Below are 144,179 nucleotides of genomic sequence, written 5' to 3' on the forward strand. Positions count from 1 at the left end.
AGGCCGAGCAGTGTGTTTGAGCATGATATGAGCTTCAAAGTCGTTTGCACGGCCTAACCCAGGAGAAAAAAGGGACGAAAATGTTGTCGACAAGGAATCCAATTGAGCATAAGGAATAGCATCAGAGACGATATTGACAGAGTCATCTATGGAGAACCCAAAAACGCGAAAGGCATCGAAACCAAAAAGATTCTCTGCATTACTATGGTCGACCACAAATATGGTAACAGTGCGAACAACAGATTTGTAAGATACCTCAGCATCAAATTGCCCCAAGAGAGAAATCTGCTGTTTATTGTAAGTCCGTAATTGCCTAGTGACAGGTGACAGGATTGGAGAACCCAACTGAAGATACGTCTGAGAATTGATGATAGTGGCAGCAGAACCAGTATCCACCTGCATGCAAACATCTCGACCAAGTATTTGGACAGTGAGGAATAACTTCCCTGAAAGGGAAGAAGTACAATTGACAGACAACACAGAATCAGAATCAGCATCACGTGCATGAACATCATGTATGCGGTCGGATTTGTAAACGGATGACACATGACCCTTTTTTTTTGCATTTGTGACACACGGCCCAATGTTGTGGACAATCTTCTCGAGAATGTTTCGTAAAACACCACAGACATGAAGGAAGTTGCCATGGGCTTTGCTGCAGTTTCTTAGAGGTTTGTTTACAGTTAGGCTGAGGATACACTTGGGAGTGTACTGCGGCCACATCGGCCAGCGGGGACTCGCCATACGCTTCATCAACATCGCACAGAGGTTGTATTTCCCCGACGTCGCCCCATGCCTCTATTTGCACTCCAGCAGCACGAGAAATTTCAAAAAGACTGAGCGATGGATAGGACTTCATCTAGAGTCGGATTTGCCAACTGAAGGGCATGTTGCCTAACTTCTTTGTCGGGCTCCGATCGGATAATAGCATCCCATACCATGGAATCGGCGTAGGATTCTTTGTGAACTTCAGTAACAAATTGACACTTTCTACTGAGGCCATGAAGTTCAGCAGCCCAAGTGCGATAGGATTGATTCGGTTGTTTTTGACAACAATAAAAGGCAACACGAGAGGCTACCACATGCGTTTGCTTTTGAAAATAGACGGACAGAAATGAGCACATTTCAGCAAAGGACAAAGACGCAGGATCTTTCAAAGGAGCCAATTGCGACAACAACCGAAACATTTGAGGTGAAATCCATGAAAGGAACAGAGACTTACATGTTTGTTCGTCCGCGACATGAAATGCCAAGAAGTGCTGTCGAAGACGTTTTTCGTAATCAGACCAGTCTTCTGCCGTCTCGTCGTAAGGAGGAAAAGTAGGTAGAGACAACGACGAGAGACGCCCTGCATTTGATGCCGCGACGAAATCACGAATCGCATCTGTGAGAAGCGTTTGCTGTTCTACGAGACCTTGCAATAGATGCTCTAAAGTAGCCATGGAAACATGTGGGTCAACGATGGAAAAGAAAAGTCACTACCTCGTCGCCAATTATAACAACTTCAAGTTGAACAAATATATTTCAAGAAGGACGCAATAAATGAAAGTCACAGATCAAGTAAACAGAGTAACACGTGTGTACACTTTAACAGTCAAATCATAACTGAGTCCAAGTCTAGCGGCCACTGGCTGGCTGGCTGCTTAGGTGGCGCTGCTGCTGCATGGCTGGCAGACAGCGCCGCATGTAGAGGACGCGTGTAACTGCGCGGCGGCACTTTGAAAGATCGGTGAGTCACAACAAAACCTCTTTAGGTTTTCTGCCAGATTCCGAGACAGAATTTCATTGTGGAAATCATTAGAAGCACCACAAATTGAAGTATGACTATATTTCTAACTTCTACAAAACTTTGCCAATATTGGGGATTTTACATTCTTTTAAATTTGGCATGCTTTTTTCGTTGCTTCTGCAACAGTGATCTGACCCGTCTGTGTGCCATGGGGGTTAGTACCATCACTTATTAATTTATGTGGTATATATCTCTCAACTGCTGTAGATACTATCTCTTTGAAATCATTCTACATCTTTTCTCCGATTACATGATCATATCAAAAGGAGTGAGGACTCTCTCTTAAAAAGGCTCTTAAGAGCATTTTTATCAGCTTTTTTAAATAGATATACTTTGTGTTTCTTTTTTATGGCTGTAGGTGTTACGGTATTCAGCCTAGCAGCAACTGCCTTGTGGTTGCTAATCCCTGTATTTGTCACGATACTCCCTATTTGTCCACGATTATTTGTTGTTAAGAGGTCAAGTATGCTTTCGCAACCATTTCCGCTTTGAGAGGGCTCATGAACTAGTTGTTCAAAACAGTTTTCTTGGGATAGTTTCACTAATCTGGCATGCTTGACTGCAATCTTTTCTTCTGATCTACTGGTAGCCCTAATTATGGCTGCAAACTGAAATTCTGCATCACTCTTATATACCTGCTACATCAGTGTGTTTTTATCTTTCTGAGTCTAGCAATAAAATTTACTCACATACTCATGCTACAGTAACTAGACAAGCAAGATTTCAAGATGGCTGATACTATTGGTTTACAACACAGTTCATTGCTTTCTGTTGCTATCTATTAAGAAACAAAAAGATATGGATTCAACTGCTGTTCTACCTCACCACCACCTCACTCCCATTCTAGGTTTCATGTATGGATACTTCTATTATAAATGCCACGCACATAAATACATTCGCCAAAGATGAATAGAAGGTCTTGGGAGTACTTTGAAACCAGGGTGAATAATCAGCCAGCAAATATTTATGTGCAATGGAGTGCAATTTGTATTTCGAATGCCAGAAGTTTGCGGTACATACAGGAACACTGCAGGGGGAGTGAAGGGACACTTATCCCCTTCAAGTTGGAAGTATGTGCTAGTAGTTTGCTGTAAGCATACATTTAAGGTAGCCTACATAAATAAATATTTGGTTTCAAAACATTTGCAGTGAAATTTATTATATGAACTGTACATGATATTAACACGAGTTGGTTGTTTTTAGATATTGTTTTTAGATACTGTGTTTGACATTTTGTATCAACTGCCACTGTCCACTTCCCACTAAAGAAGCACTTAGCAGTTACACTAACAAATGCAGAGACAGCAACACAAAAAGAAGTAAGAAAGGTGTGTGTTTGCATTTGTGGGTGTGTGGTGTGTGTGGAGCAAGCTGTCCACAGGTCAATGAAAATGAATGACTGAATGAATAAAATCTTCTTGGTTTACAAGATATATCTCTTCGAATAAAGCACTTAGGCTTTTGATGACTGTCTCTGCCATCGCCATCGGAAGATAAATACCAGGGCTGGCATGGTGTTTCACTTATATAGCAGTGATAGCAGCATCTGGAACCTGCCAGAGAGGGCCAAAGTGACACACGTGGGGAAGTGAGTTGGGCAGCTCATAGTATCTCTGGCCCATTTCAGGACTGAGAGATGTCAGACGGTGCTAGGGGCCAGCACTACTTGTGAAACCATCACTTCTGCCTCCCAACAAGTGCCAAGCATCCGTCTTTGCTTTTGTTATATAACCAAAGTGCACCCTCCATACCCTACTAAGTACGTACCCCTGGCCTCTGTTAAAATTGTTGTGGTTTATTTTAATACCAGCTGCTTACTTTAATAATGGAATCCCAATATGATGTTGCACAAGCCAAGACTCTTTTCTTTTCAAATTGTATTTTATGACCATTTTCTGGGCTATAAACAATCACGACTGACTTCTCGACTCTTTCATTTAACACGTTGTGTGTGCTTGCCACAACATGCAGCAACTGTGCAACTAGTTTGTCCAATGTAAATGCTATTGCAATAGCAGGGGATGCCATACATGGTGGGAACTTGGAAGCTCTACATTGCCCGTAACGAGGCATGCAAATCTCGTATCTTGGAGTTGTGCCGCAGTTCATGTCCCTGCAACATGAATCCTATCTTGCTGTTTGTTGCTGTAATGCATGGAAGGAATGCAGCTGGCTTTTTGTCTTTTGCCAATACATCCCTTTTCTGATGGCAGCTGAAAGCACTTGTAGTGTCACTCTTGGTGTAACTATTTTCTCTGGACATGCATCTCGAGTGTTGCAAAAGTAGTAGTGTAGTAGCATCTACATAGGACAAACTACTCCCATTGTTGCTGAGTGACATGCTGACCACATACAACATATTAAACATAGGAAGAATGAGAAATCCGCAGTGGCTGAACAGTGCCTACGAAATGGACATAGTATACAATCTGAAAAGATGAAAGTTAGGGTCCCATTATAAAGGAGGCGGCTGAGATCAGAATAAACCATGACAATTATTACAGAGACCAGGGATACACGCATAGTAGGGAGGCAAGCTCTGGATATTGAGCAAAAGCAATGACAGAGGTCTGGAACTTGTAGGGAGCCAGGAGTGACAGTTTCACACATGGCGCTGGCCCCTCATGCCACCTAACTTCATTCAGTCCCACGGTGGGCTGGAGCTGTTATGAATCCAACTCACCTTCCTGTGCATGCATCACTTGGGCCCTCTCTGGAAGCTAACAGACACTGCTTTCACACCTTTATAAGCAGAACACTGCAGCATTTCAAAAGTCTACGTGTTTTACATCTGATGACAATGGCTCAGATAGCTACTGAAAACTCAAGAGTATTATTTGAAGTAACATGGTTTGTAAATCAAGAATATTTTATTAAAGTTTGCCTCTGCAGAGGAATCCAACACCACAAGAAAGAATGCATAACCCAAGAGCACAATCCATGAATACAAACTTAGTATAGCCTCTTTCAGCACAACATCAAGCAACATTATTAAGAGAGATCATAAATGCTGAAACAGCTAGATAATATAGATCATAGATCCAGGCTAACACTCTCTTCAATGCTTCCTTGTTACCTCTCCATACCCACCCTACCACCTGCAATTTTTATCTGACTTGCACAACATTTTGTTCATATAAGCCCATATCAAATTAAAGGAATGAAACTAAGATACACATTTCATGGTAGAAAATGTTTTAAAAATATTTTACACAAAATCTGCTATCTTATTTCTTCATGAGATGAAAACTCAGGCTGCAAAGCTTCAAAACCAGTAAAGCAATTTTCTATATTGTTGCAAATTTTATTGTTAACTGTTATTTTGATAAGTCTGAGGATAATGATTTAGACTTTCTCATAGTAACCTCAAGCTATTTTAAAGTATTTATTAAACAGCAGGAAGCTAATATATTGAGATTGAATACCCACACAAAACAGATCACCCTCCTGCATTGTTATTGCAGAAATCAATCAAAATATTGAAACACACGAGTACTTTCACTTTCATATATAAGAATATTAAAAATAAGGATATAAAAAACAGGAATACATCATTCTTGGAGAAAATATATTTAGCTTCCGCTAAAAGATAAACCAAATATAATTTTTCTGCCTGTATAAAACATTTGTTGTGCTAATAAGAGTATTACAATTTGAAATTACAATTACAGATTGATTACAGCACAGCTGAATACGTAAAATGAAAATAATATAAGACTAAATCTGACTAGAAATTTAATCTAAAATACTTTTAATGTAAAACCTAGAAACTCCAAATCATATTTATGTGTGTGTAATGTGCACAAATTTCATTAATCATTCATTTAGTTGCTTTAAATAGAAGTGTTTGTAACAATATCTGTGTACAAAACAGCATCAAATAGTTAATAAGTACTTGACTGAGATGGTGATAAGCAAACAGTTATGAGACATGCATAGTCACAGTAGCGTAAGCTGATAATTCCACATTGGAAGCAGAGGACTAAGGGTGAAACATTTTTGAGCTGGAGTGCTACATCAGTGGATTTCAATTACCTCCAAATTAATTAAGTGGTCTTACTTTTTGAAGAAGTTCGAAAGGTGGGTCACTGGCATACATTCATGACAGAACCTTGAAGAAATATTCAAATACCACTCTGCTACACCTCTTACAAAAACTACACACAGTGACATGTTAGTACCATATGTTGTGTGTGTTAAATTTATAACTGCATGTGTCTTTCCTGTTCATCTTCTCCTTTACTTTTTTAAACAAATATCCAAAATAAAGCTGTGCGTATTCTGTTATGGCATGGCATATACACATAAACCACATAAACACGGTAATACCTGAGAGAATGTGATTCACTATAAAATAATCCTAACTATAAAATAACTGGAATGGTTTCACAAATACTTCAATGTTGAAGACTTTTTGTTCTTCACACATCAACCATCTAAAATAACAGATGTCATATTCATTAATTTATCATCACTTTATGGAAAAATTATTTTCCAACTTTTGGAAGCACTGCAAAATAGATATCTCTCTCACTTGCAAGAGCAGAATTTTTTATACATTCAGGCAAGCAGATTTAAATCATTAGTTATTCCACAAAATTGTTTCAATTCAACACAGTGAACATCCCACAATGAATTTTTTTCAAAATTTTGTCCATGTATTTACTTTTCTAAGGAAGTTTGAAAAATGGATTACTAGCACACATTCATGACAGAATCTTGAAGAAATATTCAACCTGCAACAATAATGCAGTGAAGAAATTGCTTTTCATTATTATAATAACAAATACAAAATAAGTAAACAACATTCAGAACTGGAATACAAATAAAACTCTCTTCTACAATAAATCATTTACTAACCTCTAACAAACCATCTTCTGGTAAATCAGAACAGTGGATTGCGTTTAACACCTTTGTTTTACCAAATTTTGCACGTAAAGTATTTGGACGAAGTTCTCTTGCCCTGTCCTGCATAAGGCAACACAAACACTGCATCTTAATGTACAGTAGTGATGTTAATTACATTTACAGTAACTACCTACATTAACCTAGACACAGTCAGTAACATGAAACAGAGACACAAAAATCTTAGAAGTCATCCTGGAATTCATTTGATAACACTGTGTATAGATCTCTTTAATGATAAGAGGTACCAAGAATAAAACAAAAATAATCAGTTCCTGTAATTCAGTATGGAACACAAGGAGCTGTGATTAAAAATCCATTTCTATTTTTCCACAAGGGCATTGTAGCTCCTACAGTTACTCGTCTATATTTCTACGGACATGGAAAATTTACACTGAGTTGTAGTACACGGCCCAGCAAATAGTGCACGGGCAGGAATGAATAAACAGCATAGCAGTTAAATTATGTAGCTTCTTCAGTCTTTTATGAAGGCATGACCACCAATTACTTGTCCATTGAATAAATGGCCAGTGCCAAATTGTGGTTTAGAGAAGAAGTTTACTGCCCAATGCAATACGTAGTAGATAACCAGTGTCATCAAAATCCCTCTTGTTTCTCCTCCCCCCCCCCCCCCTCTCCCAAATACATGTAAAATCGTTTTTGTGACACATATTTCAATCATAGAGCCTCTTGGCCTCCAGGTCCACACTGTTTTCTCTATGGTCTCCTCTTCTGCCTCAGTTCTATTCTGATCACTTGTTGCCTCTTCCTCCCAGCCATTACCCTCCCTCCCTTCCAACCCCTCCCTTATCTTACCCATTCATTTGTTCCTCTTACCTACCCAAATTGACACAGCCACTTGGCCCAGTTGGGTTGCATGATCAAGACGATATAATTGGGTTGGATAATGTAGCTGTGTATGTCTGTGTTTTTTATTATTAGCTCTGAAGAACACAGTTCGAAAGCTTAGGTATGATTTCAGTATTGTTTATGAGTCTGTAGCCCACTCAACACTTAAACTATTGTAAGTAGTCACCTTTACTTGTTATATTATTCAAAGAGTACTTTGATCAACCACACAAAAAATTTCCAAGATGCTCTAAGTTTCAAAGTACTTATTCATCCTTCAATTTTACTATTTAATATTTTTTTCCGCAACTTCAGCTACTTTATTTGTTGTTACCATCTTTGCTTAAATTCACACATTCAGTCTACTAATATCAAAGTATGGCAGTGCACAAATTCAGTTAGAGCAAGGAAAGTTTAACGCTCAAATAACTTACAGGTTCAGGTGGCCCAACAAGAGCTCGAAATTTGCTAGGTGTGTCAGGAGTATCACTAACAATTTCAAGAGCTACACATGGTCCACTAACAAGTTGACTAACCATTGCCTGCAAACAAAATAAATACCAAGTCAGTAACACACTTCTACCATCTCTAACAAAATAAAAGATATTATTGGCAAACAGGAAACAAGGTAATTACAGCAAATATTTTTAACTTTAATTCACTTTTCAAAAATTAAAAAAGCAATTCTGGTAAACAGTTTCGAGAAGTGTCAGAATGCCTGGAATAGGTTTTTTAAATACAAAATTCATTTTTTTCTTAGCTTTCTCATCTCATTCTTCTAATTCATGGGTATTAAGAGTAGCTGACCTCTCCGGGGGACACCATCTTGACGGGTGGAGAGGCTTTGGAGAGGCTTGCGTATCCGCGTGAAGCTGAGGGCTACGCGGAAGGTAGAAGACCTACTGCCAGAAAGACCTCAGTCGATGGATCAGACTAAGAGTGTCCCACAATGTCCCATCTTCCCTGTCCACTCCTAATCCTACCCAATTCCTTTTCCCAACCCAAGGTGTGATGCAATCCATGCCGAGGGGTGCATGGCACATGGGAAGATATGTCACAAACTGAGCCTCTTGGATACCAGGCAACCTCCCTGAGTAAGTAGCCTTACAGCAAGCAGGGTATTCGTGTTGTGGACTGTGTAGATCCCTAAATCTCGTGGGACCAATATGGACACAATTAAAGAAAAACAAACTGAGGGGCAACTGAGACCTCAGATACCCAAACATCGGGGTGAGGACCGATGGAAGGCATTCCCACTAATGAATCAGGGTCTAGACCTGAGCCAGAAGTAGGAACTGTAACCGAGAAGTTGGCCCAGATCAAGATTAAAGCCTTGTCTGGGGCCCAGACGAGGAAACTCCTCAGGAAACAGAGACAAAAGGAAGGGAAAGAATGGCTTCCCAAACACGAGTGGAGGGAATTAAAGGGACTTGAACCTAAGATCCCCAAGAAAAAACTGTCTCAGGCTGAAGGGGATACGCAGACCCCCACAATCTCAAAGACAGCCAGCAAGAGGATAAGGGAGGAATATAAGACTCCCTCCTCCCTGGATAAGCGAGCCCAGAAAAAACAGAGGCAAGAAAAAGGGAAACACACCTCTAGTACTGCAGTTCGATTTTAAGATGGCAGTTATCCAGGAAGGCTATCCACTGGTGGCCATCACCTGTAGCAGAAGGAATCTGTACAGATGGCCCTCTTTGAAAAGATTGGGGTGGATGCTGGTCCAGGTCCCAACTTCAGGAGGGTCTGTCTAGATCGTAGTGCCCTCATTTTTGTCTGTGAGAGGGGGCAAGGTGCCCATGATATCCCCTTTGTAAGATGCGAAGCTGCTGGTCAAGATGGCAGCGGAACTTCTTAAGACCACAAAGGTATCAATATGGGTACCAAAGATCCTTAAGGATGTCTCTCCTAAGACTCTTTTCGAGAAAATAGTCTCAACAGAAGACTGGAGAGTGATCAACCAGAAGGGTGTACCGGAAGGACGAACCCTGGTGGCGGAGGTCGGAGAGAAGTACCTGAAGGTGATGCGAGAGCAGGACCTGAAATGGTTTTTAGGGTTCTCACAGGTCACTGTCAGGGTTCTCAAAGACTCCAAAGGCAATGATGGCAGCAGGACAGAGACTGGAGGTGCTGCAGATTAATCTGCCACAGTAAAGGGGCCTCTGAGCCACTGCCTGGGGAGCCAGGAAGGGGATGTGGCCCTGACACAAGAGCCATACTTATATAAAGGGGGAGTATCGGGCCTCGGTGGCACTGGAGGTAAACTGAAATCTAAGAAACTCCAGAACAAGCATCTATGTAAGAAATTGAATTTCTTTCATGCCAATGATGGATTGCTGCTCCAGGGACCTAGTAACCATTAAAATGCAGCAATGTGAGGAAGGTATCATGAGGGAAATTATTTTAGCCTCAGCATACCTTCCTTATGAAGACACCTCTCCTCCTCCTTTGGAGGTGAGGAGACGTAGAGGGTTGGATCAAGCAAGGTGACCAACTGCTGCTGGGATGCAGTGCCAATGACCACAACCTAGTGTGGGGCAGCAAGGACACCAAAAGTAGAGGTGAGTACATTCTTGAATTTCTCTTAGCTAACAACTTGGAGGTCCTGAATAGGGGCAATGAACCTACATTCAGGAATGGCAGAAGAGAAGAAGTAACTGACATAACTTTTGGTTCCATGATGATGGGCATCTATATCAAACAATGGCATGTGGTGTTAGAGCCATCCTCATCAGACCACATGTACATTAAATTCAAGGTTGAAATAGGAATCAGGCAGACCATGACCTATAGGAATCCTTGGAAAACAGACTGGGAGACATATAGGAGGGACCTTGACTTAGGCTTATCAGAAATTAAAACCTCAATAAGGAATCCAGTACAGTTTGAGTAAGTAGCAGCGTCTGTTACCTCTGCCACAGTGACCTCATATCAGGACAGCTGCACAATCACCAAGAAGTACACAAACAGGAATGTGTCTTGGTGGAATAATAACTTGGAAATTCGAAGAAAATGGGTATGAAGACTGTTTAACATTGCGAGAAGTAAAGAACAATGGGCTAAATATCATAAGGCCCTTGTCAACTACAACCTTGCAATCAGACAAGCAAAGAAGATATCCTGGAAGGCATTCTGTGAGGAACTGGAGAGCACAGCTGCTCAAGCCAGACTTCACAGAATCCTCACTCGAATAGCAATCAATCCAGGAGGTATGCTGAGGAAGGAGGATGGGGAATATACAAACACAGCACATGAGACGTTGGAACTGCTACTCAAAACTCACTTTCCTCAATATGCTCTGCCGGACAAGACAGACCAGAATGTGGTCCCAGAGAGACAAGGACAAGACAGACCAGAATGTGGTCCCAGAGAGACAGCTGTTCTCAGGCACTCGAAGAGAGGACTGGGAATCGGCCAAGGAGTGTGTGGACGTCAATAAAATCCAATGGGCGGTGGGAACATTCTGACCATTCAAGTCACCGGGCCCAGATGGAATTTTTCCAGTGTTCCTGCAACAGGCAGGGGGGAATCTCATAAAAGTTCTATGCAGGTTATTCAGGGTTAGCCTAGCAGGGATCATTCCCAATGTTTGGAGGGCAGCGAAGGTTGTCTTCATTCCAAAGCCAGTGAGAACTGATCATACCAAGGCCATAGGAAAAACTGGTTAATGTATATGTTGGGGAGAGGAGGCTGATTAGGGCCCCTCTACATTCAAACCAACATGCACATCAACCAGGTAAATCACGTGAGACAGCTCTCTGCCAACTTGTTGGGAGGGTGAAGAAAGCCCTTCACTTCCAAGAAATAGCCCTCTGCATCTTCCTGGATATCAGGGGGGCCTTCAATAACACAACCTTCAAATTCCGTGATAAGGGCAGCAGAGGTGTATGACCTAGGGACCACTATATGTAGGTGGACCAGGGCCATGCATAGTGGGAGGAAGGTAGAGGCTACCATGATGGATGAAAAGATGGTAAACTCATTGAGGAACTAAATTCTAGACAATTCTTCTGCCAAGGATATGCAGATGACCTCGTCATAGTAACACTTGGCAAATTTACTAACACAGTTAGAAGTATGGCACAAGGAGGATTGGACATTGTGCAAAATTGGTGCATTAAACAGGATCTGAGGGTTAATCCTAAGAAGACTGTTGTGGTGCCATTTACGAAGAGGCATATCCAACACTCAACTTGGAATCTAAAGCTCTTCGATGAAACTCTACCTGTGAAGGGTATAGTGAAATATCTAGGGGTAACCTTAGATGAGAAATTAACGTGGACCCCTCACATTAAGAGTATCTGCTCCAAGGCAAAAAAATACTCTAGTGAATACCAGAAGGGCTTGTGGTAAAAACTGGGGCCTAAGCCCCAGAGGTACACACTGGATATACACCACAGCAGTTAGACCTAGGATTTCTTACAGGGCCGTAGTGTGGTGGAAGAAGGTAGAGCAGTGGGTTGCAGCTAAGGAGCTCGCTAAGATTCAGAGACTGGCCTGCTTAGCTATAACAGTCAGAATTAGCAGCACGCCAACCGCTGGGATGGAAGCCATGCTGGACATGCCTCCAATACACCTTTGGTTCAAGATGGAGGCAGCAGCTGGGGCATACAGACTTAAAACTGGCAAAAATTGGATCTCATCAGGATATCCAGAATCAAACACTAACATAGTGAGTGAGGTAAAAATAGGAATGGCTTGGGAAATGCCTGCCAACTATATAATAGCTCCTAACAGCTTAAACAAGCCTTACAATATAATAACTGGAAGCAGGGAGCAGTGGGAAAAAACAGTTCGACACCGTACAGGGGACACTGTTTGGTTCACCGATGGGTCGAAATCAGACCAAGATGGTGGGGCAGGGATGTATGGGGCTCAGCCAAGACTGGAGGGCATCATCTCTCTAGGAAAAATGGCCTCTGTATTCCAAGCTGAAATTACTGCAATCAGAGCATGTGTGGAGGAGAATACGTGTAGATGCTACAATAACCGTAGCATCTACACTTATTCAGACGGCCAGGCAGCCCTGAAATCACTGGCAGCTCCCACAACAAGATCTAACATTGTTGCAGAATGCAACAGGGCTCTGTTGGAGCTAGGGGAAGCAATAGGGTAAACCTAGTGTAGGTCCCTGGCCACTCAGGGATCTGTGGCAATGAACAAGCCGACAGACTGGCCAGGATGGGGGCAATGACTCCATTTATTGGACTGGAACCTGTCCTGACAATCACCAAGGCTATGATCAAACTAGAGCTGGCTCAGGAAACAGCACGTAGAATATTGGACCAAGGTCCAAAAAAAAACATGGTAAGATAATGATGCCCAAGCCATGTTTTAAAAGAAGCTCTGTAATCCTGGGACTGAACAGGAAAGAGATCAATCTCATGAATGGACTGATGACCGGCCATGGGAATTTCTAAAAACAAACAACGGGTATAACAGAAGAAGACCATAAGTGTAGGATCTGTGATGAGGGTGAAGAAACTGCATCACACCTAATCTTCGAATGCACGGCATTGGAGAGCAGAAGATACAGAATCTTCGGGACAACCGGACCTGAAGAAATTGTGTACAACAAAAACTGGTAAAGGGACTCCCTGCACTATTTAAGAGCATTGGTGGGCTTTACTAGATGTACAGGGAGCGATACCGCACAATAAACTTGGTTTGGTGCGGCAGTGGCAGGTTATATCTAAGCTGTTAATAGCTTCCCTGTCAAATTCAAGTCAAATCAAATCAAGAGTAGCTGATCAGGAGCAAGCAGCTGATCAGGAGCAATGGATTGTCTGAGAAAAACAAGAATGGTGGATGTGTGAGACAAGAAGAGTAACTGGCCATTTCATCCACCATTCTAGCTACCAGTGTGCTGGGAGATGGTGGACAAAGAGATTGCTATTAACAGCAGACCACAACTGCAAGTGTTTTAATGCTACATGGGAAAAATTGTGAACTTTTAGTCATTGTGATTCCCAAACTAAAAGTTTAGCAACCCGTAAAAAATTAACTGCACCAATAAATTAAATTTGTAATGAAATTATGCAATAAACTATGTGACAAGAGAATGAAAAATTTATCACTGATGAAAGCAAGGAAGAAATCATTTTTTAACTGGATTGATTGTAACCTCATTAAATATTAAGCATGGTTGATCAATATTTCTGACACGTAAGTCCTTTGGTCTCCATATTCTTAAATTGTTAACTGAAAATTTATTTATTTTTTACAAATTAAATTGCAACTGCTGTCTTTAATTTAAAACACCAGCACTTATGATTCAATGTAATCTGGACCACTATGCAAAGCGCAACACATCCACATCACTTAATAACATGTCTCTAAGCAAAAAACATCCTCCGAAAGCAGGCATTCAGTTCCCAGTTTCCAGAACAAAAACAAAATCTCACTGCTTTATAGAGAACTAGTGTGAGTTGCCTTGTACTAAATACAGGAACTAAACTTAAAGCCTCGTTCTTCCCTTTGGCATCCACTCACTTGCCCTTCCACTCTGTCCCAATTTCAGTGCCTCTCCTCAGTTTGAACATTATCTTACTGTACCACTTATTTCCACTCCTGCACTCTACTTTCTTTGTCAATCTTCTCAACCCTAATGATCCAGTTAGTGGCATTGAAGTGATACATCCCATTCCTTGAATGAGAGGTATCACGTCCTTAAATACATATTGTTAAAGAAATGGTGTTTGTGACAGAGTAGTTGATACGTGGTGAGCACCCCACTGTTGGGAGGTGTTTTAAATCGTAGGTGCTGATACTCGAATCAACAATTCAGTGACTACACAGAAATGGATAGCACTCAGAAGACCATACCTGCTGAGGTGGAGATAGGAGTTCTATGGAGTGGATGGTGTGGAGGAAAGAACTCCATGAAATCTGAAAATGCGAAATGTCAAAGATAATAAATATATTGTAATTGTTAATTATCATCAAGTTGAATATCAGGTCTGTACGTAGTACAGAGAGGTAGTATATGAGTTGATATCTGTTCTCATTTATCATGTATTGAGTTGTACTTTTGAAGATGATATAAGAAGGTGAATTGAATCTCACTTCTTAAGTAGTGGAGTGATTGAGGACAAGAAATTAATTTCCACACTTGAATAAGAAGGCACACTGATTCAGGACACAGACTAGCTGGACCCTGATAAATAATACTTAACAGTAACCGAATATTCAGTAAACAACATTAACTGTACATAAAATGAGTGTTCAGGTGGCAACTCATTTAGGAGTTTGGTGCATGAGGTGAAGTATAACAAACAACCACGCAGCTCAACCCAATCTGGAACATTTCAGAAAGAAGCCGCTGATACCTTCAGAGTTGCAATTGTATACAGAATTGAATCACTGTATCACTATAAAATTCTACAGCTAGCTACTATACGTGACATATCCTTTTCTGCTGATTAAAGTTATGTATTTCATTAATACTGTGCTGGTAGACATTAGCATCACAGACAATTAAAACCTCACCATGCATTTGGTGATGAATCATCAGAAAATGCAAACTCTCAGAATACACACAATTTATTTACAATTTGGTTATCACTTGATAACACATATTTATGTCTTTACTCTGCAAGCTGTCTTACGTCTGCAGCTGAAATTGTTTCGGGTGCAGCACTTCGTTGCCAACTGACAACAGATAACATAAACATACAAAATACTAAATGGACTGTACTGAAAAAATGACACTAAAAAGTCACATATCAGTTAATACAAAATTTCTTTAATATACTTTAGTAAAGCATGAATCTTTGATTTCTACTTTCTCCTTTAGTTTCCAATGTAGACAACCAACAGGAAAACTCTACAACAAAAGCTGAATTTTCCATTTTCTAGAAGAAATCTAATTCCCAAACAATGAAAAAAGCCAAAAACAAAACAAAAAAATTAAAGAAAGGTGGCAAAATTGGAAGTTAACTTTGGTCTGTTTCTGTTAATAATGCACATTAATACCAAATGGCATTCTACCCAAGATACACTGTTAATTTTCCTAGTATTTCAGTTCGAACTGTTGCCTCATTATTGATGCACCAGTCTTTTTGTCTGCATTGTTTTAATTTTGTTTTTAGGACGATTAATCAGACATTTTATTGCCTTCCCACACTTCCTTCTCCTTTCTAAGTCCTATAATATATACTTTTGATTATAAAATTCCTTAACACGTCCAAGAGAGATGAATGTCTCTTAATTTATAATAATCATAGACTGCTACTACGTTCAGCTGTATGCTGTGCCACAGGATGGTCCACTTTACTCTTGGTTAGTTTGGAGGCTGAATGGCTGCAGTAAACTGTAGCCCACAGCATAGTGGATCACCCTGTGGCACAACATGCAGCTGAACATAATACACTTGATTTCAATGGATTCTTCACAACCTCTCAACCACTAGTTTCTCTGAACTGTGCAGATGGGGGTGATCCTTGCAACACATTGCTCACAAAACCTAAAATAACCTACTGTCCCCACACCCTCCACCAACAGTTTCCGCCCCCGCCCTGTCACCTCCTCCCACTTCACACATCTTCACCCCCATAGTGCACTGCTCTCTACCAATGCACCCACCATTCTTTTCCCCTGTCTGGTCCTCTCCGTTTTAGCTAGCCCCCCCCCCCCCCCCCCCCCCCGCCGCGAGCGCGCGCCCACGCGCAGCCACTCAACACCCACCCTTGCAGCATTGTCCTGCTGCCTTCTAGACCTTGGACACTCTGCCAAGTAGCATTCTTCTTCCCCTAACTGTACTCTGCTATCCTTCCCCCTTCCCTGCCCCCCTCCAGTCTGCTGCATTTTTTCAACACAACAAAGTGCCAGAGATAGCGATCATATGTACATGAAGTATGGTTCCTTAAAAAAATGTGTGTGTTTTCCTTTCTTTTCTGAAGAAGACTTTGGCTGAAAGCGCAGTGTGTAACAGTCTTTTCAGTGTGGCTGTCTGCAACTCAACCTGTCCTCTGTACAGTGAGTAGCAATCTATACTTTTCCTAATATTGCTGATATTCCAACCTGGACTTTCCATTGTTCATTTTATAATAATCATATTTTTTCTCAAATACTGTGCTTATTACAGATTCTTATTTTGGTGTAGTGCTTCTACTCTGGCTCTGCTGTTTATGTTCACAAGTGATATTTGCTTGATAAACTACATGTCTGTACAGTGTAAACAAAGAGTTAATTCAAATGTATTACTATTGCAGAAGGTATATAGCATAAAACTGTAAATAACTTTTCTCAAACTATTAAACAATACCGTGCATTCAGGGACAACTCCTTTGTATACTTCATAAAATTCTTCAGCATTTGGATAGTCCATATAAAACATTTGCATTCCTGTAATTCTGAAACCACTTTTTTGAATTTCATATATGATATCACCCAGTAAACCTGCAAAATAAATATGCATAAAAAACACTGTGTTAAAAATGGTGCACATTTCACAGTCTAAATTTTTCAGTGTTATGAACAGAATGACTGGCCAGTACTTACATTCAGGAGTTCAGGAGGTGAGATTACAGTACTGCCTATACACACACACATGAAAGCATAAGAACTGCCCTAGCTTTCAGAACTCTTCCAGGAGGAACTAATAGTTTCCAAAACCTAGGATGTTTTTTGTACTTTCATGTGTACATAAGTAGCAATACTGGAACTTCACCTCCTGACCTGCCATTCAGTCACCTTATAATTTTATAGTAAGTCTGTTTATTTTCATTCCTAACTTTAACAATTGTCACTTAAAATTCTTTTGAAATTGTTTTAAAGTATGAATTCCCCGTAGTTACATTTATATTTCATTTACTATGTCAATGTATTTCAAAGTCTGTGATTTCATTTTCAGGTGTAGGACATTAATCACACAATTCCAGAGACAAACACCTATGATGAAACAACAGGCTTTAAAATTCATCATGCATAAAAAATCAAATACAAGTGAGACAGAAGGTGCATTTCTCAGCTCAATCACAATTTTAATTAACTGTCATGAAGCACCCCTCAACAATGTATACAGTAAAGTAAAAACCTTTTCATTTGCCAAGTAAATCAGCTTCACATCTGTCAAGTCATGGTGACAGTCTTCAAACTTAGACAATTCTGAACAATAAGTCTGAATTGAATGCCATAAAATGAAATTGACTAAATGTAGGATTAAAAATCATCAAATTGTTTTGTCAAACAAAATTCTGAAATCAGTATTTGCAGCCAAGTTCTACCGTCTATTCATATGAATATACACTACTGGCCATTAAAATTGCTACACCATGAAGATGACATGCTACAGACGCGAAATTTAACCGACAGGAAGATGATGCTGTGATATGCAAATGGTTAGCTTTTCAGAGCATTCACACAAGATTGGCGCCAATGGCGACACCTACAACGTGCTGACATGAGGAAAGTTTCCAACCCATTTCTCATACACAAACAGCAGTTGACCGGCGTTGCCTGGTGAAACGTTGTTGTGATGCCTCGTGAAAGAGGAGAAATGCGTACCATCATGTTTCCGACTTTGATCAAGATAGGATTGTAGCCTATCACAATTGCGGTTTATCGTATCGCGACATTGCTGATAACGTTGGTTGAGATCCAATGACTGTTAGCAGAATATGGAATCGATGGGTTCAGGAGGGTAATATGGAACGCCGTGCTGGATCCCAATGGCTTCGTATCACTAGGAGTCGAGATGACAGGCATCTTATCCGCATGGCTGTAACGGATCATGCAACCACGTCTCGATCCCTGAGTCAACAGATCGGGAAATTCGCAAGGCAACAACCATCTGCATGAACAGTTCGACGACGTTTGCAGCAGCATGGACTATCAGCTCGAAGACCATGGCTGCGGTTACCCTTGACGCTGCATCACAGACAGGAGTGCCTGTGATGGTGTACTCAACGACGAACCTGAGTGCACGAATGGCAAAACGTCACTTTTCGGATGAATCCAGGTTCTGTTTACAGCATCATGATGGTCGCATCCCTATTTGGCGACATCGCGGTGAATGCGCATTGGAAGTGTGTATTCGTCATCACTATACTGGCAGATTACCCAGCGTGATGGTATGGGGTGCCACTAGTTACACATCTCGGTCACCTCTTGTTCGCATTAACGGCACTTTGTACAGTGGACGTTACATTTCAGATGTGTTACGACCTGTGGCTCTATCCTTCATTCGATCCCTGCGAAACCCTACATTTCAGCAGGATAATGCACGACCGCATGTTGCAGGTCCTGTATGGGCCTTTCTGGATACAAAAAATGTTCGACTGCTGTCCTGGCCAGCACATTCTCCAGATCTCTCACCAATTATAAACGTCTGGTCAATAGTGGCCGAGCAACTGGCTCGTCACAATACGCCAGTCAATACTCTTTATGAACTGTGGTATCGTGATGAAGCTGCATGGGCAGCTGTACCTGTACATGCCATCCAAGCTCTGTTTGACTCAATGCCAAGGCGTATCAAGGCCGTTATTACGGCCAGAGGTGGTTGTTTTGGGTACTGATTTTTCACGATCTATGCACCCAAATTTCAGTTCCAGTATAATATATTTGTCCAATGGATATCTGTTTATCATCAGCATTTCTCCCTGGTGTAGCAATTTTAATGGCCAGTAGTGCACAATTTATCTACTGTAGTAGCCCGGCTGGAAGAACTGAAAACAATGAATAAGTCATTAATAAATAAGGACCATCAACATAAAATATTTAATTTGTGCAATGTGTTGTTGTTGTGCTGTCACTGGAACAGCATTGTTGTACAGTAATTTACCAGCAAAGGAAGTTCAAAGAGAGTACAACAGAATGGACAGGAGTGCTTTGAAACCCAAATTTGAAGCTGCCTCACGGCTCATATCCCTGCAATACACCAAGATGCAAGACCTGTCCCATGTAATGTACCACTACTACCTATTATCCCATCAAAGGCAGGGCTACCTGTGAAATCACCTACATGATCTACACGCTAAGCTGCAACCACTATGCTGCTTTCTACATGGGAATCGCAACAAACAAACTATCTGGCCTCATTAATGGCTTCTGTCAAACTGTGGCCAAGAGACAGCTGGACCATGCAGTTGCTGAACATGCTGCCCAACATGATGTGCTGCATTTCAATGACTGCTCACAGCCTGCGCCATCCCAGTTCTTCCTACCAACACCAGCTTTTCTGAACTGTGTAGGTGAGAACTCTCCCCAAAACATGTTCTCCTTTCCTGTAAACCCTCCAGCCTCAACCACTGCTAGTCCCTGTCCTCCACCTACCTATCCCCTTCCCTTCTCGCACTCAAACAGCAGACAGTAGACATGCCTTCTTTTCACCAATGCATCTACTAGTTTTTTCCCCTTCTCTCCTTCACCCTCTCTCTTTTCTGCTACCCCCCACTCTTCCTCCATCCCAACAGCACAGCCTCCCCACTCTATCCTGTCTTGACCATATTCCTGCATTCTCTCACAAGCAGGACAACATCTTCCCCCCATCCTGCTATTCCTCTCCCTCCATGCCACCTCCTTACCCCCCCCCCCCCCCCACACACACACAAGCCTCTCCAGATTGCCGCTCACATCAGACGCTGTGTGTGTGTGTGTGTGTGTGTGTGTGTGTGTGTGTGTGTGTGTGTTTTATATTTCCAGAGAAGGACCAGAAGTCTGGTCTGATATCAAAGTGTACAGCAGTAAAATAAGTTATAGGAAGTTTTAACAACGACAAGTCCGGAGTGAAATAAACAATATTAAGAAAAGGTCGATTGCTACACACCGCATTGGGAAGGCATTGAGTTGCTGATAGGCACCATGAAGAGACTGCTAAATATTTAAGTTTTTGGACATAGTCCTTCTCTGAAAATAGAAAACACACACACACAAACGCAACGGATGCTGTAATATGCAACATGTGTGCAGTGTTATTTTCTATAGTGCTATATAATGTTTGATAATTGTCATTCACTTAGAAATGTGCTTACTGTAATGTTTGTTACTGCACAGATCATTCTTGTATAATTAAATGCAACACAACAACAGCAAAATTCAAAGTGTAATTAGATCAGCCTTCAACAAAAGCAAACTGATTATTAGTCCGTTACGTATTACAGGTCTCATGCATATGAGAAGTTTGATGCGATCAAATAAATTTACAGTCAGACAATTATAGGTTATCACACGGAAAACATTTATAGAGTATGACTATCAAGTCATATTCAATCATACTGCGACAAATTTTGCACACACACAAAGATAAAATGTCTTCCTGTGTTAGTTAGTTAATATGACAACACAAATAATCATACACTACAACACAGGCAAACACCACAGCCATTTACAGGAGACAGATGTACACACGACACTTCATAACAGATTAGAGATATGCAATGGCAAAGTACTAACACTAGGACCTTGCTGTCTGACATCTGATTACTACAAGATGCAGAACTTTGCTTCCGCCATTTGCCGATAGGTGGGGACAACGGTAAGTCGCGATCGAAGGAACAGATCGCAGATGTCAGACAGTCAGCATAGCCTCGTTCAAACATTACTCGATTTGTGTCTGCATCATAAAGTTGTTCTTGATTGAAAATGTCAGTTTACGAGCCTAATTCTCATCATTTGTGGGAGGTGTTACTGTTTTGTTTCAATATGAAGAAAACAGCAGCTGAGTCTCATCGAATGCTCTCAAATACGTACAGTAAGGACACTACTAGTGAAAGAACATGTCGTGAGTGGTTTCAACACTTTAAGAACGGTGATTTTAATGTCACAGACCAGTATAGTGGGGGAAGAGAGAATGTTTTCGAAGATGCAGAATTGGAGACATCACTGAGTGAATACTCGCGTCAAACTCAAGAAGAATTGGCATGATTAGTGGGAGTGACACAGCAAGCCATTTCAAAATGTCTCAAGGCTATTGGCATCATTCAGAAAGAAAGAACTTGGGTCCCGTGTGAGCTGAAACCAAGAGACAATGAATGGTGTTTACGTGTCTGTGAACCGTTGCTTCAGAGGCAGAAACGGAAGGGATTTCTGCATTGCACTGTGACCAGGGACGAAAAATGGGTCCACTACGGTAACCCTAATAGCAAATAATCACGGGGATATCCCAGCCATGCTTCCACGTTGACAGCCAAACTGAATATTCACGGCTCCAAGATAATGCTCTGCATTTGGTGGGACCAGCTCGGCGTCGTGTACTATGAGCTGTTAAAATCAAATGAAACAATCACAGGTGCCCGTTATCGAACACAATTAATGCGTTTGAGCAGAGCATTATAAGACAAATGGCCACAATACAGCAAGAGGCACGATAAACTGATTTTGCAGCACAACGACACTCGACTCACATTGCAAAAGAGGTCAAAACATACTTGGAAACATTAGAATGGGAAGTCCTATCCCACTCTCCGTATTCGCCAGAGATTGCTCCCTCTCACTATCACCTGTTTAGATCAACGGCACATGGCCTGGCTGACCAACACTTCCGATCTCATGAAGAAGTCGCAAATTGGATCAATTCGTGGGTCGCTTCAAAAGATGAACAATTTTTTCAACGCAAGATTTGTACACTGCCCAAAAGATGGGAGAAAGTAGTGGCCAACAATGGAAAATACTTTGAATGATACATGTGTAATTAATTTGTTTCATTAAAGCTTCAAATGTTGGGGAAAAACCAGTGGAAGCAAAGTTGTACACCTTGTACATGGTAATGAAAATGTCATTTGTATTACCAAAACTGTGGCAAACGTACAAAACATTTCCCTGTAAAATAACTATCAAATCACACCTTCCTGAACTGCATGAGGCTTTATTACACAGCATGTACAATTCTTGAATGTTGCTGTCGTCTTTGGAGTCATCTTTCCATCAAGATCACGACTGGACGCAGGGAAGAAGATGGAAAGCTCCTAGAGTATGAAATAAAACTACATGTCAAAAACAGATTGTAATAATTGTACGACCACAATATACGCTCAGGTGACAGAAGTCATGCGGTTGCAATATGCATATATAGAGGTGACAGTGGTATTGCGTACATGAAAAAGGGAAGTGCACTGGCAGAGCTGCCATTTGTACTCAGGTGATTCATGTGGAAAGGTTTCCAAAGTAATTATGGCTGTATGACAGGAATTAACAGATTTTGAACACAGAATGGTAGTTGGAGCTAGACGCATGGGACATTCCATTTCGGAAATCATTAGGAAATTCAATATTCTGAGATCTACAGTGTCAAGAGGGTGCCAAGAATACCAAATTTCAGGCATTACTTCTCACCACAGACTCGGCCGCTGATGGCCTTCACTTATTGACCGAGAGCAGTGGCGTTTCCGTAAAGTTGTCAGTGCTAACAGACAAGCAACACTCCATGAAATAACCACAGAAATCAATGTGGGATGTGCGACAAATGCATTTGTTAAGACAGTGTTGTGAAATCAGGCATTAATGGGATATGTCAGCAGATGACCAATGCAAGTGCCTTTGCTAGTAGCACATCCGCTCCAGTGCCTCTCCTGGGTTCGTGACCATATCAGTTGGACCCTAGATGGCTGGAAAACCATGGCCTGGTCAGATGAGCCCCAATTTCTGTTGGTTTGAGCTGATAGTAGGGTTTGAGTGTGGCACAGACCCCATGAGCCATGGACCCTAACTGTCAACAAGGCACTGTGCAAGCTGTTGATGCCTCCATAACGGCGTAAGCTGTGTTTACATGGAATAGATTGGGGCCACTGGTCCAACTCAACTGATCATTGACTGGAAGTGGTTATCTTTGGCTACTTGGAGACCAAGTGCTGCCTCTCGTGTTCCCAAATAATGATGGAATTTTCATGGATGACTATGCACCATGTCACCACGCCACAATTGCTGGTGATCAGTTTGAAGAACATTCTGGACAATCTGAGCAAATGGTTTGGCCACTCAGATCACCCGACATGAATCACATCGATCATTTATGGGGCATAACTGAGAGGTTAGTCTGTGGACAAAGTCAGGCATTGGCAAGACTTTTGCAATTATGGACAGCTATAATGGCACTATGGCACAATATTTCTGCAGTGGACTTCCAATGACATGCCATGTTGAGCTGCTGCACTAGACTAGACAAAAGGAGGTCTGACACAATATTAGGAGGTATCCCATGACTTTTGTCACCTCAGTGTACTACACTTTCCAAAAGCACTTTAATATAAAATACTACAAAAATTTATATGACATAATACGATAGAATTTCCAGGAATCAGAAAAAGTCACACAGTTCACGATTTTGCATCAGTACCACAATTAACTTTGAAGGCCATTACTATAAGCTTGAACATTTGTAGGCTTAAACATCAACATTATAACAACAATTAAACTCACATTTTTGGGTGAAACTATGAAGAAATGGTAGCCTACCCTACTCTTAGACCAAAAAAATTATGTCACAAAACTATGAAGAACCTGTATGACTAACAGAGTGAGTTATGAAGACAAATATCCTTATCCTATGTGCACATTATAAAAAGAAGTAAGCTTTGCTCTCTCAGAAATGAGCTGTGTCATCTTACAGACACAAGAAACAGAATAACAAACGTGACTCAAAGACATAAAAAGCTGAGTCACAAAAGCACATTACCTAAATTAAGGTGTTTCAAAATTTAGTGTACAAAGCAGAAAATTGTTTTATAATAGTTTCTCAAATATAGTTACTGTACTTCATACAAGCTTTGCACTTCACTATTAACAATTTTGCGCAAAATAATGACATTGCTTTCTGAAAACTTCCATGCATCTACACTTGACCCAATTTTCCTCTTCTTACAAAAAACTGCTTTACGGAAGTATTTACATACTTATAGTTACAAATTCTAAACTGTTCATCAACATAAATTTTATTATCATGATATAAAGTACCTAAAAGCTACTATAGCCGAAAATATGGTAAAAACAAAGTTTTCCAGTAAAGGTTCTACAGATCAAGATCCAAAGTGTTAACTTTCAATAGCATCTCAATACGAAATTTATGCAACAACCATCTTCTTTAGCTTCACAAACTCTTCACAGTTTTGGCATAAAATTTTGAAGTCACAGCACACAATATTGCCCAGAAAGTTATAAGCACAGATGCGCAAAGTGTCACACAAAATACAAAAACATTATCTAATCTCCTCAAATAATACCTGTGATGTGGACACTAAATTGTCATCTTTGACTATGAAATATGTAGAGGAGGAGGATCTCAGCCAAATATTAGAAACTGTGTCCTACAAAACCTGCTGCAATAAGTAATTACCCTCTACCTATGTCAATCTAAAAGGAGTTCTGAATGCAATGATTGCCTCTCTACACATAAATTCCAAATCTATAAGCCTTCTCAATAGATCAGAACCATATGTCTTACACTTCCTGTCAAAGATACATAAGGTTAATTATCCCAGTGATCCTGTCACTTCTGACTTTGAGTTTTTGAATTACCCACTAAAAAACAAGTGTAACAACATCTAAAAACAGTTTTCACAAAGCTCATTCTACATCCAAGATAACTGAAACTTCCCTGACTGTTTGAGATATAGACACCCCCCCCCCCCCCCCCCCCCAACCCAGTAAATTTTATTCTCTCCTTTCAATGTCAACTGTAAATATCTATACCCATATATCACTCAAATACAACGACTGTGCATTGCTGAGCACTTATGATACCTAGACTTACACCTCTTTCTTCATCACTCTGATAAATGGCAGCCTTTGAAAGACAAGCTCTTAATTCCTATTTTCTAATAAACTCTATTTCGTTTGATTCAGATTCACAGATAACACGAGTTTTCGCCATGAGTTTTCACTGAACTCATAATGATCCCGGAATTCTAAACTATCCCAAATAGCTAAATAAAATATAGATGATTTTCTCCAGGTCTCATGCCGAATTTCTTGACATTCATCACCTTACGGATTCTTACTGTTTTACTCATGGTAAGCTGACCAACTCTTCATTTTGATAGTTGGTCCATGTGTCCCCAAAAAACAGCCTCATTCTTGTGCTGCTGGATTCTGGGAGGCAGGTACACTATGCTGCAAGCAGTACCAATATTTATACCCACAATCTTGTAAATGTTTCTGGTTTCAAGGAACCAGAAGGACAACCAGTTGGTATCCAATTCACATTTGCCCAATCTAACATGGAGTGAAAATTGTGACTTTCAGACCAAAGAACATATTACTACTTCAAGGTATGCAGTTACCTTACTCATTGGAACAAGCAAGACATTAAGCACAGTGATAGTTAAAAGTATTTTACTGACTACTGGGAAGTATTTCAAAAACCAATTTAGAAATCTCCCTTCCAGCCACACCCATTTTTTCTGCTGCTTTCACACATCAAATATTGTCATTAGTCTTCTGTTCAATGAAAATACACACAGCTTTTAAGTTGTTAGCCCTGTTAGAAGACATGCAATCCTCTTACATTTTCTATTGTATATCTTTGGTTTTCGATCGGTGTTTTGTGCATAAACTCTCTACAGTTCAAGTTGTTGATGCCTTAGCTTTCTCGAAAGTTGATATGCCACCTGAAAAGTGTTTCAATACTGTATTTTGGCTTATTTCACCGGAAACTAGAGACTGGGTAAGTGTGCCAGTCATGACTACAATCAGATACAATGTTACATCGATTCTACGAAGTGCCGCAAGACAAGCTCAAATGTTTGGGGACCCAGACTGATATATCTATGAAAACTGACCAGGAAAATATAATTGAATATGTTTCAGAATACAAAATCAAATAAAGGTAATGAAGGAGTAGGTTTAGTAATAAATAAAAAAATACGAAAGCTATTAGACAGCATAGTGAATGCATTATTGTAGCCAAGATAGACACAAAGCTCACAACTACCACAGTAGTACAAGTTTATATGCCAACTAGCTTCGCAAGATGATGAAGAGATTGAAAAAAATGTGTGATGTGATAAAAGAAATTATTCAGATAGTTAAGGGAAACAAAAATTTAATAGTCATGGAAGACTGGAATTCGATAGTAGGAAAAAGGAAGAGATGGAATGGGGTAAGGAATGAAAGAGGAATCCGCCTGGTTGATTTTGCACACAGAATAACTTAATCACAGCTAACACTTGGTTTAAGAATCATGAAAGAAGGTTATATATGTTGAAGAGGCCTGAAGAGACTGGAAGGTTTCAGATAGATTATATAATGGTAAAGACAGAAATTTAGTAACCAGGTTTAAATTTTTAAGGCATTTCCAGGGACAGATGTGGACTCTGACCACAATTTATTGGTTATGAACTCTGTAGGCTAAAACTGAAGAAACTGCAAAAAAGATAGGAATTTAAGGAGATGGGACATAGTTAAACTAAAAGAAGCAGAGGCTATAGAAAGTTTCAGAGACAGCATTAGGGAACAATTGACAAGAACAGGGAAAAGAGATACACAGTAGAAGAACAAGTAGCTTTGAGAGATGAAATAGTGAAGGCAGCAGAGGATCAAGTATGTAAAAAGATAAGGGCTAGTAGAAATCGATGGTTAATAGAAGAGATATTGAATTTAATTGATGAAAGGAGAAAATACAAAAATGCAATAAATAAAGCAGGAAAAAAGGAATACAAACGTCTTAAAAATGAGAACAACAGGAAGTGCAAAATGGCTAAGCAGGGATGGCTAGAGGATAAATGTAAGGATGTAGAGGCATATATCACTAGGGGTAAGAGCGATACTGCCTACAGGAAAATTAAAAATTAAAGAAACCTTTGGAGAAAATAGAACCACTTGTATAAGTATCAAGAGCTCAGATGGAAAACTAGTCCTAAGCAAAGAAGGGAAAGCAGTAAGATGGAAGGAGTATATAGAGTCAATACAAGGGCAATGTACTTGAAGGCAATATTATGGAAATGGAAGAGGATGTTGATGAAGATAAAATGGGAGATACAATATTGCGTGAAGAATTTGACAGAGCAATGAAAGACCTAAGTCACAACAATTCTTCCATCTGGTGAGCAAGATGTGTGAGACAGGTGAAATACCCTCAGACTTAAAGAAGAATATAATAATTCCAATCCCAAAGAAAGCAGGTGTTGACAGGTGTGAAAATTACCAAACTATCAGTTTAATAAGTTATGGTTGCAAAATGCTAATATGAATTCTTTACAGATGAATGGAAAAGCTGGCAGAAGATGACCTCAGGGAAGATCAGTTTGGATTCCATAGAAATGTTGGAACGCACAAAGCACTACTGACCCTATGACTTATCTTACCAGATAGGTTAATGAAAGGCAAACCTACTTTTCTAGCATATGTAGACTTAGAGAAAGCTCTTGACAATGTTGTCTGGAATACTCTCTTTCAAATTCTGAAAGTGGCACGGTAAAATACAGGGAGCAAAAGGTTATTTACAATTTTTACAGAAACCACATGGCAGTTTTAAGAGTCGAGGGACACGAAAGAGAAGCAGTGATTGACAAGGAAGTGAGATGGGTTGTAGCCTATATCCCATGTTGTTCAATCTATCTTTACATTGAGCAAGCAGTAAAGGAAACAAAAGAAAAATGTGGAGTGGGTGTTAAAATCCATGGAGAAGAAATAAAAACTTTGAAGTTTGCTGACAACATTGTAATTCTGTCAGAGACAGGAAAGGACATGGAAAAGGATTTGAACGGAGTGGACAGTGTCTTGTGTCTTGAATGGAGGATATAAGATGAATATCAACTAAAGCAAAACAAGGATAATGGAATGTAGTTAAATTAAATCAGGTGATGCTGAGGGAATTAGATTAGGAAATGAGACACTTAAAGTAGTAGATGAGTTTTCTGCAATTTGGGGAGCAAAATAATTGAGGATGGTCAGGGTAGAGAGGATATAAAATGTAGACTGCCAATGGCAAGGAAAGTGTTTCTGAAGAAGAGAAATTTGTGAGAAATTTGTTTACAATGAGTATAGACTTAAGTGTCAGGAAGTCTTTTCTAAAAGTATTTGTATAGAGTGTAGTCATGTATGGAGGTGAAACAAGGATGATAAATAGTTTAGACAAGACGAGAATAGAAGCTTTCAAAATGTGATGCTACAGAAGAATGGTGAAGATTAGATGGATAGATCACATAACTAATGAGGAGGTACTGAATAGAATTGGGGAGAAGAGGTATTTGTGGCAAAACTTGACTAGAAGAAGGGATCGGTTGGTAGGACATGTTCTGAGGCATCAAGGGATCACCAATTTAGTATTGGAGAATAGTGTAGAGGGTAAAAATCATAGAGGGAGACCACGAGATGAATACACAAAGCAGATTCAGAAGGATGTAGGTTGTAATAGGTTCTGAAAGATGAAGTAGCTTGCACAGGACAGGGTAGCATGGAGAGCTGCATCAAACCAGTCTCTGGACTGAAAACCACAACAACAACAACAACAACAATTGAATGATTAATATTATAATAGAGAAAAACCAATTAGTAAAGATGCATAATTCTGCAAGATATTCTGTGAATATTTGTGGTGATTCAGCTGCTTCAGAAGCGGTACTGCAAGGCGCTTGTTCACTTCATCTTTGTCTTCTATATCAAAACTGTCATCATTGTTGGAGCACAACTGCTGGCACAGTTTCATGCAAAAATGTCCTGCTTGCCTACTCCCACACCGACGTTGATAATCTGTCATGCATTTGCAAGATATAAACTGAAAAATGCTCTTGGGAGCCACAGGTTTCAGTGAGGTAATGAGAGCTAATCCAGTTTTTTTAACTACCACACCCACTAACCTGGATCCAAGTAGTACAGTATATGTACTGAAGAGGGGTTTTTGTTGCACTGATTTGTATGGTCCAGAGGGCATAACTTTGAACAAATATGCAACTCATATACCTATTTTGTACAAGGTAAATACAATGAAAATGCAATAACTGTGTTCAGTGGCTACCTGGATGCAGAGAAGACTACCAAATCTATGGAGCGCTTGAGGTGGTTGACCAAAAAGCAGTCCCTGGAGCCACAATTTAGCAGCAGCGACACACCAACAGTTTTAGCAATAAATTTCTATCACATGTGAAAAAAAAGATAATGACAAAATGTAATGAAAGTGGAATTACCTCCAAGAAGGCAGCTGGTGATACAGATGCATTTTTTTATGTGGACGGCAGAATCTCTAGCTTCAGATCACGAGCATGTTGCAGACGTGGGGAAAGATGTTGACCTTCTGGTCATAATAATAGATCTCTAAACTCCATTCCAATGTATATTTCCTCTCATCAGGGACAAGTATAGCCCCTCAGCTCCTCTTCCATCCAGGAAATGCAGCAGAGAAGAATGTTGCCAACCATAATGACTGTTGTGACTTTGTGACAGCATTATTCAACCAAGGCAAGGTTCAATTTCTTAAGACCCTCTCCAAAAATCCAGATCTCACATCATACATTACTAAATTCACTGATCTTTTGGTCCATGCAAAAGAAATAATGGCTGCCAGTGAGAAATTACTGACTGACCTTTATTGTGGAAACCACCCAAAAGCAACACTCAACAAGCTGAGGTATAAGAAGTGTGCGACATCAGCCTACAAGACAAACACAACTTCCATACCTCCCACTGAAGCTGCAGCTCAATAACACACCTTCAGATTTTTCCGTCAGGTGGAGCACTGGATTAGAATCTACTTGGGTTGAGAGCAATGGGTGTAGTAGTTGACAAAAATGGGTTGGCTCCCATTACCTTACTGAAACTCCCATCTCCCGAGAGCCTTCTTCCAAGCTTATATCTTGCAAATGCAACAGATTGTCAACATCAGTGTGGATGCAGGTGAGCACAACTCTTCTGCATGAAACTGTGCAAGAAATGTGAAGGGTCGTGAAAATTTTGATGTAGAAACCAAATTTGATCTGGACAAGCCCCTTGCAGTACTACTTCTGAAGGAGCTGAAGTGACACAAAGTATTATTCACAGAATATAATGCAGCATTATGCATCTTTGGTACTCAATTTTTCTCTATCACAACATTACTCATTTTTTTAAGTTGAAGAACAGCAACAACTCACTGTTCAGACTGGACCTTCCACAGCCACTGATGCTTTGCCTGTACCTTCAATTGCCCAAGACCCATCACCTGGAGCTACTAGTGGAGCCACCAACATCTAAATGAAAATGAATAAAAATACTGTGCACAACATCAGACATCAATACATTGACAGTTCACTATACAACTTACCAGTCTTTTGTACTCATATTCTATCACTAAATGCTTTCTTTCTTTTGCAGATGGAGAATTACTCAACACGATGACCCAATCCTTGGCTCAACATTATCCCATTTCATGATACATGTATATTAATACACAGATTTCATAGTCATATTTCTGTTCAGTGTGATGTACCTAATACCTGTATGCTGAAACATAATTTGTTAATGGTGTCATCAAACATGCTTTCCCATCAATTCATTCAAAACAACCACTTTTAAGTGTAATACATCAAATGTATATGGCTGATGAGAGACTGACAGGTTGGTGGCGTTGTTTGGCTGTAGGGTACAGGTGGAATTTTTGATTTACTCCCTCCAAATCCTATAAGAAAAGTGAATATGACTTGTCTCTTGTATGAAATTTAACATACTTTCACATGGTATATGGGTTTTGTTGATAACACATACATGTTTTGAGTTTTTGTGGTTGAGAGTGGGTGTTTTTGATGTTTCTGCAGATGGGCCAAAAAATCACTTCACTTCAGCGAACTCTAGCGCTAATACTGCTCATAAGAAAATCAAACCTTTCTAGTGATTTTTGTAGGAAATTTTGCCTGTTTCACTTTTGTACAGATTGGTCCTCTTCAAAAGCAACACAATTTTCAAAATATAAGTGAAAAACAAAGTGGTAAAATTTTGAGGTTTTTTGCATATTATGTTGTGAGGCTGACTTCCTACATGGCAGCAAACCTCAAATAAGGATTCAGCTTCCCAGAAAACATATAGAAATGTTGAGAAAATAACTTCCACAATTTTGTTATGAAAATGCCTGTTTTGACCTCTAATAGAGTGGACTATAAGGAATCAAGGTGATAGAGAGATGAAGAGAAAAGCAGTTTGGTTAAGTTTGTATATGTCACAGCAATTCGCAGTGCTGGAACAATTATGCCCATGTACAGGAATCTAAGTGACAACACATTATTGTCACTGTGTTTACGTGGTTAGAGACAGAATGTGAATCAATGTTTCAGTCTTTTGATGTGGGAACATCTACTCAGAACAATGTTTGTTGGTTTCAACACAGTGAGATTAGGCACTTAGATGCCGTAGGTTGTTTCAACAATGGGACAGTAAGCAGGTGTAAAGTTTTAAAGTTGTTAGGAATATCTCCTTGGTTCAATATGAAACAATCACTACTGGCAACTGGCTCCATGCGAATGCTCGACCCTGAAAAGTGGGTGCTTAAGGCAACTGCAGGCTACAACAAGGAGAAACAAGAAAAGGAAGAGATAAGATGAAGAATATCTAAACCATGATGAATATGCATCTCGAATGTATCAGGAATAACAGAGACGAGTCCCTGATCAAATACAAACCTTGAATTAAATTTGCAGATAACTGTATTTCCTGATAAGTTCATTTCACGCAAAAAAAAAATAATTATTTGAGCTAGAGATCTGAAACTTTTCAGAATTTTTCAGGATATCACTTGGAGTCTGCAGTCAGGAAACTGCTACAAACAGGAGTAAAAATACAGACTGAGTGATTATAAAAAGTAAGCTTTATTTTGATGAATAGATGTAAATATTTCTCATGTGAAAGCTTGTAAATCAAATGGCATGATTGTAGTCTACTTTTTAGATAGACGTACATGTTGTTAGTGTGTGCTTAAAATTACTATCATCTATGTAATATAGTCAGTGCATAGAATCCAAAAATGTAGCTGTGGAAAAAAAAGTAAATTAAAAAAAGACTGAAAAAGTCAAAAACTGCATAAACAAATCAACATGTGAAATAGTGTGATTAGCTATGTGTCATTAATGTTCAGCAAGAGACACTCCTTCGTCCCACTGGGAGTTCACACTTGCGAGCTACAGACATGCAAACATTATGAAAATTTGCTAGCATTTTTCCATGCACTCACAGCCAAGTGACCAAGATAATTCAAACTGCACCACAATGTGGACTATAAGTAGCAGAACTAAGACTTGGGTGATACAGCAAACAAAAAGTTTTTTCAATCATATGAAGTAGTGTAGTATCAATGTTGTGCACCTTCATATTTTCGCAGCGCAATGATTGTTCCACAAAATTTTGGGAGTGCAGCCACATAGATTTCACTTCTTCCTCTGATATTTGGGCTGTACGAGGTCTGTTCAAAAAATTTCAGAGCTCTGTCCACAAAATTTTTCTACCCTTACCTTTTACGTATTGTGCAATGTCTCCTTCGAAATACTCTCCACCACAATTGATACACTGCTCCTAATGCCGTTTTCATTTCTGGAAGCAGTCTAGGTACACTCCTTGCTGGATCGCATGAGGTGCCATCTGTGAATTTTCTTTTATCTCATCTATCATTACAAGTCTTCGACCTTTCAACAGGGTTTCCAAATCCGCAAGGGCCAGGTCTGGGGAGTACGGAGGATGAGGCAGCACAGTGATTTCGTTTTTTGTACAATAGCCACGCCGCAACATGGAGTAATGTGCGGGAGTGTTATCATGATGCAAGAGCCATGAATTCTCACCACATTTCAGGCTGTTTCCTCACAGGCATCACAACACACCCGATACCATTGATTAACAGTTTGTCCCTGAGACATGAATTCATGATGAACTAATCCTTCAAAATCAAAGAAAACTACCACCACGGCTTCGACATTTGACCTGACCTGATGAGCTTTTTGGTCTCGCAGAACCTTTCCCAACCCATTGTGAAGACTGAACCTTGGTCTCAACATCATAACCATAGACTCATGCCTGATCACCAGTTATGATTCTCTTAGGGAACATCTTGTTCTCACTTGCATGATCCAAAAGATCTTCAGAGATTGTGAGGCAAAGACCTTTCTGGTCTTGACTCATGAGCTGTGGGACGAACTTGGCGGAAACACGATATATTACAAGATGCTGTGTCAAGATTTCATTATATGATCTAAATGTTACATGCTTCTGCAATCTCTCGGACAGTCTGTCTTTGATTGGCATAAACAATCTCAGAGACGTTCCTAACATAAACATCGTTGGTGTATGTCGAAGGATGTCCTGAACAAGTGTCACCTTTAACTTCCGTCTGGCCATTTTTATATCGTTTGAACCACACATAACACCAAGTACGGCTTAAGGCTTCATACTTCAATTGGTGTCTCTCTGTAAAGCTTTTTTGAGTTTCACCAAAATTTAGTGCAGACACATTGCTCCTCAAACTCTGCCATCTCGAAATTCGCAAACTGTGCAACACATGCTCTGCTCAATATAGCACTGAACAAAAACTAAGACAAACAACAATGAACCTTTTGGCAGTTACACATTAAATACAGGCATGTGCAGGGTGTGCAGGGATGCACATGAGACTGGATTCATGATTTTCTGTCAGAGAGGTCACAGTTTGTAATAACTGACAGAAAGCCATAGAGTAAAACAGAAGTGATTTCTAGTGTTCCCCAAGATAGCGTTATAGGCCCTTTGCTATTCCTTACCTATATAAATGATAATCTGAGCAGCTGTCTTACACTGTTTACAGAAGATGCTGTCATTTATTGATTAGTAAAGTCATCAGAAGATCAAAACAAATTGCAAAAAGATTTAGAAAAGATATCTGTACAGTGCAAAAGCTGGTAACTGACGCCAAATAAAGAAAAGTGTGAGGTCATCCATATGAATGTTAAAAGGAATCCGTTAAACTTCGATTACATGATGAATCAGTCAAATCTACAGGAGTAAATTCAACTAAATACCTAGGAATTACAATTACGAACAACTTAAATTGGAAGGAACACATAGAAAATGTTGTGGAGAAGGCTAACAAAAGACTGTGTTTTATTGGCAGGACATTTAGAAAATGTAACACATCTACTAAAGAGACTGCCTACACTACACTTGTCCGTCTCCTTTTAGAATACTGGTGCACAGTGTGGAATCCTTAGCAGATAGGACTGACGGAGTACATCGAGCAAGTTCAAAGAAGTGCAGCACATTTTGTATGATCGCAAAATAGGGAAGAGAGTGTCATTGAAATGATACAGGATTTGGGGTGGACATCATTAAAACAAAGGTGTTTTTCATTGCAGCAGAATCTTCTCATGAAATTTCAATCATCTACTTTCTCCTCCAAATGCGAAAATATTTTATTGACACCAACCTACATAGGGAGAAATGATCACGATAATAAAATAAGGGAAATCAGAGCTTGCACAGAAATATATAGGTGCTCGTTTTTTCTGTTCGCTGTACAGAATTGGATTAATAGAGAATTAGTGTGAAGATGGTTCAATGAACTCTATGCCAGCCACTTAAATGTGATTTGCAGAGTATCCATTTGGATGTGGATGTAGATGTAGACGCAACCGGATTTCGCTCCAACACACTCCTGACGTGAAGTTACGAATGTTCTGGAATTTTTTGAACAGACTTTGTATACCATCCAGCTATCTTCAGAGTGAACTGTGTGTCTGGTGCTCCAGCACTATCTCCTTTCTTTTAAACCTGCAGACCGCATCACTGCGCATGTGGCCACAGATACACAAGGTGTCACAGACATTGATTGGTGGCAAAGAGGGGTGCCCACAAAAGGTGGATGCTCAGTCGTGGCGAGAGACAAGAGCCCCAAGATGAGATCAAAGTCCATAGGCTTTGAAGATGAATTGTGAGAGATGTCAGTGAGAATGACATCAATATCATCAGACAATTTACTTCCCATTGCCATCAGGAGTTGATACTTTCTCTTCAATTTTTTGGCCTAGGGAGGCTTAAGAGCCACAACTGCAGCAGTCGTAGTTGCAGCACTAGATTGTGGACTAGAGTGACCCTTTAGAGGGGCAGGGAGGTCTGCAACATCAGAAACCATGGCCTTTTCTAAAATTCTGGATGTGGTTCAAAATAAATGCAGCAACACAAGAGCACTGACAAACGCAGGTACTAGTGCTGACACCACAAACCTCCCATTCGTGTTGCACCATCAGTTTTATGAACTGCCTGTTTAAGAGTAGAAGCTAAGGAGGTAGTGAACATAAGGGGCTGAATGGCCTTATGGATCTTTTTGGCTGCACCATATGAGATGCACTTTGTTGTTTTAATCTCCTGTGTCTTCCTTTCTTCAAGGAAGACATTGCAGTCCCTTCTCCAGACACTGTGATCTTCACAGCAATTTACACAGTTTGGAGGAGATGAACAACTAACTTCTTGCTGGTTCTGCAAGGTTCGCAGGAGAGCTTCTGTAAAGTTTGGAAGGTAGGAGACGAGATACTGGCAGAAGTAAAGCTGTGAGTACCGGGCGTGAGTCATGCTTCGGTAGCTCAGATGGTAGAGCACTTGCCCGCGAAAGGCAAAGGTCCCGAGTTCGAGTCTCAGTCGGGCACACAGTTTTAATCTGCCACGAAGTTTCAACTAACTTCTTCATGAGCAGCCTTCATCACATATGCCACAAGTGGTTTCTACGTTACAGCCGAGACTGGTGTGCTGAAAGTGCTGGCATCTAACACAGTGCATTGGGTTGAGAACTAAGACCACACGTTTAAGCCAAGGAAACCTGTTTTCACGTGCTATGGAAGCTTTGTGCTGTTGAAAGTAAATATAAACGAGTATTATATTTTCAGTGTCAACAATCCCTTCTTTGGCCCACTCAGCTTACAGTTCCTCTTTGGGAATACTGACCAGATGTCTGCATGACACAACACCTTTGCTGCAGTTCAAGGTGTTGTGCAGTTCAGTTTCGATGGCATACTCTCCAAGACACTGAGCTTTCTCGAGGTTCTTTACTTCTTGGGAACTAGACGTCTCTATTGACAGTGTCCCATTTCGTAATCACTTGACAGATTTTAAAGTTCTGCCATGCCCTCTACACCCTTCTGAATGTAAAAAGGGAAACTCTCTCAAAGCTGTCCTCTGTCCCTTTTAACTATTATAAACAAATTCTGACCAGCAGTATGCTTTCTGTTACTATTAATATCAGAACTCTGGAAAATCCTAGAGTCAGGAGGACTGGCTCGATGTTTATATCCACCAGCGGTACACCCATTTTGCTGGAGTGGAAGAATTTAATTTCAAGGTTTCCATCTTGGTCCCACGAGCAGCTAGGAAAATAAAGAGTGCACCTGGACAGCGCCGTACCTACCTAGGTAAGCCTTCCAGCTTGCAAAACCTGCTTCCACTACAGATAGTTCTATAGTTTAAGATACAATGCTGGGTGGGCAACTAGGTTGACCACTCCATTTCTGGCACAATATTTAAAAGACTGACTTTGCTGTTTTTTCAGGAGCCATGAATTATTATCTTGGACATGTTTACTGTTTGCGCTCAACCATAAACGGCAACCTGACTTGACAACTGGAAGTAAATCTTAAGTAAAACCTGCCAGATAAATTTCAGTAATCACAGCTCCTCGATTGTCCTACCTGAATTGACCATATCCCATTCTCTCCAAAAAAGAACCATCCTTAGCAGTACCTTGGATTAAACTTGAGTTAAGAATTGTTAAGACACAGTTTCCAGAGTGAATGTGGCTAAGCCATGTCTCTGCAATATACTTTCTTCCAGGAGTGCTAATCCTGCAGCGTATACAGGAGAATTTCTGTAAAGCCTGGAAGGTAAGAGACCAATTACTCTACATAATATTTTCTTTTCAAATAAATCTTTCCATTTTTTATCACACTTGAACATTTCCTAGCTGCTGACTAACTGGTCTCCTCGTGACTGTTGTTGTTGTTGTGGTCTTCAGTCCTGAGACTGGTTTGATGCAGCTCTCCATGCTACTCTATCCTGTGCAAGCTTCTTCATCTCCCAGTACCTACTGCAACCTACATCCTTCTGAATCTGCTTAGTGTATTGATCTCTTGGTCTCCCTCTACGATTTTTACCCTCCACGCTGCCCTCCAATGCTAAATTTGTGATCCCTTGATGCCTCAAAACATGTCCTACCAACCGATCCCTTCTTCTAGTCAAGTTGTGCCACAAACTTCTCTTCTCCCCAATCGTATTCAATACCTCCTCATTAGTTACGTGATCTACCCACCTTATCTTCAGCATTCTTCTGTAGCACCACATTTCGAAAGCTTCTATTCTCTTATTGTCCAAACTACTTATCGTCCATGTTTCACTTCCATACATGGCTACACTCCATACAAATACTTTCAGAAACGACTTCCTGACACTTAAATCTATACTCGATGTTAACAAATTTCTCTTCTTCAGAAACGATTTCCTTGCCATTGCCAGTCTACATTTTATATCCTCTCTACTTCGACCATCATCAGTTATTTTACTCCCTAAATAGCAAAACTCCTTTACTACTTTAAGTGTCTCATTTCCTAATCTAATCCCCTCAACATCACCCGATTTAATTTGACTACATTCCATTATCGTCGTTTTGCTTTTGTTGATGTTCATCTTATAGCCTCCTATCAAGACACTGTCCATTCCGTTCAACTGCTCTTCCAAGTCCTTTGCTGTCTCTGACAGAATTACAATGTCATCGGCGAACCTCAAAGTTTTTATTTCTTCTCCATGAATTTTAATACCTACTCCGAATTTTTCCTTTGTTTCCTTTACTGCTTGCTCAATATACAGATTGAATAACATCGGGGAGAGGCTACAAACCTGTCTCACTCCTTTCCCAACCACTGCTTCCCTTTCATGCCCCTCGACTCTTATAACTGCCATCTGGTTTCTGTACAAATTGTAAATAGCCTTTCGCTCCCTGTATTTTACCCCTGCCACCTTCAGAATTTGAAAGAGAGTATTCCAGTTAACGTTGTCAAAAGCTTTCTCTAAGTCTACAAATGCTAGAAACGTAGGTTTGCCTTTTCTTAATCTTTCTTCTAAGATAAGTCGTAAGGTTAGTATTGCCTCACGTGTTCCAACATTTCTACGGAATCCAAACTGATCTTCCCCGAGGTCCGCTTCTACCAGTTTTTCCATTCGTCTGTAAAGAATTCGCGTTAGTATTTTGCAGCTGTGACTTATTAAACTGATAGTTCGGTAATTTTCACATCTGTCAACACCCGCTTTCTTTGGGATTGGAATTATTATATTCTTCTTGAAGTCTGTGGGTATTTCGCCTGTCTCATACATCTTGCTCACCAGATGGTAGAGTTTTGTCATGACTGGCTCTCCCAAGGCCATCAGTAGTTCTGATGGAATGTTGTCCACTCCCGGGGCCTTGTTTCGACTCAGGTCTTTCAGTGCTCTGTCAAACTCATCACGCAGTATCTTATCTCCCATTTCATCTTCATCTACATCCTCTTCCATTTCCATAATATTGTCCTCAAGGACATCGCCCTTGTATAAACCCTCTATATACTCCTTCCACCTTTCTGCCTTCCCTTCTTTGCTTAGAACTGAGTTGCCATCTGAGCTCTTGATATTCATACAAGTGGTTCTCTTCTCTCCAAGGTCTCTTTAATTTTCCTGTAGGCAGTATCTATCTTACCCCTAGTGAGACAAGCCTCTACATCCTTACATTTGTCCTCTAGCCATCCTCGTGACTAATGATTCATTAAAAACATGATATGGTCATATACTCAAACTGAAAGGCTAGTTTTGATTCTGATGCCATTCAGTCTTTGTGACAGTACAAACCACCAACTAATCACATGCTTCTTTCTCACATGAATTGGTTCACTGTAAAATCTGCCCTACAGATATGAGCACTATGTGCTTCAACCCATAACTTTAAAGACGAATATTAATGGGTGGGCTACATATTACCATTGACAACATATTCTTCTGGCTCATAAGGTGTATGAATAATGATGTATTTTACATGCAGCTAATGTGAACAGAAAAAATAGCATGAATGTCTTTTGGGTTTTTATTTATTCAGTGATGTTGCAATCCAACTATCAGTAATTTTCTTTTCACCAACAAATATGGTGCAGTCAGTGAAATTTTTCTTTCCCCAACTTCTTTATATGGGTAATTGCCTCAGAGGTCCATAAACTGGAAAATAAATATGCTGTACACTTCTCTGGATATTTTTGGTACATCACTCACATTTCCTAATCCATTCTGGCATTGTTAAACTGATATTTCAATCATACTTCCCCATTCACCCTGTAGCTATGCACAGTTAAGGTTCATCAAGTTGTAGCCTCTTTAGGTGAAGTAAAAATCCATAATAACATCAACATCAGTATCAGGTGTGATCCACAGGTATGAATATACTCTTGTATTTGTTGTAATATGAAAGTAAACAGCATCTGAATGTCATTGTGAGGAATTTCTTTCCACGCTTGAAACAGATGCTCTACAAGTTCATGAAGACTGCTTGCTCGAAGCTGGTGTTAAGGTGCAAGCTTTCTTGTACATATTTTTTTTTAATTTTTTCCTCAACTAACAATTGTTTGTACTGTTGTCTTCTGCTGAAATTAAACTGTTTGGGTCCTTTTTCCAACTGAAAATTTGTTTCATACTAAGCTATTTTAAATCCTGGTTTATTTCTGTCCTCCATACCCTAGGTGCTACAATGGCACTTGTAACATACTTTACCACTCATGATAGAGCTCCCCCTCCTCCTTTGGTTCCTTGGCTTTTCTTCTATTAACCTAACCATGTTACCTATCCATTTCCTGTTGAAAAGGGCATGCCTAGTGTAATCACATCTGTTGCCAGAATCAATAGGAACCATGCCAATGTGTGACCATGCATGCAATGTAAGCAGTCATCCAATTCCAAGTTAACTCTCCTGGCTGAAGAGTTCAAATGAGGTCAGTCACAGCAATTCAGAACAGATAGAAATTCAACACTGGTAACTCTCAATGGTGATGTTGCCTTCACCAGTTCTCTGTCAGTACTACTGTCCAGAAAACCCACTACAACCACAGTGTTCTGTTTCCTGAATGCTTTAAAAAGTTATCCCAATCCTTGTCGCCTGACACAGATCAGCACGAGTTTTTAAAAAAAAAATAAAAAAATAAAATAAAATAAAAAAATCTGTGACTTTGTTTCTTATCCAGGTTCATCCTACCAAAGTTAGCAAACACCTCTAGCACAAGAACCACATAACAACAAAATTTTCTCTCTCTTAACTGACATCCTTATTTTTCTATTTATTATTGAAAGATTGTTGTGCCCTGTCTATACCTGTCTCTACCTAAGGATGACCCATTTCTAAATGAAGCAATAAGTCATAGTTATTTTTCCTAATCATCACAAAGCTGTCAGATGAAGTTCTATGCCTTTTCCTTCTATGACCTATTACCATTTCTCACCATTCTTCCTCTTTAACCTTCCCAAATCTTTTCTAGCTATATATAATTCAGCCTAGGGCAGAAATTTTCTCGTCCCCTTCCATTATCTTCCTAACTCTATTGCCTATCCTACAAAACCACTGAAGAACTTCATTTACTTTCCTGATTCCCACACCACTACTGTCACCCAATTGAAAAAAACTATAGCATCCATCACACAATACCACGGAAGCAACAATTCTAAGTCAAGTGAGCCACTTTTCATCATGATCAAATATTAATTTGGTAATAATGACTTAATTAAATTACTGAGAAACAAGGAAATACATATACAAAACTGTGTGTAAAAAAACTACTCGTACAAGTTTTATGGGAAAAAAAATTAAAACTTACACTACCTTCCAGAGGTGTGAACTAAATAATGAACAGATAAGCTCTACTTTAATTGCTGGAAATACAAAAGAGTAAAACTATGATTACAGTGCCAAAACATAGGCAAAAATGCGACTATGACCAGACTTTGCAATCCTTTTGGGTTTTCCGGAATAATGCAGAAAGAAAACTGAAACATTTTACACGGCTTAAACCACACATTAATTCACATACAGGGTGACAATTATTTAACTATATTTAAAAAAATTAAATTAGTTACAAACTACAGCATCACACACTTTATTCGACATGTAAACGTGACTAGGGATATTTGGATTTATATTATGACATTTGATATGCCCACCATCATTGGCGACAATGTGGTGCAGACGCACAGCGAAATTCTGCATGACCCGCTGAAGTGTCAGGACATTGATGCTTTCAATGACCTCCTGAATGGCTGTTTTCAGTTCCTCAATGGTTTTGGGGTCATTGCTGTACATCTTGTCTATAATATAGCCCAACAAAAAGGAGTCACACGTGTTCAGATCCAGAGAATATGGCAGCCATGGCCCATGCCAGTGGCCTCTGGGTAACCCAGAGCCAGAATGTAGTTCCCAAAGTGCTCTTCCAGGGCATCAAACACTCTCCTGCTTCAATGCGATCAAGCTCTGTCTTGCATGAACCAAATCTTGTCAAAATCAGGGTCACTTTGGATAATGGGAATGAAATGATCTTCCAAAAACTTTCACATACTGTTTGGTAGTCACCGTGCCATCTAGGAATATCGCATCGATATTTGCATGACTGGGCATTGCAAACCACACAGTAACCCGTTGAGGGTGAAGAGGCTTCTAGATCATGAAATGTGGATTCCCAGTCCCCCAAATGCATCAATTTTGCTTGCTGATGAACTCGTCCAAATGAAAGTGAGCTTCTTTGCTAAACCAAACCATACATAAGCATACTAATTCCCATCATACCCCGTGGCCAACTGTGAAGTTTGAATGTCCTAATGCAAATTATTCAGAATTTATGACGATTTTATTTCATATAGTTCAGTAACTGTCACCCTGCATTTATTGAGTTATGTCAACTACACCAGGTGCTACTGCAAACTAAATGACTTATATTTACAAGAGCGCGAAACTCACACATCTCACCAGGTGCAGAGCTGCTAACCTTGACAGACATGGAAGGATGGATACTACACTTAGAACAGTACATTTAGTATAAAGACTGAAAATTTACTAACTTAAGTTCATTTTATATGTATTATTGCCACTTGTTGATTCAGGACATGTAAAAGACTGAAAATTTACTAACTTAGCCTATGTTCATTTTATATGTATTATTGCCGCCTGTTGATTCAGGGCATATGTATTTTCCATTTAATTTGGTAAACAGATAGCTTTACTTATGTTAATGAAAGCATGAAAGAACTGTAGCACACAGAGACTGCATGAACATAATTACTTCAACACTGTCACGTCAACCATTACTTAAGGCAATTCTCCTCCTATGAATCAATGAAAAACATAAGGATCGAAAAAGGTATACCCTTTCAGCAGCTTCTACTGAATCAGATCCATGAACAGCATTGTATGATTTGTCTTTGCCGTACTTTGCTCTCACACTCTCTGGGGCACTTGTACGGGCAACCTCAGAATCTGTTGGTCCAATAGTTTCGCGCCATTTGGCTATACCATTTTCCGCAACTAGTTCCATTGCTAGTACAGGTCCTGATGTCATAAACTCAACTAAGAATCTGTAACACAAGAAAGAACTTGTGGAGAAAAATACCTTTTTTCTGATTTTATATATATATGGCCCACTTACATATAACTCAACCCTCAACTCGCAATATGGAAACAGAAGCAAATTGGCTTCAACAAGAGAAACAGAATCAGCCATTTTTTTCTCTCAATAAAACTATGCTATTTAAAACTCACTATTCATGTGCCATCCAGATCTGTTACGAACATTATCTCACACTATGAATAGGATTTCAAAGGCCTCTCCTACCTTAGCTAAATACTACATCATTTTGGCTCTTTGCACATATCTCCTACAGCAAGGCAAAGCTTTCATCTCTTTCTCTCATAACAGAAGAAATCTTTATAAATCAAGCTTTGCAGTGTACCTTTGTGTTTTTCTTCAGGTAACCTTTGATACAATGCACAGTATACTCAACATCACTCCAAGTTTGACCCATACTGTACACGTGCTTCATAAATTCTTAATCATCAAACATGTGCACAACACACACTCCAAGCTCTAGATACTGAAGATTAATCTAAAAAATTTTAGCCTTTGATCATACTACTGAAGATCTCATAATTTTAGTCTATGATGGAACTCACTGAAGGCTCAAATTTACCACCCTTTACAATTTAATGTCATCACTACCACCTTAATAATAAATGTACCCATACATCCAGCTCCTTGCTAATTCCCTGCTTTCATGTAATCTATGTAGAATTTCAAAGGCTCTTAGCCTCAGAATAAAAATGCGAGACTGCAAACAATCACAGCAATAACACATTTGAATTTTCTCTCCAATAAAATGTGCTGCCATGTGCCTGGCACAAAGTACCACAATTACATGCAAACGGAGGTACATTCACTTCAAGTGAATGCAACAATAGCACACATAGTTGGAATGAGTTAGCAATATATTCTTTTGAACAAATAACTACAAATATCAGTTCAATCACCATTGCATGTTGTAACTTCTTGCTGCATTCGGGAACATGTAGTTAGAAACTGTTGCTAGAGCCTAACAACAAAAGTAGAATGACCATTTAATCAATGGGTCTGACCTATCAAAATTCATTTGATAAATGAAGTCTCAACATAATTCAAACACAGAACTGACATAATGTAACACATGAAGCTGCTGTATAATTTATTTTTAATTTTATGATCAACCGCAGTCAGAGACCATTTTTCAGTACCTGCTATACAACGTTGTACATCGGGTAATGGAAAATGGTCTCTGGCTAAAATCGGTCACACAATTAAAATTAAATTATACAGCTACTCCACATGTTACAGTATTTCATTTCTACAGTTTATCAAAGCTGTCAAACACAACCAACAAAAATAATTCAAAAAGCTGCCTATCCCAACTGGATTCTCCCTCATCAGAGCAACAATTGCCATCCTACACTCAAACATATAGCTGTTTGCTATGCACAGATGACACAATGGTTTGCAGCTTCTCTGTCTTGCAATACTTTCTTCTTCGACGAAGTATGAAAACTAATGTATTCTCAAATTTCTACTAAAAAAGTAAATAACACTGACCTATAAAGGCAAGTAAAGAGGTATCTGACAGAAGCTGCTGGTTGATCTCCTGACTGCTTATTGATTTCAAGGTACCTTGTGTCTTCATCACTGGGGAACGGTACTGCGCAGTCTTGGAGAAATTATGGCAGGCAATCAAGGCTGGAAGCCTAAGGAATCTGTAATAGGAGATGCTGCTGCCTCACGATAATGCCCATCCCCATACTGAAAATGTTGTAATGCAGAAGTTGCCCCATCTCCTGAAGTCAATGAGTGAGAATTGGCATTCATAGACAATTAAATAAGTTGTTAATATTAAATACAAATATGCCTGTGTTGGCAACAGTAGTCTAATTAGTGAGTTCAACACTGTTTAATTGTAAGTGAGCAAAATGTGCTGCTGGCTCGCGATAAAGCTGGTTATCACAAATGTATCGCAGAAGTCACGCCAACTCAAATTGGAGGCACACAAGCACCTATCCATAGTCCTTAGCTCCCCTCATGCAATTTTCACGCCTTTAGTCCCTTAAAAAATGCCTTGAAGGGTCGTCAGTACCTGTTGGACAAGGACGTGCATTAGGCAGTTACAGTGTTTTACGAAAAGAGTATCTTCAACCTGGTGCATCAATACAATGATTGCCTCAATACTCACAGCAATCTTACGTGATAGTCTTACTGATTCTGGACTGTACGGCCTCCGAATGAAAACTTTTTGATCGCCCCTTATATTAATAGTGGGACACTAAATAAATTCCATAATGGGACACAAAATAAATTTCATAATCAACGAGGCACAGAAAGTACTGTGGTGTAATTAACGCTTTTCCGTGAAATAAGACTTTGAAATAGCAATAGCAAATGCAGAAATTCCATTGAAATTAGACATGCGAAATTTTAATCGTAACATGTTAGCAGACAAATTGTGATCTTTTAAAAATATTCTAATTGATATCCAAATACATTTTATAATCAGTTAGAATAATTTATCATAAACAGTCTACAGTTTAATGACATTTGCAAACACAAAGAAAGGATGATGATATTCTTGATGGATCTGCAGCTGGATCATACAATCATCGAGATAAAATGTTTCTACAGTCCACCTAGCTTTCATCTTCAGGTGAGAATCTCCAGTGAGATTAGCGGGTAATGTTTTCACCTGAAGAGAGTGGCCAGATTGAGTGTAGAAACATTGTGTCTAGATGTCTGTATGATTCAGATGCAGACCCATCAAAAATATCATCAATTAATATGCTGGAAAAGTATAAACAGTCACATATAGAAAGGATTTATAACACACTGGTATGTAGTATGCTCATTTTCATTGACAGTATACTTTGCTTTACACGTACGGCAAAAATGGTTTTCCCTCATGTTCTTTATAAAACTCCTGTGCTTGTTCCTTTGTAAGGCGTGCCATCTTCAATTTTGTTATTTTAAAGTCATTTGCATAAATCATTTTCAGTATTTCACCATATTTATCAGCCACATCAGGCTTCAGCATTCCAAAAGTCCTGTAAATAAAAGTAGAAAAGTTTGTAAACTAGCACATTAGTCAATTTCTAAATGTTTCAATACTATAAAAAAGTACATAAAACAATTTCATTTGGAATAAAATATGAAAACAAATGAATATATTAAAGAAGTTATATAGCAGGTTCAGATAACAGAATATGGAACAACAGAAGTTATTAAAACTTTTATCCAATATAAATATGCAACCAAGCAATTGTGATGAATAAAAGCTATAATAAAATATTGCAACCAGATGCCTTTTGTTTACAGAAGATATTTTTGATTTTACCACTATCAGATACCATGTCATCTAGTGACATCATCAGATGGTGTACAGTTTTTAGTGTTTGTTTGTAGCATTGTGGGGGGGAGGGATCATTTGCATCCATGGGGTTAATATTGGTGCACTTGCAGTTAAGTTTTTAAGCCTGTGGGAGGTGTTAAATGTGGCATAGTTTGTGTAGCGCTGTAGAATGATCACAGCTGGCAAATAACTGTAAATTCACAAGTGCATCAAGATTAACCTCATGAATGCAAATAACTCCACACAGCAATGCCCACAAACACTAAGAACTGCATACCGTATGATGAAGGTGACTTGAAACTGGTAGTGGCAAAATAAAAAATTTCTACCACAAGAAAAGGTGACATGTAATCATTTCTGATAACCATGAAAATTATTGTTGCAGAACTACAGCAACTGACAGCATCTTTTCTTATTAAAGAATAAAAATGTACATTAATGCAACTCATACACCAACGTCATAAACTCTTTGGACAGGTACATCAAAGAATATTCACGTATGCCTTCTCTGATATACCTTTCTTTATTTAATTTATAAATTTTCAACTGTTGTGTGAGTACTCAAACTTTTGTGTCTCAGGCATTTAGAATAAGTATCTGGGACAGGGTTTGTTTAATAATATTGTATTAAATATCTTATCCAATAATTATCTCAAGCAGTTAGAGAACTGACACATGATGGTACCATTGGTAATATCTTAGATTTCTTGGTGGCAGACCTCAAGCAATTCACTTGCGAAGAGTAGGTTATCAGTAAACGTAAGGCTGTTGTACCACTAATCGCGACAAATGTGAAAGAGATTGTTAAGAATGATAGGAAAGTATTTCTGTCTAGCAACTACGACAAGAACAGACTGCAGATTACCTGAACAGTCAACTTTTAACATTTACCTTTGAAGCAGAAAATGAGAAGCATCAATGGACAAAATTCAGGGGTATTGTACAGTACACTAAAGAGCAAGGTTGTGAAGGATGGGAAAGAGCTACCTAAGCTCAACAGCCATGTTAGAATGTGGCTAAAAAAGCAAACAGAGCTTCATCACAGATTAAAATAAAGCCGAGGTCTTTATGAAATGTCTGAGCAAAAGCAAAATTACAGTAAGAAGAGTTCAATGATTTCAAAACTAAAATTCAATCCACCAAAGTAACACAAAAGTCTAAAACATTTTGGTCTTAGGTAAATCAGTAGAAAAATTAGGGCTTAGGTGGGGGCATTTTCCCTCCTCTCTATTTCCAAATAGAAATGGGTTGAGCCATCTACCCAGCAAAACAGTAATCAAACTGGCATCAGAACAGAGGATGATGAGACAACAGAGTAACTGGTCTTCAGAAGTTATTTCAGTGTATAAATTGCAGTACAGTTCCTTCTTTCAACCATGGCACAAAAGTCTAAATGAGAGATATTTAAATATGTGATTGCAGAATAGAATTGCACAACAAATGAATCAAAAGAAATGCTGCTTCTCATAAGGAACTAACAATGAAGCATTACCATACATGGAAATTTGATGTGGCATTTTAACATCAAGAATTAAACCAAATCTTCATTCAAAATCTTTGGATGATAACAGAAATAACAGAGCTCATAAATAAGTAGAATTTTTCAACAACAAAAACAACAACGTTTGTCCTTAACACCTTCTGAGGACAAAAAAGAATTGGCATGAACCAAATGGTCTTAAAAAGAAACTGATTATATTTTATGTCAAAAAGAAAAATTCACTTTTGAATACTGCAAAAGTTCGGCAAGTAAGGTCCGATTTCTTAAAATAAAAACCATCAAAGATTTTTTAAAAACTGTTTTTATTTAACTCCTTACGCGTTTCTCTATTTTTCAACATAGTTTCCAAATTTGTTTCAACATTTGTCATAAGCGAGGGCGCTCAGCAATGTCCCCCTCACCGGCGAGATAGTGCGACGGCCTACTCACCTGAGGATGGCGGGCAGATGGACAGCCGAAATATTGTGTCCGGATGACAAGACGTTCCGGTTGGAGACCCGATAAGAGTACAATGAATTATTATGCTCAGAAAGTTTACAGAGCCACATAAAGAGCCTCTACAGGGAGGAGATGTTTGAACTTGTCAGGAAGTTTGATAAACTTCGTAAGAAGAAGGAGAAGCTACTGACCACCCGCGCTTTTCTGCTGAGATGCTGGAATGTGGGCATAATACCTAAATTTGCCAGAATTGTTCATTACAATGGGACAAGAATGACCAACAACATTCAGAAGCATGCTGGTTTTGTCTTAGTAAGGGAGCGCATTCCTTTTACACGTAGGCAACTGGATTTCAAATCCAAGGATTTATTTTATTTGCATTTGAAAGTTTCAGCGTTGCTGTCTGCTGCATCCTGGAATTGAGCTGACAGCTCATCCTGTGCAATATCAGACTGGGTCCATGCAAATGTCATCAATAGGCAATCTTCCAAGTTTCAACAGCTTTCTTCTCAGTCTACAATAATGGATGATGACACCCATCGACACATTATGATTAATCTCACAACCAAACAACTGGAAGATGCTACGCTGGCAGTATTGGAAAAGGGATTGAATTTTGCACCTACACCCAGGAATGTTCCCATCATGGAATTCATTTCCGCCATTGAACAAGTGGTGTCCAGGTTTCCTGACAATCTAGCTGATAAGGTTAGGCAAGAGGTCTCTCACATTGCATCAGGTGCCACCCCCGCAACATAACATTTCCTCACTTGAAAGAGCCATGATCTGTTCCATCAGAAAAGACCAGAATTTCTTTCGCGGGACGATTATGTGGATAAAATGGATCTTTTGCTTGCAGACTTGGCATACCGAAGCTTGAAGAACGATCCAACTGAACGCATAGAATGCAAGACGCTTTCACTTTTGAAGAAGCTTTCATTATCTGATGATGTTCTTAAAAAACTTCGACCTTGTGCTGCAGTCCCGTCGAGATTATATGGTTTACTTAAGATATACAAGCAGGGAGTACCCATTCAGCCTATTGTCAGCTATTCAGGTGCTCCTACTTACAACTTAGCCAAGTATTTAGCATCCATTCTCAGTCCCCATGTCAGAAAATGTGAACAGCACATTTCCAATTCTCTGGTTTTTATTCAGTGTTTGAAGTATTTGTGTCTCAGTCCAACGAATTTGCTTGTTAGTTTTGATGTTGTGTCTCTGTTTACCAGAGTTCCTCTTGAAGATTCTTTGCAGTTGATTGGCGAAAAATTGGATGAAGAAACAACTAAGCTTAGTCACCATGTGTTGATGTTGGCGTATTTTTTATTTAATGACAAATACTTTGAACAAATTAATGGAATGGCTGTGCGGAGTCCATTATCCCCCATAGTTGCCAATTTGTTTATGGGAGATTTTGAGGACATGGCACTGAAGACGGCATTCTTAAAACCAATTTACTTCTGGAGATATGTTGATGATACGTTTATGGTATGGCCACATGGTAGGGATGCTCTAGATCGTTTCCTAGATCATTTTAATTGCCTGCATCCCAATATAAGTTCACGATGGAAGTTCAAAAGGGTGGAAAACTTCCGTTTTTAGATGTTTTGGTCTACATGAGAGATGATGGGACATTAGGATATAGTGTTTATCGTAAGCCCACGCATACGGACCGATATCTTCATGCATTAAGTTGTCATCTATCGTATCAACGAAACAGGGTCTATGTACATTGGTAAAAAAGAGCTCTGCAGATGACAAAGAGATTGATGAAATGTATGATGAGATAAAAGAAATTATTCAGATAGTGAAGGGAGATGAAAATTTAATAATCATGGGTGACTGGAATTTGATACTAGGAAAAGGAAGAGAAGGAAATGTAGTAGGTGAATATGGAATGGGGTAAGAAATGAAAGAGGAAGTCGTCTGGTAGAATTTTGCACAGAGCATAACTTAATCATAGCTAACACTTGGTTCAAGAATCATGAAAGAAGGTTGTATCCATGGAAGAAACCTGGAGATACTGGAAGGTTTCAGACAGATTATATAATGGTAAGACAGAGATTTAGGAACCAGGTTTTAAATTCTAAGACATTTCCAGGGGCAGATGTGGACTCTGACCACAATATATTGGTTATGAACTGTAGATTAAAACTGAAGAAACTGCAAAAAGGTGGGAATTTGAGGAGATGGGACTGGATAAACTGAAAGAACCAGAGGTTGTAGAGAGCTTCAGGGAGAGCATAAGGGAACAATTGACAGGAATGGGGGATAGAAATCAAGTAGAAGAAGAATGGGTAGCTTTGAGAAACGAAATAGTGAAGGCAGCAGAGGATCAAGTAGGTAAAAAGACGAGGGCTAATAGATATCCTTGGGTAACAGAAGACATACTGAATTTAATTGATGAAAGGAGAAAATACAACAATGCAGTAAATGAAGCAGGCAAAAAGAAATACAAATGTCTCAAAAAAGAGATCGACAGAAACTGCAAAATGGCCAACAGGGACGGCTAGATGACAAATGTAAGGATGTAGAGGCTTATCTCACTAGGGGTAAGATCGATACTGCCTACAGGAAAATTAAAGAGACCTTTGGAGAAAAGAGAACCACTTGCATGAATATCAAAAGCTCAGATGGAAAACCAGTTCCAAGCAAAGAAGGGAAAACAGAAAGGCAGAAGGAGTATACAGAGGGGCTATACAAGGGCGATGTTCTTGAGGACAATACAGAGTGATTCAAAAAGAATACCACAACTTTAAAAATGTGTATTTAATGAAAGAAACATAATATAACCTTCTAATTAATGATATGAATATAATAGAGGGAAACATTCCACGTGGGAAAAATATATCTAAAAAGAAAGATGATGAAACTTACCAAACAAAAGCGCTGGCAGGTCGATAGACACACTAACAAACACAAACATACACACAAAATTCTAGCTTTCGCAACCAATGGTTGCCTCGTCAGGAAAGAGGGAAGGAGAAGGAAAGACAAAAGGATATGGGTTTTGCCTTTACAAATGTCTGCTTGTGTCTGTGTATGTGTGGATGGATATGTGTGTGTGTGCGAGTGTATACCTGTCCTTTTTTCCCCCTAAGGTAAGTCTTTCCGCTCCCGGGATTGGAATAAAACCCATATCCTTTTGTCTTTCCTTCTCCTTCCCTCTTTCCTGACGAGGCAACCATTGGTTGCGAAAGCTAGAATTTTGTGTGTATGTTTGTGTTTGTTAGTGTGTCTATCGACCTGCCAGCGCTTTTGTTTGGTAAGTTTCATCATCTTTCTTTTTAGATATAATATAACCTTCTGTTATACATCATTACAAAGAGTATTTAAAAAGATTTTTTTCACTCAAAAACAAGTTCAGAGATGTTCAATATGGCTCCCTCCAGACACATGAGCAATATCAACCCGATACTCCAACTCGTTCCACACTCTCTGTAGCATATCAGGCGTAACAGTTTGGATAGCTGCTGTTATTTCTCATTTCAAATCATCAATGGTGGCTGGGAGAGGTGGCCGAAACACCATATCCTTAACATACCCCCATAAGAAAAAATCGCAGGGGGTAAGATCAGGGCTTCTTGGAGGCCAGTGATGAAGTGCTCTGTCACGGGCTGCCTGGCGGCCGATCCATCGCCTCGGGTAGTTGACGTTCAGGTAGTTACGGACAGATAAGTGCCAATGTGGTGGCGCTCCATCCTGCTGAAATATGATTTGTTGTGCTTCTTGTTTGAGCTGAGGGAACAGCCAATTCTCTAACATCTCTAGATACTGTAGTCCAGTTACAGTAGCACCTTCGAAGAAAAAGGGACCAAAATCTTTATTGGCTGAAATGGCGAACAAATGTACAACTAAATGAAACTTTATAGCTCCCTTAATTCGCCGACAGATAGTGCTTAGATCTGCCTTTTGTCATTGCAGAGTTTTAAATTCCTAAAGTTGTGGTATTCTTTTTTAATCACCCTGTATTATGGAAATGGAAGAGGATGTAGATAAGGATGAAATGGGAGATACGATACTGTGTGAATAGTTTGACAGAACTCTGAAAGACCTAAGTTGAAACAAGGCCCTGGGAGTAGACAACATTCCATTATAACTACTGACGACCTTGGGAGAGTCAGTCATGACAAAACTCTACCATCTGGTGAGCAAGATGTATGAGACAGACGAAATACCCTCAGATTTCAAGAAGAATATAATAATTCCAATCCCAAAGAAAGCAGGTGTTGACAGATGTGAAAGTTACTGAACTATCAGTTTAATAAGTCACAGCTGCAAAATACTAACGCGAATTCTTTAAATACGAATGGAAAAACTGGTAGAAGCCGACCTCGGGGGAGACCAGTTTGGATTGCGTAGATGTGTTGGAACACGCGAGGCAATACTGACCGCACAACTTATCTTAGAAAATAGATTAATGAAAGGCAAACCTACGTTTCTAGCATTTGTAGACTTAGAGAAAGCTTTTGACAGTGTTGACTGGAATATTCTCTTTCAAATTCTGAAGGTGGCAGGGGTAAAATAGAGGGAGCAAAAGGCTATTTACAATTTGTACAGAAACCAGATGGCAGTTATAAGAGTTGAGGGGCATGAAAGGGAAGCAGTGGTTGGGAAGGGAGTGAGACAGGGTTGTAGCCTACCCCGACGTTATTCAATCTGTATATTGAGCAAGCAGTAAAGGAAACAAAAGAAAAATTTGGAGTAGGAATTAAAATCCATGGAGAAGAAATAAAAACTTTGAGGTTCACCGATGACATTGTAATTCTGTCAGAGACAGCTGAACAGAATGGAACAGAATGGTCTTGAAGGGAGGATATAAGATGAACATCAACAAAAGCAAAACGAGGATAATGGAATGTAGTCAAATTAAATTGGGTGATGATGAGGGAATTAGATTAGGAAATGAGATGGTTAAAGTAGTAAATGAGTTTTGCTACTTGGGGAGCAAAATAACTGAGTATGGTCGAAGTAGAGAGGATATAAAATGTAGATTGGCAATGGCAAGGAAAGAGTTTCTGAAGAAGAGAAATTTGTTGAAATCGAGTATAGATTTAAGTGTCAGCAAGTCATTTCTGAAAGTATTTGTGTGGAGTGTAGCCATGTATGGAAGTGAAACGTGGACGATAAATAGTTTAGACAAGAAGAGAATAGAAGCTTTCAAAATGTGGTGCTACAGAAGAATGCTGAAGATTAGATGGGTGGATTACATAACTAATGAGGAGGTATTGAATAGAATTGGGGAGAAGAGAAATTTGTGGCACAACTTGACTAGAAGAAGCGATCGGTTGGTAGGACATGTTCTGAGGCATCAAGGGATCAACAATTTAGAAATGGAGGGCAGCGTGGAGGGTAAAAATCATAGAGGGAGACCAAGAGATGAATACACTACACAGATTCAGAAGGATGTGGGTTGTAGTAGTTATTGGGAGATGAAGAATCTTGCACAGGATAGTTTAGCATGGAGAGCTGCATCAAACCAGTCTCTGGACTGAAGACGACGACGACAACAACAACAACAACAACAACAACAACAACAACAACAGTATTAAAAGTGTATTCCGTCTGCCAGCTAAGACCAGAGCCCTGTTGGTCTCAGTGACGAATGATTTAGGTTTGAGAAAGCCCAGAGTCTACAACATTTTCTGCCATTGCGGGAAAGTCAATGTTGGAAAAACAATACGTAAGGTCCAGGATCACTGCTTGGAGCATCAATGCCACACACATTTCTTTCATCCAGAAAAATCTGCAGTGGCGGAACATTGTCTTATGAAAGGACATAAAATGTTGTATGACGAGACACAAGTGGTTGCCCCTGTGTCGTGGTATTGGAAATCCGGCTATCTGACAATATTATACACAGAGATAAGGGGTATCCTTTAAGTAAGAGTTGGAACCCCGTTCTGTTTGACATTAAGAAACAACGGATCTTGTCTCGGTCTTCAAAAACTGTCAGTAGTGTTTGATATTGATTTATCACTTCTGTGAGCTTTCCCCACCGGTGCATTGTTGTGCCTGTCACTCGAGGGCAGTTATTTTAGTGCATGCATCGTGGACCCATGGTCGGTGTATAAAGAAGCTGCCGCGGCGTGTTAGATTTCAGTTCCAGCAAGATAGTGCGACGGCCTACTCACCTGAAGATGGCGGCCAGATTGATCGCCAAAATATTGTTTCCAGACGACGAGATGTAGGACCCTAATCGATAATGTTTCCTCAGGTGTTTTTAGAGCAAGAAAATAACTGTTTACCAGTAAAACATGTTTTCTCTGATCAAGATGCACAATCAGTTATGTCAAATTACATACTGCCTTTCACTATGGATATTCCTCAATGGAAATCAGTTACAACAATTAATGGCTCCAGGACAAATGCTTTTAAGAAGAGTTTACAAGAGATGACCTGTGATGAAATTTATAATGAACCAAGTCCTACCATAAAATTTTATCCATTCCAGGATAAATTCAAATCATCATTTGAAAATAGCTTTCACATAAGCTAATGAGAAAGGTCATTAAAGAGCCACCTAAAAAATCATATATCACTAGAGTGATTAAAGTATCTCCTGAAAGGAAAAGGGAAATACATCTGTTTCCGAGAGCAAGAAGAGATCCTGTAGTAGTTGCACCCTACAAAAACTCGTCAAAATTACTAAGAGAAGTTATTAAAAATCAAGGAACATGCACATATCAAAAATCACTAATTCCAACTACAGACTTAATGCTACATCGAATGTAGTGAAACAATCAGTCATATAACAAGGTAACGTCACTACTGAATTGAATGGGAGTGTTATAAATAATGAGTCACAGGTAGCAAATATATTTAATAAACATTTTTTAAATATAGTACAAAGTATTGGGACAAAAAGTTCAAGACAAAAACTGCAACAGTATGTTGAAAAAGTAACACTCATAAAAATCTATCATTGGAATGTACCACCAATTTCTCCTGCTGAAATTAAGAAAATTATACATTCCTTCAAAAATACAAACTCATCTGTTTTTTATTGTGTTTCCAATAAGTACTAAAGATTTGTTGGGATATAATAAGCCCAATCTTATCTGAAATATGTAAAGCATCACTACCTCAAAGCATTTTTCCTGACAGACTGAAATACACTGTTGTCAAATCGCTATATAAGACATGATAGTAGAGATGTCAATAACTTTAGACCTAATTCACTGCTGACATCATTTTACAAACTATTTGAGAAGGTGAGGTTTTCTAGTGTAGTACCACATTTCAGTGACAATAATATACTCAGCAAATCATTGTTTAAGTTTCAGAAGAGTTGCTCTACCGAGAATGCCACTTACATGTTCACTCGCTGAATTTTACAAGTGTTAAATAATAAAATAGCACCAGTTGGTATTTTGTGACCTATCTAAGACATCTGACTGTGTGAACCACAGTAATCTCCAGGATGAATTGAAGTTTTATGGGATTTATGGTATAGCCTAACGATGGATAATGTCATGCCTAACTAAAGGAATGCAGAAAGTTGTGCTTAGTAACTCAAACAATGTAGTCCATGGACGTAATTCTGACTGGGGAGAAATTATCTATGGTTTTCGCCAAGGCTCAACTTTAGTTCCACAACTGTTCCTCATATATGTAAATGATCTTCCATCTAATATACAACCAGAACTAGTTCTCTTTGCAGATGACATTAGTATAGTAATCAATCCAAGCATACTTATAGAAAATGAAGTAATGGTAAACATTGTCCTCAAAAGTACCATTGACTGGTTTTCTATGAATGGTCTTGCCCTCAGTTTAAAAGACACAGCATAATCAATTTTACACATCTATAGGTGCTACAATTCTGGTAAGTGAAACACATGGAGAGGAAATAATAAATAGGTTGTAAATTTCGAAATTCTTGGGTGTCCATATTGTTGACAATTTACACTGGAAAAAGGACATTTTGGATCTCCTAAAATAACTTAGTTCAGCCACATTTTTATGCTGAATCACTGCAAATCTTGGGGAGAGACAAATCAGTAAGTTGACTTACTCTGCATACTTTCCTACAATAATGTCATATGGAATAATGTTCTCGGGTAAGTCAGCTTTACGAAAGAAAGTATTCTTCATCGCTCAAAAACATGCTGTAAGAGTAATATGTGATGTCCACCCACGATGATCTTGTAGACATCTGTTTAAGGAGTAGGGCATTCTGACTACTGCTTCACAGTATATTTATTCCCTCATGGAGTTTGTTGAAAATAATCCATGACAGTTCAAAAGAAACAAAGATGTACATAATTACAAAACCAGAAGCAAAAATGACATTCATTACTCCATGCTAAGGTTGCCTTTAGGACAAAAAGAGGGCACAATTGTGCAACAAAAATTTTTCATCACTCATGTAGTGATATAAAGTGTCTGACAAACACAAAAAAGCAAAATTTGAAAATGAATTGGAAAGTGTCTCATTGACAACTCATCCTATTTCATAGAGGAATTTCTACTGTAGTGTGTAAAAGGTAATGGGTAGGAATAACTAACTGGCATCTGCATACACTTCTTTTTTTTTAAAAAAAAAAAAGAAAACTTTTAAATGTTCAGCATGTAGCCATGTTTAATTTGCGATGTGAATGTAAAATGACTTGTTCCACATCATTATAATTTATCATACAAAATGATCCAGGGAACAAGAAACAAACTAATTAGCAAACTAACTAACTAACTAACTAACTACCTAATTAGGAAGTCATCCACCAGTCACGATTCAATCTGTACTTTACTGTAGATCTAGATTTCAGCTACAGTACAACTATCATCAGTGTGTATGAAATGGGTCAAGTAGACTCAACAGGCTTGTAAATGCACATTATTACGTGACCTTGGAATGAACATAGTTTAATGTGAATGCAGACTCACCAGGCTTCTAAATGTTATTACCTGACATGTGCATGTACAAGCCTATTGATCCTGCATGACTCATTTAATATGCACTGATGACAGCTACACTACAGCTGAAATCTAGATCTGCAATAAAGTACAGATTGAATCGCAACTGAAGGCTGACTTCTTTCCTGCCTGAATTATACCATAATCACTGTGCAATGGAATTCAACTAGATGGAATGAAGAAAGCATGTTGACAATAACTAAGAGACAGGTAACAGACTGAAGGAGAAGACATTGTCACAACTGTAATGAGAAATTGAAATGGAGGAAGATGGGACACATGGCAGAAGAACAGACATAGATGGACTGGGCCTTGTCAGTTCTTTGCTTGATTCCAGCAGACAAAAAAGGACTGAGGTTATGATCTTATAGAAATTGGGTAGGTGGCATCAGGAAACAAGCGCAAATAGTACAGAAGCATATCAATGAAGATTATAATGCATGGAGAAACATGAGGGAGCTGTTTATGCATTCTATTCACCTGAACTAATTTAAATGAATGGAAGTCAGAAAACACAAATTTTTGCTTGTGAGAACTGCAGCTAGAGTTTAAGTTCTGTACAGCAATGACATAAACGAAATGCCATATAACAATTTCGCAATTTGTGTTATGGATGCTATACCTAGTAATACTTCTTCAATATCAAACAGAAATGGTTCTCCCAATGGACAGTTGCGTATTCGGTTATTCATTTCTAGACCTTTTTTTACAATGCTTTTAATGGTGTTTATGTAACATAAACAGAACACACAATTAAAAGTCATAATAGTGTAATTACTTGCAGGTCTAATTTTACAAGGATTTACACACTGCATCAAATATTCTTATATACACACTCATGATCTAGTCAGCTGACAATATCCAGACTAATTTCTCTCTCTCTCTCTCTCTCTCTCTCTCTCTCTCTCTCTCTCTCTCTCTCTCTCACACACACACACACACACACACACACACACACACACACAAAAGGGTTGGGGCTGGAGGGGGTGTGGGGGGGCAGGTGGGTGGGTGGGTGGGAGGGGCTAACTCCCTCACTCACTCTTCTGGCTGATGTGCTGGCTTTCTACTACACCCTTCACGATTTCACATTTATCTGTCTGAAGAGCTAAGTCAACACCTCCATAATGAATAAGATTTGAATCTCAATATAATAGAGGGAAACATTCCACGTGGGAAAAATATATCTAAAAACAAAGATGATGTGACTTACCAAACGAAAGCACTGGCAGGTTGATAGATACACAAACACAAACATACACACAAAATTCAAGCTTTCGCAACAAACGGTTGCTTCATCAGGAAAGAGGGAAGGAGAGGGAAAGATGAAAGGATGTGGGTTTTAAGGGAGAGAGTAAGGAGTCATTCCAATCCCGGGAGCGGAAAGACTTACCTTAGGGGGAAAAAAGGGCAGGTATACACACTCACGCACTCACGCACACACACACACACACACACACACACACACACACACACACACACACACACACACACACATATATATCCATTCGCACATACACAGACACACGCTCGTTTACAAATGTCTGCTTGTGTCTGTGTATGTGCGAATGGATATGTGTGTGTGTGTGTGTGTGTGTGTGTGTGTGTGTGTGTGTGTGTGTGTCCTTTTTCCCCCTAAGGTAAGTCTTTCCGCTCCCGGGATTGGAATGACTCCTTACCCTCTCCCTTAAAATCCACATCCTTTCGTCTTTCCCTCTCCTTCCCTCTTTCCTGATGAAGCAACCGTTTGTTGCAAAAGCTTGAATTTTGTGTGTATGTTTGTGTTTGTTTGTGTATCTATCAACCTGCCAGCGCTTTCGTTTGGTAAGTCACATCATCTTTGTTTTTATATCTAAAAACAAAGATGATGTGACTTATCAAATGAAAGTGCTGGCAGGTCGACAGACACACAAACAAACACAAACATACACACAAAATTCAAGCTTTCGCAACAAACTGTTGCCTCATCAGGAAAGAGGGAAGGAGAGGGAAAGACGAAAGGATGTGGGTTTTAAGGGAGAGGGTAAGAAGTCATTCCAATCCCGGGAGCGGAAAGACTTACCTTAGGGGGAAAAAGGGACGGGTATACACTTGCACACACACACACACACACACATATCCATCCACACATATACAGACACAAGCAGAGATATGACACTGTTCACACCCCTAACATATCCTACAAGGGCTGGTAACAACACTTAACCCAAACAACATTAACACACACTGGTGGCTGTTCTACCCGACAGAGAGAATTGCAACTCCAATTATTTACACAGCAACCAATGGTGTGTATCTTACTATATTTTCTGGTTGTTTCACTTTTATTGGCAGGCAGTGTATCTTGATAATAATTCTGTTCATAATTCCACCTCACCACCTCAAGTCTGTAAACCTAGCAATCAAAATGATACTAGCTTCCTTGTATGTTTTTAGAGGTAACCTAACCATATTGAGCAGCATGTGATTGATTCTTCTTCAAAAGTCAAAATTTTACTGCCCTATCAAGTGAACAAATCCATGTTCTCTAATCAATATAATTTTTAATTTTCTTATATGCACTATAGTCTGCACCTGCAATTCCTCCTCACTCTGTTTTTGACCCTTATAACACAGAATAAGAGTGCATCATAATACTTACTTCTGTAATGTTTTACCAAACTTCTCTCTTGTGAAGTTATCAGCGAAGTCTGTTATGTTCATCTGCCGAGAAAAAATTGTTATGATGGCTCCAATGTAAATATCCTTTGCACTAACTCCTTCACATTTTGTTCTTTTCAGGAAAGTGTTGTTATTTTTAATATCAAACTGGAATAAAAGAATATGTAACTATGAAATTGCTATAACAAAAATAACATAGTTCTAAAAGCACACACAATTGCAAAACTGGGGGAAACATACGCAACAAACACTAGAATAGTATATGCTAGCTCATTACCTAGCATTACTTATTACTTATTTATCCTACCTTTTTTTAAAACCTGTAGTGGATGTCAAAAGAGTGTGTGTGTGTGTGTGTGTGTGTGTGTGTGTGTGTGTGTGTGTGTGTGTGTGTGTGTGTGTTTTCCTTCTTAATTGTAACTCTTGGAATGACTGGGAGGAATAAATGCTGTGAGTGTGAAATACCACTGGTCACCTTTAAGCGTGTGGGTGGCAACAAGAAGGGGTGAGATGCAAAGAAAGAAGTATAATTCTAGTGTGCCTTGAACACTTTCAACCAAACTTCTGATGCCCGTAAGATTCATAGGACAGGAAAAAGATTACAGTGAAATATCTTCTGTTTATTTTCAAAACAAGTCTGCAATTCCTTAAATGCTACTAAACTGTGCGGTTTTAGTTTTCTTATTTACAATAAGGCCCAATACTTGAATTCTGTGCCTTTATTTCAATTCTATTTAGTCTTTTTATTTTCATCCCCAATAATATGACAAGTTATAATGGAGTGTATAATAAGATCCTGTTCCGCTTTCTTTTTAAATATTTGAGGATTTCCAGCTTCCTGTCTGATTTCTACTGACAACATGGTAACTTGCATCCAAATATAAAACCCCACTCTGAACCCTATGAAGGAATGAATGAATCAGATTACGTAAATAACCCCAGTACTATTTTTTTAAATTCTACGTTAATTTGGCAGAAAGGAAAATTTAACATTCATTATGCATATTAACACTGAAAAGACAACATTTTTAATAAACTACAATAGCAATCAGTATCCCAAACTACCAAGTTGTCTTCTCATGTGTCTACAACTATAACCTATAAACGAAAGTCCGCAGCTCATGGTCTTGCGGTAGCGTTCTCGCTTCCCGCGCATGGGGTCCCAGGTTAGATTCCCGGTGGGGTCAGGGATTTTCCCTTGTGATGACTGGGTGGTGTTGTGTTGTCTTCATCATCATCATTCATCCCCATTATGGTCGAAGGTAGGCAATGGCAAACCACCTCCGCTATGACCCTTGCCTAGTCAGCGATGCGCATCTCTCGCATCGTTCCCCACACTCCACGGAGTATGGGACCTCATCATCATAAATGAAAGGGACAGTAACAGGAAAATGATTAGTCACAATCTGTTACTAAAGTAACACAGCAGTTTCACTGTCAGAAAAAATGAATATACACTCTGAGGAGAAAAAGGAAACACCACATAGGAATTACCTGAAAGGGATAGAAAACAGTAGATGTAGTGTACACATACAGACAAACAAATAATCACAATTTCACAAAAATTGGGTGATTCATTCAAGAGAACGAGCTTCACAAACTGAGCAAGTCAATAACACTTTGGTCTACCTCTGACCCTTAAACATGCAGTTATTCAGCTTGGCACTGATTCACAGAGTTGTTGGCTGTCCTCCTGATGGTTATTGATTGTGCCACACACTGTCCAATTGGTGCATTAGATCATCAAAATCCTGAGATGGTTGGAAGGCCCTGCCAATAATGCTCCAAATGTTCTCAGTTAGTGAAAGACCCAGGGAATATGCTTGCCGAGGCCTGATTTGCCAAACATGAAGACAAGCTGTAGACACACTCATTGTGTGCGGGTGGACATTGTTTTGCTGAAATGTAAGTCCAGGATGGCTTGTCATAAAGGGCAACAAAGCAGGACACAAAATATCGTCAACGCACCACTGTGTTGTAAGGGTGCCATGGAAGACAACTAAAGTGGCTGTGCTATGGAAAGGAACAGCAGCCCAGGCCATCCATCCTCGTTGTCGGGCCACACAATGTGTGACAGTGAGGTTGGTATCCCACTGCTATCTGGGATGTCCCCAGCAATGTCTTCATTGGTTATCGGGGCTCAATTCGAAGTGGGACTTACCACTGAAGACAATTCTACTTCAGTCAATCAGATTCCAGGCCAAAGACATGTCTGGAGACACCCCAAACAGCGGTGGGATACCACCCTCACTGTTGCCCACCATATGGCCAGATCCGACAACCGGGCCATAGCAGGAACCCTTTGGTTATCACCTGCAGCACCCTTGAAGAACAGCAGTGTGTTGACAATATTCTATATCCCGTTTCACTGCCCTTCATGGCAAGCCATCCTGGGCTTTTATTTTGGCAATATAATGCCCATGCGCATATGACAAAAGTATCTACTGCTTGCCTTCGTGCTTGCCAAACCTCACCTTGGCCAGCAAGGTCACCGGATCTCTTCCCAATTGAGAATGTTGGGAGCATTATTGGCAACGGCCTCCAACCATCTCAGGATTTTGACGATCTAAAGCACAAACTGGATGGAATTTGGCATGATATCCCTAGCAGGACATATAACAACTCTGTATAACAATGCCAAGGTAAATAACTGTTTGCATAAGGACGAGAAGTGCACCAATGCATTAATGGCTTGCTCTATTTGTGACAATCATTTGTCTTGAATGTATCACCCAGTTTTTCTGAAATTGTAATCATTTGTTTGTCTGTACATATACATCACCTCTACCAATTTCTGGACACAGTTTTAGCATTTTTTCCCAACAAAATTTTGAGATCTGAAGGATAAGTAAACAGTAAGCTGGTAAAAAAATGTAAGGACTTCTGTATTTCTGAACATGTTGTTTTAGCATTTTTCCCAACAAAATTTTGTGATCTGAAGGATAAGTAAACAGTAAGCTGGCAAAAAAATGTAAGGACTTTTGTATTTCTGAACGTGTTGTAAACTCTAACTTGAATTAACATCGAATTATTGTCTCCTTTACAGGATTTACGATCTGAACAGCAAATAAACATGAAAGTTCTGTAAATAAAAGCCAATTTAGCTAAAGGATTTCTGTGAGTATTAATAAGTTAACTCCAACTTTGAATTAACAGCAAGTTCTTGCTCCTTCTCCCACACAGGATTTATGAACTTTTGAGATGAGATAATGCATCACATCACACAATAAACATAAAAGGACGATGTTGTATAACATAATGTCAACACTACAAAAATAAGAATGACAGTACTGGGGTACGTGTAGTGAGATTTTCTCTGCCAAATAATACTTAGTGTTTTGTCAAGCAACAAAAGTCAAACAAACAATTAAAATCAATCAATGAAAAGCAGTCAAAACTCCTAGAGTGATCTCTTCGTCAATTCCACTCAGTTTAATGTTCAATGGCCTCTTGGCCAGTATACGTGACTTTTGCAGCCTCAGTTCATTAACCTGCTGGACAATCGACGTTTTCTGTCTAGCTCTCTCAGCTTCATCTTCTTCACATTGTTTCTGCTTTAAAGCCTTGCCATACCGATTTTGAGCACTGTGATAGTCCAGAATCGTTCAGTTGTTAACATCAATCTTGAAGACACTGCCAGCTCACTTCAGGCCGTCATATACTTCATTTATGGCTACCAATGACTTGGTTTTTTGGTTGACCATAATACACTCTTTATTAATGGGAAAACCTTGCTCTATGAAGACTTGACCATGACTCAGAATGAGAACCTTTTGAAGAAAGCTGTACAAATGCTGACAGGTGGTATCATCACCCAATAATTCTCCCCAAAAGTTATCAATTCTCTTCTCACTTCCCTTGTAACTTGCGCAGTGATCCAAAAATTCTTGCTTGCCAAGAACTTGTGTGAATTCTTTCTCAACTTTATCACAGGCATTAGCACTCATCCAATTCTATGAAGAGGATTTCTGCAAGCCATTGAGATTCTATCTTCCTAGTACTTAGGCTGCTATTTATCGCAGCTGGATCACAAAAAACAATATTATGAAATATTATTATTAAAATATACATTATTCATAATATTGTCATTATTCCATCCTTGATAACATAAGCTGATCTATCTACAAATACCATACTTCAAAAGTTCCTTTTAGGAGGAGGTTTAAACACATTTAGACCAAAAAGTCTCTTTACTTAGTCCTAAGCATCACAAAGGTTAATTTCTTTGGGAGCAATAAGACCAGCTTCATCATCAAGTTTTATATCACATATGGATTCAGCAGCAGATAACACATCAGCCTTAGCTACCAAGTACATCACATCAGCACTGTACAGGAAAGGTGCCGTGGGGCTCACACATTGGAATTCCCTTAAAAAGGACACGATCCGTCCCAAAACAAAGCAAAAGGAAGATATTTGTGCCAAGACATTTTCGGAGATGCCTCGAACAGCGGTGAGATACCAACCTGACTGTTGTCCGCCATACGGTCAGGCCCGACAACCAGGAGTGATGGTCTCGGGTGCCATTTCTTTTCATAGCACGAAACCTTTGGCTGTCACCTGCAGCAGGATCTTCGTGGTCTTCAACATCATTCACCAACTGTAAATATCTGTTTTAATCTTGTACTCTTTTACTTTTCACACCCCCGACTGGCCACATCACCATTTTCCAGCCAGCACATGGAGCAAAACCTTTTAGGGAAAGGCAAATCTTAGTGCTTATTAAATCTTTTATAATCAGCTCTTCTCGCCCGTAAATTCTTCAACATGTTATAAATTGATCTCATAAAAGGTGCAACACCCCAAATGGTTTTTGAGGCTGCATTCTTGAGACTCTGGTGAGCTGTACGAAGACCACAAGATCCTACATCAATAGAAGTTAACACACTGTCCCCATGAATACTCTTCAGATCAAGACACAAGTCCTTCAAGAATGCCTAGTTGACATTTGGCCCATCCATTGATACTTGAAGCACGTTGGAAAGATTCAGGTCAGAAGTTTCTTTCTTAAACTCATTTAACATATTAGCAGCAGTGGAATACCAAGAGGAATGCCTAAAAATATGGATGAAAAGTACTGTGCTTCAACCTATTTGTTAACTTTGTAACAATATTTGAGAGCACGTCCCTTTGCTGCAACTCTGCCACCTTGATAAGGCTCTCGTCAAATAGGATTACAAACAGTGTGTCCCCTTCAAGGTCAGTGAGAACATTTTCCCTAAAGTGTGGAGCTAACCCATAAATGATACCATGTAATGTTTTGGTCCACCCAAGCTGCGCATTACTACCTACATTATCATTAGGGAACAAGACCAGAAACAATGCAGTCTGCTTGCCTGTAGTAGAAACGGGCACATAGTTCCCAACGCCCTGCAGAGTCCATACTATTTCCAACTTTGTAACATCATCCTGGATTAGATACTTTGAAATACGACTGTTAGCCAACACAGTGTAGTGGCAGTGATGGAAGTGACACCAGACTGAGGTTGCTGGGAGGACAATGAGCTAGCCAGCTCAACTACGAAACCCTTGATTCGCCAGCCACCACCATCTCGCTCAAGCATCAAGAGATCATCTTCATCTTACCCAGTTATCCCAGTAGATGATAGAGTTATCTGGAAGTACCAGCCTGAATACAACTGAATATCCCAATAAGGGAATGAAGATATCTCCTGTGTGATACTATCAGGGGAAGAACAGGGGTAGTCCATAGATCGGTATGTTCAGTTTCGGTACAAGTGTACAATGAAGCCTGGATTAATGAAACCAACCCTGTCATCTAAAGAGGAAGAGGAGAACAACAAAAACAATGGAAAATCAGTCTTCACTGCAAAACCAGTGGCACATTTCCATAGTGAACACAAAAACATTACATTAGAAAAGGAAATGATTGGTTACATCAAGCCAAGTTGAGAATGCCAAAGTCTGGTGGTCACTTTGGAGTGCCACCCTGCTGGCAAGGGTCCCCAGCTTGCTCAAGTCCCTGTTCTCCTCGCTTATGTTTCAAAGAATTATTGGAACACGCTTTTAATAGTACAACATACACCAATCGGGGAAAATAAATAATCGTCAGTGAGGATATACAGAACACACACTAGAGATGGTTTAAGAAAACCTTTGAGTGATTTGGTCCTGGGTTCAAATACCAGTGGTGCTTTTTCTTTCTTTGAACATTTTTCGCACTCACTGGCCTAGGTGTTGTGTTACACAGGCATCCTTTAAGAGTCTGTGCATCACTTAATGATTGCAGCTGTTCCTTTGTCAAAGACTGATGAAAAAGACAAATGTCCACTGTCTTTCTGACCACTGTGACTGCCTTGAAGTGCTTAGCTCCTCCCACATGGCTGATGAGGACCATCTTCCTCATGCCGCTTGCAGTGAAAGACTTGCCGCACAGTGTTCAATACGCCTGGAACTCTGACATTTTGTGGGTTTTGATGCCCTCAAACATCCGGTCATTCTGAAAGAACAGACACAATGTATCCATATAATCAGATTGGCCTAGCTGGGCAATGGATCCATCTTCTTCAAAGTGGATCCACAAGTACATTCACGCTCCTTTGGGAATCTCAGAGTAATGAACAGGAGTAAAGTGGAGAGTGACTGCGGATAGATGGCGCTCAGTGGGAAAGTGGATCGGCCATGAGGCACACCGAGATAGTCCGTGCAGTTGTGATAATGCTGTGTCCAGGATGGCGCAGTGGTTAACGCACCTGCCTAGTGAGCAGGAGATCCCGGGTTTGAATCCCAGTCCGGTACTCACTCATCACTGCCACTACGCGTAATGTCCCACTGCAGATGACAGCAGTGATCCCCTTCAATTTACATAGGATGGAAAGTTGTTTGTTGTCAATGCTCCCGCAGCAAGTGAAAGCTAGTGTACCTTCGAAGACAAGTCGAAAAACACATGTGAGCAGATAAATAGTGACCACATCAAAGAGGAATATCCCCAGTGTAGTGGAAAGACTTGGGAGGAAAAAGGGCTCATTTTCATGTTACAACCTACCTCAACATTAGCTTGCCACACACGAGCTGATTTTTCTAATGGTCCACAGATATTTCCAGCAGATTTTTGGATACCTGTAGCCCCTATCTGTGCATTCATGGAGGCCCAACCTCGAGACTGCATCCATAGGTTTCGGGACTGGCAATCCAGCCTGACAGCCACATACACACACCTGTGGACCTCGTAACAGGCCACAGTCAGTCAGGAAGTCCACCAACCTGATCTCTTCCCACACATTGATTTCCATCACTCTCACAGCACTGCGCTCACACCGGCTAACCTGCAACCTCTCTCACATGATTTCAAAGAAACTATTCGGCAAAAACTTCGGATTTTACATTAGTTAGAGCTTTATATGTGAATTTCTTGATGAAGTGCCTATTATTTTGTTAATGGTCATAGTTATTGTGATATTTCGCATGTACATAACACATTGCATGAAATTCGAATTTATTGCAATTAAAAATTGGGATCACTACGAATTAGCATTTGGTGTATATTAGACCATATCTTACTGCATATGAAATTGAGTTACTATATTGTATTTTTCTTTAAACTTGGATGGAGATCAATACCCAATTCCAATCTCAAGAAAATGAACTGTATATAGCACTTCACTTATGAAATATTCACAATCTCGTTCTTAACTCATAAACAGCTCGAGATATCACAACAAGATTCTGGCAAATGACAGCATATAAACAGGAGAGTATTTTGCTATATGATAAACATGCAGAACTTTCTTATCTACCACAATATATGGGTAATGTAGACCAATGCTATAATTTTTTAAGGGTCTGTGCCAGCTGGAAAAATGAGAATTAGTGTGTCTTTGCAACAAGATAAGTAAAGAAATGAAATGTTTATTTTTACACAGAGTATGTGATTTTTCATACACTTTTGACCTGAATTTTCATCAATTCCTTGTTTAGTAAATCAGTGCTTCCGGATTCTGTCGCAATTGCAACTGCATTATGCTGTTAGCGAGGTGACATCGCGCAAATTCTGGTTTGTTTTGCCAAAAGAAGCAAGTAATGACAGAAATGTAGATGTTACTCAAAATTTGCCACTGATGAATGAGTGGTTTCCAGGTGACAGCAAGTTTTTGTTGCTACAAGTATAACAAAGCGGCCGGACCAATGACCACATTGAAAAACTTAAGATTCTTGTACCATATAATACCCTGACTGAAAACTCGCTCACAAATATCTCATAAACAGGAATGTAAAAAAATAGGGCATAGAAAGAGACTGTTGAAACATTTCTAGGTGGTATTCCAACTGCAGACTACTGTGTTCTAACAGTAAAGCTACAAAATTTGAAATGAATTTTCAGAAAAAAATTCTTCATTGTGTGATCATACTGTCTGTAGCTGCTTTATAATAATTGAAGGTATTTTAAATCTAGCTTTGCAACTACAGTACAAGACACAACAGTGCCAAATAAGGGAATGACTAAAATCCATGAAAGTAGATATCTTTTCTGATGTGAGCAAAACTCAGATTTAACATAAGTAACAATGTAAATATATTTCATTACAGACCACTGATGATATTTTATTTCAATAAAATAAAACACATCTGGTGGTAAAAATATTAATTTTCTTCCAGCTGCAAAGATGGATATAAAATACATCAAGTAATTTAAGAAATAAGCTCAGAAACATGTAGGCCTCTTGAACTAAGTGTAAAAGGGGGGGGGGGGGGGGGGGACTACAGTGATTGCCAATAAAATGTTGCTTGTACTATGCTCATTGCTCATTATTGTAGGCTACTACCCACTGTGTTATGTCCATTACTTTACAGATATTGCGCAATTTTCAAGAAATATATGAGTACATAGCGTACAAACCACCAGCAACTGGCACAATTTTTCTTCTTATCATTACCCATACTTTCTGTCAAATACACTCCTGGAAATGGAAAAAAGAACACATTGACACCGGTGTGTCAGACCCACCATACTTGCTCCAGACACTGCGAGAGGGCTGTACAAGCAATGATCACACGCACGGCACAGCAGACACACCAGGAACCGCGGTGTTGGCTGTCGAATGGCGCTAGCTGCGCAGCATTTGTGCACCGCCGCCGTCAGTGTCAGCCAGTTTGCCGTGGCATACGGAGCTCCATCGCAGTCTTTAACACTGGTAGCATGCCGCGACAGCGTGGACGTGAACCGTATGTGCAGTTGACGGACTTTGAGCGAGGGCGTATAGTGGGCATGCGGGAGGCCGGGTGGACGTACCGCCGAATTGCTCAACACATGGGGCGTGAGGTCTCCACAGTACATCGATGTTGTCGCCAGTGGTCGGCGGAAGGTGCACATGCCCGTCGACCTGGGACCGGACCGCAGCGACGCACGGATGCACGCCAAGACCATAGGATCCTACGCAGTGCCGTAGGGGACCGCACCGCCACTTCCCAGCAAATTAGGGACACTGTTGCTCCTGGGGTATCGGTGAGGACCATTCGCAACCGTCTCCATGAAGCTGGGCTACGGTTCCGCACACCGTTAGGCCGTCTTCCGCTCACGCCCCAACATCGTGCAGCCCACCTCCAGTGGTGTCGCGACAGGCGTGAATGGAGGGACGAATGGAGACGTGTCGTCTTCAGCGATGAGAGTCGCTTCTGCCTTGGTGCCAATGATGGTCGTATGCGTGTTTGGCGCCGTGCAGGTGAGCGCCACAATCAGGACTGCATATGACCGAGGCACACAGGGCCAACACCCGGCATCATGGTGTGGGGAGCGATCTCCTACACTGGCCGTACACCACTGGTGATCGTCGAGGGGACACTGAATAGTGCATGGTACATCCAAACCGTCATCGAACCCATCGTTCTACCATTCCTAGACCGGCAAGGGAACTTGCTGTTCCAACAGGACAATGCACGTCCGCATGTATCCCGTGCCACCCAACGTGCTCTAGAAGGTGTAAGTCAACTACCCTGGCCAGCAAGATCTCCGGATCTGTCCCCCATTGAGCATGTTTGGGACTGGATGAAGCGTCGTCTCACGCGGTCTGCACGTCCAGCACGAACGCTGGTCCAACTGAGGCGCCAGGTGGAAATGGCATGGCAAGCCGTTCCACAGGACTACATCCAGCATCTCTACGATCGTCTCCATGGGAGAATAGCAGCCTGCATTGCTGCGAAAGGTGGATATACACTGTACTAGTGCCGACATTGTGCATGCTCTGTTGCCTGTGTCTATGTGCCTGTGGTTCTGTCAGTGTGATCATGTGATGTATCTGACCCCAGGAATGTGTCAATAAAGTTTCCCCTTCCTGGGACAATGAATTCACGGTGTTCTTATTTCAATTTCCAGGAGTGTACATAAACTACATTCAAAGTATAAAAATGTACTACAATTAATAAAATGCAAATAATACACCCCACTGTACAACATACTGGCAGTAAGACACAGTCACTCCTCCTGAAATCCATCACCCGCGGCCTAAAAAGCCTGTTGCACTTTCCAGAACTTGTGGTTTGTATCAGAAACAGCACATAAATATAGAAAAATACTCCTTGTTAACAACTCTTTGTTTTTCTAGTAAATAATGGACAGCATTCTGACAATAAGTACCTAACAATAAGTACAAACATTTAAAAATAAAAATTAAAAACTTAATAATTTATTAAAAAGTTACCAGCTCCACAGTATCATCAGCTGTGAAGTACATTAAATAAAATTTTCTTAGTGTCTGCGATTCATTGTCAAACCACTCTGCAATGAATGAGTATCGAACTCCATCATCACCTGTCTGTAAAACAAAGGATAAAATGCAATAATTTGCATAAATACTAAAGCTTACAAAAAATTTAAAAAATACTCAGTTTTGATTGCTTACCTCTCACAAAAAATTCTTGCAATCCATAACAATTAGATAAAAAAGAAACACTATGTTTCTAAAGCTTAAAAAATACTTTATTAATGTTGAAATTGCAATTAAGAACTACGAATGATTAACAGTGAGTCTTTTTATTTCAGGAACCTATATTTTAGAGAGATTCAGTAATGTTTGTCATTTTAATTGCAATATATTTGGGTTTAATGGCTGCACTTATCATTCTCAACATGACCATTTTCATTCTATGAAATTATGGTTGACCTGTAACAGATTTAAAATAACCTTAATTAACTAGTATTGATTAACGTACATTACATAATTTTGATGGCTGTTGATCCTATGTAATTTTTCTTTTCAGTAGGGAATAATGGTATATTAAATATGTATCATACAGTGTATTATTTTCATTTAACACATTTTTGTATTACTGGAATGCAGATGGAAGAATTTGCATATGTGGTTCCCTTACCTAGTTCCCTAGCCCCTTTCCTCTCCCCTCCATTTGTTCTTTACCCTTCTGGGCAGGTCTATGTGTGTGGTAGGTAGTACGCAAGAGGTTCATTTTTAATGAATCATCTTGCAATGACTAAAATCATTTAATGCTGGTAACTGTTAACTAGGTTTACATTTTACATTCATTTGCTGTTCACAAATAATTTTATTTTAATTCTGTTATAGAGCTGAATATGGTATGGTCATACGGAATGGACATTGACATTGTCTCTATTAATTAAGTCATATCACAAATATAGTGGAATTTGTGTGTATGAGCTGAACATGTGGGAGTTGCTGTGTGATGTCATAAACAAAAACCCCATGACGAAGCTTCACTTAGAAATTTACATTCATATAATAAAAGGACAAAAAACAGAATTTATTATTAAGTTTTTGATGTAGTAAGGTACTTCAAAAAGTGGTCCTCACTTTTCGTTATCATCAGTTTTGTGTTCCTGCTGCCAGTTTATGTGTGCAGTAACTCCTCAAGTTTATTACGATCAATTTTTCTTTTACAAGTGTTACTATGTAGTACTGTTTCTTGGATAGAGCTCTATGGCCATCAAAACAGTTTTCAATAGCCCAGACCACTAATTCTTCTATACTTAAATTTGTGAAAAACTGGTGAAGACATGTCAGTGAGTCTGGTGTTTTTCTCCCTCTTGTTGAGTCAACTTGAGTAAGGTTATAGGATGGTAACATTCAGAATACTCTTAGAGAATTTACAAATAGCTTAAAGATCATGTGTTCACATCTCCTTTTATAACAACCTGTTTTTTATCTGTTAAGAGTTCAACATCCATAACCTGCAAATTATTGTAATATGTGCAGGAGAGGGTATTTCTTATTGTAGCACATATTAAGATCTCTAACCACACCATTCACATATGGAATAACGACTGTATGTGTCTGTGCAAGCTGTTATTTGGCTAATTTTATTTATGCAATCTCCACATGGTATATATCAAGGGAGCTAACAAATATTCACAGTTACTGCCCTGAAAGGTTGTTCTTGAAGTTATTTATGGTTCTTCGCTTGAGCAGATCCTTCTACGAATGTCAGGCTGATATACTTTTTCACAATCTCTCTCTCTTTCCATTCAATTAAGCATGTGATCGTTTGCATCACCTGTTTTTCTACACATTCAATTTCTCCTGTTAGTCCAGTCTTACGAGGGTCTTGTATATTTGAGCAGTATTTGAGTGTACACCATGCAGTGGTTTGCAAGTAATGCCTTCTGCAGACAAACTGCAATTTCCCAATGCCTTACCAATGAAATGTAGCCTGCCATTTGCTTTACCTATGTGATCATAATACTTAGCATTTTAACACAATGGTCCTGCCAAATATTTCTATGACATACCTGACTTTAGTTGAGGCAGATTCATCCTGTAACCACAGGATACCATAACTTTACATTTAGTGAAATTCACAACCTTGAATTTCTCAATAATAATAAGTTGGCAGTTTCTCACTAGGCCGATATTTTGTTGAGATCTAACTGGATGTTACTGGATTTTCACCAGACATAATTCCCTGATGGATAATTGCATTATCTTTAAGGAACCTGAGATGGCAACTAATATTAATATAAAGCATCAGCAGCAACAGTTCCATAATCTCCCATGGTACATACTAGTTATTACTTGTGTGTCTCAAAATGATTCTCCATACAGGACATCATGCTGTGTCAGCCTATGAGGAAATTATTGATCCAGGTACAAATCTGGTAAGACATCCAATAGGAACGTATTTTCTTTACAAGGTACTGATGTGATAATGAATCAAAAGCTTTTCGAAACTCTAGAAGTGGCTTCCTCTGCTGACAACACTGAAAATATCGTGCAAAGAGTGAGTTTCACAAGAGAGAGGAGGAGGACAAAACAGAAAGAGCGAAACAGGAAGAGACAGAATGAGGGAGGGCGGGGGGGAGGCTGAGACAGATGGAGAGATGGTGGGTGGGGAGCATGAGATGGATGGAGAGGAGGGAGGGGGAGGGTAAAAGAGAGAGGGGGCAGGAGAGAGGGTTGGAAAAAGAGGGGGAGGGTAAAAGAGAAGGGGAGGGCGAGAGGGTCAGAGAGAGGGGGAGGGCGAGAGGGTCAGAGAGAGGGGGAGGGCGAGAGGGTCAGAGAGAGGGGGAGGGCGAGAGGGTCAGAGAGAAGGGGAGGGCGAGAGGGTCAGAGAGAAGGGGAGGGCGAGCGGGTCAGAGAGAAGGGGAGGGCGAGAGGGTCAGAGAGAAGGGGCAGAGAGAGGTGAGATGATGAGAGGCACAGAGAGAAGGTGGACGAGACGGACAGAGGTAGGGTGAGGATAGGATGGACAGAGAGAAGACAGAGGGTCAGACAGACAGTGACAGGGGGAGGAGGAAATGGGCAGAAAGGGGAGGATGGAGAGACTAATAGAGAGATGCAGAGGAAGTGATGAGTGCAGGGGGGATACAAGATAGGTAGAGGGGGAAGGGGATGTGCAGAGAGGGGGAGGGAGAGAGGGGGGAGGGGGAGCAGGAGGGAGAGGGAGAGGGGGGAGAGGGTGAGGGAGAGGGGAGGGGGATGGCGATGGCGAGGGCGAGGGGGAGGGCGGAGGGGGAGGGCGAGAGCGAGGGGGGGGCCAGGGGGGCGGAGGGGGAGGGAGGAGGGGGAGGGCGAGGGCGAGGGCGAGGGCGAGGGCGAGGGCGAGGGCGAGGGCGAGGGCGAGGGCGAGGGCGAGGGCGAGGGCGAGGGCGAGGGCGAGGGCGAGGGCGAGGGCGAGGGCGAGGGCGAGGGGGAGGGCGAGGGCGAGGGGGAGGGGGAGGGCGAGGGGGAGCGCGAGGGGGAGGGGGAGCGCGAGGGGGAGGGGGGGAGCGCGAGGGGGGGAGCGCGAGGGGGGGGAGCGCGAGGGGGGGAGCGCGAGGGGGGGGAGCGCGAGGGGGGGGGAGCGCGAGGGGGGGGAGCGCGAGGGGGGGGAGCGCGAGGGGGGGGAGCGCGAGGGGGGGGAGCGCGAGGGGGGGGAGCGCGAGGGGGGGGGGGAGCGCGAGGGGGGGGGGGGGGAGCGCGAGGGGGGGGGGGAGCGCGAGGGGGGGGGGAGCGCGAGGGGGGGAGCGCGAGGGGGGGGCAGCGCGAGGGGGGAGCGCGAGGGGGGGGGAGCGCGAGGGGGGAGCGCGAGGGGGGGAGCGCGAGGGGGGGAGGGCGAGGGGGGGGAGGGCGAGGGGGGAGGGCGAGGGGGGGAGCGCGAGGGGGGGAGGGCGAGGGGGGGAGGGCGAGGGGGGGAGCGCGAGGGGGGGAGGGCGAGGGGGGGAGGGCGAGGGGGGGAGGGCGAGGGGGGGAGGGCGAGGGGGGGGAGGGCGAGGGGGGGAGCGCGAGGGGGAGGGCGAGGGGGGGAGCGCGAGGGGGGGAGGGCGAGGGGGGGAGCGCGAGGGGGGGAGCGCGAGGGGGGGAGCGCGAGGGGGGGAGCGCGAGGGGGGGAGCGCGAGGGGGGAGCGCGAGGGGGGGAGCGCGAGGGGGGGGAGCGCGAGGGGGGAGCGCGAGGGGGGGAGCGCGAGGGGGGGAGCGCGAGGGGGGGAGCGCGAGGGGGGGAGCGCGAGGGGGGGAGCGCGAGGGGGGGAGCGCGAGGGGGGAGCGCGAGGGGGGAGCGCGAGGGGGGAGCGCGAGGGGGGAGCGCGAGGGGGGAGCGCGAGGGGGGAGCGCGAGGGGGGAGCGCGAGGGGGAGGGCGAGGGGGGAGCGCGAGGGGGAGGGCAAGGGGGGAGCGCGAGGGGGAGGGCGAGGGGGGAGCGCGAGGGGGTGGGCGAGGGAGGAGCGTGAGGGGGAGGGCGAGGGGGGAGCGTGAGGGGGAGCGTGAGGGGGAGGGCGAGGGGGGAGCGTGAGGGGGAGGGCGAGGGGGGAGCGTGAGGGGGAGGGCGAGGGGGGAGCGTGAGGGGGAGGGCGAGGGGGGAGCGTGAGGGGGAGGGCGAGGGGGGAGCGTGAGGGGGAGGGCGAGGGGGGAGCGGGAGGGGGGAGCGGGAGGGGGGCAGGAGGGGGAGGGGGAGCGGGAGGAAGAGTGGAAGGAGGAGGGGAGAGGGGAAGGAGGAGGAAGAGGGGAAGGAGGGGAGAGGGGAAGGAGGAGGGGAGAGGGGAAGGAGGAGGGGAGAGGGGAGCAGGGAGAGGGGAAGGAGGAGGGGAGAGGGGAGCAGGGAGAGGGGAAGGAGGAGGGGAGAGGGGAGCAGGGAGAGGGGAAGGAGGAGGGGAGAGGGGAGCAGGAAGAGGGGAGCGGGGAGGAGGGTAGCGGGGAGGAGGGGAGAGGGGAGCAGGGAGAGGGGAGCAGGGAGAGGGGAGCAGGGAGAGGGGAGCAGGGAGAGGGGAGCAGGGAGAGGGGAGAGGGGAGCAGGGAGAGTGGAATGGCAGAGAGAAGGGAGGGGAGAGGGAGAGTAGAATGGCAGAGAGAAGGGAGGGGAGAGGGAGAGTGAGGGAGCTGGAAGTATTGAACAAGGAGAAGGTTGGAGTAGATAAGATGGACAGAGAGAGTGGGAGGAGGAGATGGACAGAGGAAGGGGGAGATGGTCAGAGTGGGGTAAGAGGTGATTAACAGAGAGGGGGGACGACTGAGATGAACAGGGAGAGTGAAAGGACAGATAGGAGGAAATGGACAAAAGCAGGGTGAAGAGGAAATGGACAGAGAGAGTGAAAGAAGGACATGAACTGAAAGAGAAGAGTAGAGAAAAGGGGATTAGGAGATGGGCAGAGAGAGGGGGAGAAAGAGAGAAAGAGGGAGGGAGTGGGACGAGATAAAAACAGAGGGGGACGGGGAGGGGGAGGGGGAGGGGAGGGGGGAGGAGGAGATGAGCAAAGAGAGGGGGAGTTTCAGGTGGACAGAGATTTGGTGGGGGAGTTTAGGAGATGACAGATGGAGGTGGAGGTGAAAATGGACATAAAGAGGAAGTAGGAGGAGATGGACAGAAAGAGGTAGAGGAGGAAATTGACTAGAATAAAAATGGACTACACGAATACCTGGGCAATGTCATGTACTCTGCCTAGTCCTAGTATAAATAGGTGTAAGCATTCTATATGACAAAAATAGTTCATCAATGTTACTGTTTAGTGATCTCAAGAGGCCATCTATTATTATCTGTTCTTGCCTAGCTTTATTCAATTCAATGTTTAGTCAAAGATACCCCACAGTAAGTTTACCCACTCAACCACTTTTATTTTCTTTCAGTTGAACCGTTTTTTGTCACCAATCTTCTCACTTGTGTGATGCAGACCGATACATATTCTTCCCTGCACTAACCACTATATCTCAGAAAAGCACTTGCATCTTATGTCCTGAAATATTTGTTGCATGTATTCCAGCTTCTGTCTTCCCCCACAGTTTTTATTCTCTACAGCTCCTCCCAATACCATGGAGGTGATTCCCTGATTTCTTAAAAATATGTCCCTTCATCATACCCCTCCTTCTTGCCAATGTTTTACATATGTTGCTTTCTTCACTGATTCTGTGAAGAACCTCCTCATTCCTTTCCTGATCCGTCTACCTAACTTTCCACATCCTTCCATAGCATCTCACCTCAAACCCTTCTATTGTCTTCTGTTCCAAGATTCACACTGTTCCTGATTTATTACCATACAATTCTGTGCTCCAAACATACATTCTTCCAAAAAAAAAAAAATAAGGCCTATGTTTGATACAAGTAGATTTTTGGCCAGAAACATCCTCTTTGCCTGCGCCAGTATGCTTCAATGTCCTCCTTGCTTTCTCCATCATAGATTATTTTGCTTTAAAGGTAGCAGAATTCCTTAATTTCATCTACTTTGTGATCACTAATTTTGAGGTTAAGTTTCTCAGTATTCTCAGTTCTGATATTTCTCATTACTTTCATCTTTCTTTGGTTTTCTTTCAATCAATATTCTGCACTCAAACTAATCATTCCATTCATAAGATTCTGTAATTCCCTTCATCCTTCAATGAGGACAGCAATATCATCAGTTAATCTTATCGTTGATAACCTTTCGCCTTGAATTTTATTCCCACTCTTGGATCTCCCTTTTATTCCCGTCACTGCTTCTTCAATACAAAAACTAAACAGTGGGAACAAATGACTGCATCTCTGCCTCACACCCTTTTAGTCTGGATGCTCTTTTCTTGGTCTTCAAATCTTATTGTTCACTCTTAGTTCTTGTACATACTGTGTACATCCCTCTTGCCCTACAGCTTAACTCTTTATCTTTTTCAGAATTTCGAACACCTTGCATCATTTTATATTGTCAAATGCTTTTTCTAGGAAAACAAATCCTATGAGTGTATCTTGATTTTTCTTCAGTCTTGCCTCCATTAGCAAACATAATGTCAGAACTCCCACTCTTGTACCTTTACCTTTCCTGAAAACAAACTAATCGTCATCTAAAAGATCCTTACTTTTCTTTGCTATTCTTCTGTGTATTAATCTTGTCACCAGCTGGAATGCACTAGCTGTTAAGCTGGTTGTGCAATAGTTCTCACACTTACCTGCCTTGCTATCTTCAGAATTGTGTAAATGATATTTTCCAAGAGTCTAATGGTATGCAGTCAGTCTCAGATTCTACGCACCAAATTGGATAGTTGTTTGGTTGCCATTTCCTCCAATGATTTTAGAAATTCCAGTGCAATGCTATTTATACCTTTTGCCTTATTTGATCTCAAGTCTTCCAGAGCTCTTTTACGGTCTGATTCTAATATTGGACCCCTCGTGTCATGGGTAGGCAAGCACGAAGCCATTGTGATCTATTATTGCATATGAATGCATCAAAGTGCTGTACTTCTTTAAAAAATACAATAACTACTACATTTTTTATTTTTGGATACTGTAAAATAGCTACTTATTAATAAAAGTTTTATTTGATAATATTTCGCAAATATATACTTACATTCTTTGCACAAGAATTATCTTTCATTTAACGTGAAACTTGGCTAGATGTACTGTTAACAATGTCCTTGATATTTGGTGCACAGCTTTTTACTATCAGTCAAATACAAGAGTGCATGTGTTCATCGTTCAAACTTGCTCTGTGGTTATTTTTAATGAAATTCATTTTTGAAAACAATGATTCACAAAGGTAAGTAGAAGCAAACAGGGTCTTTATCCTGAAACGAAAGGAACAGAGAGGGGAGACAAGGATGTTTCTCCTGTGGGATTAGAGGCCAAGAGCTTCTGGGTTCCGCCCTATCTGTATCAAGAACATTTTCAGTGGAACAAGATACATTCAGTAGTTCAAAGTAAGCCAAGGGATAGATACAAACTGGATTACAACTTAAACTTTCTGAAATCTGAAAATCATTGAAATCATCCTTCAAATTGGAGGTCATTGTTGCATGAAATTCAATCTCCATATTGCAGTTCCAGTACATCTACCAAATGTCTGAAAAGTCTTCTAGTTGGATTTTCAGAGTTGTAAAGTGTTTTCACTCACTTCGTTTAAGGCACCACTCCCATAAACATAACTTATCAGCATAAAAATTTACTTCAAATATAATATAGCAATTTCTTTGTCATCATCTTCAAATTTCAGCTAATTAAGTTTTTCTGTTAGATCAGTTAAGAAAGCAAAATTCATAAACCAGACAGGATCTTCAATTTAAGCTAACATGCCATTCTCTTCTAGTTCTTGTAAAAAAGAGTTTGATGGCCAGTAAAACATTGTCAAAAGATTGACGTATTTTTCCCTTACTGAGCCAACAGGCTTCATTATGGAGAAGAAAATCTCCATATTGCAGTTCCAGTACATCTACTAAATGTCTGAAAAGTCTTCTATGAAGAGAGAGAGACCTAATTTAGTTGACTATCTTCACGTTAGTTTTCGTAGTTTCAATCAGATTTAAAAATGTTCCACACAGAGACTGTTGGTGTAAAAAGCAGAGATATGTTAAAAACTGTGGAAAACTTTCCTCTCTTTGGCACAGAGTAAGAAAACCATTTTTGGAACCTCTTGAGGCTGGAGCTCCATTGGTGGTAATGTTTCCAAGCTTGTAGATAGGTATTTTCTTAGATATGATCAGTTGCCTCATGGGAAAAAATATATCTTCTCCTCTTGTACAGCCTTCAAAGAAATTACTGTCAAAAGTTCTTCCTTGACATTAAAGTTTTTAAAAATAATCCTTACAGAAACTGGCAACTGAGCACTGCCTGTTGCAGCATTGGACTCATCAAACTGCACTGAAAAATAACAACACTTATCCAAGTTTGTTTTAAAAAACATCATTAGACGCCATTTCAAGTCTTCTTGTGAACATTCTTGATGAAAGTTGAAGGGGTCGAATGGCAGCCAATATTTCAGATTTTTTTGAAGTTCTGTAAGAACTGATCAGCATCTTCTCCAAATGCTTCTTTCAGCACCTCCAAAGGGTTTTCTCTTTTACGCCAACACATTCAAAACACAATAAGAAGCAAAAGTGTCAGCTACTGGTTTCATGAAGTGATTTTGCTGAAAACTTAATTGATTTTTAAGTTTCTTTTTTTTCCCTCAGTTTAAAGTACAAAGGAAAAGTGCACAAATGCAATAGTAGCTTGGCACAGTAAACAACTGCATGCGCCATTTCTTTCTATTACAAAAAAAAAGTCATGTTCCCATCTGGAACAAAATTTAAAAAATTTAATTTTTTTATATACAGCTCATTATGTTTTACATATTATTTTTATGTTTGACATATTATTATTATTATTATTTCTTTCTTTTTTTATACAAGGTGACATCTGAAGATTTTAGTCACAAAATTTAGCTGTGGCCAAACACAAACTTTGAGATAAAATTCACTTTGTCATTGCAAATTGTGACAATGTTCTTGAAAATGCGTCAGCACATGTGTATGCTCAGTACTGACTGCACACACAAACTATTTACAGTGTTCTGGCTACATCATTCCACACACTATTACATCACAGAATTTAGTAGTGCACCGTAATGGCGTGAAATGCATGATTTCTCCTGACGCGTACCAAACCAATAATGTGCAAAGATAAATGAAATAATGTGGCAACAAGCGGCAGACAGGGTGGGGCTGAATGAATAAACACAAAAGTGTGCTTAGGTATGATTAACATGGTTTCAGAGTTGTTAAGAAACAACACAAACTTGTGTTGAACAAGTGTGCATTTTCAGGGATACAAAAAACAATTGTCATTTTTATTCATCAATTTTTCTTTTGCACTCTCAGTACTCATGCAACCTAACAAATGAGCACTCACAAAACACCAGTAGTTTGCGATCAAAGTGTTGCTGACTTCTGCACTGTCTTTCAAATCCACTCAAATTTCCTCTTTTATCACATTGTCACACAAGTCCTCCTCCTCACAGAAGTCTTCAAAGTATTCCTTTCAACCACCCACTCTCTCCTCTACATTTAACCTTGGGATCCTCATCAAACACTTGCTTTTAATTTCACCACTGGTTGTTTTGACTTCTATATATGCTAAATCAGTCCTCCCGACGATCATTTTTTTTATTTTATTTCTACGCATTTTCCTTTAGCTGTCCTGCACTTACTATTTATTCCATTCTTAAGGTATTTATATTGCTATATCCCTGTCTCTACCTGAAGATTTTTATACTGCCTTCTCTTGTCAATCAACTGATGTATTTCTGCTACTAGCCAAGGTTTCGTCGCAGTTACCTTCCTTGCATCTACCAGCCTGCTTTACAGGGCAGCCTACACGTCAAGGGCAAGAAATGGTTTTCTAGCCCCGACGTGCAGATAAGTGCACAATGGATGTTTTGAGCTGGAGTAGTACCAGTCTACCTCATCACTCTGCTTTGCAGGACAGCCTACACATCAGGGGCAAAAGAATTTTTCAAGCCCCTGATGTGTAGGCTGTCCTGCTTGACAGATGTGTTGTTATAGTAGTAATAGCTACTTTATCAACCTGTTTTGCAGATATTACACATGCTGATCGGCATGGCTGAGGGATGATTGAAATGGGTATAGAAGGGTACAGACAGATAAAAATGGGAGGGTGATGTGTCCAGAAAGACAGGTTTAGGAAGGTGAGGACACGAAGTGGGGGAGGAACAAATGGAAAGAGGGGGGGGGGGGAGGAGGAGAATGACAAAGAGGTGGGAGGGGGGAGCGGTGTGTGTGTGTGTGTGTGTGTGTGTGTGTGTGTGTGTGTGTGTGTGTGTGGTGTGGAGAGATGTGTGCAATATATGTGTTAAAGGCATATGCCTTGTTGGGTTTTGCCTACAGCCTGTATTCAGAGGTTTATTTAAGCCACTATCAGCTAGGTGAGTCTGTTGTGGTCTCAAACATGGTTGTGGCTGTGTAATAAAGTCACTTGTGGCAGCTGCACGCTTCTATACGCGGCTTCAAATGGCTACATCTTTTACTAATCTGCCGAAACCTCAGTTCCAGGTTAATATAAAACAATAGTTTACACAGAAGAAGAAATGGCATAGGTCTAAAGCCAGATTCAATATTACGGGAAAATAAACTAATTTTATTTTATATCGAATATACTTGTACTTGCTCCTCCACTGAATTCGTCTTTGCTCTAAATTTTGCTTTCAAAGACATAACGCTAAGTTTAAAAAAACAGAGAGATGGAAGAACAGTTTTTACTCTATGATCGGTACAAAATAACAGAAGACTATAGTTTATTTAGCCCTTAGTTAAAGTAATTTTTCCATATCAAAGATATTTTTAACTTCAAACACGTACAATATATCTACCGATACCATAATGAAATGAATTGGTTGTTTGTGATGCATATTAAGTTAGGCTGGAAATGATGGGCAACATGAAATGTTGATATGCTGGAGGCAAATTGTGTACATGTGATAATACTAGGTTTGGATGAGAAACAGTATAGTACATGAAATACTGGCTTGCTATGTACAGATGTAGACGAAAATGATTTTATCTTCCAATAGGCAAGAAGTATTAAGAAATCTGCCATAATTTCTGTCAAGTGGCTCATGTACAAGTCCAAAACAACTGAAATCAGTCTCATGATTTACATGTGTTCAAAATTGGTGAAACATCTTAGAATCATGCCCTAAAAGCAGTGATACTGCAAATATAAGCAGTACAATGAAAGCCATTTCTAGAAGCCTGGGGGAAAATATTGGCAGCAGACACAGCAATGCTGATAGAATCAATTAATAGAGGCTCCCAAACAGCACTCATGCAGAAGTAAAGAGGCATTAATTAACAATGACACAAAGTATGACAAGCATTTTTTAATTTCTGTGGCTACATTTTGCAAATAAGTAAAACTACCAATTTTCAGCTTTATGTCTATGTTATTAGTCACAGCAATTCATCCCCACACAACCACCCACATCTACATTGGTCATTCAATAATTAAAGAAACAAATTGGTCTGGAGAAAAAAGTGTTTATTTTTACAAAACAATATTTTTTCTACTTTTCAACATAATCCCCTTGACCATTTATGCACTTGTTCCAACGGGCTACAAGCTTTTATTATTATTATTATGGTTGCAAAGAACTCTTTATCTTGATGTTTGAACCAATTTCCCACAAACTTTTTCACATCCTCGTTGTCCTGGAACCTCTTCCCACATAATGGCTCTTTCAGTGCACCAAACAAATGGAAATCACTAGGTGCTAAATCAAGACTGAAAGGGGAATGAGGCAGTACTTCCCATTCCATTTTGTTGATGGTTTCACGGATTAGTTGAACAATATGAAGACAAGTTGTCTTGCTGGAGAATCACACCTCTCTTCTGAGATCCACAACATCCCTCTCTCATGGCTCGCTTCACCTTGTTTAAAAGCAAATCCAAGTAGTACTGGCTGTACATTGTACACTGCTCTATGAGATAATCACAAAAATCTAGACCTTCAGCATCCCAAAACACTGTAAACAGGACCTTTCCTGCCGATGCTTGGGTATTGAATTTTTTTCTTGACAGGTGAGTTGGTGTGCTTCCACTCCATGCTTTGTCTTTTTGATTCTGGCTCATAACAGTGAACCCAAGTCCCACCACAAGTTAAAATTTTCTTGAGGAAGTGCTCATCCTCTCTTTCATAAAGTTCCTTTAGCTCTGTGTACACTCTCCACCTTGTTTCCTTGTGTAGCTGCATCAACTTCTTTGCGACCAATCTTATGCATGTTTCGCAGTACTTCAGCTTGTTACAGATAATGTTGTGAACTGTACCAGTACTAACTTGAACCTTATCAACAATCATTCCTACAGTCACCCAGCAGTCAGCCCAAATAATGTCATCAATTCGACTTTCAAGTGAGAAAGTTGAAACTGCAACTGGTCGGCCAGAACGGTGTTCATCAGTCACTGAGTCGTGATAATTTTGAACTGCTCTACTCACTTGTAAAAATTTGCACAATTCATACACCCTTCACCATAAACTTTAGACATTCTACAATTAATATTCACTTGCTTCTCACCTTCAGGAAGTACAAAACAATTAACTGAACATTGTTCAACTAATGTGGACATTTCAAGCAGACTTGCCATCTTGAAATGTATTTTTGAGGTTATAAACAAAACAATGTTGATACATCAGCTGATCAGGGCTCATCCCAGTGCTGCTAACTTAAAGCCATAGAAGTACCAAACTTGCCCTACTAATAGCTTTTTCCCCAGACCATTTTCTCTCTTTAATTATTGAAATTGATGTTGGCATAAGAAATTGACCACAGGAACTATTAAAAGAAAAAAGAAAACTCTAACTGTCTGATATATATTGCATTTTTACAAGCGTGACTTTACATTTTTATTTTATTTGATGCAATGTTTCATTTTTAAAATATTTGTCTGTTTGTCTCCTTTGCATTCCTGTACCATTCATCCAAATATGATTGAATTTTGATGCGTAGTTGTGGTCACACCCATGAAGGTTTCTGTGGGGTAAGTACCATCACCTCCCATAAGGAGAGAGGGGGGGGAGGGGGGGGGACAACTGAGAAGGAAAAGAGGGTGAGAAAGGCATCACTACGGAATGTCTATAGCATTTTCAGTCAAATTTTGTGTAGCTGTGACTCAACTTTTTTGTAATTATTTGTCCAAAAATATTATGACATTGTCCCAACCACACCTATAAATGTGAGTCTGGGCTGAGAAAGCACGACATAAAAGCATAACTTTGAATTTCTGGAGCAATTTCAACCAAATTTCATTTACACATGACTCATTATTTTCATAAAAATACTGCCAGAGTAAGATACCCCTACTACCACTAAGAGTAAGGGCAACAATGGGAAGGGTTTACATGTAGAAATGTCCGAAAACGACCTGCTAGTATTTATCTCCCATAATTAGACAAATGAGAATACTTTAAAAGTATGAAGCACACACTGTTTCTCATTTGTGTTGTACAGTGCATCAACCACATCAAGATTCGGGATCAATGATAAGGCCATATGACTCAACAGCACAGATATATTTAACATCCTCTCTAAGAGTCGCATGGTGTAAAACAGTTGAGAATCAGGACAGTTGCCGATGACAGTCCTTTTTTTTCGAAATGCGATTCACTTAATGGCACAATTACAAATTTCTTCAGAATTCAGATAAAACTACAGGGTAAAATTTGCAAGAGAAATGGGTGAAATACGTGAAAAAGTGAATGAATTATGTTTAATCTATGTGGAACACATGACATAAGGTTTAGCGTGTTAATATGTGGTTGAAAGCAAGTTTGTGGATTAAATCTAGAAAATCCATGCTTCCTACAGTCAGTTATATATTGCATCCTCAAGAGGACAGCCAAAAAATTTATCTGTTTTTGCAAAACACAAATAGATCACAAATATTGTATATCCCAACACAAATAAATTACTTTCAAAAATAAAATCACTGTCATCCCTTGTACAAGTAAGTGTGTCTATTCAATCATGCACCAAGTTCATTCGTAATATGCAAATGTGGGGTATTTCTCTCCAACAGATTTTACAACTTGTTTTGTTTTATTGGTAAAACACTAATAGTTCTGGAACCTTATTTTAAATTTGCCTTATATCAGTGCTGCCAACAAGTGCATTCTCTACATGGGCGAATCCTGAATCAAGCTTACATGTGTAACGATGACTCTGACAACAGATACATATAAATGTACATGGTACTATCCTTCCTTCTCGGTTCCATCCTTGAGGAAGAGAAAAGAATACATTGAAGTTGGTGAATGTTAAAAAGGAAGGGCAATTCACTTGTAGCCCAGGATGAAAAAAATGTTCAAATGTGTGTAAAATCTTATGGGACTTAACTGTTAAAGTCATCAGTCCCTAAGCTTACACACTACTTAACCTAAATTATTCTAAGGACAAACATACACACCCATGCCTGAGGGAGGATTCGAACCTCCGCCGGGACCAGCCGCACAGTCCATGACTGCAGCGCCTTAGACCGCTCGGCCCAGGATGAGAGGGGTCAGTTATTTCAAGGTGAAGATGACATTGTTAAACTGTTAATGCATTTTACAACATATAGGAAGGGAGCTAGATGGGTAGATCATGTACCTAACGAGGAGGCACTGAATTTAATTTGGGAGAAGAGGAATTTGTGGCACAACTTGACTAGAAGAAGGGATATGTTCTGAGGCATCAAGGGATTACCAATTTAGTATTGGAGGGCAGCGTGGAGGGTAAAAATCATACAGGGAGACCAAGAGATGAATACACTCAGCAGATTCAGAAGGATGAACTTTGCAGTAGTTACTTGGAGATGAAGAAGCTTGCGCACGATAGAATAGCATGCAGAGCTGCATCAAACCAATCTCAGGACTGAAGACAACAACAACAACTGGAAGGGAGAGTGAGATGTGGACAGATTTAATTTTTTTTTCTTTCTTGAGAAGGGGGGGGGGGGGGGGGCAGGGAAAAACAAAGGAGGAAAGGTGGGAGGAATGTTTCAGATCTGCAGGTAAACTGATAATACAGCATTAATACAGCATGAATGCGTAGGCAGTGGTCTCATCACCATACATAACACACACTCTACAATGTTAAATAAGGACTATCTTCACCTTGTGATGTAACTGCTGACAAGAGATTATAACTGAATACTGTGATTGGGTTGGGTTCTTTGGGGAAGGAGACCAGACGGCGAGGTCATCGGTCTCATCGGACTAGGGAAGGACGGGGAAGGAAGTCGGCTGTGCCCTTTCAATGGAACCATCCCCGCATTTGCTTGGAGCGATTTAGGGAAATCACGGAAAACCTAAATCAGGATGGCAGGACGCGGGATTGAACCGTCGTCCTCCCGAACGCGAGTCCAGTGTCTAACCACTGCGCCACCTCGCTCAGTAATACTGTGATCCCGAATTAGTAAAGTCTATTATACAGAATGCATTTTATCATACTTACATAATTTTATTCAAACAAGATATTTTAAATCACTATGTTGTGCTCTATTTAAATGTATTATGTATGTTTTATAATTATTTTGTGTTAAAAGTTGATTGTAAACAGTAGACGACAGTGTTATTACATTTTTATGAACAGTAAAAACACGCTGAACAAATCATATATGTGGAGAGGCAATGAAAGATGTATAATCCCTGTGAAAATGTCAGTACTAAATTTGGAATGTATTTATATCTCATTATAAATATGAAACATAGACTTGTAATTTTACAAGTTGTGAGTAATACATTAGTTATTTATGAATATTCACGAACAGTTCTACTTTTGAACATTAAGACTGAAATTAAATTGCTCAAACACTTCCAAAAGTTCATAACACTTCATAAATTAATAGTCTTTATTGTAAGGTGACATGTTAAAGATGATGTTTGCTATGGTCTTATTAAAAATTTTGTGAATAGTTCACACCAATTTTGTTTTGACTATTTTTGAGTCTGTGCTATAATGGGCTAATGTGAGTTATTGTATGGTACGTAACAAAATTTTGTGTTGATATGAAGCAGAATAGTGTCATGCACCAAGCTGCCAGAATCCATATCACCGACTGAGATATGTAAACTACACAGTTTTTTATGCTTGTAAATGTGGTACTCTGCAAATATTGCAAATCGAAGCACTCATTTGTAGTTAAATTAATATACCCAAAAAGTCCTCAGGTTAGAAATTAATAATCTGAAAAATTTTGTTTATCGCAATAGTATGCATATTTTAATCAGTATTTCAAAAGATTAAAGTTTAGCTTGTTCTGCCATGAACTTCTTAAAAACTAGAGCTAGATAAAAAGTATCGAAAAAAAAAACTTTCTGATGGAAAGAAAGAGCATATGTATTGGATACGAATTTTTTTTAAATTATTTTTTTATGTGAGGGCTAACCTGATAAAAATGTAAACAAAAACTATAGTATTTCTTCTATTTCATGTAAAAAGTAAATCAATTACTGATTCAACCACATAAATATTTAGCTACACATGAAAACTGAACTTTAACCTGAAGAAAAAATCCTTGGTGTTAAGTGGATTGATAAAACAGGGCAAGTGAAATAGCAAGAAAATACACTTACCTGTACAATATTTTCCAATATTCCACACTTCCTCTAAATTTTTCAACTTACCAATTACTGAACAAATGGCTAATATTGTGATAGTATTGTATGGAAAATAGTGAGAATGAAGGAAAGAGGTTAAAATCAATGTTCCTCCCCTCTCCCTGCCAATTTTCTACAAACATTAGTTCCATGTCCACCCTTGCAACAATTGCTGACTATGTTGTTATCATCAATGCATATCACCTTTTTCTGCAAGACTATGGCCCTTTCTAGAAGTGCAAATGTTATGAAACAAATCTTTTGGACTATTCTCTCATGTTTTATCACTAACATGGTCTGCAGAGTTTATACAGTGTTTCAAGCTTGGTGATTGGTTTCCTCAGTTCACAGGAATAGCTGACAGTTGAAACTAACAGTTAATGGAAAATGTTATTAGTTTTCAAGTGAAGAAAAGTTTACACATTTCAGCAGAAGTGGAATAACAATTAAATTTAATGCAAAACACATCAAGAGCTGAATGACACCACTTGTCCACCACTCATTTGTATAAAATCAGATTTTATAGTACAGCCAATTGTAAAAATTTGAAAATCCAGTATTGATCAAAACATTGTGCCCCCACCAAAACACCACAATAACACAGTACGGGACAATTTAAATCAAGTCAACTATTTTTGGTTAAGTTTTTTTTTAGTACTCATCCAATTAACAAATATTGCAAATGCACACCGCTTTTGAGTATGCAAGATGTTTTTATTTTCGGGTTTCAAAATATGATAAGTTGTTTAATTTTCAAAATGTTTTTAAAGAGTATTACTCCACAACTATTTAAGTTACAGAGTTGACTTTGGTGTCATTTTAAAAATTTTCAACAGTGATATGAAACACAATGCTACCGTAAAATTAATTTAAATTGTGTCAAAATGCAATCTTTTTTTCAAAATCTGAAAATACCCTTTTTTGCAGAAAAAAATGTGTGTGTCTTACTATTTCTGTTTGACTTTGATACAATTTGAAAATGGGGACAGGACATATGAAATGGAACTTAATTTTTTGATATAGTGATGCACCACATTGAAGATTCTTAGATGTTCATGTGGTATGGAACGGTCACCAGTTAACATGTATGTTACTACTGTTGGATGTCAGTTAGGTCTATAGTACAACATACATGTTGCAGTGTTTACAAATGTTATTACATATATCAAGCATGAGAGATGCTCAACCTCTCAAGTGTAAGTTAATTTGTTTAGGGTACTTACAAACAACATTAAATTGGTCATTATTGAAGCTGATTTTGAAAATAATGGACCTCCACCTCTGTTATTAATTCATGTTTGGTGGACAAAGGGAAGCATACCAGTTTTCTGTTTATACAGAATAACTTGTGAGAGGCCTAAGTTTTCATAATCTATGATTTTGCAGGACACTACCCATTTGTGCTTCAAAATGAAACTCAGTCCTACTACTGGGCCATCACCTAAGCTACACAGCACCTTTCTGTAGTGTACTACATTGAGGATAACACTGCAGTCAAACTTTTGACTTACACACTGGTGTGCAAAACTTAAGGACAAAAGTAGCTTTTGCATTATGTGTCATTGCCAAGCAAAATACCTCAATGAAACTTGGACCATACATAGAAAGAACTGCTACACTATAGTGCAGATGGTAACTGAAAGAAATACACAATGAGATGACCAGAAATGATGCTTTTATTCAAAGACAATAATTATACTGAAGTCTCTGCAATTTACGAAAGTCCCCTGGACATTACAAAAAGCGGGAGATGGTTCTTAATAGGGTTTGTGATCACCATGAGTGACAATGCATACTCCACAACACGATTCTGTGCTGGACACAAGACTGCTAAAGGATGTCAAATTAAACACCTTTCCCGTATCGAACAGCTAAGTCCCACAAACCAACTAAAAAAAAAAAATTGTGGGGCGGGGGGGACATACAGAGAGAAGACTGGTGAGGATTTCTTGTGGGAGTGCACTCCACTTCTCCACCAGCACAGCTGGCAACTGCCGCTGGATATTCACTTGTGCGCATGGACGATCTGCAATGTCTCCCTGATGCATCCCACATGTGAACGATAGAATTTAAGTAAAGGAACAGGCAAGCCAGTTCGTCGTGTGTGAATTTTGGTAAATTGCTTTTTTTATCTCTTTGGTAGGTATGGATATGACTGACAAAGTCAACAGTTTCCAGTTGTCGGCGATGATGGGGGACAGTGCGTTGTCTCTAATAAAATTTCTTCAACTGTTCAGACTTTTGGATGAAGTCATGAAGTGTTCAGTATGTCGTGAAGAAATAACGCTTACTAAAGTTACGGTGTCTCGGACCAGGGACAGCTGTATGTGGAGATGTCGTAAGGATAACAGGTCAAGGGAAGTGTTCGATTCCAATTTTGTTGGTTTGTTGTGTTTTTTGAGGTAGTGATGACTGTGGACGTAGTTGTAGTTTCGGGTTTTATGATTTGGTATCGGTAGTTTCTGTTGACCTATACAGATCAAGGGAAGTGTTCGATTCCAATGTGGGGTTGTGGCTGTTCAGGTATCAGGAGTTGCTGTTGAGCTATATAGGTTAATGGAAGTGTTATTTGTGGGATTGGGAGCTGATGTTGAGCTATATAGGTCAAGGGATGTGTTCGATTCCAATTTGTTGAGCTATATTGGTCAAGGGAAGTGTCTGATTCCAGAGGATATTGTGTTTAGTGGAATTGGGGGAGTTTTGGGTTGTCGGTTTTTTTCGTCATTTTGTGTGGTTTGGTATGGTGGTGTGTGTCTAAATTTGTTTATAATTTACTTTGTCCCCACCCAAAAACCCCCTATTTCCCACTCTTAGGTTTTTGCGGAACGTGTGTGTGTGTGTGTGTGTGTGTGTGTGTGTGTGTGTGTGTGTGTGTGTAGGTTTTTCAATGTATTTTCGTGTTTGTGGTCATGTTTACGTAATGACATCATAGGTGCCATATTGGAGTCGTAGCATATGGCCGTTTCCTCCATATTTGTGACGTCATGGGTCAGTGCAGATGGTGGAATCGGACACTTCTGTATTTCCCGCTAGCATGCTCTTTGCCCATACTTAAATCCTACTGATAGGGAGAGGAAAGTTTTATGAAAATGATAAAGTGAAACATATAGCAAAATTGGCAATTTTTAACTAAATATTATGAAATCAGCAGCTTTTAAAAACTACCCAGGTCAAATATCACAGTCTGGCCTACAACCCCTGGAGTCTTAGATGGGCTAGTTGATTGTATCCTAAAAAATATCAACTCCAGGGTGCTAGCTGGAAGCATCTCCGTACTGACCTGGCATAAGCAATTGTGATCCTCACTTAAAAAGAAAAAAAGTCAATCGAAAATTATTTTACAAGTAAGGCTTCAACAAACAGTGCTCAAATAACTGCTTTGTGTGGCTTTTTCATTTTATTTGGTTTCATACTGTGATAGAAAAAGATTGTTTACAACTCTTCCAACAAAAATGCAGATAATGTTTCTATTCCACACAACTTTTATTACTCAGATTTTTATCAGATTTATACTATAGGACTATGCTAATAAACATGTAATCCACATTTTGTCGTAAGCTAATACCACAGCTTGGTGTTTGAGGGGAAAGTCTTTATTACACAGTTTCATACCAAAGTCTCTTACCTCTTTAATCTAATAAAATTGTCTTAATTATATACCTCAACAAGTTATTTTTTCTCCATTCATTTTTAATCAATGTTTTAGTAATAAACCAAAGGAGTGCTTTCAAGATTTATCACATTATAACATTTTTATATAATACGGATGATATCATAGCATTGTTCTGTTACCTATCAAGTTAAAGTGTAAAAAAGACTGTTAGATGGTAATAATTACAGTTTCCTAGCATTACAGTTTTGAAGTTATGGACAACTTTCTTTCACAGTACATTCAGAAAATGAGCAAATTTTCATTTCTTGGAATTTTAAAAAATGTCAATAAATGGTACATGCACTGAAAGAATATAAAGTTTTGTACAGGGTGGCACACAAAAAACCATCTTTGAGTACTACAGTGCTCATTATTACCTGCCACTTGTCATGAATTCAGCAAATATAAATCTCTGTGTTTGCATATTTCTTTACTAAATTGTTATTACATGTTTATCTATTTTTAGATGTATTGGCTCACGGTGGGCAACAATTTGTGCATATCAGACAAGCAGCCAGTACTCGGGACCTACTTTTCATGCACCAACCTGTACTTTCTATTTATGCTATGGATACAGACAACAAAGAAAAATAAATAAATATCTGACTATAAGGTCCAAAGCTTTGTGATTTGCTATGGACTGACCTATACACAACACAATTTAGGTTCAAGAACAATTTAAGAAGCAAGCCAATTTAGATTTCCTGTGTGTCACACACACTTTAAGTTAGAATGCAGTAGTCAAAAAGACCTCAAACCCAACCACTGCATCACCCAATACATGTTCTACTAAAAATCCCTGTTATGAAAGGCAGCTGAACTGCAGGAATGAATGTAGCTTCAGACAGAATAACATTTCAGTACTATTAGCGGATATAAGCTTAACATATTAACAGGTAAAATGAATAAAGAGCTCCTATTTTTCAAATTCCTGCTAAAGGAAATCCCTCAGTGCTCTCACTCTGTAACAAAGACACACTACTTTTGAAAAACGATTCTCAATAAGATGGAAGAAGATGGAAATGTATCAAGTAACACAGAATATTGGCAAACAAATATAGCCCACAGCAATGGACATCTCTAAAAATGAAAAATATGAAATTAAGGAAGCAGAGTTATTTGAAACTATCTTTGTTTGCCAATATACTCTTCATAAATGAGACACTATGTTTGCATATGCATTCCCTATCAGAACCACACATTTTTCTTGTGTTGTAATTTATGATGAAAGGGGAGAGCAAATTGTCGAGAATGCAATGCTAGACCATCCTACCCCTCTGTCTGTCTGTTTCAAAATGAAGATGTGATTATATTTTATACTATCCACTTTCAGGTTAGTACTCTCAGATGTCTCAAACAGCTGACTGGAAAATTAGCATGAAATAGCCTGCACAATCCAGAACAAACTAAACCATTATCTCATCTCAACAGTGTGCTCCAAGAGTTTCCAACATTATATGCATCTGGACTCAGTGGATTTCTGCTGAAGGCAAACAACCCTCTGCATTGTATTTCATTTTGAAAGTATTCCATTTGGTCATGCAACGAGCAGTTTCCACATTCTCACATTTGTAATCATGACATACAAAAAAATAAAGCTTTTGCATGACACAAATGCGCATAGGCCTTACTGGAACTCTTACTAAATGAAATTTAAAGTTGATTGGTGCATCAGAAAGCCATTGCATACACCTTGTGATATGGCATAAAAAAGCATAAAAGAACAAAAAAAAACATAACTTCCCTACATCAATTATGTATATGTTACTAACTACCTGGTCACAACTATTACATTACCAGCATTTCAGATGTACGCAATGGCCAGCACTGGCAATAGCAAATACTGCAGATGAAACACATGTATTGCAGCCTACTGATCACCCAGAAGCCTCAATGATAAGTCGCTTCACTCATATTGAAAATTGAGCACAGATGATTAACAAAGTAAGGACGCAAATATTGGGTGATGAGGTGCTGATTACATTGAAAGGTGGTCTTCAAAAGAAATCAGAAAAAAGCACAAAGGTGAATTGGAATATTGGGACTATAAAAGATGATTGCAAGCAACTTATAGAAGCAAAAAGATGAACATACAGTCGGATAATATACAGTATTAATCGCAACAAACACGTTTTTTGTGTACAGGGTGTCTGAAGCATTACTGGTAGCTGTTTTGAGGGAGGGAGGGAGGGAGGGAGGGAGGGTAAAGCGGTACTGTAAGTGCATGGAAACTAGTGGTCCTTATTAACATTGGATTTCCCGCAATTAACCAGACATAAACAGAGACAAACAAACTGGAAAGTACCAACACATGCGATATCCCCAGTGCCACAAATTGTACACGAGCATATTTAAGAATTGCCGCCGTATGGCAGAATTTTTAGAGCAAGTGATGTAAGCCAAGGCATTTGTGACAATGACATTTAATCTGAATTTTCCTGCACCCTGACATCAAGAGACTAAAATAAATTGTTCAAACCTGTTCAAACAACATGAAAGCTATCATTAACAAAAACCGGAGCTTTCCAGAAAACTGTGAAAAAGAAATAACAACTCATCAGACTCAATTAAAGAATAAAAAACGCAAACAAAGCAAAATATGCTCTTCAGTGTTGACCAATGAATCCTTACCATATTCACTTTATTGAAAGAAACTTATTTGCACCACTATCACACACCAACACTTCTCTTCACCGCCACTACGTTTATTTACTACGTTCTCATTTGTTTTTCCTTAGAGGTAATGCCAACACACAGCAACAAAGAACAACGAATAGTCTTGAATACATTGAATCGAAATTTGAAACTCATTTCCAAAAATTAGTCCTTTGAAGTCTCTCACTCTCTCAGTCTATACAATATTTTATGCGAATACCGCTCGGGGTATTTGTTGTTTACTGTCATAATTTGGATAATTCAAGAATTCCAGATCGATATAGAAATAATTGCCATCTAATGCACGAGAACATAAAAATGTAATATTCGAGCGAGGTCAACTGTTTCTAGCAGCTTATTTGGGTATAACAGAGATCCAGCTCGTTAACGTAACAGTTTTTAAAAAAGAAAGAAACAGTTCGTCGGTTTTTCGCTGATCTCTGCTTCTAGGTGACGGTAAGATTTAGTTTTCACCATGTTAGTTATTGCATTTGGGGAAGTCTTGCAAGGGCCACAGGTCCATAAGTCTCTCCTGCTAGGGTCTGTTTGTTTATTTGTTGTGTCTTGTTAATGCCTTGGGTTAAGAGAGGATATGGGGAATTATCGTCCCATCTCCCTCCTTCCAGTCCTTTCAAAATTCTTTGAAAATGCTGCTGCTATTCAGATTCGAAATTTTATCGAGAAATATGATATTATTACGGAAAACCAATTTGGTTTCCAGCGTGGCAAAAGTACTACTGATGCAATTAACAAGTTTATCGACAAGATCAGCACATCATTAGACAACCATAATAAAGTTGCAGGAATCTTTTGTGATCTCACAAAAGCCTTTGACTCTGTAAATCATGCACTGCTTATCTATAAGCTTGACAAGTATGGGATCAAGGGTAATGTTCTAAATTGGCTTACTTCATACTTATCAAATAGGAAACAAAGAGTAATTGTCTCATCAAATGCAGCAAATTACTATTCAAAATGGAAAAAAAGTAGCCCAAGGTGTCCCTCAAGGCTCGATTCTAGGACCTATTTTGTTCTTGTTCTATGTTAATGATTTACCGAACAATATAAATGCTCCATCGATTTTATTTGCAGATGACACATCTGTATTAATTGAAAACCAGGAGCCAGAAAACATCCCTCTCTACATAATAAACACAATGAACAAACTAGAAACATGGTTCCAACTGAATGGATTAAGATTGAACATCCCCAAAACCCACAAAGTCCAGTTCAGAACAGAACAGTCAAAGCCCCAAGAAATTAAAATAACTCATAAAAATCAGGATATAGAAGAAGTAGATTCTGTAAAGTTTTTAGGGTTAAACCTAGATAAAAATTTAAATTGGAATAAACATGTTGACTACCTGTTAAACAAATTATGTAGCTTTGCATTTGCTATGCAAATATTAGCTGGTGTAACAGACATGAATACAAGGAAAATTGCATACCACAGCTACTTTCAATCAGTTGTAAGGTACGGTATTATTTTTTGGGGAAATTCAAGCAATATATTGCGCATACTAAAGCTACAGAAAAGAATAATAAGGAACATGTGTACCGCCCATCCAAGGACATCATGTCACCCACTATTTGAAAAACAACAGTTATTAACAGTTCCCTCCTTATACATCTATGATATTATCATCTTCCTACATAGCAATTTAGAGTTATTCGAGAAAAACTGTTTCAGTCACTCATATAACAGAAGAAACAAAGACAATTTTATGCTTCCCACTCATTGGTTAAACCTATATGCGCAGTCTCCTCAGTATATGGCAATGAAAATCCATAACAAGCTAAAAGGAAAGAATGTTCTGAGTATGAAGCTAGAGACACTGAAAACAAAGCTATATGATATACTTGTCAAACGCTGCTACTACACTGTTGAGGAGTTCATGAAGGATGAACTGAACATTTGAGCAGGATAAATTTACATATAGTCTTGTGTGTAAATGTAGCTGTCCTTCACAAAAGGGAGGAAAGAAAAATAAAAGTTTATATTAATGTTAAAATTCTTTGTATCGATTAGGCCTAAGTTGTATTATCCATTTTTTGACGTGTCTCCTGTACACTAATCGTATGATTAGAAATTGTATGTTATGAGACAAATAAAACACTATACACTATTAACTATTCACTATTGCCAAGGTTCTGCTCTGATGGTGTCTACCTCTCGAATGTGTCTCAGTCGGTCTAATTTCTTATGAATTTTTGTAGACTTGAGTTTGATCATTTCTACAACAGGTTTCATATTGAGCTGTCATTCAGTGTCTGGATGCATATGTATCGTGAAGCTCTAAGTATACACCGAAGTACTTTTATTTTGTAATATATATATATATATATATATATGTGTGTGCTGTAGTTAAGTCTTGTCTGCGAAGCCCCATAATGTGCTCCCAAAAAGGATTTTTAATAGTGCAGTTGCCTTGTAGAGCCTCATTTTTGTTGAGATGTCATCTTCAAAACTGAACAATCCTTATCTTTTGTGACAGTAACTGGTTGGTGATTGGCTTTGCTTTATAATTTCCTTGTATTTCAGCAAGTTTTCTTAATGCAAAAGAAGTCTTACTGAAAACTATAGCTGCTTTTTTGATCTCATTAACAGTTTTCTCTACTGACTTTTGTATTGTGTGTTGCACAATTGATACAAAGAGTGTGCTAAACATGGGATACATGGAAGGTTCAAAAGCATTGCAGCTGGCTTCATTTTTGAAGTACTGTCAGGTATTATGATGCTGATTTCAAACTTGAAATTGTATTTAGTTGCAACTCAATTTGAAATACTTTCTGCAATGCATCTTTCTTCAGATGAGATGTACTCTAGAAACTTTGACTTTAACTGGATCTAGTCATCTACAAAATGTGCTGTGAGTGCATACAGGTTAATATTACGTATGGCTGTCCACCTGTCGTTGGCCATCAATAACATATCCATTATCATCATTAATAACAACCATTACTATATTATCATTAAAAATAACTCAGTCTAATAATAACATTTTTTAAACTATTTCTATGACAAAATATCAAATCCTGTAAGTATATGAAAGTTAAGCTCCAAAAATTGTTTGCATATATTGTCAATCTAATGTTGTTTCTCATTATGTCGCATTATGCTTCATAGACGCTTGAAAATGGGACAAATGCTGAAGTAAATATGATGTCATTAAAGTTATAGAAGTTGTTGGTCAGTAGTACAAGAAATTAATAACTTTATTTAATGTGATCGGCTTTATAGCATTGACAGATTTAGTTATGAATGTTGACAACAGAAATCGATTGAAAGCAGTGGCATCACAAAAGCAACTACATCAGGTTCTTGTTAATAATCAAATTACATTGGTGAGCTGGGAACAGAATGAGATCCGCTTTGATTTCCTGGGTTGAGGTCTCCGTCTAAAGTGGAAGCAAATATCAGTGAAGATGACTCAGATTTCTCGAATTTCTGTAGAAGAATCACCATTTGACTGCGATCATGATGCACTCCCTGACCCACACCATTCCAGGCGTGCTGTTCGATGCTTGAAGTTTGGACATGTCTTCAGGTTTGATGAAGAGCCAGAAGAGCCGAAAGCAATTGCTGGTAGTAATGGCATTTTATTTTTTATCTACTTTCCCGAAATGATGCCACAAATCACTTGAAACTCTTCTATGTGAAGGCGATATGGTTTACTTATGTCCAGCAGGTCTGAAAAGTACGTTATATGGAAAAATTTAAATACACTTTTCAAACTGTAGAAACTTAAAATGAGAAGAAAGGTGCATGCAGTGTATTTCTATAATCTACACAGTCACTAATACACAGTAAGAGATTCTTATCCTGAGACAATGAAAAAAAAGAAAAAAATATTTACAGAAGGGAAAAATATTTATAAAAAATGCTGTCCAGCGATACCAGTGTTCTTGAGTCTCCTGACCCAACTGCAGGGTATGGAGCAGGGGCAACTTTGAAATCTTAAACAGCGCTCCCATTTTTAATGTAGAATAGAATTCTATGGGGAAAAATACGTAATTTTTGTGTGTTAACACTTTTATCATTGCGCAATAGATGGCACTATAATTGACAGATAACAAAATTGAGTTCCAAAACGGTATTATCTCGAGAAAAATGCATAGGATCAGAAACATAAAAACAGACGTGTATGGCGAACGACTCAGTGTTTCGCAGTTGTCTCCATGTGGCTTTTTTTAACCTGACTTGCAGGCTGTTATGATAGAAGAGGAAACTAAAGTGGTTTATAATTAAGGAGAAAGCAGCACGAGTGTTGATAATGCTGTAAACTTTTATGTTCACCGTTTTACAAACACATTTAGATCATGCACTTCTTCCTGCCGGCTTATTCGACTGTTAACCACCGAGGGAACTACACAACTACGAAAAAGGAATCCTCAAAGAACAGTTGCTGTAGAGAAAATTGAAACTGTGATAATAGATGCAGTGAATCACAGCCCCCGCATTAGAACTCAGCAATACAGTCGTGAATGTAGCATTAGTCATATTAGTGTTTCCCAAACTTTGGAACATATAGAACATTACCCATTTCATATTTACCTACATCAAGAATTTCATGGCAATAAGTTCCAGAACCGAGTAACATTTGCTAGTGGTCGCTTTGCTCGAGTATTCTCTGACGAGTCGTCTTCACAAACCATGGTACGATTTACTGATACAACATGCGTTACTGGAATGTGAAATACACACAGTGGTTACACCGAGTTTATGGTTAGCATCTATCGAATGTGAATGTTTGGTGTGGAACAATTGGTGACGAACTCAATCGTCCATTTTTTATTGATGGAATCTGAAATGGTGATAAATATCGAACATTCTTGGAGGACGATCTTCCAGTACTGCACGCAGTGCTTCCTATGGACCTGTGGCAAAGCATGTGGTTTTAACATGTCCAGCACATTATTCTGTAGCAGCTCGAGAAGTACCAGATCGCGTGTACCATCATCAAAGGATTGGAAGAAGCGATCCAGTGTCTTGGCCTAAAAGATTGCCAGATCGTACTTCATCTGACCTGTTTGTAGTGTTACTTGAGGAATGAAGTTTACAATGAAATGCCAGAAACATGTGATAACATGATTCAGCGTATCACCAATGCATGTTAGCAGATTACATCCGAAATACTTCTCAGTTGTGTCAAATCATTTCATTTAGTTGTGTCGAATCATTCCATGTGTGAATAAGTAAGTGCATGGAATTGGGCAGTGATATGACAATTTACTGTGAAATAATTCTTACAAACAACCACCCTGTTGATGAGAGGTGAGAGGACATATATCAAATAAGCTTTTTTCCACAATTATTGAACACATTTGGATTTTCTTTTCTGGTCCAATGCATTTTTCTCTAAATAATACCGTTTAGTAACTTAATGGTAAAATACCTCTTACGGCAATGGCGGCATAGTGTGCTGATGTTGGCATTGACCTGCCATGAAGTAAATGATTAAGGCTGTTCCTGTTCTATAGTTGACAGGTTTTTGTACACACATCAAAAGAAGGTTTGTATCACCTGGGTTCCAAGAGTTCCGGAAGCTGTACAGAAAATTGAAACAGAGATCAACATAAACACCATTTCCGCCCTTTTTATTCCTCATGAAAACCACACATTGTATGTGATACCACCATGCAGCGAGACCTTCAGAGGTAGTGGTCCAGACTGCTGTACACACCAGTACCTCTAATACCCAGTAGCACATCCTCTTGCATTGCTGCGTGCCTGTATTCGTCATGGCATACTATTCACAAGTATATCAAGGCACTGTTGGTCCTGATTGTCCCACTTCTCAATGGCGATTCGGCGCAGATCCCTCAGAAGGGTTGGTGGGTTATGTGGTCCCCAAACAGCCCTTTTCAGACTATCCCAGGCATGTTCGATAGAGTTCATGTCTGGAGAACATACTGGTCACTCTAGTTGAGCGATGTCGCAGTAGTAGCCCTTGGGCGGCCTGAGCGAGGAATGTTATTGAGATTTCCTGTCTCTCTGTATCTCCTCCATGTCTGAACAACATTGCTTTGGTTTACTCCGAGACGCCTGGACACTTCCCTTGTTGAGAGCCCTTCCTGGCACAAAGTAACAAAAATGGTTCAAATGGCTCTGAGCACTATGTGACTCAACTACTGTCGTCATCAGTCCCCTAGAACTTAGAACTACTTAAACCTAACTAACCTAAGGACATCACACACATCCATGCCTGAGGCAGGATTCGAACCTGCGACCGTAGCGGTCACGCGGTTCCAGACTGTAGCGCCTAGATCCGCTTGGCCACTCCGGCCGGCCACAAAGTAACAATGCGGACGCGATAAAACCGTGGTATTGATCATCTAGGCATGGTTGAACTACAGACAACAGGGCCATGTACCTCCTTCCTGGTGGAATGAGTGGAACTGATCGTCTTTTGGACCCCCTCCATCTAATAGGAGCTGCTCATGCATGATTGCTTGCATCTTTGGATGGTTTTGGTGATATCTCTGAACAGTCAAAGGGACTGTGACTGTGATACAATATCCACAGTCAACATCTGTCTTCAATAGTTCTGGGAACCGGGGTGATGCAAAACTTTTTTTGATGTGTGTATGTAGCCTTGCCCACTCGGTAAATTATTTATCCTCATAATGCAGACAATTCATAACAAAATGTTTACATTAATATGAACGAACATAATTCCCTGCATTCAATGTCGCTACCGTAAGTAAAATATAACTGAACTCAGTTGTGTTATTTGTCGATTACAGCGCCATATGTCATGCAATGAGAAAAGTGTTGCATGCAAAAGTTACATGTTTCCCATAGAATCCGATTTTACAATAAAAATTGTATGTTCATATTTAAGATTTCAAAGTTGCCCCCCTCCCCACTCCCTGGGGGTGAGGCACAGTATCCAAATTAATTTCACCAGCCAGAATTTTTTAAAATTCTGGGCACACATTTTTCCATTTTGTAATCCTACTCATAGTTTTTGAAATATTTCATTGTCTTAAGATAAGTATCCTACTCTGTACATGCAATATTTAATAATGAAATATATATATACCATTATTGTTACAATGAACAATATTCGTATCAAACTGGGTTTGAATGAAGAGTGATGAGTCAATGGTTCAAGTCAAACTGCAAGGTGAATCAGCAAACAAGCCAAGAATGTTGTGAACTGAATCAGTGAGACAGCCTTGAATTCAAAGAGCAGGGCTACTCCTGAGTCGCCTTGCAATCCATTCCATACAGAGTTAGGAGCAGGACCAGGAGCTGGGACCCAGGTGCCAGGAGCTGAGAGCCAGAAGCCAAGAGCGCAGTGACTCATCAGTCACCTCCAATCATTCCGTGATGAGCTGGGAGTGGTAGGGGAGCCAAGCACTTCCTTCGTAGAGCACCATCTCTCATGGTAAAGTGTTGAACGGGCAAACATGGCACTTCTTTGGAAGCTGTCTTTTCAAATCAAAAGCAGAAAATTTTTTCTGTGTTAATGAAGTGTTTTAAGGGAGTGTCCTTTCTATGCTTTCTATTCTGTTTATGGCTGACAAAAGATGTTCATAACAGTAAGGTATAAAAACACATACATAACACTTTGTATATAGCACAATTTTTGCAGTATAATCTATGTCATAGCGGATAATTCAGCATACTGGGTAGGACACTGTCGTGGCAGTCTGTCCTATAATTTTTGTTCCGTGTACTGATATCACTCTAGAGACCTTTCGGATCTGAAGAGCTACTGCTCCTTTTTCCCAAGTCACTTATCACTCACTCCATAAAACGATCTATCTCTCTGAATCAGTCCAGCAGCGGATCATCCATCTCTAGTCGTGACTGCAGCAGCCATTTTAGAAGACGAATTAAAGCTGAAGCTCTTTATATGTATGTACTACGAAAAGTACTTCAGAAGAAGCTCCCCCGACTACTAAATAAATGTTCTGGTGTGTGAAGTATGTTCTAATTTGTACGAAAAATTACAATTCACTGTCAGGAAAATAAAATTCTTCCTTTGTTCTTGAAATTAACGATGAGAAGAAACACCAGCAGCAATTTGCCTTTACCAGTACCATGAAGTATTTTGTCTGCATATTTGCTTTCTTTGAAGACATTCTTGCTTGGAAAAGAAGTCTCCTAAACCAACTAGCTTGTAAATTTTATTCTATAGTTTATAGGCTGTTGACAGTGAGACTAAGTCAACTTTTAATTTGTTCTAATGTATGTCAGTCATTTTCATGTTTTTTGTTCTGACAATTAGCAGTAGTTTGCTTTTAACAGATAATCAACATATTTTCAATGTTCACTCATATTTCTGTGTTTTGTGCTTGACTTGCAAATTATCAACAATGAAAAGTCGCAGAAACTTGGAGATGAATAATGAAACTTTTGCCAATGACAAGACACAGCCCAGGAATATCGAATTTGCAGTTCTACCTTTTCATCTCCCCACTGGGGACATTACTCACTATGTCATAGTACTGATGCACATCTTATACCTTTGTTCTCTGTTGTAAGCCTCTTGAAACCTTCAAATATGGATAACTCATTAGCTGACATTTAATATTAATAAACTGAACCTTTTTGAGGGAACCTCAATCTGCTAGTGTTTTGGAACAGTATTTATTTATAGGAAATAAGTTATAATGTGATTATAATATAAAACACATCAAATAAGAGCTTGACGAAATTCAATATGGCATCTCCCTTGTGCTCCATCCAAAGTATGTCTCTGAAAGGAAGGCAGCCCTGTTAAGTCTCATAATGTATATGTAAATAATGATACATTTAACGTAATAGTGTAATTCAAGATTATTAGACATGATGAATTTGGATTGGAAAATGATAGGAAAGGAAATTGCACATGCTCTGTAGGAAAATGACAGAAAACTATATGAAGGATGGTCTTATGTACTGCATATTTAAGCGTTCGAGTCTCGTTCAATATGTAAAGAAGTTGTTCTAGCACCCAGAGAGAGAACATGGTGCAAGTACATTCAGGTATTGAAGCAAACGCTGGAATAAAAGCTGAGGTCGCCTGAGTTCCAAGGTTGTATTTGGATCACTCTAATGACTAGATGACAAGCTGTGCTCATGAATTTCAACTAAGTTTAAAATCTGTAGCATTGTCGCCAGAACTTATCATAGCCCTTTGGTTCTGAGTTGAATGGAAAGTTAAAAACCAGAGACTTTGAAAATTCTATGACAAAATAGGCTGCAACTTCCTAGACTTGTGTCTTAGTGTTAAGAACTGTAGTCCTCCTAAATGGTTCAGGTATTTACTGTACACTGGAATTTGCCAACCAGGCACCTGACTTATTAACATACACACAAAGGTATTTTGGATGAGGGAACTCTCCACCCAGTCCAGGTCTTTATACATGTACAACACACTGAATTACTAACATGAGACTTTAAAAAATGGACCTCACAGATAGAAAATAATAAAAAAATAAAACAAAAAATCCTATTAAAACCCTGCTTATTAAATACCAAAACATACACATAAAAACTATCATAATTTGAAGCACTACTAAAAAACAGTGAAATTCACTATTATTATTAAGTAGAGAAAGCTGTCTATAACAAGAAATTGACAGCAGTGAGTTGTTTAGGGTAAATGTAAATGTAGGACTATATCGACATAATAAGCTAATCAGAAATAGGTGGCAACTGAGTTTTAAGTGCAAGAGGGTCCTGGCACCACCAGAAATTCTGTAACACTATTTTTTCATTGTATTTTTTCAGTATTATGTGAAATAGTTTGAGTATGACATGATTTTGGTGTACTGTGAGTGACAGGCACCAGAGGTAATGAGGCCCAGTTTCCACTGCAGTGTTGCAGAGACACAATATTACTCTGAGCTGTCAGTAACTGTGCTAGGCTTTGGCACTGCCCCTCTCTCACTCTTCCCCTCAGTATATCCTTCACACTGATGAACTTGTTTTCCTTTTCCCACAAATACAGCTAATGCAGAGCGTAAGCATCAGCTGGCCCATACTCCCTTCCACACTCCCATATCTGAAAACTGCAGCCTTAGTGCTTCGACAAAGATGTCTCCCTTTCTCCACCTCATCCCTCCCCAAAACGTAGCTTACGGTCACCTCAGGTGGTGTCACTGGAAAGACAAGCTCATGCATGCCCCCTTTCCCTCCACCACAGCAAACCATGCTGTTTCTGTCCCCTCCTTGTCCACCTGCCCGCACGCCTACACAAAGTTTGGGACCAGCCAGCTTGGGCTTGCAGCTCGAGCTGTACCGTGGTGATCCTGCATCCCTGGCAGAATTGCCAAAACTGCACCACACGAAAATTATCTTTCTGCAACTTTTTTGTACAGATATAGCAAATTCTGTAATTTGTAAGGTTGATTTAATCAAAATAAAGGATTATTGAAAACTTTTGTGACAATGAGGTGCATAAACTCAAAACACTGCACACAACAAATTAAATGTACTGTATCATTGTAGTAAATTATTTACAAATTGTACAAACCTTCTAAAACAATTTAAAATAAAAAAATCTATGGCTTCTATGGCTTATTATTTGTGGCAGCTACTGTACACCGACTTCATCATGCCAAGTCATAAATAGCAGATTTTATTTGCACCTAACAAAGTATTAGCAGTGCGTAAGTCATAAATAGGAGATAAAGTGAAAATGGGACTATAATTAAGTGTTCAGAATTCTTCCTTTTGCAGTAAATGTGTCCTTATAATTTTACTTTCCATTTCCTTGCTTTGAGGGCAGTGAACTCATTGATAATGCCACTGAAGTCAAACTTAGCAGCTGGGTCGTACTATATCGACAAGACAGCAGAATTTGACAATGTGCTTCACCTACACTCAACCTTAAGTAGTTTTTTTATCATATTTAATTTGCTAAAATTGCACTGAAATCTTCATAAATAATCTCAAATCTTTTTCGCTGTTTCGATAAGCATTACATAACCCCACTCCCCCCGAAAATAACAAATTGAAAATACCTATATGTGTGTCAGTCCTCTCCACCAGCTCTTTCTACTGGAATTTGAAACCAGCTATTTCGTTAATTAGCTTTGATGTATCGATACTACTGTTAAATTTGGCAACAATATCTGCTGCATATTTTTCAGGATAATATAAAGACCCCTCATTTAATGCCTTTGTGAAAGGAAATTAATTTGATATGAAATGGTGTATTATGTGTGACTTGTTTCCCATTTCGCTTGTTATGCTGTCACATATTTTGAAGCAATCTAAGTTACACAGTTTAATTCCAGTCCTCAGTTGGCAGTAATCGACAAAACAGGGAGCCTTCGTTTAGTCAGTATGTTATTTGCATCAAGGCCTAGTCGAGATCCATTGAGAGCCTTCAATACTGTAGCAAAGTAGCAGCTAGAACTCCAGTGTTGAATACGAGGTAGCTGCTTAGGCACTGTTGACAAATAATCCAAGTTACAAGTATATGGTAGTAGTCATTTCCTTATGTACCACATGGACGAAATGCCACTGTGAAAACAGCTTTCGTTTTCAGTATTGTATGGAGGTAATGGCTTCTTATTGCAGGTGAAGCTACGAACATGTGGTGCAGGAGCATTCACGTGGCTCTCCCAGTAAATTCTTCTCTCTTTTTATTTTTTTTTCTGGTCATTCTTCGCACTCCCCTCTGCACCTGCGCCATCGATGGTGGCCTGTCTCGCCATGGCCTCGGTATGGTCCTGTGACTCATATCCAGCCCTGAATGTAGATAATGTTATGCCCATCGACCCAATAACTTTTTTCGCTTCTCCCCTCCACCCCAACAACAAACTTAGTCAAGTTTCAAAAACATTTAGCAACAAAATTATAAACACACTATTTAATATATATATATATATATATATATATATATATATATATATATATATATATATATATATATATACTGTGCAATCAAAATATCTGGACACCTGTCTGAAAAAGACTTACAAGTTCGTGGCGTCCTCCATCGGTAATGCTGGAGTACGGTATGGTGACATCTTCCACTCTCACAAGCATAGGTTCTTTTCTGAAAACGCCCTTTATGAAGTATAAAAGAAAAGCTAGAGCTCAAGCACTTGGCAGCACACCAGTCGACTACAATATCACACATACAACTGAAGAAAAAACAAAAGGCATGTTGAGTTCACTTCTGTACAAACTTTATTATTAGCTACAGTGATTCGTGAATTAAGCCTACATTTATAACTGTATAATTACCACATTTACTATTTGTCTAGTGTTTATTGAACAGTATGTCATAATTGAAGGCAATAATAACATCCAATTAGGAACAATCCCGTTATAAAATTTATTGACTTTTTACCTCGTCTCCCCAACGAAAATGAACATCAGCTGCCACTGTAGGAAATAGAGGTGGTGCATTCGTTCCAACAGACAAAAAATTCACAGAGATGAAATTGGAGGTTGATGCAAGACTTAATATGAAAGATGGGGACCACGCTCACCGCAGTTGCAACCAAACCTTTAGAGAAAAACTTAGCATCCAAGTAATTAGAGAATTCATTCGTAACTGCTGAATAAATAAGTGACCATGTGAACACTACACTAAACACACCTTCAGAACACAAAAAGACACATAACAATGCACTTCAGAGCCCCAGAGTGAAAACATGGGGAGACCCATGGCTCAGACATCCTCAAGGCCACCAGAAAAACGTTTCAATGTAGAAACAAGCGTAATATGTACTGGAGGAGAACAGGAAGAAATGTGTGTGGGTGGGTGGATGGGTGGGTGTGGGGGAAATAATGGTTCCATTTGATCAAAGTTAAAGCAGCACAACTGAAAACGAGAACACATTTCTACAAAACACTTTTCCAGATCACAAAAACTTCGAAATAAAGAAGCTATACACAAAAGGACTATACAGCAATTTAGATATTCGCTTAGGATTTGTTGTGTAGCTTCGGTGTGAGCGTCGTAATATAGCAAATTCCGGAAATCTCGTTGGATGCACTGCATGTGTAGTCTACATTAGAGAGAACGGTCGTCCTACGTAATACCGAAGCTATTTATTGAGAAACAATTGGAAGTTTACTGAGAATTTGATAGCTTTTCTCCTTGTCCTTAAACGACGAGAGAACACGCTAATTACATATAAAAGAAGTCATCGAGTGCTGGGTTTTGAGTTTTAAGTATTAGTGGGTCGGGGAAGTCAACGCTGAAGTGGTTGAGTTTTGTTTGATTGTTTAATCTTCATATAGTTGAAAAGTGGCGGTGACACTTAGGTTCCTTTTTTTTCTATATTGGGGTTTGGGGAAGCATCAGCACTCGTGAAGTAAAACGCTGACTTGTACCTGTAAAAAATTAATTGCGGGAAGTAAAGAATTAACTGTTGTAAACTGAAAAGGTCAGTACCCGACTTGTACTTAATCCCCAAATACACTCCTGGAAATTGAAATAAGAACACCGTGAATTCATTGTCCCAGGAAGGGGAAACTTTATTGACACATTCCTGGGGTCAGATACATCACATGATCACACTGACAGAACCACAGGCTCATAGACACAGGCAACAGAGCATGCACAATGTCGGCACTAGTACAGTGTATATCCACCTTTCGCAGCAATGCAGGCTGCTATTCTCCCATGGAGACGATCGTAGAGATGCTGGATGTAGTCCTGTGGAACGGCTTGCCATGCCATTTCCACCTGGCGCCTCAGTTGGACCAGCGTTCGTGCTGGACGTGCAGACCGCGTGAGACGACGCTTCATCCAGTCCCAAACATGCTCAATGGGGGACAGATCCGGAGATCTTGCTGGCCAGGGTAGTTGACTTACGCCTTCTAGAGCACGTTGGGTGGCACGGGATACATGCGGACGTGCATTGTCCTGTTGGAACAGCAAGTTCCCTTGCCGGTCTAGGAATGGTAGAACGATGGGTTCGATGACGGTTTGGATGTACCGTGCACTATTCAGTGTCCCCTCGACGATCACCAGTGGTGTACGGCCAGTGTAGGAGATCGCTCCCCACACCATGATGCCGGGTGTTGGCCCTGTGTGCCTCGGTCATATGCAGTCCTGATTGTGGCGCTCACCTGCACGGCGCCAAACACGCATACGACCATCATTGGCACCAAGGCAGAAGCGACTCTCATCGCTGAAGACGACACGTCTCCATTCGTCCCTCCATTCACGCCTGTCGCGACACCACTGGAGGCGGGCTGCACGATGTTGGGGCGTGAGCGGAAGACGGCCTAACGGTGTGCGGGACCGTAGCCCAGCTTCATGGAGGCGGTTGCGAATGGTCCTCGCCGATACCCCAGGAGCAACAGTGTCCCTAATTTGCTGGGAAGTGGCGGTGCGGTCCCCTACGGCACTGCGTAGGATCCTACGGTCTTGGCGTGCATCCGTGCGTCGCTGCGGTCCAGTCCCAGGTCGACGGGCACGTGCATCTTCCGCCGACCACTGGCGACAACATCGATGTACTGTGAAGACCTCACGCCCCACGTGTTGAGCAATTCGGCGGTACGTCCACCCGGCCTCCCGCATGCCCACTATACGCCCTCGCTCAAAGTCCGTCAACTGCACGTACGGTTCACGTCCACGCTGTCGCGGCATGCTACCAGTGTTAAAGACTGCGATGGAGCTCCGTATGCCACGGCAAACTGGCTGACACTGACGGCGGCGGTGCACAAATGCTGCGCAGCTAGCGCCATTCGACGGCCAACACCGCGGTTCCTGGTGTGTCCGCTGTGCCATGCGTGTGATCATTGCTTGTACAGCCCTCTCGCAGTGTCCGGAGCAAGTATGGTGGGTCTGACACACCGGTGTCAATGTGTTCTTTTTTCCATTTCCAGGAGTGTATTAAAAAAAATAGAAGGTTTGTTTCAAACAAACTAATATCTTGAATATATCTTCCGTAATAAAGTAAATCCAAACGTCAATGAAGTAAAAGACTGGAACAATGGTAAAAAGCAAAGTTCAAAGAAATTAAAGAGAAGGGATAGTATTTTTCAGGTAATAACTTGCAACAGCAAGAAAGATAATTAATCTTTAGGAGAAGCAAGTTTAAGTTTTATTGAAAAGTGATTAATTATAAATGAAAAGTTATTCCACTTATTCTGAAAGATTGAGGTTAGCGAGATAATATATATCTTTGCCTTGTGAACATGTTCTCCAATTCAAGTAAAAATTTATAACGTTCACACTGATTCAGTGTATGTACAATTATTCGTTGAAACGTCAAAAGAAGAGCAACTTCAAGAGGCAACAGATCTATATGACGTATTCATCAGTTACAAAAATGTTCAGTTGTGTGTGAAATCTTATGGGACTTAACTGATAAGGTCATCAGTTCCTAAGCTTACACACTACTTAACCTAAATCATCCTAAGGACAAACACACACACCCATGCCCGAGGGAAGACTCGAACCTCCGCCGGGACCAGCCGTACAGTCCATGACTGCAGCGCCTGAGACCGCTCGGCTAATCCCGCGCGGCCATCAGTTACATACGAATGTTATCGTTTCTGGTAGCTACGTTGTTGAGAAAGTGCTTAGTTGTGTAGTCAGTCTCTCACATTTAGCATTTTTCTTGTGAATGATAGTTTACCTTTCGAACCTGATGAAGCCTGATAGATGCGTTGTAGTAATTAATATCCATATAGCTACCACTGACCCCACTAAACTACGAAAAGTGTTATTGTGTCCATCGTTTTGGATATAGTGATGTCGTAACTAGCTGTAGTTTGTTCTATAGCGTGAGAAGCTGAATATCGAATGTTACGTGACGCCGTTGTGTTAGTACAGTCGATTATTTGAAGTCACGCAGATTACGTCGTTCAGTGTAGGCTAGGTATTGTCTGGGCAACTTACTGCAGTATTAGAACAGTGAGCTACATTGTCCTACATTGCTTTTCACTTACACATTAAAGGACTGTTAGAGTCTGTTCATACAGTATATCTAAAATGGTTCAAATGGCTCTGAGCACTACGCGACTCAACTTCTGAGGTCATCAGTCGCCTAGAAATTAGAACTAATTAAACCTAACTAACCTAATGACATCACACACACATCCATGCCCGAGGCAGGATTCGAACCTGCGACCGGAGCGGGCGCTCGGCTCCAGACTGTAGCGCCTAGAACCGAACGGCCATTCCGGCCGGCATACAGTATATCTCCTACGAATTAGTGGTATCTACAGAGTGGCGCAACATAGGGTCTGCAATTCAGGGCATGAAACATCTGCATATCCAGAAGCCCACGATAATTCTTGTAGTGGAAGACAGTCCCCAACAATGGTGAACACCCCTGTGAGCAAGGGCATGCAGTAAATGCTTTACTACACAAATGCAGGCAGTGGGTCAGCTGTTACTCTTATGGGCACAAATGGCTGTCCTCTAAAGCAGAAGTTCAGTTGGGGCTGAAGTAAGCCCGAGGGTGGCCCACCAACTGGAAAGTGTCAAGTCCATGGGTGTAGTCATAGAACCAGAAGGTGGTTCATCAGTGGTGGAGCCCAAGGCTTCTGGTAGCAGCTTGCAGAACGAGGTCGCCCCATTGCTTGGATGGACCTCATGTCTTAGTATATGCTACCAGAAAGCGAATATATCTACTGAAAATGATGAGTCTTTATACAAGTTTGAGGTTTACTTGATGTGCCAAGGCACTGCTTCTAACCACATACATCAAATCAGAATGATGAACAGTAGGTGTAGCAACAGGCCTGCTGCTGCTGTGGCCAGCCTGCCACCTTCTATGCCGTCAGTAGTGTGAGCACTGAACTCGCCCAGAATGTAGAAACTGGCTGGCAGTATTACTGTATCTGAGGCAATAGTGTTTCGGTCCACTCTGTAACTGTCGTCTGCAGCCAGCTTACAATAGCTGTGCCTGTGCTACGCCAAAAATAGTCGAGGTGCTACAGAATGTTGTTTATCTCATCTGACATGTTTTAGGTCAACAGCAGCATTGTGTGGTGATTTATGTTCACGTGGAGGGCCATAATTGCAAAAGTGAGTTTTCTCGTGTTTGTGAACAGATATGCACTCTTTGTAGCAAACAGACTTCCAACGAGCGGTGATACTTGTTTGGCCACCATAGCTGCAAACCTAGGTAGGTGGGAACTCAAAATAAATGTAATTGACTCAATGGCTATCAGATCATAGTGTATTAATTATGGAGCTTCATATGAAGAGTATGAGAAATCAGCATTCAAATACATGGCAATGAAATTATGCACCCACTGACTCAATAGTTGAATGCCTAGCATCACTGCCTTTGGTGTTGAAGGACCTGGGTTCTATTCCCAGTTCCCCCCTCAGGTTTTTCCTGAGATAAGGAGGTCTGGTATGGATCCACTCAACCCTTGTGAGGCCAGATGAAGAACTGCATGAATAAAGAAGCAGCAGCATCATCTACATTCACCTACAGGTAGTAATGGCTGGCGGGACTGGCGACATGTTGATCACATGTACCACCAATACTGATCACATATCCCATGATCATAGACCACTCGTAGTAATGACCCGTAGGCTGCAGTCGGCTAGTAGGGATAGGCATAAGACCAAGCCCCTGAGTGGTATTTACAGAAATGTACTCACAAACGGAAAAACACATACATTCAAATCTGCACTGTCCGATGTTGACTGTAACACTACAGAAATGGTACTTGGTGGTGCATCAAATTATCTGTTGTAGACAGTGAAAAGCTATTTTGATTACATATAAAGCTGATAACTGAGGATAGAGAGAGTTTGTGGTATGCTGCGTGGTCTTAGCAAAGTATTTGACTGCATCCCTCACAAGTCCTTACTCAAAAAGTTAGAATACTGTGTTGTGTAAGATGCTGCACTAGCAACGCTTTGTTGCTACTTGGCAAACTAGGCAGCCTATTTCAGCCCAAGGAGCAACATGAGCTAGATTTTAATAGTAGAACTTAGAAACCGGCATTTTACAAGAGTCTGTCATAGCCCTCTGTTTTTTTCTCATTCTTTGCAAAGTATCTAATCCTTTCAATTAGCTCATGATCACTAGCCACACTGTGAAAGGAAATAACTCTAACCCAAGCAGTCCTGGAATCAGATGCGCTATTCGAAAATGCCAAGGAGTGCTTCATCTAAAAAAATATGAAATAAATGAAGAGAAAACTCAGTGTATGGCATGAAGCCCCAGCAAAAACACATGCCTGGACAATGTAGAAACTATGAAACAGATATATTTTGTTACAGATAACAAACTGTCATAGATTTGGTACAATATGTATGCAAGATATCTTCACATTTAGTGTATCTCCTGCAAAGTTCGAAAATAACAGTTTTGGACCAGTATCTAGTAACTTTATATCATGCTCTATTCAACAACCATTTTTATCTGTGGACTAGAACTGTGGAGTCATTCATCAGGCTACAAGGACGTGCTATCACTGCCAAAGAAGGTAGTAAGAATTATCACAATGAGTAGCAACCAGGAACACTACAGCCCATTATTCATACAATCGGGAATAATTATACAATACTGACCATTAAAATTGCTACACCACGAAGATAACGTGTTACAAACGCGAAATTTAACCGACAGGAAGACGATGCTGTGATATGCAAATGATTAGCTTTTCACAGCATTCACACAAGGTTGGCGACGGTGGCGACACCAACAACGTGCTGACATGAGGAAAGTTTCCAACCCATTTCTCATACACAAACAGAAGTTGACCGGTGTTGCCTGGTGAAACGTTGTTGTGATGCCTCGTGTAAAGAGGGGAAATGCGTACCATCACGTTTCCGACTTTGATAAAGGTCGGATTGTAGCCTATCGTGATTGTGGTTTATTGTATCGCGACATTGCTGCTCGCGTTGGTCGAGATCCAATGACTCTTAGCAGAATATGGAATCAGTGGGTTGAGGATGGTAATACGGAAAACCGTGCTGGATACCAACAGCCTCGTATCACAAGCAGTCGAGATGACAGGCATGTTATCCACATGGCTGTAACGGATCGTGCAGCCACGTCTCGATCCCTGAATCAACAGATGGGGACATTTGCAAGACAACAACCATCTGCACGAACAGTTCGACGACGTTTGCAACAGCATGGACTATCAGCTCGGAGACCATGGCTGCGGTTACCCTTGACGCTGCATCACAGACAGGAGCGCCTGCGATGGTGTACTCAATGACGAACCTGGGTGCACGAACGGCAAAACATCATTTTTTCGGATGAATCCAGATTTTGTTTACAGCATCATGTGGTCGCATCCATGTTTGGCGACACGCGGTTAACGAACATTGGAAGCGTGTATTCGTCATCGCCATATTGGCGTATCACCTGGCATGATGGTATGGGGAGGCCTTTGGTTACACGTCTCGGTCACCTCTTGTTCGCATTGACAGTACTTTGAACAGTGGACGTTACATTTCAGATATGTTACGACCCGTGGCTCTATCCTTCATCGATCCAGGCGAAACACTACATTTCTACAGGATAATGCACGACCGCATGTTGCAGTCCTGTACGGGCGTTTCTGGATACAGAAAATGTTCGACTGCTGCCGTGGCCAGCACATTCTCCAGATCTCTCACCAATTGAAAACGTCTGGTCAATGGTGGCCGAGCAACTGGCTCGTCACAATACGCCAGTCACTACTCTTGATGAACTGTAGTATCGTGTTGAAGCTTCATGGGCAGCTGTACCTGTACACGCCATCCAAGCTCTGTTTGACTCAATTCCCAGGGGTATCGAGGCCGTTATTACGGCCAGAGGTGGTTGTTCTGGGTACTGATTTCCCAGGATCTATTCACCCAAATTGCATGAAAATGTAATCACATGTCAGTTTTAGTATAATATATGTGTCCTTTAAATACCCGTTTATCATCTGCATTTCTTCTTGGTGTAGCAATTTTTATGGCCAGTAGTGTATTATTGTACCTCATCCATGTCAAGGAAACCTTATACACATTCAGCTATAGGTGTGAAATACACAATACCTTCCACCTCCTGCTGGAGAACTGTGACATTTTTAAAGTTGCTCACCATTACTGATAACTGTGTATGAGGGAGCAGATGGACCATAGTTGTTACATGTGTGAGGCAGTCTTTTAGTTGTTCAAAAGTTGTTTGCATGTCAGACGTCCACAGCAATTACCGTTTGTCGTTGGTATTTTTGCCTTTTAGTGCCTCTACTAGTGGGGCCTGTATGATAGCTACATGCAATGCGGAGTGCCGGTAAAAACTTATCATCCCCAAGAAAAGGCGTAAATCTTGGTAGTCTTAGGGAGACATAGTTGATGGATGAGTTCCATTCATTGTGGTGTTGGATGGATGTCCGCAGCTTTAACTATGTGAGCCGGGAAAATAACTTTGGTTTGTCATTGATAATGACGCCGGGGTGGCCGAGCGAGTCTAGGCGTTTCAGTCTGGAACCGCGCGACCACTACGGTCGCAGGTTCGAATCCTGCCTCGGGTATGGATGTGTGTGATGTTCTTAGGTCAGTTAGGTTTAAGTAGTTTTAAATTCTAGGGGACTGATGACCTCAGATGTTAAGTCCCATAGTGTTCAGAGCCATTTGAACCATTTGATAATGACGCGGTTCTAAGAAAAAACATTGAAGACTTGTTTGAGGTAGCTTCATGAGTGTCGTTATCTTCTGAGAAGATGAGGATTTCACACAGCTAAGCATAGCAAAAGGAGAGCTTGAGTAGGATACTGCCTAAAAACCATTGTCACGACTGGTTTGCGTTTTTGAGGCCTTATGGCGTAAAAAGATATTCAAACACGTCAAATGGTGTAATGATTTCTGTCTTCTGAACATCCTCCAGGTGCATCAGTATTTGGTGATAAGCTTGTTTACAGCCCAGAATAATGAATACACATGTGCCTGCAAGATACTGGGTAAAGTTTGATATATTGGGTATCAGGTAATTATCAATGATTGTGCACGCTTTAAGAATTCTGTAATCACCAAATCTTCAACACTGGTTTGATGGATGAAGGCCATGGGCTGTCTGACGGTCTAAGCGCTCTTGCTTTTAGTAGTTCATCAACCACTATTTTTGCCTTGTGGAGTTCATCAGATGGAAGCTGACATGATCTTTGTCGAACTGGGGTCTTATCAGGCTAAATTCTAGTAAACAGTACTATTTGCGATGGCACGTTGGGCGAAAGATACTCACGAATTGTCTGTGGGTGCCTGCAATACGGACTGGATGTAGTGGGAGTAGTGTGTACTTGTGCGAGAAGTGCGTTACTGACCTTGTTGTTATGTGAAGGTTGCGTAGACGATGGTGCTTCCCATGAGACAGTTGAAGGCATCTTGTGACTGTGTTGTGTCTGCTTGGTGAATTTGTTGTCGACAGATGAAGTTGGTTGCAGGGTTTGGAGATGGTTTTGGTTGTGGCGAGTTTTACAGACGTTTTTTGTACCGCCAGTTGTACTGTTTCATTATCCTCTTGGAGATGTAGAACCACAATTGGGTTTTAATGTAACGAAACTGGTTTTGCTGGATTTGTTGGAACGTGGTTATGTAGTCAAGGAAATGATGGTAATGTTAATCCATTTTGGCATTGTTCGTCATTTGAAGGAGGTGCGATGATGTTGTGTCAGTAAAGTGGAAGGGCATGGCTGATGATGCTGGAGACCAGACGACCGGCGTCACAGATTAGTGTGCCAATGGATAAATCCATTAGTAGCCCATAATAGCAGAGGGAATTGGCTCGAAGGCTCGCTAACCTCTGCAATTTGAGAGTTCCTTGTAGGTCACGTTCAAATCCCAGATATAAGTGTGCATTTCAGAGTCGTAAACAGTGACTACAATTGTTTACTGTGCAAAGCTGTGTGACAGTCGTCGTAGGCTGTGGTGGTTGAGGTCAGGGATGCTGCACTAATGTCTGAGCCTGAATCGATTAAGTAGTATTGCTGTCCAAGTTGATCCAGGATGTAGAACCTGCTGTCATTACATATTGATAAGGTATGCAGTGAACCGTCGATACTTGAAACAAGGCAACTTGTATCGTATTTGCAACTCGATGCACTTGTTGCGAGCAATGCGAACCTTTCGGTGGTCACTGGGAGAGTGACAGTTCAAACAGCATCGCCGAATCGTGTGTGATACCTCAGTAGTGCGGGATGGAGGCTAGTGAAGAGCGATTTCCAGTAGTTTGTTTTATTTTCCCAAATGTGTGGTAGTCACTGTCGCGCACTGAAGTTGTGACAACATGGTAGCAGCAGTCGAGTTTGGCAGGCGCAGGCAGCGATTCATGGCGAGGATCGTGCTGCTGGCTGCATGTGATGGCATTATTGTCAACTGAATTGATATAGTGTCTGTGTTACATAGCTATGAATATTCTATCTGCTAATTTGGGTTTATGGTCCAGTGGTTCCTATACTTTGGTAATCATGGTGGCCTGTACCTGAGGCGGGAGTCTTGCTACCTACAATATCCACAACATGCAATTGGTCATTAATTGTGGCTTAACTGATGTTCATTGTTCGCACAATAGTTGAGATTGCGTGCCATTTCTTAAATATTCATTGTATATTACTTGCTGTAATTGCTCTTCAGGTGTCCCAGAGAGATGATGCAGGATTTTGCTGTGGAATATTTATTTTCCACTGGTGGTGCCAAGATGTTATTGCTGGTTGGTCACATTTACCCAGATTGCTGAAGAGTCTGATATACTTAGCTGCATCACTCGTGATGTTGTGGGTGGCAAGCATGCCATCCACTATGATGAACTATATATATAAAGGGCTGATTTGAGCGAAAGTTTATGTTGGACGCCATATCGTGAGGGGCTGGTATTGGTGGTTGGATCAGTCTGGGGCCAAGGGAGAATGTACAACAATAGTGCAGCTGAATGTCCCATGACAGTACATTCTGTGGTTGGTAGCAGGAGCGAACTGCCTGCTTGAAAGGGCAGCTGTGTTGGCACCAGTTCGAAATTTTGTTCACGCAGTGCAGTAGGGTCATCGTTTATGTTTTGCAGTTGTGAGCATGATCAGTCATGTGGTAAAGATTCAGAATGTACCACGTGCGAAGCTGTAGTAGCGTCAAAACCACAAGTAAGTCGGTGGTAGGACTCTACCATTCAGTTTTCACGTTGGTCGTCAGTTCACTACACTGGCGAGTGTCACTGTCACTTTTAATTAAAACACTTCGTTAGAAAGTCGGTTGTGGAGCACTGTAAGTTGAAGCGTTGCGCTGGTGGGTGAAAGCTGCGTATTACGATGCACTATAGCTACACATCGGCTGCATTGTTGTTCCGAGTATCCAGTTTAGTACATACTTGCCATGATTTGTGGTTGTTGCAGGTCACCAGGGTAGTCTGGTACACTGCAGGAGCGTTGTAACTTAAATGCACAAATGTTACACAGTAGGGCAAACACGAATGTTGTACTTGAAATCACGTAGCACACAATCTAAGCACACAGCCGAATCAAAGATCATCTGCTCTAAAGTAAAGTTATTTGTCAGCGATGTTACGCGGCATGGAGCTCCCACATATGTTCCCTAATCATGTTGTCCACAGTGTAGGAGACCAAATCATCCAACAATAGGTTGGAAAAATAAAAATTTTGCAGCTACTGCACGTGACAACACATCCTGTGAAACAATACAATCTTTTCAGAAAATTAGAAGAACAGGTAACTTGAAGGCCCACTCATGTTGGAAATATATGTAATGGCCTAAAAACAGATCAGGTCACATTGAGGATGTCCGCATCCTATCAGCAATCATGAGACAATTGTAGCAACAACAAATATAAGAATGCAGTAGGAATCTAAATGAATTAGAAAGATATACATGTTGAGCGAAGCAGTTAACGAAGCAGTAGTGTCATATCTCAAGCAGGAACATTTAACTCTGGGCCGAGGAATGAACAGGAACTGTGGCTCAAATTTTGAAGAATAATTGACTGAGCACAGGACACATATGTACCTAGAAGAAACAGCAGTAGGTGTAAAACAATCCTATAGATAGATACTATAGGTAGAAAGAAGCCAAATGGAACGCGTTTGGCTGTCAAAATAGTAGTGGATGCACCTGTAAACACTCATCTAGTAGCATCCTGTTGAAAGACCGGTCACGAAATTCTGATAATAAGCAAAAGTGGTCAGCGGCAACAAAGTTAGTTTCCAGAGATAAATGGATGATACAGGAACTGAAATAATGGGTAGTAATGCAACCCTGAACTCCGTTTTCAAATATTCCTTTACAAAAGAAGAAACAGGATTACAATTCCAGTTTAATTTTTGCACCACTGCTAAGACGAGTGGTAAAGATAGTAGCATCAGTGGCGTTGAGCACAGCTGAAATTGCTAAAATTGAACAAGGTCTGAGAGGCAAGAGCCTATATCTACATTTCCTTTTCCATTCCATTCGCAAATGTCCGAGCCCTAATTTCCCTATCTTTTCATCGCAGTTCTTACATGAAATGTGCGTTGGCAGCAGTAGAAACGTTCTGCAATCAGCCCCAAATGCCTGTTCTTTAAATTTCCTCAGCAGTGTGTCCCTCCAGGGACTTCCATTTGAGTTCATGAAGCATCTATGTAATACTTGTGTGTTGATAAAACATACTGGTAACGAATCTAGCAGCACGTCTTTCGATTTCTTGGATGTCTTCCATTAATTGACATGGCAGGGATCCCAAACACTGAAGCAGTACGCATGAATAGGTCCCACTAGGCTCTTTACAGCAGAGGAGCTTTCCTAGAATTCTCCAAATAAACCAAAATCGATAATTCTCGTTCCCTACTGTCAACCTCATGTGCTCGTTGCATTTCATATCACTTTGCAGCTTTATACATAGATATATTTGATTGATATGACTGTATTAACAGCACACCTCTAATACTGCATTCTAACATTACAGATTGTTTTACCCACTCATCTGCATGGATTCCCATTTTTATGCATTTAGAGCAAGCTGCCATTCACCATGCCGAATAGAAATCTAAGTAATTGTGTGTCTCCTAGAGTCATTCACCAATGACACTTTTTCCACACACTATGAAGTCATCAACAAACAGCTGCAGATTGCTGTTCATTCTGTCCTGTCAGATCGTTTATGTATACAGAGTGGAGAAAAACTGTGTCACGAAATTTTAAGCCTGGATAGCTGATGCCAATAGAAACCAAAATTGCAAATGTTGTGTAAGTCGACAACGCACAATTTTTAAACTACGGAAACTTGGCGCCACTCTGTCCAATTGGCTGCGAGATTGCCCTGTTGCCGGATACTCTGGACAATGCACGACCACAAATGCTTTGCTTGTCAGAGATCGTGAGGGACGTTTGTATGTGTGAACCGACAACCGTAGCGCTGCCTGTCACCTGACGAACGGCAACAGGGCAATCCCCCGGCCAATCAGAGCGCGTGGAGCCAGGTTTTAGTAATTTAAAAATGGTGCATTGTCGACCAACACAACGTTAGTAATTTTGGTTCCTACTGGCATCAGCTATCCAGGCTTAAAATTTCGTAACACAATTTTTCTCCACCCTGTATAAAGAACAAGAACAATCCTATTCATTTCTGTGGGGCAGTCCTGACAGAATCCTTGTCTCTTATTAATACTTGCTGTCCTGGACAACATACTGCGTCCTATTACTTAAGAAGTTTACGAGACACTCATGTATCCAAGAACCTGTTCCACATGCTTGGAACTAGGTGGGCAGTGACAACGAACTCAAGGATCCCTGATGGCACCATCGACTTTCCTGGAATCACTGACGACACTATCAGCATTCCCGGAATTACATCCCCCTCCCACATTCGCACCTGTGCCCAATGGTGTTACGTGACGTCACTGTGTTCTCTGCCATTCGCCATGGGACTCCAGAGCACCGACATTTCAGCCAATGGAGTTAAAGCTCAGTCGCCATCCCTCTAGCAATTTCCATTTTTATATTCCGATATGTGAGTGCGAGCGGCACCTCATGATCTTTTACTTTAATTCCATCAGCGCTTTTTAATAGCGACAAAATGCTTAAAAAACCACATCAAATTTGTATCTTTAACAGTCCTTCAATAACTGTTGATTGTGAACCAAGAGGTTTTTTTATCTTTCCTGTTGCTTTAGTTAATATCGTTTCGTTAAATAGGTTTCATTAGACCCTCTGTTTCTCATAAAGACAAGCCACACACTCCGCCACTTGGTCGGAGCACTCTGTTCTTTTGTCTCTACTACCGTTAGCCCAAACTACGGAGACGGGCGACTGTGGTCTTGTCGGTGCTGCATCCATTAACTGTTACGCCGGATCCCGCTGCAAAAAAGAATTTCACTTTCACTCAACAGAATACCAATGCTGTTAATACGTAGCAAACAAGGATATCAACTTCACCCCGTTTTGACTGACCCATGTGTGCACGACCTGAACTGTTTCAAACATGAGAAAGCCAATCGACTACTCACTCCAAAGTGACTGGTGGATATAGGGCTTCGATCTTCAACTACACCCACTTTGGAGCACAAAGCACTGCCTTAATGTAAACACTGCCTACTTTCGGTATAATGTTGATATCGTTATTATATCCATCAGTCCACAGTCGAAGATTCCAGCTCAGAAAAGAATACTTTTTGACTCGCCTTGTGTTATCCTCCTGTAATAAATACCATTATTATGTACACTCTTGTTTTCCTTACAGCCAAGCTATGATTGAGTTACTTTACTTCACTTAAATATTGAACTGAATCCTGGATGGTTGCTGAATTTTAATTCCAGTTGGCATTAACTTTTTTTTCAATATGGAACCTAACATTCTGATTCATTCATATGCTGTGAAGGAGCCATCTTTAATGTTATGTATCACATTATGGAAATGGTTTTCTTTGGCAAGAATTTAGCTTTTAATAAAACCTTGAAGTTAATATAGAAAAATAATTTTACATCAGAAAGAACTGAATCACAAAAAAACAATGTGCTGAACTAAAACTTCCGTTCTCTCTAAATGAATTATCACAATTACATCAGCATACTTATCTTTATTGTTTTCAAGGATTTTGGGCAAAAACACTGTCGTTTTAAAGAAACATTTCAATTAGTCATAGAAGTTCTGAACTAAAACTTCCGTTCTCTCTACATGAATTGTCACAATTACATCAGCATACTTAATTTTATTGTTTTCAAGTCTTTTGGGCTATAAAACACTGTGGTTTAAAAGAATCATTTCAATTAGTCGTAAAAGTGACATTGTTTTGGGAGAAAGAAGTGGTTTAGATTGAATTTAACACTGTCTTTAAGAATTGTTGCACATAATTCACCACACATTATGTAAGAGAAAACTGCACTAAGCTCCCATACAATTCTGGTCTTTGAGAAAATTAATTGGAGAATCCTTCCCTTGCCACGTCGTGATGTTCACTGTTGTGTGCACCTTTAAATGTGCTATGGACAAACCGAGATTGCACTGCTTCGTCACGTCTCAGATTCATTAATTACTCATTGTCCACTGTGACACCATTTAGATCCATTGTTACTTCGCCAGCAATAGCTCCAAAACTTTAGAGCATCACAAGCATGAACATTTTTTTATCTGTGCTTTAGAAACAACAGATACATCTTAATACCGTGATAATTAACGCCACACCACGTTATAGTTGCTAAAATGCACTTTTCGCCAACAACAAAAATTTTTACGTCACCATGCATAGGCAACTCGACTGCTCATTTCAAAGCCTCGCTATCCTCACCGATAGATCTGTACCTACAGATTGGAAAATTGCACGGGTCGCACCAGTGTTTAAGAAGGGTAGTAGGAGTAATCCATCTAACTACAGACCTATATCATTGACGTCGGTTTGCAGTAGGGTTTTGGAGCATACACTGTATTCAAACATTATGAATCACCTCGAAGGGAACGATCTATTGATACGTAATCAGCACGGTTTCAGAAAACATCGTTCTTGTGCAACGCAGCTAGCTCTTTATTCGCACGAAGTAATGGCCGCTATCGACAGGGGATCTCAAGGTGATTCCGTATTTCTAGATTTCCGGAAAGCTTTTGACACCGTTCCTCACAAGCGACTTCTAATCAAGCTGCGGGCCTATGGGGTATCGTCTCAGTTGTGCGACTGGATTCGTGATTTCCTGTCAGGAAGGTCGCAGTTCGTAGTAATAGACGGCAAATCATCGAGTAAAACTGAAGTGATATCAGGTGTTCCCCAGGGAAGCGTCCTGGGACCTCTGCTGTTCCTGATCTATATAAATGACCTGGGTGACAATCTGAGCAGTTCTCTTAGGTTGTTCACAGATGATGCTGTAATTTACCGTCTAGTAAGGTCATCCAAAGACCAGTATCAGTTGCAAAGCGATTTAGAAAAGATTGCTGTATGGTAAGGCAGGTGGCAGTTGACGCTAAATAACGAAAAGTGTGAGGTGATCCACATGAGTTCCAAAAGAAATCCGTTGGAATTCGATTACTCGATAAATAGTACAATTCTCAAGGCTGTCAATTCAACTAAGTACCTGGGTGTTAAAATTACGAACAACTTCAGTTGGAGAGACCACATAGATAATATTGTGGGGAAGGCAGGACACTTAGAAGATGCAACAAGTCCACTAAAGAGACAGCTTACACTACACTCGTTCGTCCTCTGTTAGAATATTGCTGCGCGGTGTGGGATCCTTACCAGGCGGGATTGACGGAGGACATCGAAAGGGTGCAAAAAAGGGCAGCTCGTTTTTTATTATCACGTAGTAGGGGAGAGAGTGTGGCAGATATGATACGCGAATTGGGATGGAAGTCATTACAGCAAAGACGTTTTTCGTCGCGGCGAGATCTATTTACGAAATTTCAGTCACCAACTTTCTCTTCCGAATGCGAAAATATTTTGTTGAGCCCAACCTACATAGGTAGGAATGATCATCAAAATAAAATAAGAGAAATCAGAGCTTGAACAGAAAGGTGTAGGTGTTCGTTTTTCCCGCGCGCTGTTCGGGAGTGGAATGGTAGAGAGATAGTATGATTGTGGTTCGACGAACCCTCTGCCAAGCACTTAAATGTGAATTGCAGAGTAGGCATGTAGATGTAGATGTTGATGTATCGTCTCCCTCCTTGCTGCTGTGCATGACACCACTGAGCACCGCAGCTTTGCAGCAAACATGACTCTCATTACCATGATTTAAATTCAAGTAGTTATCTTATAAACCTTTGGAGCAATGAAATAAATTACATTTATAAAATAAATTATTGCAACTCTTTCTCCCTATTAACTAATATATATTCATGAACTTGTTACTTCCCTAGGTTACAAAGATATCTGCTTTCCATTTACTTATGACCTACTTTAGGAACCGAAATTTATCGATCGACCACAAAATATCGAAAACATTTATGAAAACGATTTAATATTATTCCCTTTTGGTGTCTAGTAATTTTGGTGTCTAGTAAAGTTGTTCCATTACAATCGAAAATCATCTGCCATCTTTTCTTTGTTGTGAGATGACCCGTACGAAACGCCACTGGCAGCAGCAATCGGCTGCACACAACGTACCAGGAGCTGTGAACCTCCATTACTTTTCTTCATTCAGAAATTGTTCCCTAACGCAACTCCAAGTTAACTTTCCTATGATCAGGTTATAGATTCGCTAACCAACTATTATGACCAACAAGTGAATGTGGTAGCAGCTAGGTATCAGTTCTTTAATTGCAAGAAACGGTCAGAACAAACGTATCGCGATTGGGTAACAGATTTGCAGAGTATGATGAGAAAAAGCAAATTCAGATGTGCTTGTGGTGCTTTATATTCAGGTGTTATGTTGCATGGTGCGATTGTGTACAATATAACTGATGTCAAAGTTAGAGAACAGTTTTTGAAACAATCAGATCCGTCATTTCAGCACGCATTGCAAATACTAGATCAGTACGATTCAGGTGCCGTGTCGGCCGATAAATTTGAGGAGCCGCAGATTTGTCGAATCGAGTCGCCCCTTGTTCGCGAGAGCCCATAAGACAGCAACAGCTTTCGCGCGCCGCGCCGCATAAGCAGTTTTCCAATCCGCAGAAGCAGCTCTTTAAACAAGCGAATGGAATTAAGTCATGTACTTGGTGTTATTCATGGCACAAATGCCAAACACTGCCCATCCCGACAAGCACAGTGATATGCTTGTGGCAAGAAAAGTCATGTACAATCCGTATGTCTGCAACGGAACAAACATAAGAATTCTGCCCACTCACAAAAATCTAGGCACAAGGCCCATGAAATCAGTGCAGTGTATTCAAAAGCCTGCTGCAGGCATTAGAAAAACTAGCAAGCAAACTGTTTCTTCAGTGCTACGCCAGTCCACCAAGCTTTTTGTTCATTTTCATTTTAATGGAAAACGTGTGAAATTGCAGTTGGACACGGGTGCCTCTGTTACACTGCTGAATCGTAACACATATGAACTGTTAGGTTCCCCGCGCCTGTCTAAAACTAGCACGCACGTGACGGGGACAAGACATTCCTGTACTCGGAAAATGTACTTTTCCCGCCCTGTATCGCTCACATAAGTGAACTGTACCTTTCACTGCGCTACAATCACGCGATTGTGAGAACGTATTTGACCTTGATTCATTTAATTTGTTTGGCTTTAAAGTTCAGGACAATGTATTGTCAGTGACTGCCTTCAGTGTTAAAGACAGTGTATCTAGCTTGCTGAAAGAAGTCCCTGAACTCTTTTTCTGCAGGTTCAGTCATGGCTAACAATTTTGTTGCACATAGCACTATGAAAGACAACGTTCAACCTGAATTTTGCTGGACGCGAACGGTTTCCATTGCAGTATGGGACAAAGTCGCTGCTGATCTTAAAGAATTGCAAGATAGCGAAGCTATTGTGCCCATACAAGCTAGTCAATGAACATGTCCACTGGTTTTGCTCCCCAAACCTTCGGGTCTCATTCGCTTCTGTGTTGACTTTCAGTCTACAGTCAACCCACAAACTGTGATTGATTCTTATCCATTGCCACGCCCAGAGGATCTCATGGACAGATTAGGCGGCAGTCGCTACTTTTCTAAAATTGATTTGCGCGACTCATATCTTGGAATACCGCTAGATGGACAATCTCAAAACTTGTGTATTGTGAATATTCGTTTGGGCTTGTTTAAGTATTTGCGTTTGCCTTTTGCCAGTGGTTCCTTACACGTCATTTTCCAATGGTATTTGGAACAGCTGACTGCTCAAGTACCGAACTGTTCAAATATTTGGAAGATATTGTCGTAGCAGGTCGTCCAACAGAAGAACACATTGCAAATTTGAGTGCTTTGTTTCGTGTGTTACCTATGCAGACTGGACAAGTGTAATTTTTTTAAACCCGAAATACAGTATGTCATAAACAGTCAAGGTATACATCCTCTTCAGTCACATTTGTTATTGCCTGTTCCTTGCAATGTCACAGAATTGCAGGCAGTTTTGGGAAAATGAACTATTTTATTCGGTTCATACCGAATGCTACACAAATCACGGCTCCATTGCATTGCTTGCGTCGCAAGAATGTTCCCTTTGGTTAGAGAGATGACTGCCAGGAAACTTTTCAAAAACTTAGAGATGCATTGCTCAGCGATAGATACTTGGTTCAGTCTGATCCTGACCAACCAGTTTTGTTTCGAGTTGGCGCTCCTTCTTACGGAATCGATGCATTGCTTTCGCACAGAATTAGTGATAAAGACAGGCCTATTGCTTTCACATCAAAAGTGTTGTCCAAAGCTCAGTGTAACTATTCACAGATAGAGATAGAGACATTGGCTATTGTGTATGGTGTCACCAAATTCCACCATTATTCGTATTGCAGAAAATTCTTCTTAGTAACAGATCACAAGCAATTGCAGTCCTTGTTTCATCCGACGAAGCCGGTTCCTGTACGAACTGCCCAAAAACTGCAAAGATTGTGTATCGTCCGACAGCTCAACATGGTAATGCGGACGCACTTTCACGTCTTCCGATTGGCCCTGATTCAGACTCTGACGCTTCTGCTGCATCTTGTTGTCACATCGATGCTAAGGATTCTGGATTGCTTCAATCCTTTCCTCTGAACATTAGGAAAATTGCACAGGCCACGGAAGCTGATTCAGATTTGAGCATTTTGCTAAACTACATTCGCACATTTTGGCCTCGTTCATTGCAAAGCACAAAGATCTCTGTAGTGTACCTTTACTTTGGACGTCGGCATAGTCTCGCTTTACAGCAAGGTGTGATTCTTGTACAAAATGACAGTGGACAGTCATGTATTTTGATCAGAAAGCTTTGCAAAAAGAAGTGTTGCACTTACTTCACCAAGGACACTGGAGGGTTGTGCGTACTGTACTTTGCGTGATATGGACACCCAAATAGAACAGATGACGTCACAATGTCACATGTGCGGAAAATCAGTCCGCTCTGCCACAAAATTTGTCTGCTTGGCCTAAGTTGCAGTGACCATGGCAATGTGTGCACATAGGTTTTGCAGGACCTTTTTGGAACACTCGCTGGTTGATTGTAGTAGACTCTTATAGCAAGTTTACTTTTGCTGTGCCAGTGAACTCGACAACGTCACGTAGCACAATTCAGGTACTGTCTATTTTTTGCCTCGAAGGTTTGCCTGAAGCCATAGTGTCGGTCAAACAACCTCAGTTCACGTCTCTGAAACATTGTGTGAATGCAATGGCATAGAGTATCTGACTAGTTCACCGTTACATCTACAGTTAAACGGCGAAGCAGAACGTTTTGTCAGAACCTTCAAGCTGCAGATGGCCAAACTTCGCACCGCACACACCAGGGATCAAGCATTGCAACTGTTGCTCGCTTCCTATCGTTCGCATCCACGAAATGGACCATCGCCGGTGGAATTGCTTCACGGCCGCCGCCATCGGACACTGCTCCACCTGCTCCACCCTCTTCAGCGTCCGGCGCCGAAGGAAGGCCTCAAGTATCGCTTGGCGCCGCATGATATTCTGTTTTTCGGGGTTTTTAGCGGAAGCAAACGGTGGGCGCGAGGCGAGATCCTTCGTCGACTTTGCCCAAATATATATATCTCACTTCAGGCCCAGACAGATTGCAGCGCCGACATCGCAGTCAACTTTGACACTGTCATGTGCACAGTAATCCTTCTGCGTTTCTTCCACCAGATTCATGGATCTCGAGAACAGCGCGGCCACAGCAGCCGCCAGAGGGTTTCATCATGACATTGCCAGGACGATCCCATGGAGACGGAGCCTCCCCCTCCTCCGCCTCCTCTCGTCCTACCGATGGAGCTGGACCCACACACGCTGCAGCAGCCGACACCTTCTACATCTTACTGTGGACCTCAGGAGGTGGAAGCGTACCCTTCTGGTAGTTTTCCAGGGGCGTTGCCGCCAGAGCGAAGGCTGGATGGCGGTGTACGACTGGAAGCCTGACGTCCCCTGCAGCCACAGCTTCCAGTCCCTCAGAGCATACACACTCCTGCCTCCTCCGCTGTTGTCGAGCTCATTATATGACGACGGTCCGTCAGTTTGGGGGGGGGGGGGGGGTAAGAATGTTACGGTGTTAAGTCAAGAGCTGGACGACGGTCCGTCAGTTTGGGGGGGGGGGGGGGTAAGAATGTTACGGTGTTAAGTCAAGAGCTGGCACGCCAATCGGAAACGAAAGAGCAGAGAGGGGTGTAAAGAAGACGTCAGCCAATTGCACGCTGACTAACCCCTATCCAGGACGACAACGCGACAGCAGCGGCTTCTATGCAGAGAGGACAAAGTGTCACGCCAACTGGTCGCGCCCACTTCTACAGCAGCATCAAAATTAGGCACTACGAGACCAGCGACGTGGGAATCGTATATACTGACGAGCTTTCTTATTTGCATGTCACCCTTTGCTTGCGACACTTTTGTTTTATTGTCAAACTTACACTACTGGCCATTAAAATTGCTACACCAAGAAGAAATGCAGATGATAAACGGGTATTTAAAGGACACATATATTATACTAAAACTGACATGTGATTACATTTTCATGCAATTTGGGTGAATAGATCCTGGGAAATCAGTACCCAGAACAACCACCTCTGGCCGTAATAACGGCCTCGATACCCCTGGGAATTGAGTCAAACAGAGCTTGGATGGCGTGTACAGGTACAGCTGCCCATGAAGCTTCAACACGATACTACAGTTCATCAAGAGTAGTGACTGGCGTATTGTGACGAGCCAGTTGCTCGGCCACCATTGACCAGACGTTTTCAATTGGTGAGAGATCTGGAGAATGTGCTGGCCACGGCAGCAGTCGAACATTTTCTGTATCCAGAAACGCCCGTACAGGACTGCAACATGCGGTCGTGCATTATCCTGTAGAAATGTAGTGTTTCGCCTGGATCGATGAAGGATAGAGCCACGGGTCGCAACACATCTGAAATGTAACGTCCACTGTTCAAAGTGCCGTCAATGCGAAAAAGAGGAGACCGAGACGTGTAACCAATGGCACCCCATACCATCACGCTGGGTGATACGCCAGTATGGCGATGACGAATACACACTTCCAATGTGCGTTCACCGCGATGTCACCAAACACGTATGCGACCATTATGATGGTGTAAACAGAACTTGGATTCATCCAAAAAAATGACGTTTTACCATTCGTGCACCCAGGTTCGTTGTTGAGTACACGTTCGCAGGGGCTCCTGTCTGTGATGCAGCGTCAAGGGTAACCGCAGCCATGGTCTCCGAGCTGATAGTTCATGCTGCTGCAAACATCGACGAACTGTTCGTGCAGATGGTTGTTGTCTTGCAAACGTCCCCATCTCTTGACTCAGGGATCGAGACGTGGCTGCACGATCCGTTACAGCCATGCGGATAAGATACCTGTCATCTCGTGCTAGAGATACGAGGCCGTTGGGATCCACCACAGCGTTCCGTACTACCCTTCTGAACCCACCGATTCCATATTCTGCTAACAGTCATTGGATCTCGACCAACACGAGCAGCAATGTCGCGATACGATAAACCGCAATGGCGATAGGCTACAATCCGACCTTTATCAAAGTCGGAAACGTGATGGTACGCATTTCTTCTCATTACACGAGGCATCACAATAACGTTTCACCAGGCAACGCCGGTCAACTGCTGTTTGTGTGTGAGAAATGGGTTGGAAACTTTCCTCATGTCAGCACGTTGTAGGTGTCGCCACCGGCGCCAACCTTGTGTGAATGTTCTGAAAAGCTAATCTTTTGCATATCAAAGCATCTTCTTCCTGTCGGTTAAATTTCGCGTCTGTAGCACGTCATCTTCGTGGTGTAGCAATTTTAATGGCCAGTAGTGTAAGTATTGTCATCATTTCATAATAAAACTCTTTAATGCGATTTGATTGCATTGTTGTCTAGCAGGCCGAGAAGTAGGTTTCTTAGACGCCACATCTTTGACAACACTATTAAAATCAGTATGTTAAAGAATGAGGCATCAATTATCGATATATAGGGAGAGAGGCCGGCCGGTGCGGTTAAAGGCGCTTCAGTCTGGAACCGCGTGACCGCTACGGTCGCAGGTTCGAATCCTGCCTCGGGCATGGATGTGTGTGATGTCCTTAGGTTAGTTAGGTTTAATTAGTTCTAAGTTCTAGGCGTCTGATGACCTCAGAAGTTAAGGCGCATAGTGCTCAGAGCCATAGGGAGAGGCAGTCCTTGAGGGTGCAGACATATTCATTAAACGATCATGTGTGGCGAATTTAAACAACTGGTACAGCGCTTTAATAATTGCGATTGACAGACTGAGCCACTGGTATCCTTATATTAGAGCCACATATAGTGACTTCATTAACTATTTGCACGTGCACTGTGTGAAATCATATCAGGTAGAACAGTGCATCAAAACTTGTTTCTGAAAATCCTATAAGCATAAAATCTGTGGAGGCTAAATTTATTAAAGGACCACATATTATACCTGTAGGTCTGAATATGATTCCGACTGAGTTCAAAGCATATAGGAACAATACTGCAGAACTGAATGACTGTGTAGATACATGTAAATAAAAAATGTTCTACAAAAGAAAATTGTTCTTATTTGCTTTCACCCTACAATAACTTTCGTAATGAGGGTTTCAGCATCTTTTTATAAATAATAACACTGATATAATAAATTAACTTACAATGTATTATCATTAACAATTCTTGTTTCAAAATTACTTGCAACACTTCTTTAATAATTATTCTATTTTTCGAAGAAAGATTGTTTATATAAAGACATACATCAAAGTACCATTAGGAAAGGTGGAGAAGAATTTTTATATACTATTCATCGCTTTTTTACAATGTTTACATGACTAGCAGCATCTTCTTACTTATACACTAAAGCGCCAAAGAAACAGCTATAGGCCTGCCTACTCAGATACAGAGATATGTAAATAGGCAGAATATGGCACTGCGGTTGGCAACGCCTATATAAGACAACAATTGTCTGGCGCAGTTGTTATATCAGTTACAGCTGCTACAATGGCAGGTTATCAAGATATAAGTGTGTTTGAACTTGGTGTTATAGTTGGCACACGAAGATGGGACACAGCATCTCTGAGGTAGTGATGAAGTGGGGATTTTCCCGTACGACCATTTCACGCGTGTACTGTGAATACCAGGAATCCGGTAAAACATCAAATCTCTGACGTCGCTGCAGTTAGAAAAGGATCCTGCAAGAAGCGGACCAGCAACGACTGAAGAGAATCGTTTAACATGACATAAGTGCAATCCTTCTGGAAATTGTTGCAGATTTCAGTGCTGGGCCATCAACAAGTGTCACCATGCAAACCATTCAATGAAACATCATCGATATGGGCTTTTGGAGCCATAGGCCCACTCGTACACCCTTGATCACTGCATGACACAAAGCTTTACCCCTCGCCTGGGCCCCTCAACATCAACATTGGACTGTTGATAACTGTATACGTGTTGCCTGGTCGGACGAACCTCGTTTAAAATGGCATCAAGCGGATGGATGTGTACTGGTATGAGGACAATCTCATGAATCCATGGACCCTGCATATCAGCAGGGGACTGTTCATACCAGTCGAGGGCCTGTAATGGTGTGGGGCATGTGCAATTGGATGATATGGGACCCCTGATACGTCTAGATACGAGGTTAACAGCTGACATACGTAAGCATCCTGTCTGATCACCTACATCCATTCATGTCCATTATGCATTCCGACAGACTTGGACAATTCCAGCAGTACAATGTGACATCCCACAGTCCAGAATTGCTACGGAGTGGCTCCAGGAACACTCTTCTGAGCTTAAACACTTCCTATGGCCCCAAACTCCCCGGACATGAACATCATTGAGCATATCTGGAATGACCTTCAATGTGCTGTTCAGATGAGATCTCCACCCCCTTCTACTCTTTCGTATTTATGGACAGCCCTGCAGCATTCATCGTGCCAATTCCCTCCAGCCCCACTTCAGACATTAGCAGAGTCCATGCCACGACATGTGGCACTTCTGCAGGCTCGTGGGCACCCTACATGATAGGCAGACATACCAGTTTCCTTGGCTCTTCAGTACGTATGCAGAGAGATACATAATATTAATACAGTTCATTGAATTATACAGTATTTATACAACTAACAGCAACTGATTGCTTATATGCTGCAAAGTGTAACACTAATAGCCGGCCGGTGTGGCCGTGCGGTTCTAGGTGCTTCAGTCTGGAACCGCGTGACCGCTACGGTCGCAGATTCGAATTCTGCCACGGGCATGGATGTGTGTGATGTCCTTAGGTTAGTTAGGTTTAAGTAGTTCTAAGTTCTAGGGGACTGATGACCACAGATGCCAAGTCCCATAGCGCTCAGAGCCATTTGAACCATTTTTGTAACACTAATATGACTACTACTACTGACTTTTTTTATGGTCAGTATTTACACTACGTGGGGACTAACAGACACAGGTGAAGGAGGAAGACCCACACATGAATGCATTGACCACATATATGCAGTATATGCAAGCACACATACTTTGAAAAAAAACACATACATGGTACACAATCATACTAATAATGTACAGAGTGTTTCAAAAGGGACTATAACTTTATAAATTCATATAAATTTATTGAAAAAAGATATAGAGCTGGGTTTGGTGTTAGTTGTAGGGAAACACATCAATTATTTTTATCTTAAACTGAAGATGTTGTATGTGGCTTCTGTTGGTTGTCCTAAACACATCCCACTGGAAGTCAATTTCTTCCCAAACTCGCTGTAGCGTTGCAGGTGTAACTCGCTCAGTGGCGGCGTAAATTCTTACTTTAAGTTCAGGTAGAGAAGTCAGCACAGTAGGTACAAACACGATATCCTTGCTGAACCACCATAAAAAAAAATCAAGTGGTGTAAGGTTTGGGGAACACGGAGGCTATGCAACTGGCGCATCACAGCCAATCCATTGACCTTGAAAGCTGTAACTGTGAAAATCTCGGATGTCAGCCAGGTAGTGGGGTGGTGCACCATCTTGCACAAAGTAAAGTTTTCGTTCTTGCTCATCCTCATCGATCTGTGGTATCAAAAATTGTAATATTTCCAGGTACACTACCCATTGATGGTTCTCTCACAGAAAAAAGGGGCATATACTTTATTCTTGCTCAGTGCTCAAAAAACTTTCAGTTTGGGGCTTTCACGAACATGTTGCAATGTTTGATGTGAGTTTTCACAGCCCCAAATTCTGCAGTTATGTGTGTTAATATTGCCACTTAAGTGACAAGTTGACTCGTCAGAAAAGGTGATTTTTGTCCAAGAAAGGTTCATCCTCATGTAATCGATCTAACACATCCGCAAAGAAGTTCTTGCGAGAAATTTCATCAGTGTCTTTTATTACTTGTACAACAGTCAATCTGTATGGTTTCAAATGCAAATAGTTTCTTAAAACACGCCAAACAGTCGTATGTGGGATTTGCAGTTCGTGAGATGCATGCTGGGTCGATTTCGTAGGGCTGTTGACAAAACGCTATCTCACTCGCTCAGTGACGTCGACAGATGTGCTTAGACGACCTGATGATTTCCCATGTCTTACCGAACACACTGTTTCTACAAACCATTTATGCCGCTCATAAATTATGGGCCTACTAGGAGGATCTTTAGCATAGTTGGTACGGAAATTATGCTGAACGAAGCTTAGCACTAGCAAGCCATTAATGTTTATTTTCCCCCTGGCAGCAGATGTATTGAAGTGCAGACACATGGACACAAAATGGATAGTCTGTAGTGACAGGCCTAATCCACTTCTTGGGACTATTATGATGATGCAGAAAGCATCAGGAAGAATATGATGTGCTGCGTTTACGGGAAGACTGTTAGATGCAGAGAAAAACAACTAACACACTGAAATGAGTACGTATCAAGGTACCAAGGATCACAATATCTGTAACTACACATCTAAAGTCGTGTGTATTTGAAGCGTTATTCGTGAATGTTGATTCCTGTCTACGAGACTGGCTTGCCATAAAACATCTAAACCTCGTTTTATGAAAGATCTGTATGGAAATATTTTGTGTGCATGGTTGTGAAGCTTGTTAACTAATGTCGACATAATTACTCAATGAGACGTCTTTCTTGAAGCTCTGAAGTGACATATGATACCACTCACGTGAGCTGTAGTCCCTGTTGTGTCCAATGCTGTAATTAGTAGTGACTGTTCTATGATTTTGTTCTGGTCATCATAGTATATGTACTCCAGGGGTATAGAGTTCATCCTTTTATGCTGATGTCAATGTCTTCACATGTACCATATACACCTTTTAAGTTGGGATTAATAATACGATAGTATTTCTTACTTTAAAGCCTTTTATTCATCGTTTTGGGTTGTTGCCTCTGCTGAAGGCGTTATTTATATGTGATATTTCAGCATATGCTTGTTTCTCTTTCGATAGATATGTGTCAGGACATGACGTTTTGAAGAATGTTAGGTCTAATAAACGTGGGGTTTTCTCAAATTTCATATTCCCTACCTGTATTGCATCCTTGATTAAATGTATAGGGTGGCTACCTAGCATTTATGGGCCCAAGTAAAGTCTTATTACCTATCACTGTACACAGTTGTATTTCCTGTTGATTCACAGCCTTGTAAAATTCTTTGACTCACTTCATGTTCGCAATTGACTGTATCTTTATTAACAATCTACTATTGTAATTTCACCATTTGTTGATTTCCAAAGGCTTAAAGGCTGTAAACAATACCGGTACATGTTTTACAGTGGGTCACGAAAATATGAATTAAATTAAATGTCTGAAGATGGTCTTGAATGCCAAAAACCGGTTAACACAATAAAATTAATATTGTAGAACAAAAGCAAACCGGTGCTTTTCATTTATTAAAAGAAATGAAAAATTAGTTAATGCTGTAAGCACACAGTACCGTCAGTGGAAGCTTCTGCTAGCCTTAGTCAAATATACCATCTAAATAATATATAAAATACATCAATATATTGTGAGGATGCATCATAGAATACATGTAGCATCACACGTTGTTCCGAGCGAACGTTTGTTTTAGGATAGCTTGCTGTATGTAACTTCAGGGGCTGACATCTAGCGTCCTACCCAGGAGACACACGTGCATCTGTCTGCTTGCCATGGGAAAGTTATTCAAGGTCTCTTACTGAATGTGTACATTCACCACCTATAAGAAGCTAAATAAAGGATATTTGTATACTGCACTTTGTTATTACTAGTAAGGTGGTGTGAAAATCTGAGCTTTCTAGCGGGCTTATTTTCGGAGATAGAAAAATTTACTTTAAAGTTAGAAAAGCTACACTTAAGAAAGGAAATTCACCTGGGAACTTTTATGTCCTGTTTTTGGTTGTCAATTGAAATACTCACCTGAAGTATCAGGGTATAGAATTATTTAACTGAAATTTAACTTTAAAAAATTCAAATACCTTACAACTTGTAACCTCCCCACCGTAATTTAAAAGGAAAAGACTGATGATACTTAATACAAATGGGAGCCAAGTGTAACCTCCCCACAAAATAAATTTAATGACAATAAAACTGATAATGGCAATCTGACTCAAATATAATTTCTTCACGAAAATTTAAAGTCCATTCAGTGATAAGAAAATTCAATTAAACCGAAATATCGGTCTTTGGCCCTGTGTAAAACAATCAGAATTAAAGTCTTACCTCAGAATAACTGGATGTCAAATTTCTGCTCTTATCTTTCCGCACGGCTTGGAGGAACTGCATTGCAAATGATAATATTCCTTTTTTCTGTGATTTTACTGAAAATTTTCTTGGAAAGAAGTGGAATGAAATGGGAAGTGCAACGAAATCTTTAGTTCAATAAAAAATAAAATTTTTTGAAAAATGCTTTTGAAATCAAAATTATTATTGGGGGACTTGTTGGAGATTGATTACAATAAATAAGTTTTACATTATCTAATGATTATATTAATTAACAGTATACCTCATTCAGCATCTTGACCAGTGTTGCCGACCGCCTACATCACACAACCGCACTGGGCTGCTACTACTGACCGACCGCTCTGCATGACGACTACTAGCGTACTGCACTGCACGACCACTAGTAGCGAACTGCACTGCACGACTACTACTGACCGACTGCCCGTAACTAAACCGAGCTACAGACTGAGAACCGCTCGCAACACTCGCGCGGTCAAGCGTAGACCCTCTGGTGAGAGACGCTGCAATGCCTCGCCATCGCTGCTGCGTTACATACGTGTTTCATAACCCTCCACTGGGGGGGCAAAAATTTGGCAGCGATGGTGAGTCATTTGGACTTGCCAATCGCGGCAAAATTTTTAATTAACTAATAAACTTCTACAATTTACAGAATATTTAGATGTAGTACATAAAGTAAATGTTGTGCACACGCACTAAGTACAAAATATATCAGACAAAGACAAAATGTGAGTACAAAACATAGTAACAAATCAGAAAAAAGTATGTACAAATTATTTGACAGATAACAAAGTGCACAGGCACTGAAAAAATTCTTTAGCCTATTCAGAACAAATGAACAGACTGGCAAAAAATATTATGTTGAAAAGTGACATGAGTGCACATGCACTGCAGTTGAGAACATATCAGCAAATGATGAAATGTATATACAATTAGTAACAAATGACATAAGTGCATACGCATTGAAGTATTGAATATACAGAATAGTACAAATCATATTGAAAAATGAGAAAAGTGCACAGGTACTGAAGTTCAGTAGGAAACATATTAACACCTAACATAAGTGCACATGCACTGTAGTTCAGAACATATCATTAAAATAAAAATGTATATACAATATAAAAGACAAGAGTGTACATATACTGTACTTCAGAACAAATCGAAAAAAATGTCTTTAGCATTTTCGCAATAAATAAACATAATAGCAAAAAAATCGACCAGTGACATAAGTGTGCTCGCACTGGAGTTTAGCGAATCGAAAAAACAAATGTATAACCTATGAACATAAATGATGTTAACAAAAAATGATTTTCTCTATGTGACAAGAATTAGGATGGGAAAGGGAAGGATTGCATCATGGTTGTAGCACTTTAGATTGCACACAGCTGCTCAGAAAGTCCATATCTTTCCACAGAAGTACAACACCAAGTGACACAACTTGAAGTTCTTTTCCCATCAGAATTTATCAGTGCAGCCAAGACACTGAACTGTCGTAGTAATGTTCCATGTTTTCATTTTGGCAGTACATTAGGTACACCAAACAGTGGGACCATAATAATGTCTTCATTGCTCACGGTGGTGGACAGCATGTCGTGTCAACACCACGCTCTTACAAGGCACACCAACGTAGAATTAGTGCAAAACCAAAGATAGTGCTCCATGATCACTAGGATAAACAGGACAAATGGACATTGCAGTAATTCAGGGTAGTCAGCTTATGAGATGAAGGACATCAAGTCACATAATATTGACAATTACACACTTAATTAGCAGTTTGTGGCATTCATAGCCCAGTTATTGAACATTTCTGTACCAAGTATGTAGTATTACAGAAAAATGTTCATTAATTGTTCTACATAGAATCAGTAGCCTTCTTTTCCTAGTTACAAAGCATTATGAAATAATCGCATTCTTTTCCAGTTACAAAGTATAGCATAGTTAATTAATTATTTGTCATTCCAATAGTATTAATCATTAGCCTTTTCCTAATTACAAAGCATTATTAAACAGTCACATTCCTTTCCAGTTACAAAGTATAATTAAGGATCATTAACCTTTTCCTAATTACAGTTAATTAATCATTTGTCGTTAATTAATCATTTGTCATTCCAATAGTAAGAATCATTAGTCTTCTCCTAATTACAAAGCATTATTAAACAGTAATTAAGATTCATTAGCCTTCTAATTACAAAGCATAGCATCATTTGTCATTTCAATATAGTAAGAATCATATTCTTTTCCGGTTACAAAGTATAGCATAGTTAATTAATTATGTGTCAGTTAATTAATCATTTGTCATTTCAATAGTAATCATTAGCCTTTTCCTAATTACAAAGCATTATTAAACAGTAGCATAGTTAATTAATTATGTGTCATTCCAATCTAGTAAGAATCATTAGCTGGCATCATGGGTAACCGTATTACAATAAACAGTGGCAGTCCTTGGCCAGTTACAAAGTATATTTAGTATGACAGAATAATGTTCATCAGAAGTCTTAGTTGAAAAGGAGAGTCAATTATTGGCCTAGCATTAACATAATACATTGAGTGATACAAATTATTGGCACTCATTGGCCATTAACCAAAACATGAAAACTCAACATGGAAAACAAGAGCTAATTAATGGCATAATTAATAACAATTCATCAAGTGACATTAATTATTGGCACTCAGTGGCCAGCAAGTATTGAATAGAATCATCATTCAGTATTATTCAGATCATTACGAAGTCATTGTTAAAAATCAGTTAATTAGTCATAGTATTAATAATCATGGGCATTATAAGTAGTCTCATTACAATAAACAGTGGCAGTTATTAGCTAGTGACAAAGCATTATCTTAAATATATACTTTTTTTTATCTCATTAAGAAGTCATTACTCAAGTGACATACTATTCAGAGCTAATCAGCATTACTCAGAACTTTCTCAAACTGGTATCACTATTTGGGACTGGTAATACATTTTTTTTGTTAGCAATGCATTGCGTTGGGATCGATAATTAATTGCTGAGGCATAACACTATTTGCTTTTGACCTATTGCTGCAAATGAGGATAGGTAACGTCATTCGTCATGAGTCAGCTGTAGCAAGATTATGTAATAAGGCAGTATATGTGGTCACATTTATAAATGATAAACACAAAATGGGTAAAATTAAAAATGCAAGTACTAGAACAGGTATAATAAGTAACAGGTTTAGTAAGTATCATGAAAAGCTTCTCCTGAAAAAAATACAAAATGGATTATTGACCTGAAAGAAGAAACGCACACTATGCTGAAAAGTAGTGAACTTCGAATTAACAGGTAGTGAAATGTGTATAAAAATGTGTTCCATAGCTGTCCTTTCCAAAACTTTCCGTCATCCTACTATGCAATATAACACCTGCTGTCAAAACAAACTGCAACAAATACTTAAATAACTACATAACATAAATACATAACTTCAGCATTATCCTCATCTGTAAGGAAAAAAAAACTTCATTATTCATTATCCATATTATCATAACTTCACTATTATCATCACCTGTAAAGAAAAACTTCATTATTCATAATACCATTTCCTTCATCATTATTCATCAGTATTCATTATCATCTGCAAAAAAAATCACTTCATTACTCATTATACAACTATTCCTTATCTCTAGCATATTTCATCACTAAAACTAAGATGTGTAGTTCTGTCTGACAGCCTGCATCAATCACCTTGTATTCTGAAAGAAGAAATTAGTTAAGACTGCTATTCTACGATGAGTATAGTATATTCTTGTTAACGCCTGCCAATCCTGATCCATTTACTCTTCCTCATAAAGTTATTGCATCTTCTTTCGTTTATTCCGTAGGTGAAATTCCCATTTCTGTTGAATTTATTTCTTACACGCATCATTTCTTTCTGAAATTGATGGACAGAGATTAATGTCTTGCATTTAAATCATATACCCACTAAATAATGACTGGTTTATGGTGACACAATTAGCCATACAGCATAACATGACAGAAAACGTAATGTGTCAAAGACATTGACAGTGTTCAGATGCAAAAATGTACACAGAATATCATAACGCAGCAGCAAAAAATGTAAAACAGTCACGATGTTGAGATGTCATAAGGCAAAAAAAAAAAAAAATGTCAAAGTCGACTGGTGTGTGTTATATCTTAACTATTTCACAGTGCATACAAACAAAACTGGAGTACAATCATACACACAAAAAAATGGAAAATATGCACGGTCTGATGTGTAACGACAAGAAAAGCGACCTGCTAACCTTACCTTGCCGGGCACTTGCCAAGAAAAAAATACGATAATCATCAGTAATTAGTCAGGTGAAATAATTGCATTAGTAAATGTCATCATAGTGTGTTGAATCATACAGTGGTTTCACTCAATAAACGGTTTAATGTTTGAGATATGGTGATTGCCTTTCGATTTTCTGGTTCTCAAAGTTTCGACGTGTACAACATTGGGGTGAGGGATGCTGCGAATCCGATATGGACCTGCGTATAGAAGTTCAAATTTACTGCACTTACCTTTTAATTTGCTGGATAAATAGTGTGTACGTACTAATATCTTCTGTCCAACGTGAAAGTCGCGGCGTGTACAAACCTGTTTTTGCTGTCTTCTCCGGCGCTCTGCGGCACGTTTGATATTGTTCAGCGCAATGTCAATTATTTCGTGGTGTCGTAGGCGACGACTTTTGGGGAATTCTACTAATTCTTTAATTTTGTTTGGTGGTTCAACGTTTTTCAGTATAACAGACGGAGATAGCATAGTGGATTCATTTGGAATGGAATTAATTACATCTTGGAATGAGAGTATGTGTGTATCCCAATCAATATGTTTTTTGTGGCAGTATATTCGGCACAGCTTACCAATTTCTTTCATTAATCTTTCACAGGGGTTCGAAGAAGCGTGGTACTTGGATATATAGATCGGAGAAATGTTTCTGGCTCGTAACATGCGTGTCCATACGGTACTACGAAATTGAGATCCATTGTCAGAAATTACTCTCATCACATGCCCTACATGAAATAGAAAATGTTTTACAAATGCTTTCGAAACAGTTTTAGCAGTAGCTTTGCGTAATGGAGTGAAAGTAATAAATTTTGAAGTGAGCTCAACAGCGACAAAGATGTAGCAAAAACCTCTGTTAGTTCTCGGAATTGGACCAAAAATATCTACTGCGGCCATATGTCTTAATTTAACAGGTATAATGGGATATAATGGAGGAATATGTGAAGTGGTGTCTGATTTAGCTTTCTGGCAAATTTTACAAGACGCTAAAACTCGTCGAATACGTTTCTCCATGTTGGTAAAATAACAGTTCTGTCTCAGTATAAGAAAACATTTTCGTGCTCCGTAATGTGCGTAACTTAAATGAGTGTACCAGATTAATTTGTTAACCAGTTCGTCAGGAATGCATAATAACCAATTGTTGCTGTCAGGATGAGAGCGGCGAAACACAATGTCATTGCGTACAGTGTAATGGTTTCTAATCGTAACATTATTCTTATCTTGGCAAAGGTGTTTAATTTCTTTCCACACATTGTCTTTATTTTGCTCCTTTGCTATGTCCTGTAATGACGATGAAATAAAGTTTTCAAATGCAACTTGCTGAATGTACATGACACTGAAATTTGTTTTGCAGAAGTTGGTTGCTACGTCTTGCTGAGTGTTGCTGAGAGAACGCGATAGTGCGTCTGCTATAACATTTTGCGTGCCGGGAATGTGAACTATTGTAAAATTAAATTCCTGTAAATAAAGTTTCCATCTGCTTAATCTGTCGTGCGTGAATTTGGCCGAAAGTAAAAATTGTATCGCTCTGTGGTCTGTGTAAACGGTGGTATGTCTGCCATAAAGAAAGTGCCTAAATCTCGTGAAAGCCCATACAACACATAATGTTTCAAGTTCTGTAACAGAATAATTTCGTTCAGCGGGTGACAAAATGCGGCTTGCAAATGCGATGTTTTTAATTACTATTGAACCATCTTCTTCGATTTCCTGGAAAATATGTACGCCTAAAGCGGTGTTAGAACTGTCGGTGGCAATGGAAAAATTTCTAGTAAGGTCTGGGTGCGATAAAAGTGGAGCATTCAACAAAGCATGTTTCAAATAACATTCTCGTGGACAAAATTCTGCGTGTCAAAAGTAATGTTTGCGTTACTGTAATATGCAATCTGTGCTGTATCTGGTTAAAATCTATCGTACGTGTTATTATTTACGGGAGAATGCTGTGGCATATCCACTATATGAACTGTTCTGTTATTTCTTACTGACGTATTACGCTATCGATGACACCTATTGTCTGTTCCATTCATGATTATATGTTGTTGCTGCTAATATGATCGACTGTTATTAAATGTACGCTGAAAATTGTGCTCATCATTTTTTTTTTTTTTACGTCTGTCCTGATATTAATTTCTATACGGCGCATTGCGATACGAGTTGAAATAGTGTGTTGTCTGTACGTGGTTATTTCTTTGCTGCCATGCGTTACTATTTGTTGGGACTGCGACTATACGTGCACGCGGCGAAACATTAAAGTTTGGTTGACCTTGTAGACTGCATTGTTGGTTACGTATGCTAAGCGGCTCACTTTCATGCTATTGTGGTGAAAAGGTCTATTGTTACCAAAAAAATGCGTTTGCTGTTAATTTTACAAATACTGATGATTACGATTTTATCCGTTATTAAAAATTACGGCGGTAGTTGTCATTACGGGAGTGCCTACTGAAAATTGTCACATTCGGTAAAATATTTGTCATATCCGGTTTTCATTACATACGTTTCTTAATTCTACAAAGAGCAATAGTTAAAGAGCAGTTTTGATAGATATAAAGGATAGTAGAAGAGAAGGCAGCAGTGCAGAAAACTAAAGATGAAACAGCACTACTACAGCTCGGGGCCCTATGCTCGCTACGGCACATATTCATTAAAGCGTAATGAATCCCCTGAGGTCATTTATGCACTGAAAATAAATTTTAGCTTTTGCGTTGCAAGCAATAGCGGTAAAACTCCAAAAGTAAATTGTTGTAAGCACGTTAATTCAAGTTTCCTCATTACACGCAACGCTGATGAAAATGCAATAGCAAATTGTCGCATCAGGTTCAAAGCTAGCTTCTGCATTACAGGTAATAGCGGTGAAGGTACAAAAATAAATTGTCGTATACAGCTCAAAGCGTGTACCTGTGTTCTGTCATTATTAAATTCTTTACATTTTCCTACAAATGCAAACTGCTTGAAATCTACGTTCTCGTCACTCAGTTTGATAACACGTTCAGGTTTGTGTGTGAATCTGTTCGTCTGTGTCATTTCGGATTTCAAGTTGCGTAGCTTTTCAGATTTTAAGTCGCGTAGCTTTTCGGATTTTAATTCGCGTAGTCTCTGTAAATTGCTCACATTATACGCGTTGCGCGAGTTTGACAAATGTTCGCAAAGTGGCGGATTCTGTGACGTATTGTTAACTGAAATACTTTTCATCTCTGTTAATTCTTGTTGTAAACTTGACAACTTCCTACGCAACGTGTTATTAGACGAATCGATCTCATTAATTGTCTGCTGTAAATATTGAAATTCAGGTGTTTGGTTAAATGAAATCGGTGAAGTATCGTCTGATTTATTATCATTATTACTTTCAATAGCATCAATACGACTGGCTAATTCATCATATTTTTCAGTCAGTATTTTAACCTGATCGTCGGTTTTAGAATCAGACGCATTAATCTGTTTTTGCAACTTACGCGTAGTTTCGCTCAGTTTTTTAATATCAGCTTTGATGACATCGCAATCCTGTGTTAGTTCTAATTGTTCGAATCTGTCTGTCACTGTTTGAATATTTACTGTGTGTGTATCTGTTTTTGATTTAAGGTCAGAAATTGCATCCCGTAATTCCGCGTTCAATTGTTCTATGGTATTAATTTTGTCGGACACTGTAGTAATATTATTGTCTACATACGTCTTCGCTTTCGCGAACATTTTACGTTTGTCTTCTTGTCTTTGTGCAGTGATTGTTTCCATGACTTGTCGTTTTGCTTTGTTTTGATCTTGAATAAATCTGCGGAAACGCGTATCACTGTTCTGTATGTGCTGATTAAAGCGCTCGTTAATCTGAGTGTTCTGCTGTTCGAATTTCGCGTCTATCTTTGCGTCCATAGTGCGCGAAAGTTCTACCGTCATTGCTTTAAACTCGTCCCGTAATTGTGTAGCTTTTTCAGAGCACTGTTTAGCGACTCCGCTAATTTCGTCTCTGAGTGTTTCTGTTGCGGCTGTTTGCATTTCCCTTAATTCTTGCGCAACAGACTTAATTTCTTCGCTATTTTTTCGTGAACAAGCCTCAATTTCCGTGCGCAGCTGTTCCTTAGTGTCATGACACTGCGCGGCAACGGCTCTAATTTGTTCACCAAGCTGTCTGGAATTGTCGTCTAATTTTTCATTTAAGTATTGTTTGAGTTTTTCGTTATTATTGTCAAGTTTTTCATTTAAGTGTTTGTTATCTTCCCTAAGTTGTCTAAAATCTTCACTTTGTTGTTTGACCTGGTCATTAAGTTGTCTAAAATTTTCGTTCTGTTTACAAAATTGTTCATTAAACTGTTTGAAATTTTGCCGCAAAAATGCCATAATTGGATCCGATTCAAAATTAGCATTTCTATTCTCTGTGCTGTTCAATAGTGGATCTGGAACTTTCTCGCTTACTGTAACCATTTGGTTATTCTGAGATTTAGAAAAAAGTTTGTCAGTCGGATGTACACTGTCAGACATTATTTCGGAATTAAATAAATCCGTCCTACTTTCAGTACACTGTTCATTTTCACTAGACAAATTTGTCTGTACGTTACTTGAATTTTCCAAATCGGGTGTGTTAAGCTCGGCAGCGCTCATTACAATAGAGCGTTCTGCGTCATCAATTGTCGTCCAATTAACAGACGAGACAATTGAGTTCGTTTGTTCATTATCAGGGTAAAAGTCATCACTAGTGGTTGGAATGCACTGATTGTTAGTGAACGCAGGATTGTCATCATTACACTGCGTGTCACATGTCCTATCGGTAAAGTCGTTTGAGCCGGTAATTTCGTTCGTAATACCTCGCGATACACTATTCACAGTCTTTCGCGGCATTTTCACAATAGTCACAAATATTCACAAAACAATAAGCACAAATGCAAAAACAACACACAAATACAACAGAGCAAACGAATTGTCGTTGATCTGTGGAAAGAAAGTCACAAAATTAGTAAAAGCGTTGCGCCAAATCCT

General features: G+C 40.2%; 1 protein-coding gene across 3 annotated transcripts; it reads right to left on the bottom strand.

Moving 5' to 3' along the window:
- Nucleotides 1–5,426: 5,426 nt before the first annotated feature.
- On the bottom strand, nt 5,427–94,118 carry LOC124716536 (nucleoside diphosphate kinase 7-like). Of its 3 annotated transcripts, XM_047243181.1 has the most exons (11): nt 93,898–94,118; nt 93,746–93,799; nt 70,511–70,624; nt 59,836–60,002; nt 45,876–46,037; nt 42,796–43,003; nt 22,326–22,446; nt 16,809–16,942; nt 7,978–8,085; nt 6,650–6,757; nt 5,428–6,525 (listed from the first exon to the last, which is right to left on the bottom strand). In XM_047243181.1, exons 1-11 carry the CDS (start codon nt 93,898–93,900, stop codon nt 6,496–6,498), a joined length of 1,209 nt encoding a protein of 402 aa, XP_047099137.1. In that variant the 5' UTR covers nt 93,901–94,118; the 3' UTR covers nt 5,428–6,495. The 3 variants fall into 3 exon arrangements, with proteins under 3 accessions (XP_047099140.1, XP_047099137.1, XP_047099139.1); XM_047243183.1 differs by lacking the exon at nt 93,746–93,799 and having other exon boundaries at nt 5,429–6,525; nt 93,898–94,117; XM_047243184.1 differs by lacking the exons at nt 70,511–70,624; nt 93,746–93,799 and having other exon boundaries at nt 5,427–6,525.
- Nucleotides 94,119–144,179: the final 50,061 nt, after the last annotated feature.

This window comes from Schistocerca piceifrons, chromosome 1, assembly GCF_021461385.2.
Source record: "Schistocerca piceifrons isolate TAMUIC-IGC-003096 chromosome 1, iqSchPice1.1, whole genome shotgun sequence".
Classification (NCBI taxonomy): Eukaryota; Metazoa; Arthropoda; class Insecta; order Orthoptera; family Acrididae; genus Schistocerca; species Schistocerca piceifrons.

Bases quoted from the DNA above. Each gene is read 5' to 3' on its own strand.
- LOC124716536 (XM_047243181.1), bottom strand. The intron at 60,003-70,510 runs GTAACTTTTTAA...CTTTTATTCCAG, and splicing joins CTGATGATACTGTGGAGCTG to TTTGATATTAAAAATAACAA. The intron at 6,758-7,977 runs GTAAGTTATTTG...TGCCTTATGCAG, and splicing joins TTGTTGGGCCACCTGAACCT to GACAGGGCAAGAGAACTTCG.